Below are 144,179 nucleotides of genomic sequence, written 5' to 3'. Positions count from 1 at the left end.
CATCTTCACTGGGAGTAGGAGTCTCAAGAAATGACATTAAAACTAATGCAAACGGATGGGGCTGGGTACCACCTCAGTGGATAAAGCGCTGGCTAGACAAGCTTGAAGACCTGAGCTTCAATCTTAAACAACATGTCCATAATTGAAGCGTGTTCCTAATGGAAGAGGTGATGCAGAGATTGGAGAACCCTCCCCCTCACGCTCACACCCCCACCACCCCATCCCACCACCCCACCACCCTACCACCCCCACCCACCACCCCACCACCCTACCACCCCCACCCACCACCCCACCACCCTACCAGCCCACCACCCCACTAGAAGCTGGAAGGACCAGCTAGCCTGGCTTAAGCAACCCTGAACAAGACTGTCTCAAACAAGGTGGAAGTGAGAATCAGTACACAAGATTGTTGTTTAACTTCTATCCATCACACACACAGACACACACACCCCAAAGAAAAAAGAAGAAACAATGTGAAGGGCAATGTATGCCCCTTCTCTTGAAGGGCAGCACAACAGAAAAGCCCAACTGAGCAGCTCAGGCAGCTCCTGCCATTCCAGAGCCACACCCTGCCCTCCTGCACCTGCCTGGCCTCAGGAGTTGGGGAGTGGAGACCCAGAATGCCAGGCTGAAGGCTTGGTCTGCTGAAGCAGCCAGATGCAAGCTTCCATCTTTATTTTCATTTCTCTGTGCTCTTTGACAGTTTTGTGCTTCTTATTCAGGCCCTAAACTCCTCAGGCCCGGTGTTCCTGAAGTGGAAAACGGTCTAATAATCTCACCAACATGGGACACTACTCCACAGGTATATGCAGGTCTTTTGTGTCTTACCTACAGATTGATTCCATTTCTGCTCAGAATATTATCTCACATTTCTATGCACTGGTCCCAGTGCTAGATGCTGGGAATTGGCTGTAAAGGGGAGGGGCCATTGACTTACCACTCACATGGAGTTTAGTGCATGGAAGAAAAGCAGAAATAATTGGCAAATGAGTACCAAATACTCAACAGAAACATTACAGATGCCTTTCTGGAAATCCTCGCAGGGTAGCGTCACCCAGTCACAAAGGAGAAACTGCATTGTTCTAACCCAAGGGCTAGACCACAAAGGGCTCTGGGAATGACCTTACAGGGTTGTACCTGCTTGAAATGCAAGCACCCACAGGCTAAAGCATAGCAATTGTCAAGAATTTATGACCATTGCCTATAGGGTGTGAAAAAAAAACAACATTCCAGGCCAGAGGGCTGGGGGCTCAGGCCTATGGTCCAGGCTTCATGCTGGGATATCAGGCTAAATAAGGAAGCAGTTTGGTGCCGGAGTATTCCATTGAAGAGGAAGGAAGAAAACCTTGACCAATTCACTGCTATTCTTAAATCTTTTACTCTATCACTCAGAAGACTGGGTGATACATCAAAGCAGTCGTCACAGGTAGTCCAGATGAGAAGGTCAGACCCAAGGACATGACAGGAACAGTGGAAGAAAGCCCAGGCTGGGCTGTAACTCAGGGCGTCCAGGCTGCACTCCCAGGGAGTTCAGTGGAGTCTCTGAGGAAATCTAGTGTTCTGGGAGGCATTGGGAGTATGCTGTAAGACCAGAAAGGAGGCTCTTGGGCTCCCAGCCTCAGAAGAAGGCAGGCTAGATGCTTTGTCAAGTCCTACCATCTTCTTATCTGCTGTAGAAACCACCAAGAGAGTTGGACCCTATCTTAGTTGCTTTTCTATTGCTGTAGAGAGAAAGAGACCATGACCAAAGCAATTTATAAAAGAAAGAATTTTATTGGGAATTACAGTTCCAGAGGGTGAGTCCATGACTATCACGACAGGGAACATGGCAGCAGGCAGGTAGGCATGGTGATGGAGCAGTAGGTAAGAGCTCACATCTTGATCCATAAGCCCAAGGTAGGGAAAAATGAAACTGGGAATAGCTTGGGATTTTGAAACCTCAAAGCCTGCCCCTAACACTCACACCTCCTAATCCTTCCCACACAGTTCCACTAACTAGGGACCAAGTATTCAACCACAGAAGACTTTGGGAGCCATTGTCATTCAAACCACCATAGACCAAGACAACAGTTAAGACCCTGATGTCCTGCTTTGGAGAATAACTTAGTTTTGGTGACTCACACCATCACCTGGAAATGTGTGGACAAAAATGAGAGACCAAAAAGGAGTTTGCATGCCAAGGTTTAGAAAATCTATACAAGCTGGAGTCGTGAGGTTTTCTCCAAGCCCAGATACTTCCCTGTTCCACCTCCCAGGCTCTCAGGAGGAGCAGCAGGAGGAAACTAGGAGATAGAGAGGAAGGCGGAAGAGGAAGAAGAGGAGGGCAGGGAGAAGTCAATCTTGAAACTTACCTCCCAGGAGTAGGCATCTCTCCTAGGGACCAGAGTGTCTAAAATATAGGAAGGGCAGAGACAACCAACCGTCAGCCACATTCTCCAAGCCTGAAGCCAACCCCCAGGCAGAATGCCACAATCTCCAGCACTGTGTGACCTCGACCTAGCCTTATATCACACCATGGTTTCTCAACTGACTTTAGAAGGAACACAAAATGACCTTACTTAGGGCTCTTTTCTGGCAATATTTTATGATTATGAACATAACAAATTAAACAGTCTAGTCCGATAAAAAAGGAATGCTACCTCTGAATTATTAGTTACCTCTGCCACTTGGGCTCTGGACTTCCACATGCCACTCCTAGTGCTATCAGGATGTCCTGGTATCTCCTAATCCCACCAGATACCAACTCTAGACCTCAGGCTGAAGGCCTCCCCTCCTGCAGGCTGGCCCAAGCCTCATCCTTGATAGGTTTATTCTCTTGGTTTTAAGCTATAGTGACAATCTTTTTCTCCTCTGAGTTTACATTCGCACACAAGATCACCCTTGGTGACTTTGAAGTACCCAGAATACAGAGTGACTATGGAGCAGGAAGCTGTCAGAGGAATAGAAAGACATGGCTTTTTTCCCATTCATGTCCCCGCAGGGCCCAACAGCTACTCTATGGTGGCATTGGGTCACATTAGGCCATTCCAGTGACAGTGACTCAGAAGCCAGAATAGGCCTGAAAAGGGCATTTCTGAAAAGCCCTTGGGTAATGCTGATGTGCTAGGCCACAAAGAACTGCTGCCTACCTGTATCCAGAAGAGTACAGAAAACTGGCCCCAGATCCTGTTCCACCTGTCACATAATTGACAGAAGCCCACTGCCCTGGACCATGTGTAGAAGGAACTCAAACAATGCCCTAAACAGTCACAAACATGCATAGGCGGGCTCTGAAGAAAGGGGAAGGCAGTGAAGCAAACCCATCACAGAAGACCAGAGGCGTGGCCAGAGGAACTGGCCTATGAGACCTGGACAAAGAGGAAGGGTCAACAGATGAAGTGGGGCATGAAGGGTGGTCATGGAGAGGGATGGATGGGTCTTCATAGATACCCAATGTAAGTGCCTGTCTTAGTCACTATCCTATTGCTGTGCAGAGACCTTGACCAAGGCAACTATTCTAAAAGAAAAGCATTTAATTGGGGCTAGCTTACAGTTTCAGAGGTTCAGACTATTATCATCATTGCAAAGAACATGGCAGCATCCGGGCAGATGCTGGAGCAGTAGCTCAGAACTTTCGTCCTGATCTATAAGTGGAGAGAAAGAGACTGTAGGCTTGGCATGGTCTTTTGAAACCTCAAAGCCCTCCCCCATCGACACACTTCCTCCAATGAGGCCACACCTCTTAATCCTTGTAATCCTTTCAAATAGAGCCACTCCCTGGTGACCATGCATTCAAATATTTGAGCCTATGGGGACCATTCTCATTCAAACCTCCACAGTTTTTTGGAAAATAACAGCTTTAATGACACAGAGAGGAAGAATTTAGAACATTCAGCCAGCCAAGTATGTCTGGACATCATAGGCATGACAGAGCCAAGAGTCTTGGGCATCCACCATCAGCCATAGAAACTACCAGGCCTGACATCTGGAGAACAAAGGTGACGGATGGCGGGGGCGGGGTGGGGGGGTGGGGAGATGTGGTTGAGAAGGTCAAGGATGACTTTTATGTCTTATTCTCAAAGCCAGGGAAAAATCTAAACTAAAAGAAACAGTGACCACGTGGGTTTAAACTGCCCTTCTGGGCTGAGCTCAGTAGCAGATCGCTTGCCTAACATGCACAAGGATCTGGCTTAGACGCCCAGTCCTGCAAAACAGAGCAAAGCAACCTCAGTGGCTAATAGTCCATCGACCCTGTAGGTCATCTATTAGGGCTCAGTTGTGTGGGCCTGACTCTAATTTCCACTGATTCCACATTGATTCCATCCAGGTCCTTCTGCTTCTAAGACTTTGGGCTCCTTACATGACCATGTTGTAACACAAAGACATGCTCAATACACTATGTGTGCAGATTTTGAGATACTACATATCTTATTTTAAAAACAAGAGTCCACAGAGCCAGTGGGTAATGTGGTAAAGAGAGAGCTTCCCAATGCATTGTCCTCTCAGTCCCCACAAACTCCAGGCCAGACACTCTGGGAAATCTGAAGCTGAGCAAGATACAATGAAGCCACCTAGTTGGGTATTATTAAGCCCTGAATCTAAAGTTAGAATCCTCAGATAGGCTCATCTCCAAATCTAGATTTCTCACCCTTGACTCCCTGCCCTTAAAGCATTAAACAGATTCCAAAACAGTTAGAAATAAACACAAAGGCTAAAGGTGTAACTTAGGCGTAGAAAGTGTTTGCCTAACTCATATGACACCCTGGGTTATCCCTGGCATTACAAATAAATAAAAAAACAAAATAACAAGAAAAACTTTCCAATCTCTCCTCCCCATTGGCTGACCTAAGCAGCCAGTTCTTTCTAAAACATAACAATTCAGTCCTACTGAAGAAAGAAATCCAGCTTTAAAAGAAGGAATCCAGCTAACAGTTTGGGGTGGTCACATGAGCTCCACATAACACCCCTAGAAGAAGGTCAGCTCAGATTGTTCTTTGAGGCACACTGAGCAGAAAGACCCTGAATGAGGTTCTAACTAGCTAGCCTCTAAGAAGAGGGCATCAAAAAGGCCCGTGCCCCAATCACCTTGGGAGTCACAGCAATGAAAATCCCCAGCTTTGACTTAGGAGTTAGCCAAGAGCCAGTGTTTGTACAACCTTGTCAAGTTGCCATCTGTCCACATAGCTTATAAAAAAAGAGAAGGTCAACATATCACATCATCTCAGAGTTTGGAATAAACCCTATCACTTCTAACAACAAAAAGAAAAGCCCCATAGCAAGCCCCAGACTGGACCGAAGCAGCAAGGCCCAGACCGGATCTCCCAGTATCTGTCTGTCCTAGAACCTGCTCTAGAGTGGAAAGATATCTGGCTTTCTTTTTCCTCTCATTATTAACTTAGAATTGTTCTTCCAAATAGTGTCAACTTTTACTCTGTACTGGATATGTGGCAAATTATCTCGGCTCCCATGGAAAGCCAGGCTGTTAAGTCATGCTGAGTCACTGGGCTTCCAGGGCCCTGGGGAGGTCACCAGCAGGTTGGGGCAGGCTGGGGCTGGCAGTGTCCTCTCTGCCTTCCATGCCAATGAAGGCAGATCTTGGAATCAGTTCAAGAGAGGGTGCACTAGGGCCAGGGCATAGCAGGTTCTCTCCCACAGGACTGGAGGTGGCACAGGCTGAGCTCAGAGCGCAGCTGAGAGATGGGCCCAGTGAACGAAATGGAGGGACTCTGGGAGAAATGTACCCTACAATAACAAAAAGTGAACTCGTTAGCATCAAAATGGAAAGATGTCTTTGATTTAGAGCTTGTTGGTGTTTGTTTTCGTCATTCTACCTCCACCTCCTGAGCACTGGGATCATAGAAAGCACCAGCAGACCTGGCCCAACTGAGTTTTTTAAAGAAAAAAAAAATGTGAACTGGGGGTGAGGAGGCCAATGAGCTGGCTCAGCAAGTAAATGAGCTTGCTGATCAGGCTGCTGACCTCAGTTCTGTACCAGAACCCAAATAATGCAAGGAGGAAACTGGCTTCCTGCAAGTTGTCCTCTGCCCTCTGGTACACGGTAGTGTGCAAACGCATGCATGCACGCACACATACACACACACACACACGCACACATACACACACAAATATATACACCATGCACACATACACACACACGCACACACATGCACACATACACATAAAAATATATATACCATGCACACACACACACACAAATACACACACACATATATACACACATGCACACACACAAATACATACACACACACACACTACTACTACCACTACCACCATCACCATTACCAAGAACAAAAAACCACCACCAACAACAATGACAACAAAATATGTAAATCTTGTCTTAACACCTATAGGCTGAGTAAGTGGGGCGCAAGATTACAATCCAGAGGCCCAGTCAGGAGAATGCCATAAACCCAGCCTGAGTGACATAACAATACTTAATCTCAAATAAATGAATGAAAATTTTATAACCACATCATTCCTTCTGATATTAAATTATCTTCAAAAATGAAGATAACGAACAAAATGCTGGGCATGGTAGCATACACCTTTAATCCCAGCACTCCAGAGGCAGGTGGGTCTCTGTGTTGTCAGCCAGCCTAATCTGCAAAGCAAGTTCCAGGTCAACCAGAGCTACACAGAAAATCCCTGTCCCAGAAGAAAAAAACCAAAAAACCAAAAAACCAAAAAACCAAAAAACCAAAAAACCAAAAAACCAAAAAACCAAAAAACCAAAAAACCAAAAAACCAAAAAACCAAAAAACCAAAAAAACCAAAAAACCAAAAAACCAAAAAACCAAACCAAAACAAACAGACAAACAAAACCTAACAAAAACAACATTAAAAAAAATGATTCGAAAAACCAAAAAAACGATTAATCCTGCTGATGACTGATGATATTCTTAGAGGCATGAGGTTAGTTGCTGCAGTTCAAAGTTCCCACAGATGGTCCACGCTGTTCTCAAGTGGCCACTTCCAGCACCGCTGACCGTGACCATCAAGAAGCATAAAACTTCAGGTGATGCTAAGCTGCTGCCAACACCAGCCAGCAGACCCAGGCTCTCCAGGAAGGGATGGATGTACAGGGCCAGATGGTGGCCCTGAAGTGGAGCTCCAAGGTCACAGTTCACTTCTACATAAGCCAGAGGTGGCCAAGAGTTTCAGTTGAAAGTGTGAATTCCTCTCATCGCTGCATAGATTACCAGATTCTTACAGGCTAGGCAGGTCTGAGCGGGATTGAACCACACAGTCCACAGCTTCCTGAAGCTTGAAAGCCCTTCTGACTGCTTGTCACTCTGAGCTGAGCAGACACGAGGAAGGGGTGGGTGTGTCCTCCAGGTGCAGAGTAATCATGGCCTTAAGCATCCGAAAGCAGCCAGATCACCTAGGCCAGCCCTCAGCAGGTGTAAATTCCAAGAGCCCAGGAAAATAGATATGGGCCTCTCCCTCCAGTGAGACTGGGGTCATAGGCCTCAAGGGCAGGCAGGGAAAGAACCCAGAACTAGTCTAATAAGGCACCTGGGCAATTCCAGACACTTTGGGCACTGCTGTTACACACCTACTAGCTACCTACTAGCTGTGTAAGGGGTCCAGGGAAGTCATGCAAATTCCTTACCTTCGTTACAGGGGAGATTACACGCACATGCCGCAGAGGGCAGCAAGGCTTCTGGTCTCCACAAGGCCAATCAAGCAGTCCTGACTGCCTGGACACAGTGTTTTTAAAAAGGGGGTTCAGAGGAAGCAGATATGTCACCTAGAGTGGCAGCTTAAGCTCTGTGCTTGCTATCTCACCATAGCAAGACCTCTAAATTTTGGAGTCCGAGCCCATCTATCCTCTCACGGCTCCAGGAAGGTAAGCGTCTACTGGTGGGACTCAAGACCTGGATCTTGCTCACACTTACACACTCAGCTTAGTAGGAAAAAAATGGTAAATTCTAGGATGGCGCCATGGAGACCAAGAAGGGCAGTGGCCACCAAGGCCAGTACTGAAGGAGAAGAAGAAATAAAGGATGTTTGTCTCATGGAAAAGGCAGAAAGCTCCGAGAGATGGCTGTGGCTATGGTGGCACAGGGATGTGACTACATGTAATGTCATGGAAACACATGGTTTAAGACAGTAAAAATGAAGCTGGTGGTGGTTGCACACACCTATAACTGCAGCACACAGAAATCTGAGGCAGGAGGATCACAAATTATACTTCTGTCCCTCTGTACACTAAGAATTATGTATAAAATAAATAGTGCTTGCAATAAATTATACTTAAACCCCTTTAGGACCCACTATACACCTACCATACTGGCCATTTCCATATACCATGGACGCCTGGGCACACATACCTTGGACCTTCTTTGCTGGCTGCTCCCTCTTCCAGAATGCTATTCCCCAGATCATGTTATAGATACCACTTTGCTTTCTTCAAACCTCCCTTCAGTTGTCACCTCCTCAATGCAATCTCCCAGGGCCACTTTATCCAAAATTGCTTCTGACACTTCTCATTCCCAGTCCCTGCCCTGTAGTCAGAGCTCCATCAATCTTACAGTAAACTGTTCATTTATTCTCCAGTGTGCTTGCTTTCTCTCACCTCCTAGGAATGGAAGACCCTGATGGTGACAGACTTTTGTCAGTTCTGTTTATCAATATTTTATATCCTTCGGGATTTTTCTGGCATATGGTAGGCATTTGGTACTTAGAGGATACATAGATGGGTAGATGAAAGAGTGAATAGATGGATGGATGGATGGATGAATGGATGGATGGATGAGTGGGTGGGGAGGCTGAGAGAAGGAGCCAGAGAACACAGAGAGAAGGACAGATGGACAATTGGATGGATGAGTGAATGTGTGGGTGGGTAGATGGATAGATGGATGGATGGATGGATGGATGGATGGATGGATGGATGGATGAGTGGATAAGGAGGCTGAGAGAAGGAGTCAGAGAAGACAGAGAGAAGGACAGATGGACAGTTGGATGGCTGAGTGGATGGGTGAATGGATAAATGAATAGGTAGGTGATTGGATCAATGAGTGGTTAGGTGGGTGAATGAGTGAATGGAGGGCTAGAGAGACCATGAGAAGGAGGAGCAGGTGGGTGAGTAAATGGATAGATGAATATGTGGGCAAATGCCTAGATGAGTGAGTGGGTGGGTGAACATCTTTGAGCTCTATTTCCCTGTGCTATCAGTCATACTAGCTGCAATTTCTGTGTTCAAGGAAAGCTGTCCCCTTCCCACCCTGGGGGGAAATCTGATTGCTCCTGAGCCCGCTGGCTTCCCTCTCTGTGCCACACTTTGTTGTTTTACTCCTGATACGTTTTCAACGCATCTGTTTGCGTATTCATTAACTCATGTAAACGTTCATAAAAGGACTATGAAAACAGCTCCTGACATGTTTCCTCCTGCTTTCACTCAGGACTAATTATATGATCACCCAATAGGCCTCGGATGCCAACAGGGCAATCCTTTTATTGTGCTTCCAAGTGACAGCTCCTCTCTGGGAACACACCCACATACCACATGTTTACCTCTCTGGCTCTCTCCGGCGCCATTCAGCTCTCTGCATGATTCAAGGGTCCTCAGGGAAGACAGAGACATCAAAATCCCCTCCCTCGCCTCCACCACTGACCTTACTCATTCCCAGCCTGGCTGGCATGAGAACATCCTTACCTTTAAAAGTGTTGCATTCAAAAGTGGATTCTAAGAGTGGCTGTCTCCTCCTGTCCTGTGTCAGCATCTCAACTATTAATCTATACATTAACACTGGATGCTAAAGAACGAGACTGTGGTTTTCCTTGTCACAGTACCGAAATCCAACAGCCTGTCACTCGAATTTTTACTGCAGCCTTTCTCTCTCTCTCCCCATCCCTCCCACCTCCAAAAAAAAAAAAGAAAGAAAGAAAAAAAAAGACTAGGAAACAGGTAATGGTGTCCCAACAGCAGCAGAAGAATCGTAAGCCAAAGGTCACTGTGAAAGAGACTGACCATGAGCCCCTAAAGTAGTTGTCCTTTCTTCCTGGGATATTGGAGCCAAGATCTCCCAGCCTCCATTGCAGTAAAGTGTGGCTATAAGACTGAGTTCTGGTTCTCAGCCACAGCAATGGCTTCTAGTCATGTGAGGAGACATCTTTGATTGTCACACGGGAAAAAGGGAGAGTTCTTTTTGATCCTAGTGAGGAGAGAGGGGGTAGGGGACATCCACTTGACAGTCCAGGAGGCACAGTAAACAAGCTGCCTCAGGGTTAGCTGTGTCCACGGTTAGGAGCCTTCTTCTAAATAACAAAGTAGAAGCTGTCTGTCTCACTTCCCCAGAGTGGGTCATCAAGCCCTATTCTGTCTTCAGATCTGATAGAATCAGATGCACACACCTTAGGAGCCCTATAGAGAATATGGTAGACACATTAGAAAGCAGTGCTTTGCCCCAAAGTCATTGTTCCAATGTAGCTACATGTCATTTGGTAGCATCCATCTGAAGGAGACTCCCTAGTATGTCCAGAGTTCTGGGCTGGCTCAGTAGAGCAGCTGGCATTGCCTTATAACTCTGTCGCTGATAAATTAATTTGTTCACTTGGTCTTTTGTTTGTTTTTTTGTTTATTTGTTCGTTGTTTCAAGACAGGGTTTCTCTGTGCAACAGCTCTGGCTGTCCTGGAACTTGATTTGTAGAACAGGCTGGCCTCAAACTCACAGATCTACCAAAGGCTACTCCGCCACTCCCCAGATACTTCATTTACTTTCAGCAGATTCTCCTGTATGTTCAGCCATGTCTGAGTCCGCCATGCACACTGGCAGATATTACCTGGAAAGCATCTGGGGTCCCCTGTCCCAAGTGTAAGGGTAGTCTCCACTGGGGAGCACCAGGACAGCACCCTGGAGTTGATACAGTGGGCTAGTGTAAGCAAAGGGATGGTGGTGCTCTGCGAGCAAGTCTATAAAGGACTTGTGGATTTGGGACTCATGCACTTAGCTCCCCAGCGTTCGCCACTGGACTTTTGGTCTTAGAGGACTCCATGGTAGAATTTCTTTCCTCGGCATTCTGAAAGCATAACTAGAGACACCTTCTTTTGGCCAGGCAAGGTCTCTCACAAGGACTTCTTTGTGTGTGTGTGTGTGTGTGTGTGTGTGTGTGTGTGTGTGTGTGCGTGTGCGTGTGTGTGTGTGTGTGTGAGAGAGAGAGAGAGAGAGAGAGAGAGAGAGAGAGAGAGAACATGGGTATACAGTGCCCAGAAGCCAGGAGGGGATGCTGAAAGAGTTGTAAGTACTCTTTAGGGCTGAGCCATTCCCCCAACCCCAATAAGAATATCTTCCTTCCTATGATCAAAAACTGAGAAGGTCATTAGACTTAACAGATAACTGTAGAAGCATATTCTCCCTAAAAACAATGATTCTGCTTTGAATGGAGTTATATCGCATGGGGTAATGCTGCTCACACCCCAAGAGCCAAGCACTATCTAATAAAACCCCAGTGGCAGGCATGAGGACCTCTATACATCCCTCCCTTTTCCCCTCTTCCTTTTCTTTCCCCCTTTCTCCATCCTCCCTTCCTCTGAGGTCTCCACAGTTTTCATGGCCTTACATGATCTGACGCCACAATCTCCCAAATAGCTTGGACTGTGGGAATGCCCATCCCCCCTTGCATGAGTTGTTGGCCAGAGGTTAAGTCTCCTAAGCAATATGGGCTTTTGCCATTGTCCTCGGCTTCCTCCCAGGTAAGGCTATTGCTGAAGACAACACACAGTTTGGGCACAGAAAGGAACAAGGACACCTCCTCCAGAAGGACTGGCTTTTATGCTATTGGAAGGTGCTATGCAAGCTGCCCAGGGAAGGAGGAGTGGGCGGTCCTACCCCTCCTTAAAGCCTAGGAACCACACCCATGACTGGACCAGCAATATACCCCAACAGTGAAATAATGGCCCTCTAATCATTTTTACCAACACTTTTATCACTTTTACCAACAGCTATCTAATTAGATTTAATATCCATTTAATAGGAGGGAAGTCACGTCTAGTACTGAAAACTTAATGAAGTACCCACAGCTAGAGGTGGTAGACCCTGGAGGAGAGTCTATTACAGCCATTTTCCTAAATCAAGAGACTTTTAAAACTAATTTATTTTTATTTTATGTGCATTGGTGTTTTGTCTGCATGTATGTCTGTGTGAGGGTATTGGATCCTGGAGTTACAGACAGTTGAGATCTGCCATGTGGGTGCTAGGAATTGAACCCTGGTCCTCTGGAAGAGCAGTCAGTACTCTAAGCCGCTGAGCCATCTCTCTGGCCCTATACTTTCTAGATAGTATCATTATGCTCATGGGTAAGTGTAGCTCTTACCTCATTTTAAAAAAGCTTTTCTCTTTGCAACAGATGGAGACTGTTGTTGAGATCCACAACTGGTCCAAACACAGAGGATAAATGACTGTGCAGTGCCTAAACTCTCTCTCCCCCTATATCTACACCCAGAGGTCCTGGGTGCCTGTTGCTAAACACTGGCCCCTAGACATGGAAAATGCTTGTGTGAAGTCTCAACAATATAGTACTCTGAATGAGACCCACATGGTGGCACCACCACATGCCACGTGAGAGGAGGAAATTCCACGTGGTCCCGCCCCTAGATGTAAAGTAGTCAATGGCTGCGGAGACAGAATAAATTAAGACCTCTGGGGAAGAGTTCCCAGATAGGGTATCCAATCCTGTGTGGGCCCTGAATGTTTGTGCATAGGAGCAGAGCTGCATAGACTTAGTACTCTGTGTGTTTGTGTGTATGAGATACATGTAGCAATAATAACTAAAGAAGAGACCGCGTGCTGCGGAGAGGAACACTGAGTTTAAACACGGAGGCAGGGATGGGAATAATTTAGATGAAGTGCTCATTTAAAAGGTTCTCAAAAGAAAATTCAATTATAAAATAAAAAGTGAATGCATGGTCCAATTCACAGGCCTTCCCTCCAGGCTCTTGCTGAGGGCACTGTTCGAATCTCAACAAGCCACGCCCAGTTCCACGGTGCCAGGATAGGATGACTTAGGGACTCCATCAGTCTGACCAGACCCACCCAAATTCCTGGGTCTAGCTCACAATCCCAGAAAGGTCCTGGCTTTCTCAGTCAACTGTAGTCACCTCTCTGAGGATGTGGCCCAGGTCCTGCCCTTTCCCACAGAACAAGGCAATGGAGACACGTGCCTGGGGCCAGGGTTGGGGGCAACAGTGATCGGCAAGTGGTGGGGGTGGGAAGAGGGTTTTTTCATTTAACTGCAGAAAAGTCTGTAAATTACCATTGGAGAGGAGGAAGTCTGGGGATTGAGGGGGGGGGGCACCTAAAAATTTAGGGAAGTAGAAGAGCGTCAAACTCTTTTTAAAAAACAAGTTTCCCCGCCTGAATTGGAGCCACCAATGTCCAGAGAGATGATGAGACCCGTGGCTTGCAGAGTTTGCAAAAGGCAAGAGCCCTGGAGTTGCAGGCGCACCCAAGCATCTTTAGCCGCCCCAACCCGCCAGGGGCGCGGCACGGGTGCCCCGGGCACACATGGTGCAGGCTCCGGGCTCGGGTAAACTACAGTTCTGGATTTGGCTGTCTGCAGAGCGGCCAGCGCGCAAATGAGGCTGGAGCCAACCAAGGCGGGGGCAGCGCACACAATGTGTTTCTTGTTAGGGACTCCCAAGCCGGGCCAGGTTTTGCTTTTGGTGCGGCATTATAATATTAAGAAGCAGTTTGATTCCGGACAAGCCCGCCCTTGTTGCAGGCTGCTTGCGGGTTCCCACGGACGCCAGTGGGCAGACGCGGGTGGCCTGTGCGCTGCACTCTCTCGGCTTGGCGGGCTGGTGGGGGCGCCCAGCGGGCTGCGGCCTGGGGTCCCCACGGTGACCCCGGCTCTGGTGGTGGCCCGACCCGCGGCGCGCGCCTCCCGGTGGCGCCGACTGGGTGACGCCAGCCCCCGCTCCCGCCAGTTCGCAGGCAGTCCGAGATTGTTTTCCAAGACATATCGCTCCGTCCAGTTAGTTTTCTTTTTTAAATTTGGTGACCGGAATAAAAGTCGCAGGAAAATCCTTTGTGAATGCCAAAGGCGGCCGCAAATCGGAGAGGAGCACTTTACAGTGTTGGTAACAAAATATTTGTGGCGCTCCATAGTTAAATCGGACCCTTCCGCCGAACTTCCCAAACTTGGCTTTCTTTGAACCAGGCTGAAAAATGATCCTTCTAAAAAGGGAATCAGACAGTGGCAAGCAATTGGATTTGGCACGATATATTTTTTTTTTTTTTTTTTAGGCTGGGGCTCGAGCTCTGCAGGTAAACAGAACTGTGAGGGAATCCTAGAAGGAGCTACGGTCGGAATTGTGGCGAGCGAGGCAAGGGCGGGCCGACTTAAGGCTAAGCCATTGTAGTAGCTGCGGCGCTTCGCTAATGCCATTTATTAGCTGAGTGTGACACGAAGTGTACGAGTCTTCAAAAAATTTACCCCCAAAGAGAAAAACAAACATCCTCTTGTTTGCTTTTCGTGGCTTTGCTCTTTTTCCTTCAGTCCAAGCCTTCCTCATCTAAGGCCTTTTTAAACCCAAATTCGGTTTATCTGGTTTCAGGATAAGGGCTCTCTCTTGCCAAGGTATTAAATAAACACGAAAAGCAAAAACTCGAATCCTTATACAACCCAGATGCTGTTTCCTCGAAAACCACAACAAACTCGGATAAGCCAGATAACAGCGCTGGCGGGTTGTGCGCCGCAACCCCCTCCCCCAAATCCCCAGCACTCCCACCCTCACCCTTGGGTTTTAGGGCCGGCAGAGGATGATTCTGCAGGACAGGCGATGAAAAACTGCCGCCAACACTCTCAGCGGTGGATGAGCACCCTTGAAGGATCCCGGTGCCATAAACTATCCGGAAATGTTGGCATCTGGTTCCTAAAAGGGAGCTTTCCCTGAAGATAAACCGGGACAGAGAAGGTGTCTGCGTTTCCAGGCTGACTTACAAGTTTCTGGACTCTTAAGTGATGTCAGGAGAAAACTCAGCACTATGAGGGGGCTAGGCCTGCCTCCCCCCGACCCCTCACCCCCTCCCCCCGCCGCTGTTGTAGCGGAAATGAGCACGCAGTTGCGGGAGCTGCACGCTGAGTATCAGAGAGGCCAGAAGACCGCGGGCAGCAATGCATCCCACCATCTCTCAGGGTGGGGGTGGGGCTGCTCTGGAAAAGTCTGCTGCTCTTTGCATAACCACTAAGGATTCCTAAGAGGATGCCAGTAGAACGCGGCGCGGCGCGGCGCGGGGTGGGGGTGGGCGGGTCGAGGATAAGGGTCCTTCAAAGATTTTTTTTTTCCTTTTGGAGTCAAAGCCATCCAGGCGAAAAACAAGAAGATCCAGAGGAATAAATAAATCTTGTCCTGCGATGAGACAGTGATCTCCTTTGCATTCACTTTTACCCTCCCGCCAGCTCCACGCCTCTGTTGCAAAAACAAATGAAATAAAGCAAAACCTTTTGCTTTGGCAAGGTCTAAGCCACATTACACCCCCCCCGCGCCCCCCTTCTGCGAAGGAAGAGTTCTTTTCTTCTCCCTCTCCAGACCTTTTTTTTCCTCTCTTACGCCCCCCCCTTTTTTTTTCCCCTGTTCTTTTCTTCTTAGTCTTCCTTCTTCCCCCAAATCACTCGAAACTTAAGACGTGCAGAGGCTGCAGGTGCGCGCAGGCTGACGGCCCGGTCAGGGCGAGCCTGGGACCGCCGGGCCTTGCAGGCATTGATCAGCTGGGCGCGCGCGCTGAGTGACGGCGCGGTTGCTATGGCAGCCGCCTGAGCGGCGCCGCGAGGACAAGGCTGCAGGGCGGCGTGAATGGGCGGCGTCACGCGCCTGGCGCCAGAGAGTCTGCTCCGGGGCTCCGGCTCCGGCCCCGCCGCGGCCTGGCCTGCGCGCCGCTGCCGCCGCCGCTGCTGCCAATTCATCACCTGTCAGGGATCACTCGGGGGGTCACGGGCGGAATGGACACAGCTGTGAGAACAAAACCGAGGGGGAAGAAAGGCGAGAGCTCCCAATTGCGCCAGATGTGCAGAGAAGACCTTGAGACTCGCCCCCGCCGAGCCGGCTCCTCCCGCCCTCGTGGCATCACGCGGGGATAGTAGCCAAGGTGGCTGGGCCGGGACCTGCTTCTGATTACCGCGCGTGGCCTGGACACGGTGGGGACCCGAGGGCCTGGTAGCAGGGCTCGGGCAACTCCAAGCGGGTCTGTTGCTTTAAATGGGGGGCGTCCCAGTAGGTAGCTGGGGTGGCCAATATCTACTCACACACACACACACACACACACACACACACACACACACACACCGCCGGAAGCCCTTCACACCTTCCCACCACCCACGGATCCCGCCCTTACTGCAGCTGGGCACGTCCTGCAGCTGGGGCCATTTGAACTCCAGGGCTCTCTGATGAAAATCCACATCCACACCAATGGACAGATTTTCATATGCCATTATAAGCTGCCCCAAAAGGGGCTCCCACCAAATCCCCAGCCCCAGACCATAATTTTAAGAAATGTCAGCCCGGGCTTGCTGTGACAGACTTACTGGTAACTCCGTCCTTTTCAGTCATTAACTTAAACAGTTTCACAATCCCCTTAAAAATGATCTTTAAATGAATGCAAAAACTGGGTAGTGTGCCAACAGAATCGGATTCAGCGCAGCCCGGCAGACTGGACTCTGGCATGGCAGCCAGAGAAAGAAACGCCAGAAAACTTTCACCATATTTAGCAATTTTACTATATCAGGGTACAGGAATGGTCTTGGGAGAAGGCGCTCATGCGTCGTCGCTGCCAGTGTGTGGAGCGATGCTGCACAGCGCTCATTATCATCCAGCCCAGGGCCTTTCTGTTGGGATAATGAGGCTGGCACGGGTGCTAACATACGGTGTCCTTGGAAAAAGCTAAGAATGCGTCAGTACCGCAGAGATGCAATGTCCAAGAATCATAAGTAATAATTTGAGAATCCCAGAGATGTTTGTTTACATTGGCTATTATTGTAAAATACTCAGAGTATAACATCATGAACCAAAAGTGTCAAAACAAAATCTGTTCCGCTGTGGCACGTATGTGACAGAAACACATGCACACAAAGTACATCAAGAGGCTCGAACTGTGGGGGGGGACTCAGATAGTAAATCACTTCCAGGCTTAATAACAGAGGCGAGTCGTCAATCGAACACTGTCGCTGAGTCGCAGGAGGCATTGCAAGCCTTGCGCAGATTTTCCTGCAGGGCAGAGTCCTTCTGCAGTCTCCAAACTGAGATGGACGGATTTTACCGCCTCTACACCACCGGACTCTGCCTCCTTAGAGAGAAGCCCTGGGGCCCATGGCTGTCACGTGGAGGTCAGAGACTGCCTGGCCCACCAGCTGAGGAATTAATCATTAATTGAAGGGAAAATACTGTTTCTCCATACAGAGCTTTGCCCGGATTCTGAATTCTTCCTCTTTATTGCATTCAGAGGATGTGGGGGATTCAGACGAAAAACCCTTTCTTGGGCTTAACATAAATATTTTTTTCCTTTAATACACGACTAATATATGGTAGTCTTCAGCAAAACAAGAATTCAGAATTAAAGAATTGGAGTCAAGAGCTCTAAACTTTTTCAAAATGTAGCTGCATCTAGGAAGGGTGCTGAAAGATTCCAAACCTCGTACGTAACAGAATTTTCTTTTAAAAACAGCGATAAGCTGTCAGTCAATAGCTAGGACCACCTACCTGACAAAGAGCTTCCCAAGAGCTGTAAGTGTTGGAATGTGACACCAGAAATCACGATTTGTGCATAATTAATCGCATCACTTTGCCACCTACACTGAAGGGCGCAGACCAAGGGCAGTGTATGTAAATGTAGTTCCAGTGTGCAAACCCCACTAATGACCTTCGATTAATGGAGTCATTATAGTAACCCTGCCTCATTCTTGGGGGTGGGGGGGAGTTCCGAATGCACCGGTCCCTCGGGGCTTCTCTGCGGTCTGAGGGAGACCGCACAGTGTTCCTACAATTCGTGTCACTGAGTTTCCGAGAAGGCCTCCCGCGTTGCTCCAAGTTGCAAAGCTAAACCTAAACCTGTCGTGGACGTGTATGTGGGTAGGTTTCCCGCACCCCCCCCCCCTTAAATAGCTTTCCTTTATCTTAAAAGAAGGAACTCTACAAATGTGACTTCCCAAAGGCGCGCTTCTTTTCCCTTCTGCCACGGTCGCTGTCGTCCCTAACGCTAGCGACCTGTGACTTCCCGTCTGCTGTGCGGAGACAGTGGGGCTGCTGGAAGTCCTGGGGGCGGGGATAGCTAGCTCCTGGCACACCCCCGGGGCAGGGGTCCTGCCAGCTCTGGGAATTGGAATAAGGCGGGCACAATTGTACACTCAGGCCCCCTGGGCGCCCAGCGCACACTGTACTCAATTTGCCACCCCAGCTGGGCTCTCGCCCGCTCCTCCCACCCTACAGGCATTGGCTGCGAACGCGGAAGAACCGAGAGCTCATACTCACCAATGGGAGAACTCGCCTGGTATGATGGACGGGAGCCCTTCCACCAATGGCAATTCAGGGATGCCCGATTGAGCGGCCAGGGCGAGTGCACATAAAAGACGCCCCGCCCGGCTCGCGCTTCATTCTGAACCGAGCCTGGTGCCGCGCAGCCAGCTCAGCCCCCTGCGGCGGCTCCCTCCCAGTCTCTCCTCCTACGAGCAGCATGAAAGCCTTCAGTCCGGTGAGGTCCGTTAGGAAAAACAGCCTGTCGGACCACAGCTTAGGTATCTCCCGGAGCAAAACCCCGGTGGACGACCCGATGAGTCTGCTCTACAACATGAACGACTGCTACTCCAAGCTCAAGGAACTGGTGCCCAGCATCCCCCAGAACAAGAAGGTGACCAAGATGGAAATCCTGCAGCACGTCATCGATTACATCTTGGACCTGCAGATCGCCCTGGACTCGCATCCCACTATCGTCAGCCTGCATCACCAGAGACCTGGACAGAACCAGGCGTCCAGGACGCCGCTGACCACCCTGAACACGGACATCAGCATCCTGTCCTTGCAGGTGAGACTAGATTGCAAGTACCCCACTGCCCAGACGCTCCGGGTCTCCCGAGCTGTCACTCTTAAAGCCCATCGTAGAGACAGGTTCATTAACTTTATTTTTAAGAAAACTGTATATTGAGCGTCATGTGAAATCGCTACTTATAAGTTCTGTGTGGGTTGCGTCTGGATCTGCGCTGTAGCATGAACCTGTTTAATGGGACTTGTTGGCACTTTTGTGAAAGGAGGAGGGGGGCTACCTTCCTTTAAGATTACCTAATATCCTGCCTTTTATCCTCTTTCTCTCCAGGCATCTGAATTCCCTTCTGAGCTTATGTCGAATGATAGCAAAGTACTCTGTGGCTAAATAAATGGTGAGTGTTGCGGGTGCCTCCTGTGTGCGCGTTTCGGTAATGTGCTTGTGTGTCTGTTAAATGTTTGATTTGGTAAATGCATGCTTACTTCACTGTGTTACGGGTGCCGCTTGACTTACCACATAGGCATGAAGGGGCTTGTAGCTGTGGTTGCTCAGGACTACAGAACAGTTGCCTTTACAAAAACAGAAAAGAAAAAATAAATGCCAGTAACTTACTATGAAGGTGTCAGGACCAAGTGTGACTGACTTTTATGAGCCCAGTGGCGGTACATTGAGGTGCTAACCTCAGCTGTAATTAATCTTATCGCCACAAATTCCATAGTGATTCTCTTTCCCCAAAACTGTAGTCCTCTGAGATTTCTCTGGCTAGCTGAAGACGGCTACCCCGAGCCTTACCCCTGTGCTCTGGGATCCAGATTTCCCTATCTGTTAACTAAAGGGCTGTTTTCAATCAAATAATTGTTACAAGAAGCAGACTGGCGCCTGTGAGCGGGCTGTTAGAGATCCAAATAGGAGACTGGGTTTGGGAAGTTTTCCCCTGGAGTCTCTGCTATTTTCATGTTTAATTTGTGCTGCTGGGGCCGGGTATGTGTGCTGCATCTGGACGCCAGGGTTTGGTTAAATGCTCAAACTGTGGCTTCCTCGGCGCCAGGCTCGCCCGCCTCTGCCCTTAGGTTACATTCTCCTAAACTGCCTTTCTCTCCCAATCTTTTGCAGGCATTTGGGGACTTTTTTTTTTCTTTTTACTTTCTCTTTTTCTTTTGCACAAGAAGAAGTCTGCAAGATCTTTTAAGACTTTTGTTATCAGCCATTTCACCAGGAGAACACGTTGAATGGACCTTTTTAAAAAGAAAGCGGAAGGAAAACTAAGGATGATCGTCTTGCCCAGGTGTCAGTTCTCCGGCCTGGACTGTGATACCGTTATTTATGAGAGACTTTCAGTGCCCTTTCTACAGTTGGAAGGTTTTCTTTATATACTATTCCCACCATGGGGAGCGAAAACGTTAAAAAAAAAAAAATCACAAGGAATTGCCCAATGTAAGCAGACTTTGCCTTTTCACAAAGGTGGAGCGTGAATACCAGAAGGACCCAGTATTCGGTTACTTAAATGAAGTCTTCGGTCAGAAATGGCCTTCTTGACGCGAGCCTACTGAATGCTGTGTATATATTTATATATAAATATATATATATTGAGTGAACCTTGTGGACTCTTTAATTAGAGTTTTCTTGTATAGTGGCAGAAATAACCTATTTCTGCATTAAAATGTAATGACGTACTTATGCTAAACTTTTTATAAAAGTTTAGTTGTAAACTTAACCCTTTTATACAAAATAAATCAAGTGTGTTTATTGAATGTTGATTGCTTGCTTTATTTCAGACAACCAGTGCTTTGATTTTTTTTTAATGCTATGTTATAACTGAACCCAAATAAATACCAGTTCAAATTTATGTAGACTGTATTAAGATTATAATAAAATGTGTCTGACATCAATGCCGGGATTCTGAATGATTTTTGAGATGTCTTGTGTTTGCGTGGGGCACCTCCTTCTGTTCTCTCACCCCCTCTATCACATGTGTGTCCCGTGGCGGCCCAGTAGACTGAAACATTGTTGCCATTAGGAGGGATGGGGACTGGAAACTCAACACACCTAGCAGTGTGGCTCCGTGCCTGTGCATTGGGACAAGATTTTAAACGGGATTGTAGGAGAAGACTTCCCCTTGAGTTCCTAGGTGTGCAGTCTAGAAAGACACCTTTGGAGCAGAGAGAAAAGGGGCTTTGGCTGTCACTGGTCACCCCTGGGGGTTACGCTTTTAAACCTGGCCGCGCGAACTCCAGAAGACCTCCTTCCTCCTCCACCTGTGGCTCACCCAGACCTGCCTGGGCCAGCTGCTCTCCCAGTTCTGTGGCTACTAAGTGCTCTTCACCCTTGACTGCACTCTGGACCTCAAGGAACGGAGGGAAGGTGCGAGAAAAGCCCCTCCCACTCACCAAAAAAAAAAAACAAAAAAAAGGTATCACCAACATTTCCATCCAACTCAGAGCCTTGAGGACACTAATTTGAATATGCATTCAATAGGTGCTTAGATCTAGTTCCCAAGTTGCAAGTGACTTGGTTGGGAAGGGGTGGTTCTGGAAAGTGGTCCAGGGAAGACGGGCACAGACTAGAGAAAGGATGGGGCAAGAGGTACGAGTATTTGAGTCGCACCTGGTGCCACTTTCTAGGCCAAGCAGGTGTTTGGGTGGCGCCTGCTAGTCTGCCTTGGCTGCGGTGTTTCCTCTCCCCTGACACCGAATCCATCCTGGTGAATGGAGGAAGGGCAGCTTCGGTTCCGGTGGTCCCCGCCTCCTTCCTGCAGGGCGGGGTTTTCCCTAATGAATATACCCGGGATGCACGCTTTGCCCATTACACCTGGGTTGGAGACTGCTCGAGCGAGAACCCTTGGCAGCCGCCCAATATACTAGTCACCTGTTGCCTACTATAACCCCTGCATGCACACCGGGCCAACCCAGCATGGGCTCTGCCATCCCACCTACCCTCACCCTTCTGCCCCGCCGCACACGCACACGCACACAAAGCGGGAGAGAAGTATGAGAGAACAAGTTGCTGCCCCAACCCTGCCTGTCCTCAGCTTCTCGTCTGCCGGATCTCATCCTCCCCTCGGATGGCTTTGGGGATTTGACCCTGAAGTACAGTTGTGCCATCGGAACGGCAGGCCCCTTCGGAGCACCTGTAGGGTCGCTGGACAACCAGCGACACGTGAATGACTTCTAATCAGCCTCAGCCTGGGGAAAAGTGGCTCCTTTTGGAGGGGACTTCTAACTGCAGCTGGTCGCGCCGTGGAGGCCGAGCGCCACCTTCTGGCAAATATGAGGATCGCTGCTGGCCTACGGTTCTGCTGTACACAGGCATGGATGCTGGGAACCGGTGGCCAGCAGCGATATCCTGACCAAGCCTTCTGAAAATGATTGATGTCATCCCTAAAGACTCTGCCGCGGATTTCTGAGTTCGAGGCCAGCCTAGTCTACAAAGTGAGCTCTAGGACAGCCAGGGCTATACAGAGAAACCCTGTCTCAAAAAAAAAAAAAAAAAAAAAAAGACTCTGCCGCTAGCACGACGAATATATAAATCCGCTCCACCTCTTTACTGCTTACAACCTATTTGCCAATTAGCATCTTACTAGTTACGGTATCTCCTGCCTACCAGTTTGTGACTGGAAAAATGACTGCACAGTTGTTAGGTCAGAAAATTTGCCAGCATGCTTCCGCACTTCTGCCCCTAACTTTGCCTTAAGCTTTTTTTTTTCCTTTTCCTTAATTGCTTCATGCCTTTTAACCAGAGCCCCAAGTGGTACTTTATCACAGTGGTTCTCAGCCTGTGGGTCGTGACCTCTTTGGGGTTGAATGACCCTTTCATGAAGTCATATCTCAAATATCCTGCAGATCGGATATTTGCATTATGATTCACAACAGTAGCAAAATTACACTCATGAAGCAGCAACGAGAACAATTTTATGATTGGGGGTTACTACAACGTGAGGAACCGTGTAAAGGGGTTGCAAGACTGGTAAGGTTATGGACGGCAGCTTTATCGGAATGGGGTGAGAGTGAACAAAGCCTCCTTACCCCAGACCTTAATGCCAGGTTTGTTTGTTTTTTGTTTTCTTCCTCTAAATAAGATGTAGGTCTAGAGGGTTTGTGCACATTTTATCAGTTTCAAAAATTCTTTCAGCTTCTAAATTTGAGTAATTTGAGACTTTTTTAAAAAAAAAGATTTATTTATTGTATGTATGAGTGCACTGTAGCTGTCTTCAGACACACCAGAAGAGGGTATTAGATCCCATTACAGATGGTTGTGAGCCACCATGTGGTTGCTGGGAATTGAACTCAAGACCTCTGGTTGAGCAGTCAGTGCTCTTAGCTGCTGAGCCATCTCTCCAGCCTGAATTTTGAGATTTTTAAAATCCTAACATTAAGGCAATTTTAAACATTCTCATGCTTCATTTGCTGATATTTTTCACCATGTAAGTTTTAAATTTCCTTACATTGGTTTATTTATAGTGCTAGTAATCAGACCCAAGGCCTTGATAATACACGGCCGACGCATACCACTAAGCTACATCCTCAACCCTTGACCTTACTCTTTGCAGAAAGCTTTCTCTGTTCATTAACAAGCTGTGGTTTCTAAGAGAACCCTGACTGCAGCACGATGCTGGGCTTGTTTCTTTGGTCTGTGGTGACGTCTACTACAGGTTCTGCTACTGCAGTACTTTATTTTAATTTTGAGAAATAAAGAACTTTTTTTTTTTCTCTGCACTTCCCTACACTTAGAATAATAGTCACACTGGTGTCACACAGTACTGTAGGTTAGTTTGTTCCCAGTGCCCAGTGCTGTCTTAAGATCCTTAAGAGACAGGCAGATGTATATTCCTCCATAGTACAGAAGCTGGTCCATACACACTGGTGCAGTCAGTGGACAAACCACTTTAGTCTCTCCGTGCTCCCTATTGGGAAAGGGCTTCCAGGTTAGAATCTAACAGCAATGACTGTATTATTCTTGCTAGTGAAAAGCTGATATAGAAATTCTTAAATTCAATGATCCCCTGCCCCAGAACTCCTCCTCAGCCTGATTCCCCATGTATCCTTGAAAGTTCTGATCACAGCCGGGCGTGGTGGCACATGCCTTTAATCCCAGCACTCTAGAGGCAGAGGCAGGCGGATTTCTGAGTTCGAGGCCAGCCTGGTCTACAAAGTGAGTTCCAGGACAGCCAGGGCTACAGAGAAACCCTGTCTCAGAATAAATAAATAAATAAATAAATAAATAAATAAATAAATAAATAAAGTTCTTATCACTTGCTGTTAGAAAGGGGGCTGCAGGCTTGGGTGTCCTCTGGCATTAGACCTACCTGGCACTGCTATTCAAGTTATCTTGAAGCAGAATAATGGTGATGGCCTATAGAGGAACTTGGTCTGAAGTCCGAATTAAGCAGAACAATCCAACTGGTATCTAGGTGAGCCTGGAGGTTGTCCTATATAAAACGGGGAGGGGCCAGAAGACCCTGGCCTGAGATTCCAATCAGCCCTGCCTTCTGCCACCCAGGCTGCCCACAGGCTTCCAGGTGGTATAACCCCAGCCTGTGACTGCCTGAGTGATAATCCTGTAAGTAAATAACTGTCATAAATCCATTGGCTCAGCTTTATGGGATCCTTCCTCTGTCTGTGAGTCTTTACATCTCTCCAGGAAGATGAAGACATGACAGGGACCCTGTAAGCAATGGTAGCGAGATGATCAAAGAAGCCTGGAGGTGGTCACTGTGTTTAGTGAAGTGGGCCCATGAGAAAAACAGGCCAAGACTGCAGGAGGGTGGAGCTTTTCTAAGGGCACGTGCTCTCTCTCTCTCTCTCTTTCTCTCTCTCTCTCTCTCTTTCTCTCTCTCTCTCTCTTTTCTCTCTCTCTCTCTCTCTTTCTCTCTCTCTCTCTCTCTTTCTCTCTCTCTCTCTCTCTTTCTCTCTCTCTCTCTCTCTCTCTCTCTCATGCACACACACACACACACACACACACGGGCATAAACATACACAAACACATACGTATGGGGGTGGGGGGAGAGGCGAAGGGAGGAGGGAGGATGGGAGAGAAGGAGGGAGATCAGAGGCAGTAAGCAATGTGCATATACTTGGGCCAGCTCCAGGCAAGGTGACTCCTGTAAACAAACTGGGACTTTGGCCAATTAAAAACAAGATGTGGCAAACTGGGGGAGCAGATTGGATCAAACCATAAAGTAGAATGGATCTGTAGTATACCAGTAAAATAGCCCAGGTACCTGGGGTAGCCCCTCCTCGAAGAATGTGTCTGCCCTTCCCTGTAGGATAACCCCAGAGGGACCCTAGGGTGAGTACTTTGGAGTCAGGCATTTCCTGGTAGGAGAGATAAATGAGGCAGCAGTACTGGGCACTAGATCTGTGAGGTTACTGTCCTTGGAATGACCCATCAGGGGGACGTCCCCATTTACCATCTGTTGACGTTAGGCCCTGCTTCTTCTTCCCAGCCCCATGCTCCCAGAAATAAGACTCAGAGTCAAAATATATTTGCAAACACCTTGGCCATGTAGCTTGGCTCTTCTCTGACTAGATAGAATTTAAAATATCCTGTTTATTCTAGCCTGCATTGTGCCACACGGCTGGTTACCTGTGCTTAGGTACCAAGCATCTGTCTTCATCACATCTTCCCAGATGATCTCCCAGAATTCCTTCTCCTCCCAGATGCCCCAACCTTCTAGGCACATGTGCCCAATGCAGGACATGGAACAGCTCATCTGTCAATCAAGCTAAGAATCAACCCCACTCCTCACCCTGAGGACCAGCCCCTCCCTCCACCTAAACTCATTAAAAAAAACAAAACAATGGGGGCTGGTGAGATGGCTCAGTGAGTAAGAGCACTGACTGTTCTTCCACAGGTCCTGAGTTCAAATCCCAGCAACCATATGTTGGCTCACAACCATCTGTAATAGGATCTGATGCCCTCTTCTGGTGTGTCTGAAGTCAGCTACAGTGTATTTATCTATAATAAATAAATCTTAAAAAAAAAAAACAAAAAACAAAACCACAAGCTCCGTGCTTACTCAAGCCAAAGCCAACTTCCGCCCTTCGCGCTGTATTCTATGCTCAACTCTTTTTCTAAAAGCACACCTGACCGTGGTCACTGTGTGACGTGTCCCTTTGTTTTAGATACTAAAGAACCTGGGATTCATCTCAACATGGGAATGAGGTTTCTTTTCAAATTCACAACCAGACTGCCCTGATCTAGAGTAGAGAGTCATATACAGACCCACTTACTATAGCAATGTTAACGCTAAGAAGAGTTCATTAAGATGGAAGTAAGATTCTAGCCAGCGACACCCTGAGGACCCGACTGACAAAAGCAGAGTTTGCTTTGTTTTGTTTTTGTAGAGAAAATGCACAGGATTTCTCATCTAATGGCTGCGTGAAAGGTAGTTATAATCGAAAAAGATACAACCAGCACTGGAAATGATTTACTGTGTAGGATATACAGCACACACAGCGAAGGGGGAAATCAATGTAGAGAATCTAAACTACGAACAGAAAAGTGATCAGGAAAAAAATACACTGGTTGAAAATGTAAGAAAATCACAAAATGCTACATAAAGACAGAAAGAAATCAAAATGAATAAAATACAAGTAATATGGTCACTGTGGGTGAAAATAAAAAAGAAACCCAAGGAAAGGAAAGGAGATGACTGCTCCTGGGTGTGGTGGAAGAAAGAACGTTTATTGTAGATGTGTGGGAAAGCAGAGCCAGAAGCAGGGACATCTAGGAGAGTCCAGAGTGGACATGAGCACATAGGGCTGGACTATGGGGGGCAGGGGGAGGAACCAGGTACAGCAGGCAAGACAGGCAAAGGAACAAAAAGCACAAGGAGCCAAAACGGCAGGGGAAGGGCAGCCCTGGGCTGCAGAAGTTTAGGGTGGGGTGGCAGGGTTTGCCAGCCGGACGGAGGGATGCTGGAATTACCTCCAGACCAGGTCCGATCTGATATATAAATAGGCACCTCAGCCTTGGGACCCAGGGTTGAGACTTAACAAGCTGAAATTTAAAACTCTATGTACAGGTTAAAATCCAGGTTAGGAACTACTGAAGAAAGGAGAGATGAGAGGAAGATAGGCCTGAGGAACTTGCACAGGGAAAGAAAAATATCGAAAGCGAGGCACAAGTACCCCGTGAGGAGGGCTTGACTGACGGCTGCAGCTATGAAAATCATTCATCCCAGCCAGTAACTCAACATGAGGCATGCCCGGCCTTAACCAAGGTAATAGTTTATCCATCCAACTGTGCAGTAACAAACACTCATAGAAAGCAAACAGCTTATTTCATAGGCTAAGACTGCTCCTCTCCATAGCTGCTGCTAGCCTTGGGTTCCACAGGCCTGGCACCTCCAGGATGCTGGGATCTGCCCTGCAGCGGAGACTACATAGTCACCAACAGACTTGGTGCCTCTCTTCAGGAACTCTGATCCTGCCACATGGCACTGAGCTTCAGCTTCTCTCCACGGCCCCTCAATCCCCAGCTTCCTTCCACGCTGCCCAGACCACCCTGTGGGAGAGTCCACACATTACCAAGTTTGGCTGCCAGCTTGGGATGCACCACAGCTCTGTGCACTGACCCTGTGGAAATTCTTCCCAGATTTTTTACCTCGGTGATGCTGGTCTCTTATTAACCACAGCTGATTCTTTGGCTCCAGCTAACAAACATCAGTTGTCCAATAAAGCGAAAGTTTCACTTCCAAGATTCTAAATCCAAAACACCAACATCCCCGATGAAGTTTTTGCCTCCCTCTGAAACTTCACAAGCCAGGGCTCCATGTCTGTGCCTCTCGGCATGCCTATCTGTTGAGTGCCCTTAACAGCTCATTAAACTCTGAGTACTCAAAAGGGATTTATTCAGCTTGCTCCTCCTCCTCCTCTTCTTCATCTTCATCTTCTTCCTCTTCCTCCTCCTCCTCCTCTCCCTCCTCCTCCACTCCCTTCTTCCTCCTCCTCCCTCCTCCTTATCTTCCTCCTCCCTCTTCCTCCCTCTTCCTCCCTCTTCCTCCCTCCCCCTCCCGCCTCTTGACCTTCCTTCTCCCTCCTCCTGGTCTTCCTCCTCCCTCCTCCTCCTCCTCCTTAGGTCTCACTATGAATCCTTAGCGTGCCTCAAACTTACAGAGATATCCTGCCCCTGTCCCTGCACCCACACCGGATTCCTACCTCAACTCCAACCCCAGCCAGACCTCACCCTGCAGTACTGAGATCAAAGGTATGCACCAACTGCAGGCTCAGTTTGCTTTCTTATACAACCCAGAAACACCTGCCTAGGGATGGCACTGCCCACAGTGGGCTGGGATCTTCCACATCAATTATTAATAAAATGCCCCCACAGACCTGTCCAAAGGCCAAAGTGATAGAGGCAAACTTTTCAATGGAGGCACCCCTCTTACCAGATGACTCTAGGTCATGTCAAGTTGATGAAAACTAAGCATCAGGTCTAGTGTGATTACATACACATCTATCTGTTCATTAGCCCAGCTGGCCATAGCCTTGAACAAGGCTACCCAGAATTTCCTTGCTGAACTACGAACTAACACTGTCGTGGGTTAATGGATTTAGCATCTTTTTTCTTCTTGATGTTTGCTTTCCTCTCTTATTTGGGAGTGGGGCCGGGTGTGTGTGGAGTCTTGCCATGTATCTCTAACTAGCCTGAGACTCACTGTGTAAAAGCAGGCTGGCCCCAAACTTACAGCCAACCACCTGCCTCTGCCTTCCAAGTAATGGGATTAAAGGCATGAGCCACCATCATACCTAGCTTTGTCGTTTTTGAAACAGGGTCTCACTGTGTGCCCTAGGTTAGCCTAGACTTGCTATTTAACCTAGAACACCCCCGACCCCATCTTCCTGCCTCAGACATCTGAGTCCTGAGATTACAAGTGTGTGCCACTGTGCCCAACTCTGGATCAATTTTTTAGTAGCAAATGCTTGGGACATAGAACCAAATGTCCACTAGGACTGGTTAAAAATGAAACAAAACAAAACAAAAACTAAAAACTTCAGTACATCTATCTGACCATGCACCACAGACAAAAGTTGTTTGCATGTTTTCCAAGATAGCATCCGGAGGGGATATGCAGCATTAGCTTGATAGCTTGTGTGTGAGTGAGGATCTTAATACAAAGAGCCATAGTTTTGGAAATAAAAAGGGGAGGGAAAATTTAAGCCAGTGAAAACACCGTGGGGGAGGGGCAGGCACAGTAAACAGAAGGAGGAAAGTGATGGTCCCCAGGGCAGCCTGTCACAAAGCTTTGACTTTGGGGTGTGTGTGAGGTTTAGGTTTTAATTTTGTTTTATCAAAATTAAAGCCAAAGAAAACAGCAAGCCACACAGTGGCAGCACTAGCACCTGGGAAGCAGAGGCAGGAGGATCTCTGTGAGTTCCAGGCCAGCCAGGGCTACACGGAGAAACCCTGTCTTGGATGGAGGAGGGAGGATAGGATACAGACATCAGTGTACAAGTAGAATTGGAAGATAATGGAAACAGTTGGACCTAGAGCTCGCTCTCTCTGTGTCTCTGTCTCTGTCTCTGTCTCTCTCTGTGTATGTGTGTGTGTGTTGTTTTTCGAGACAGGGTTTCTCTTTGCAGCCCTGGCTGTCCCTGTCCTGGAACCCATTATGTAGACCCTGTTGGCCTTGAATTTACAGAGATCTGTCTGCCTCTGTCTCCCAAGTGCTGGGATTCAAGGTGTGCATCACCATCATCCAGCAAGGTATGGTATCTCTCAGCTCCAGCTCATCTTCAGACAACACAAGTTCAACCTGCGTTCTCTACTCACATGCTCTAAGGGCAAAGGAGAGCAGAGAAAGCAACTTTCACATAGTAACTGGAAGGTTAGTAATGATGGTGGTGTCACTGTGTGTCTATGTAAGATAAGCAACGACATAGTTAATGCTCCTAGGACCCAAGAGTTTCCTCATAAGAGAAATGAAGACAATGTAGTCTTCTTTTACATTGCAAACTCTGAAATTTTGCCATTGAACTGAAAGTGTAGTTTTTTCTTTCCAAGAGTATATGTTTCTAGCTTGCCTCTGAAAATGCTTAGGAGAAATGACCGCACAGCCGGAGGTATCTGAAGCCTCTCACCTAGGAGAAAGCTGAAGATATGCCTGACCTGCAGAGGACACAAAAAGTTCAAGTAAGAGCAAGAGGAGAGAAAAAGGAAAGAACTCTTCAGGTATCCACAGAGGTTTAAAGACACCAACTATGTATATGTATATATATATGTGTGTGTGTGTGTGTGTGTGTGTGTGTGTGTGTATGTGTATGGCTGTATGGCTGTATGGCTGTGTGGGTGTATGGGTGTGTGGGTGTTGTGTGGGTATATGGGTATTGGTATTGGAATATGTATGTATACACACATATGCATTATTGGGGGTAGGCGCATAAGATAGCTAAAGTTATCTCTTAATTTTAAATAACTGTGCTTAAGAGATCTATGAAACAAAAATGCCTCTAACCTGAAAGCCCCACTTGCCCAAGGACAGATAATGTCCTGGAGTTTTCAGGGCTGTTCATGTGAGATAACAAGCCAAGTGTTTTCACCTCTGTAAACACACTGGATTGCATCGATTGCACAGGATGATCACAGCTTGATCCCAAGTAGATGGAAAGAACATAGGCAGGAAGAAGGTCAGATGGGAAGTAACGAGCCTTGTGGGCTTACCTTTGTAAGCCCCTGTCTAATGTAACTCGGCACCGTACTCTGAGAATCCCAGGTATGGACCTGGCCAGTATTAAAAAAAAAAAAAAGAGCTTGCTTCAAATTTGGCTCAAGAATTGTGGTAGTGGTCTTATCCTCACCAGTGGGGTTGACATGCACACACGTAGAGGTCAAAAGACAACTGTGTGGAGTCAGCTCTCTTCCTCCACCTTTACAAGGGTTTTGGGAATACAACTTAGCTCTCCAGGCTTTTGTGGTAAGTGTTACCTGTTGAGCCATCTTGTTGGCCCTCAGCTTGTTCTAAAAGTAGGTGTCTAAAGGAGATAACCAATCACTCAGCACTGCCTTCCTAGGGTGAGTTGTTAGGATAATTGATTTAACATGGGATACCAGAGGTCAGTGTGTTAAATCAAGTAAGTCAGACTCAGAAGACAAATAGTGTGTGATTTCTTCCATGTGTGGAAAGGTAAACAATAGCAATAGCAATAACAACAACAACAACAATGATAACAATAACAATAAAGCTGTGGCTTGTAAGTAGTAGGAGAACCTCTGGGGAAGGATTAGGAAGGTGGGGGCAGAGGGAGAGAAGATGAGAACAGAGACTGAAAGGCAAACCAAACTGGCACAGTATGTCCCCAACACAGGGACTCTCTGGTCCCCTCATGCAAGAGTCTGGCTGTTGACAAGTCATGGGCTCCACTGTTCAATATGCAGACTGACCTTGATCTACGGGGCCCTTGACCTCTTGTCTCTGAGTTTCCTTCCACCCCTGACAAGAACTTGTGTAGCCATGAGGTACCTGTCGTGAGTCCCACCAAGGGCAAGCATAGAACACAATGGGGAAATGCGGTCAGGACCTAGGGGAGCCTTCCCTTTCTCCCACTGCCAGTTTCATTTCCGGGAGAGAATGCACATGGGTTCATCCTGTCAGAGCTCAAGAGTTCTCCACCTAGAGGCAGCTCTGTAAACTATTACACACACACACACACAATTTTTTAAAAGAATCATTTATTTATTTTATGTATATGGGTACCCTGAAGCTAAGTTCAGACACTCCAGAAGAGAGCGTCGGATCTCATTACAGATGGTTGTTGAGCTGCTATGCAGTTGCTGGGAATTGAACTCAGGACCTCTGGAAGAGCAGTCAGTGCTCTTAACCACTGAGCCATCTCTCCAGCCACCCCCCCCCCCCCATACATTTTTAAATGTATTTCTTAAGTATTTTATTCACACCTCCTACTGTCTCTCACCTTGTGGATCCTCTTCCCCCTGCCTGTGCTTTGATGCCACATGAACTCCATTACTCTTGACCCTCCATTCCTTTCAGACCTCTCCCCCGCCCCGCCCCGCCCCGCCCCGCCCCGCCCCGCCCCGCCCCAATAATCTCCTGTCAATGTTTCTCTCTCTCTCTCTCTCTCTCTCTCTCTCTCTCTCTCTCTCTCTCTCTCTCTCTCTCTCTCTCTCACACACACACACACACACACACACACACCTATCTAGATCCTGTGTGTGAGAAAACCAACTGTCTTTCCCCTCAGATTTGCTGTACAGTCAGGCTTCAAAGTCAGCCATACGCAGCTGCAGGGCTCCGGGGGAAAGTTCATCAGAAACGCAACCATCTCTTCAAACTCTGTCTCAAAACTCCTACGGAAGGAAGAAAGCCAGGCCCACATAGAGAAAGGCCATTCTTAGCATTCTGGTTTTATCAGAGCGTCCTGAAAAAAAGAAAAAAGAGAAAAGAGCACATTAGAAATGTCAACTGAAATTGTAACTCCCTAAAGTAAAATATGTTTTTTTTTAAGTGAAAAAAAAAAATCTCGTTTGAATTTGCTCCAAACTGATTGAGTTGCTCTGATTTGAAATGTCCTTACTAGGAAGCAAGTTCCACTTTCTATGAGAGCTGATTTTGTGCCTGACAATGGTTTCTGGTTTCTGAGAGTCCTCTCAAGGCAAATATGTGATCTATGCTTGCAAACACCAGCTGATAGGAAGTAATTCTAATCACATGGGTGGAACCGGAAACAGAAAGGACACCTGCTGACCTGACAGAAATGCAATAAAGAACCAGAAACCATTGGAGAGACCAAAAGCCTAAATGGAAATTTCACCACTTACCCACTTTGGAAGGTTGGTTTCCCTAGGTCAGCTGTGGTATGAAAATGTTACATGGAAAATTCCAGCAATAATTCATAGCTCCAAGTTAACTTTTAGCACCCTGTGTCATGATTGTCTTGCTTATTAGTTCAACACTAAACACTGAAGTGACTTTACCCCCACTGTGTTTGTAGAGAAAAGAAACAAAACAAAACAAAAAAAGCCGCGCACCTGGGTTCCACTCCAGGTTCTGGGATCCGCTGAAGATCCTGAGCCGCATGTGCAGAGGCAGATGGAGGCAGGACTCTTTACACTATTAGTTTATGTTGAAATCTGTCCTCTGTAGCAAGAAAATGTCAAACCCAGCTGAGCAAGCCTGGCTCCCCACCCCTGGTCTGTCTATCCCTGAATAGAACTCTCTGCTTCACACACAGCAACTCTCACTGACCGAAGCATTCTATGCATCAGCATCTACTTCGCCCCGCCCCGCCCCGTCCCACCAGAGCAGAACTCCCTGTTCTGTGGGGATGGCATTCCAGCAGTGGGAGGACAGGCTGTGTGTGATCTAAGGACAAATGAGGGGCATAGAGGAAGAGACTCGAACTCACGAACTACCTAAGCTAAGCCGCAGCTCCAAACCCATGGTCATGTCCTGCTCTGTGAGGTGCTTGAACCCTGGGGGTCTCAAGCAGTTGGAATGAGAAACAGCAACTCCAGAGGACCTTCCAGGAAGTGGAAGGGGGCACTGCTTTGCCCACCTACGATTCCCAGAAGCTGCACCCCACACCTCTCCCAGTCTGCCACACAGCGCCCACTCTACAGGGCAGAGCGCGGTGCAGCCTTTCTAAGACTGGAAAAGCCAGCTCAGTGGCTGCGCCTCCCCCAGCCAGTAATGACCCAGCTGAACCCTCCCTTCCTGAGATCTCTAGCCCAAGGGCTGGAGATGTCTCCTGCAGCATTTTTAGTATTCCGTTTACTTGTTAATACTTGATGCTTAATTGAACATTGCGTCCTCCAGCCAAGTACGGGACACTCAGGGCTCAATGAGTGCAAAGACCCAGAGACAACAGAATGCCTGGAAGTTTGATAGTGCCAAGGAGCTGGACCCAGTGCTGCAGGAACCGCAGAGGCTGGAGAAATCAGTAGAGAGAGAAGCTGGCTGGCTGCCCTTCTTTGTTCAGTTTGCTTGAGGGCTGAACTCCTCTGGGGAGTTCAGCAGAAAAGTAACAGAAGTGAGCCATAGGAGCAAACACCTTCCCCCGCCCCCCCTCCACCCCCTCCACCCCTCCTCCCACCCCCCCACCCCCCCACCCCCGCTTCTTACTCACAATGCACCTGCCTGCTGCTATCATCGCCTTAATAAGAGAATAAACGAGAAAGTTGTCACAATGGCAACACTCAACTTCATATCATAAGTTTTGATCCCTGAACAGCTTTGCAATCCTTGAAATTAATATTACAGTCAAAGGGATGGATAAAGCAGTGTGTCCCCAAGGTGTCCCTACAAAGCTGGGTCACATGTGACACAGACAGATGAGTTATCCTGACAGTGACACTGTGGCTGTGTGTGTGTGTGTGTGTGTGTGTGTGCATCTCTCTCTCTCTCTGTGTGTGTGTGTGTGTGTGTGTGTGTGTGTGCATATCTCTGTGTGTGTTTGATTGGCTGGTTTGTGAGTAGAGTCTGTGTGGCTTAAACTGTCTGGAAACGTGTTTGCTATGTAACCCAGGGTGATCTTGAATTCCTGATTTTTCTACACTCTCAAGTTCTAGAGCTATAGCCATGAGCTTACCATACCCAGCAGTTTAGTGTTTGAGACAGGCTCCCTCAGCCCAAAGCTGACCTCAAATTGGCAGTCCTCCTCTCTACCACCCAGTGTGGGATCACAGGTGTGCACAATTACATCTGGCTTGGTCTCCACTTGGTTTCCAGGGTCTCTGGATCAAATGAGCAGAGCGATCAGTAGATTAAGCATGACTTGCTGAGGTGAGGACCAGCGTTCAGATCCACAGAATCTGCGTCAAAGCTAAGCAGCTGTTCAAGTCATCTGTAATCCCAGTACCCAGGAGGCAGAGACAGAGAGAGAACCCCCCAACTCAAGCGGCTAGCTAGACTAGTCCACGAACAACTCAATAAGTAAAATGGGTAAAGGCCAATGGAGACACGAGATGTTGACTTCAATTCTTCACACGTGTGTGCCCACACAATTGTAAACACACACACACACACTTCCATGCATACCCAATATACCCTGCACCCTCAAAAAGAGTCAAGTGAAAGGAGGACATATCCAAGAAGCTCGGTAAGAATGTGTGGGTGATAGATGTCCGAGGGGTACCGGGAGAATGCCTCACTTAGCAGCTCTGACGGGCTGTCTGCAAAATGGATCCGTTATTAACCTGGAGGGTAGATCTTGTTTGAAAGAGCTCAGCACATTAAGCTAATTTGTTTCCACATTTGATGTGGATTGTTTCGTCTCGGGATTTTCATAACTGTAATTACTATATTGCAACAAATGCTGAAGTCGGATGCCTCATTTACAATATATTTCTATTGTTATCCCGGGAATCAAGGCGAATCCATCTTTCTCAAAACCTCTATCCTTTCCAAAACACAGGTTTTCAGCTTCAAAGTTTCTTGCAGTAATACATTCTCATAAACTCTTCCACCTTTTATCCTCTGATTTGGCTGTGAAATAGCATGAGTCTGTTTTTGCTAAAAATATGCACATGAGGAGCCGGAGAGACAGCCTGGTGATTTAAAACTCTTCCTGCTCTTCCAGAGGACCTGAGTTCAGTTCCCAGCACCCACGCTGGGCAGCCCACTATTTAACCACTACTCCAGGAGATCCAGTGCCCTCTTCTGGCCTCCAAGGGCCCCCCCCCCCCCCACACGCATGCATATACATCTATACGTACCTTGTCTTCTGTTTATGTACTGTTGAGGATTGATCCCAGAGCCTGCCTCGTGCATCCCAGGCAAACACTCTATCAACTAAGCCACATCTTCATCTCCTCCCACCCCCCAGCATCAGCTTTTAACTTGTTGATGACTGCCCATCCAGACCAACTCCAAAGAGGCTCAAAAGGCATGGGCTGGAGGTTCAGGGCCAGGAGTCAGTCCTGGGCCCAGCTATTGTTTTGAGGCCATTTTACCAGGCAGGCACTTGGGGCCTGCAGCTAAGTTTAACTTTAAAAAGTATTATCTGATTATAAAATATAGGGCTGGGATGGGGAGACTATCAGTGGGTAAGAAGCTCAGAGTTCAAGCACCCAGCACCCACGTGGTTGTGCTTGCCTCTTTCCCCAGCATTGTGGGGTGGAGACAGGTAAATCCCAAAATTCTCTGGCCATCCAGTCTGCCCAAGAGAGCGTCAGGCAGTGATTAAACCCCCTCTCAAACAATAAGGCAGAGAGAATTAGAAGACGCTCAGTGTCTTTCCCCAGCCTCCACATACACACATTGCTCAGACACAAAACAGTGATAGGAAATGAGGCAGCGAGCTGTTTGCTTATAGGGAACCAGAGCCAAAACGCCGGCCTGTTTGTAACTCCCTGAACTTGACTGTGGAGTAGAACCTGATTCAAAAGCAGCAAGACACAGTGTGTGGTTCCAAAGATGTCCCCAGACCTCTGAATGGGTGTCAACTTCACACAGCAAAGGGGACTTTCTATCTGGGATTGAGGTGCAGACTTGAACTGGAAAAGGTGATACCTACCTGAAACCCTGCAGTCTGAAGGCAGCAGTCGAGTTTATCATTAAAAGTTCAGGGCCAGCCTGAGGTACACGAGACTTTGTCTCCATAAACAACAAAACTTGTTCAGACTCGAGGTAAGATAGCAACTGGGGCTATCCTGGGAGCCCAGACAACATCTTGCCACAGAGAAGACCTTTGCCAGACAGTGCAGATCATAAAGATGCTATGCTGTCAGCTGTGTAGGTAGAGAGCAGAGACACCCAAATGCAGGGCCTCTGCATGCAGCACAGTGTGGGTAGGAATCCTCTCCAAGAGACTCCAGAACGACATCATATCCAAGGGTGCTCAGTGCGACCAGAGGAACTCCTGTTCACAGTCCTGAGAGAGAATCAGGCCTCATAGCAAGACATTGCAGGGGTCCAATGCCCTGTCTTGGTGACAACAGGACACAACTCAGGCCAGGTCCTCCGGGGACCCCCAGATCGCTCCCCTACACTGACACACACTAGTGCAAAGGCCTTCCATGCCTAGAAACTGCTGGATGTGATGATGATATGGTAGCTCCATTTCAGCATATCCTCAGCAAGAAGAGCCACTGAAAACCTCGTTTCTCGTGGGACCCAGCATCCCAGTGCGCCCCTATAATCTGAGCACTCAGGAGGCAGAGACAGGAGGATCACTGCAAGTTCAGAGCCAGCCTGTGAGCTGGAGAGCTGGCTCAGCAATTAAGGCACTTGCCCTGTGAACAGCAACCCTGAGAACCAGAGTTTAGATCTCCAGAACATACGTAAATGTTGCCTGGTGGACAGCCGTAACTCCAACAGCCCAGCTTCAGAGACCAGGGATCCCAGAAACATTCTGGCTAGTTAGACTAGACACATCAACAAGCTATGAGTTCAATTGAGAGGCCTTGACTCAGTAACTGAGGTGAAAAGTAACCAAGAAATACTCCAGAGACCATCATAGAGCCTCTACACACATACACACACACACACACACACACACACACACACACACACACACACACACGCATACAGAAAAAGGCCAACCTAAAAAAAGCCAACCTGAGCTACAAAATTAATTCAAGGGCAGCCTGAGCTACAGACCGAGACCTTGTCTTGAAGGGATGAAAGCCTAGCCTAACACTTAGCTCTAGAGTGTTCTGTAGAATGTCATCTTCAGGGCTCCCTTTGGGGGAAGGGCACTGGTCTCTGAGACATGTGACCAGAGGACCTGCTGCAGTAACAACGAGGGGCACCTGGCTTGTGGGACGGTACCTGCAGACAACACAGAGAGAAGGAACAGGGAAACCGAAGGGCTCCTGGACACAAAGGGGGCTCAGCTCCCAGGCTCAGCCCTCAGAGTGCAATCCCTGTCACCAGAGGGTCTGCCCCGCTGATAACTGCCTCCTGCCAACATGTCAGGAAGCAAAGAGAAAAGGAAGCTGGGCCCTGCTTGCCTTCTCCCTTTTATCTTTATTCAGCCTGGAAGCCCAGCCCATGGGTGGCATCACCCACACTTCAGGTAGGTCTAACCTCCTCGGTTCAGGGCCCCAGGAAATATGCTCACAAATACTTCCAGAGGTGTATCTCCCAGGTGACACTAAATACATCCACTTGGCAACGGAGGTGAACTGTCACTCATGTGTACCAATACTTGAGTACACATGTGTCACAATGAGTACCAATAGAAAAAAAGGAAAGAGATAGCAGGGTTGAGGGGTGTTAAAAGTGACATTTTTGATCACTAAAGAAGACATGCTACCCCCGTGTTTTAACACGGGTGATCACGGCTATCAAAGGGCCCTGCTAGCTAGCCCCTTGGGTGCATTTACGGAATGTAATGTTTTGCCTCAAAATGTATTTTGCAGACATTTAAACCGATACAAAAATTTTAGATGGCAAGAAAAAAAGTGTGAGAATATACGTATTTTCACACGACGCGAAGGGGTTTGCATGAACAAAAATGTTTAGAGATTATAATTCTAAAATGCTTGATCTCTTTCTGTTTCAGACTGTGCTCGAGGTATGAGCTATCACGTTAGAACCTACCCCAGATGGGATGGTGTAAGACAACCATTACATATTGTGTTGGCAGCGTTCTGTCTTACAGTTCTCCGGGGCTCTGGAGGAAGGGAGCTTGTCTCAATCGGGTGTCTTATTGTAACTGTACTCATGATAGTTTGTATGTGCTCAGCTCAGGGAGTGGCACTATTAGATGTGTGGCCTTGTTGGAGTAGGTGTGTCACTGTGGGTGTGGCCTTAAGACCCTCACCCTAGCTGACTGGAAGTGAGTCTTCCACTAGCAGCCTTCAGATGAAGAGGTAGAACTCTCAGCTCCTCCTGCACCATGCCTGCCTGGATGCTGTCATGTTCCTGCCTTGATGATAGTGGACTGAACCTCTGAATCTGTAAGCCAGTCCCAATTATATGTTGTCCTTACAAGAGTTGCCTTGGTCATGGTATCTGTTCACAGCAGTAAAGCCCTGACTAACACAGTTACTTTATTGGTATGGAAAGTAACCATGAGTGAGTGTTTGCAGTGTGTGCACACCTGTGTACAGGAGGATATCAGGTGTCCCTCTCTGTCCCTCTGCTTTCTGCTTTACTCCTTTTGAGACAAGGTCTCTCTTGGAACCTGAGGTAAGGCTGGCAGCCAGCAAGCCCCAGTAACCCTCCTGTCTCCAGCTCCACAGTTCTGGGGTTACAGATGCGTTTAGGATTTCATACGGGTGCTGGCATCTTATACACCAAGCACCCACTCATGGAACCATTTCTCCCGCTGTAACCAGATGTTCTTGCATAAGGTACATCCTATAGTTGTGGTCAGTGGTGAGATAGGGCTGGAACATCTCAAAGCTGTTCTCAGAGATGCTTTTTAAATTTGAGACAGGCCACACCATGTAGCTCTGGATGGCCTGGTACTCACTCTGTAAACCAGGCTGGCCTCAAACCCACAGAGACCCACCTCAGCCTCTGCCGCCTGAGATCTGGAATTATAGGTGTGCACCACTTTTCGTGGCTGATGCTAGCTGTTACCAGCAACTTCTATATGTCTGTTTTTTCCTGTCTGGACTTCCTCACAAAATGGCAGCTACATACACAGTGTCCTGGAGGTCTTGAGAAACAGCCAAATGGAATCGCTTTTTGTGACCTAGTCATGAACATCAAGGGATATCACTGTCCCTGTCTCTCACTGGAGGGGGTCATGAAGTCCGTCTCAGGTTCAAGGGAAGGGAGGTATGAGGATCACTCTCCTTGTGCTGAGATAGAGCACTAGAATGGCATGACAATCACAGATATTTTTGTAGCCAGATTTGAAAAATACAAAGGGCTACAGATCACTTCAGGGAGAAGAGAAACAAATACCCTCACTGAAGAAAATGGATATGAAAGTCTCCGTGCTCCACACAGGGTGCTCCCAACCTATTTGAGAAACTGTGGTCTTCTAGGGGAAGACTGCATGACAGGGCTGAAAGGATTCCTGGTGTGTGTCTGGGGAGCTGGAAACCCAGCCATGGACACACAATACAACCGTGTGGGAGCTGCAGGGCAAGCATGTTGGGATCCCTTTGGCTCTCCTACCTTTGGAGTCCTTTGTGTTCCCATAATGCCTGTGGGGTTAACAGGCCCATTGGAACCAAGTGGCCCTCTTCCTTCAATACGGAGGCCATCAGTGTTCTCCTCGTATCTGATTGCCCCTCCCCCAGTGCTTTTCTCTTAGTTGGAAAATGTCAGTTAAAATTCACACCCATAGTATAACGACAGAGATGTAAAAAATAGAAGCAGCTTTCTGGTGAGATGCTGTCGCTGTATCGCGCTTGCATATGGCTTCCAGTAAGAATGTTGGTTTTTTTTTTTTCTTTTCTCCCTTCCATTTCACTGATGGTTTGGCTATAGGCTCTCAAAAAACTTGGGCTCTTGCCTATAGCTAAGAATATAAAGGCCTAACAGAGAAAACGTTAAGCGTATAAAAATCTTTAATATATACTATCTTGGGATCAAATATCAACATCAGATATAAAACTCAGGCCCCGTTCCTTTCTCTAGTAATGGTAAAGCTACCTCCTTCCTACCCACGGACGTGGCCTGAGGGCCTGTCCAGAGTTTTCAGAACCTCCTTCCTTTGGTTTCTGTTCGTCACTAGGATGAGAAGGGCTACCGACCCTCAAGAAAGAGATTGAATCGCTATGGTACACACCTTTAATCCCATCACTGGGTAGGCAGAGGCAGAGGTTCAAGGCCAGCATGGTCTATAGAGTGAGTTCCAGGACAGCCAGGGCTACATAGAGAAACCCTGTCTAGGAGAAAGAGAGAGAGAGAGAGAGACAGACAGACAGACAGACAGAGACAGACAGAGACAGAGACAGAGAGACAGAGAGAGACAGAGAGAGACAGAGACTGTACTGGAGGGGTAGAGATGGCTCAGTGGTTAAGAGGACTGGCTCCTCTTCCATGTTTGGATCCTAGCACCCACATGGCAGCTCACAGCCATCTATATTTCAGTTTCAGGAGATCCAAAGCCCTCTTCAGGCCTCCTCAGGTACCAGGTGTGCACACGGTACATAGACATACATGCAAATAAAACACATATACGTATTCTTTTTTAAAAGTAATAATTTAAAACATAGAGACAGAAGAACCCTGTCAATGGTGAATGTTTCCAGAAATAGCAAGGCTCTCCCACGTCTGTGCCGCATCCTTACTGGTGGGTGGGTGGGAGGAAGGAAGCCCCCCCCCCCCACACACACAATGCTATCCTTGGCTAATGTCCTGGGAACTGAGTCACCTTGCTTTTTTTTTACATCTGTTTTTAAAATGGTCATTTCAAGTCCCCAAAACCTAATAGTAAGACTTTCTAAATTAAAAACTATATCTGTGGGGGCTGGGGAGATGGCTCATCAGTTAAGAACACTAGCTGCTTTTTTCCTAGGATGGGGGTTCAGTTCCTAGCACCCACACGGTGGCTCACAACCATCTGTGACTCCAGCTCCAGGGAACCAAACACCCTCTACCAGTTACGTGAATACTATATGGATACATACACGCAGGCACAATACTCATACCCATTAAATAAAAAATTAAGAAATCATTTAAAAGAAAAAAAACCCCACTATAAAGAGAGTTTACTTTGTATGTATATAAGTCTAGGATGGCAAAGATAATTTGGGTATATCTAATACACACATGTATGTTCTATAACTCATATTATTGGATATAGCATATATTTTGTCTTACAGATATGCCTGAATTATCCATGCCACTGTGGAACTAGAAATACTATTATCTTCCACTTCTCAAAGTTCAGCTAAAACTCAGGAGGTAGTTTACCAGTATAGGGACTAATATTTTGGGAAAGGTCAGTGATCTGATGACTTATAGTGTTCTATAGCATGTGCTTGCATAACAGGCTATTTTCTTGGGTCTAAATCCTGCTAAACGCGGCCTGGTAAATAACTTTGAGATAGCTTGACTCTAGCTAAGAAAGACACATGGGAACCGTCGACACCTAGACATTTTGGCAGCTGGAAGAAATGCCAGCATCTCTACTAAATCGAGAGCTTTAGTGGCACAGCAAGATAAGCCTGGAGGAGTTGCAAGGGCCAAATTTATCCCTGCCATTTCCACCAAATGTTTCTGCAGAGCATCTAGCATGGCGGAGCCTGCAGTGGGAAGTTAGCCTTTTCAGAAGGGGTGGCTCCTGCCATGGCCTGAAGGATAGGGTCTCCTTTCATGGTGGACCCTGGCCTCTGCACATGAGGTGGTATCTGCAGAGACCTGTCTTAGTTACATTTCTTATTGCTGAGAGCAAACACTCAACAAGAAACAAGGCAAGCGAGGAAGGGTTGGTTCCTTTGGTTCACAGTTTGAAGGCACAACCGCCCTTAGCAGCAGGGAAGGTGTGGCTGAGGAAGCAGCCTGAGGCTGTGGCTGTGGGCAAGCAAGGCTGCTAGCTCACATCTCTGCAGAACAGGAAGCAGAGAGAGAAATGCTGGAGCTGAACCAGCTCTCTCCGCAGCCCTCTTCCATGCAGCCCATCTCCACAGCCCTCTCCTATCCAGCCCATCTCCACAGCCCTCTCCCATGCAGCCCATCTCCGCAGCCCTCTCCCATGCAGCCCATCATCCCAGACCCAGGAAGGTCTGCTGTCCACTTTCAGGATTGACTTGTGGTTTGGTTTTGCTTGTTTTCGTTTTGTTTTGTTTCGTTTGTTTGTTTGTTCCCCAGACAGAGTCTTACTCTGTGGTTCTGGAACTCACTGTGTAGACAGGGCCTGCCTTGAACTCACAGAGATCACCCTGTCTCTGCCTCCCAAAGACTGAGTCTAAAACTGTCAGGTCCGGGATGGGTCTTAATCTCTCTGTGGAAACACCCTAACAGGTGTGTTTTGAGATTACCCTTAGCCTATCTTAATCCCATCAAATTGACAATGGCGCCTGGCACAGCACTCAGCCCTACCAGCCCAAGGTCACCTAGCCTCCTGAAGGCGACATTCCACCCCCTGTCTGCAAATCCCCTCTTGTAGCAGAGCTGGTTGGTGTGACTAACAGTGATGATGGGCCACTTCAGAAACAGACTGATTAAAAAAAAAAAAAAAAAAGAGCACAGCCACTGTGAGAGGCGCTCTGTGTCTCTGCATGCGCTGTATCCCGAGGATCCCGCGGCCATATTAGCATCCCTATGAGAGGCCCATACGGCACTGAAACTGGACCTTTGGGCTAAGTGCCATAGAGAAGCAGAGGCCTGCAGTACCAGAGTGAACATGTCAACACATTTCCTACCTAGTCCAACCTTAGGATGACCTTGTTTTCATAAACTGTTCAACTGCAACCACCCAGCGAAGCTGTTCCCAGACTCCTGACTCTCTGATACAGTGCATGTTAAATGTGTGTTGGTTTGAGCTACTAAATGGTGGTGATGGTGGTGGTGGTGAGCGTGTGCCTGTGCCTGTGCCTGTGCCTGTGCCTGTGCCTGTGCCTGTGCCTGTGCCTGTGCCTGTGCCTGTGCCTGTGCCTGTGCCTGTGCCTGTGCCTGTGCCGGTGCCGGTGCCTGTGTCTGTGTCTGTGTGAGATAAGTCCCCTCTCAGTGTGGTAGGTTTCATTACATATGGGAACTGAGGGCTCAAGTTTCTGCCCGAGAAAGGAAGCGCCATCTGGAGGTTCAGTCCACAAAGTTGGTAAATCTGGAACCAAACAATAGCAGCGAAGTACAGGGGTACAGGGTGAACTCAGGTGCCAGTGTCCAGGGTCAGTCCTTGTGAGCTTCACTGCATTCAGGATTATGCAGCTCAAGGTGAGAGGCACCCAGTTCCCAGCCCCAGTCTTGTGTACTCACGCACGCAGAAGTATTTAACATACCTACAACACCAGCTCCAAGAGGAGTATGGAGACAGGGGAACTGCTGGGGCATGTTGGCTTTTAGCCTAGCCGATATGGGGGAACATGGGGTTCAAGGAGAGAGACTTTGCCTCAAAGAAATATAGAAAAGGACACTTGATACCCTCTTCTGGTTTGTGAGTGTGTGCACAGGCACATACAATAGACACACACACACATGCACATACACTTGCACAGACGCACACACACAAAGAACAAATCAATAAGTTAAAAAGGAGAATTTGCGATTGCTCAGTTTGAACTTTTCCCCAGCCTCTGAGTTCCGTTTTGCTCTCCTGGAAGCTGTAGCAAAGACTGCATCCGTAGCAGAGACTGCATCCATAGCAGAGACTGCATCCGTAGCAGCTGGGCTTACTTTTACCATCTAAGCATTACTCATTCCCAGACAAAGTTTAAAAAACACCAAAAGCCCTTCGATAACTTTTTCCCACGTAAGATTTTGACAGAATCCTTCATTTGGATGTGATTTAAAGATATTTTGTCACGTGAGTCACAGAAACAGCCTTTACCAGTACATAAATGCCCTCACAAACATCCATTTGGTAAAAAGCCCTCATCGTAAACAGAATTTGAAAACTCAGTCTCACTTTGTGTCATTAACAAACTAGTTTTATCTTTCAAATCAAAATTCAAGTTAGCGTGTAGTCTAGTTACTAAGATATGTACAGACATGGGTGATGGCCCAATGATTCAAAATAACACTTAGGTCTGAAATAAATGAGACAATATCACAGAGTGTGAGCCATTCATCCTCGTGTCTGCTGACCACAGACCTCAGAAAGATAGCAGTGGTGATCGCTCTTCAAACAGTGTAAGAAACCTGGGAGAACCACAGGAAGGGTGCCCGGGCAGGCTGAGATGCGCAACTTTCTGTTTTCCCTTTCATTAGTAACCAAGGTAATAGTTTAGAAACCCAAACTAGGAAGTTTATAGGGGAACAGACCGGTGCCAGGTGCAAACATCCACACCTCAACTCCCCTGAATCGAGCCAAGCAGTCAGCACATTGTCCTCCGATGATCAGTCTTACTGGGTGTGATGGATTTAACAGGAATGCTGAATAGGCCTTGTTGGATGAAGTGTGTCACTGTGGAGATGGGCTTTGAGGTCTACGCTCAGGCTAGGCCTAGTGTGACAGTCTCCTTCTGCTGCCTGTGGGAGAACCTATAGAGCTCTTAGCTCCTTCTCCAACACCATATCTGCCTGCAACTTGGGGAGGAAAGGGTTTTTTTGTCTCACACTTCCATATCACTGTTCATTATCAAAGGAAGTCAGGACAGGAACCCTAACAGGGCAAGAACCCAAAGGCAGGATCTGATCCAGAGGCCATTTTGACTATACCAGACTGTCTTAGTTAGGATTTCCATTGTTGAGAAGAGACACCATGACCAAGGCAACTCTTATTTTATTTATTTATTTATTTATTTATTTATTTATTTATTTATTTATTTATTTATTTTTCCGAGACAGGGTTTCTCTGTGTAGTCCTGGCTGTCCTGGAACTCACTCTGTAGACCAGGCTGGCCTCGAACTCAGAAATCTGCCTGCCTCTGCCTCCCAAGTGCTGGGATTAAAGGCATGTGCCACCACGCCCGGCATACCAAGGCAAGTCTTATAAGTGACAACGTTTAACTGGGACTAGCTTACAGCTCTAGAGGTTCAGCCCATTGTCATCAAGGCAGAAAGCATAGCAATTGTCCAGGCAGACATGATGCTGGACAAAGAGCCAAGAGTTCTACAGTTTGACCAGAAGGCTGTCAGGAGAAGACTGCTCACAGGCAGCTAGGAGGAGGGTCTCAAAGCCCACGCCCACAATGATACAATTCCTCCAACAAGGCCACACCCACTCCAACAAGGCCACTCCCAATAGTGCCACTCTTATTCAAATCACCACACAGACCAAGCAGCAGATCAAGCCTGTGCCTCTTATTGCACGTACTTTTAGTTCTTCTAAAGCTGATTTTCATATTTCCTGCCTTTCTTATAAATGTATCTTATCCAAATTTTCCCTCTTCCCTCTCCCTTAGAATAGTGATTTAATTTCATTATTTTAATTATTTTCCTCTTTGTTTCACTGATTTTTTACCATGTTCTTTCTTTATGTTTTCCAGAAACTTAAACATATCAGTTTTTTTTTTTTTTCCCACATGAGTCTCCCTGCCTCCGCTCAATGCAGGACTGTTGATATAAATGGATGACATACTCACTTCTCTTATCTGTGAGACCCAGTTTCCAAGCTGAGACATCTAGTTTTTTTCTTGACTTAATGTCTTGTTTGACTTGAGTATATCCTTCAATAGCTTCCGGAAAGATCCATATGATGTAACCTCTTTTACCTGTGCTCCCTCTCCTTGAGGGTCAGTGGCCAAGCCAAGGTGGAGAGGGATGCTCCCATTCTTTGGTGACAGATAACAACTGTGCTCATATTTACCAAATTACATGTGTTATACTCTGGGGGCGGGCACTCCTCATTTGCAGTTGATTTAAAGAATAACAGCAAAGATTTTTTTCTTTAATATGCTCAGTGCTTGGACACGCTTTATGGAAAGTGTCAAAAGTCACTTGGGGGAAACCCCGTGTTAAGCTGAGTTGGAGGGGCCAGGAAAAGCTTCATTGTCCTGGTTTACAGGGAGATAGGATGGGGATCTTCCTTCCCAACCCAGCTTCCAGCTCTCACCTCATGGTTTATTCTGAAGCCAAATATCCATGTCTGCAGTCCAGATACATAGATTCAGGCCACCCCAAACACCATATGACAATGTGGTAACAGCTTCAGAATGTTTTTATTGTAACAGAACACAGAAAGTCATCAATCAAGGAAGGCACTTCAAACACAGGGGTTGCAGCAACGTGGGAGAAGTTCTGCTCAGTCAACATCAGGTGACATGTTGGTTAGTTGGAGCTAAGGATCTGTTCCTGCATTCCAAAAGTACTTACCTAACAGTCAGAAGGATATTAGGGTTCACACGGAGGCAAGGATGAATGGCTAAAGATAGCCCAAGATAATTTGTCTCTGGATCTGCACCATTCCAGCCCCCACCCTCCCGCTCCCCACCAGGGGAGTTCTAATCAGTCTACTGGCCTTGTAGAGTGTTTATCTTTCAGAACTTCAGTTCTCATCCTGAATGGAAGTAATTCTAGACTTGCCAGAGGTGAACTTGTAACTGGTAACTTAGTGACTCTCCAGCTTGCTTGTGCATTCTCTCTCTCTGTCTCTCTCTCTCTCATACACCAATAATAAGCAAAAGATTTTACAATGAGTTGACTATATTTGTGGGTCTTGTAACGCTGCCCTCTTTTGGTGGTGGTGGTGGTGGTGGTGGTGGTACGAATCAGGCAAGGTTTCATTTCACACAAACCTACAGATAGAGTGAGTCCAGGGTCAGGGTGGCCTCAGGCCCCAATCCCTGGCTACTGAGGGTCAGAGAAGAGGAAGGCAGAGGGATATAGGGAGACCTAGCACTGGGCATTGACGTTGCTGAATAAGAGGACCAGCATTCACCCAGCTCACCCACCACCCCCTGATACGGCCCAGAGCCCGGCAGAGAGCTCACCTGCAGCTGCTGCTGAGCTGGGCAGTCAGCTGGGACATGGTGCTGGTTGCTGGTTGCTGCTCTTCCTTGTTATGGAATTAACCTCCATGAATCTTGGTCCTTTCATTTGCAAATGAGGAGGTCCCATTGCTGTTTATTTTCCTGATTGTTTTTATTTGGCAAGTTGGTCTTAGTCTTTTTATTAGTATATATTAATTATACATAATAATGGGTCTCATGATAACATATAGATATATAATGGACTCTGACCATACTCATCCCTCGGGTGACCTTTCTTGTCTCCTCCCACTCCTACTGATGCGCTTTTGTTTCCAGTGGACCCTCTTCTACTTTCACCATAGTCAACCAAAGCTAGGGCCACATAAACAAGCCAGAAGAAAACCTGCTACTTTGTAAGGTAATTAACATGTAAAGGAAAGAAAGAGTTTGTCTGGAGGCACCCTGTGTGAATGGATAAAGCTGTTCCCAGAAGCCATGGGATTGACTGGACACACTCAGCAAGGGCTTATAGGCTAATCTATATCAACTGCTGATAGCTGTGTCTGGCGTTGTGGCAAGTACTGGGGTCATTAGGCAGATGTTCATACAAAGTTCAAGTGGCCCTGACTGTCCACTGTGACTGTGCTGTCAAATTTTTAGCCTTGGTGACTGGGAGAGAGGCCTCTGTTGTGTTTTCTTCCTTAGGAGACAACTATCACAGTCATTAAAAAACTCAAAAAGTCCACTTCATAATAGAAACATTCTACTTCTCTATTAATATTCATTAAGCATTATTATATTTCATCAGAGTATAGTGGCATTTAGAACTGTGGTCTAATACATAGTCCTGACGGTGGACATACTATTGCAGAAGTGTTGGTGAGCAGGAGAGCAGGGAGCAGAGGTCAGAGGAGCAGCACATCTGGACAGAGTGCGTGCAAGCTGCGCTGCACTGAGCTAAGCCGTGAAGAATATCAGGACAAGAGATGGCATCATGGAGCCAATACAGTTTTAAACAAAAATGAAATATTACACAGTAACTAGTTTGATTTAAAAATATTAAGATCCTTGTTCTCGAAAATATAATTCATATGGTGACAGGATTTGAGCCTTCCCTTTCTAAGCCATATCTTGAAGAGTCTCAAACTGTTTCAAAACAAGAAGGCAGAGCCCATGATGATGCTATCAAAGTAAAACTAAATCTAACCTATGTTGGAAAGGCATAATTGGTCCCTACCCGTTAAAGAACAATAAAACATACATGGTAGCAAACACTACAGAGCCTCAGTGCATGGACCCAGCCTCTGGCTCTCCCATTTGGGAGCTGTGTGACTCACTAGCTGTCTCTGTCTCTCTGTTGTGAACTGAAGGCAATGGGAACCACTGTGTGAGGCTATGGTGATGATGAGATTCATTCATATGTGAAAAGGTCCTAGAACGCTGCCAGGCACAGGGGTGAACTATTTTTCTTATAAGCAATCTGGATACTACTTTGAATATCCAAGTGAATATGGGATGAGGAATAACTGCTAGAATACCAGTATAAAGCACTGGACTAGGGTGGGGGTGAGGGCGTCCAAGGGAATGTAACTCACTACTGGTCAACCTGCTGGAGAGCCAGCTCAACACGGCTATGCCACATTCGAGGACAATAGACAGTAGACAGTAGTCACTGAACTAAGCAATGGCCCTCCAATTGCAGGTTGTTATTGTTTTAGGAATCATTAAGAAGAAAATGCTGCCGTTGACATTGCTCGCTCGCTGTAGGACATTTTGTAATATTGTGTAAGGCAGAATGTGGGGAAAAGGGCATCCCAGAAGTAAAGATATTCAAACACAAAACACTTGGAAAATGGTCAATGACATCATATGGCAGAAGATTTATTTTACAAACTAGAATGTTGTCAATCTGTCTGTCCGCCGGCTTCTCAAACTAGGAGCTCAATTCCTAGGACAGAACTCTCAGAACCTAGAGTTTGTCTTCTTTTTTGTTGAGTGGCTGTGCTCTAGCCAGGTTCCAGGGTAAAGTGGGAGCTTGCCAGTGTTAGGTCACAGTTCCACCCCCACCCTACCCCACCCCTGCTCCTTCCCTTCCCACGCCCCTCTCTCCTCCCCTTTCCTTTCCTCCCCCTCCTCCCTCCCCCTCCCCCCTGAGATGGTAAGAAAGTACTCTGTGTTGTTGCCTTGCCTCCCCTTTGAACATGCAAGCTATGTTTATAGTCCCATCTAAGCACATATCTAGGCCTCTGTGGCAAGGGCTCATAGGCTGGGCCAGACTACATCACATGGGAGAAGTTGGCTGACCCCCTTGAAAACCTGTTAAGAATTTTTATATAAATAAGTAATAATGATTTATTATTATTTATTTATATTTATGTAAATATATTTATATAAATAAATTATATTAAATAATTTATAGAAAGAGAGAGGAAAGAAAGAAAGAAAGAAAGAAAGAAAGAAAGAAAGAAAGAAAGAAAGAGAGAGAGAGAGAGAGAGAGAGAGAGAGAGAGAGAGAGAGAGAGAGAAGGGGAGGGGAGGGGAGGGGAGGGGAGGGGAGGGGAGGGGAGGGGAGGAGAGGAGAGGAGAGGGGAGGGGAGGAGAGGAGAGGGGAGGAGAGGAGAAAGAAAGACCATCCTCTGCCCTTTCTTCAGGAAGCCCATTGTGCTAACCACGGTGGCCGTGTCTAGCTCAGCCCCTATGGATCTGAAGGGAAGGCTCTTCTCTCAAGGCCCCATCATGGGTCCTCTGGGAGTTCTCGTCTAACGTTCCTCTGACATAAAGCTGACCTGGTTGTGAGATTCTCTCTCTCTTCTAAGTTCATTCCAAATTGGTTGCACTCAGGCCAGCGTCTTTCCTCAAACCTTCCTGTTTACCCTGCCAGCTAAAGCACAGTCCACAAATCTGCAGGCATAAGAAGGCCCACGTGACTCTTGCTGCTGCTGGGGAGGCCATTCAAGAATTGACTCCTAAGAATCAAGCACATTACAGGTATGTCTGGCGTCCTAAGTGCCTTAAATGGCAAGGGTCTATAGGGGTTGTAAAGCTTTCTTTGCTCAGTTCACAGCCTTCTTGAATCTCCTTGCCCTGCTCCCTACTTCTTGAAACCAGGGTAGAACTGGCTGATTGATATACCCGACACCCCTCCCTCCGTGTCAGAGGTTAGGATTTTAGTTAACTTTCCTATCAGGATAAAAGCTGTACCAAAGTGAAAAATCTCAACACAAAGAATTAACTCCTGTTACTTTAATGCAAGAAGACACCTGCTGTGAACAGACACCATGACCAAGGCAACTCTTATAAGGGGTAATACTGTGTGCTCATACTGTGTGGGGCAATGTGCTCATCTCACTGTGACCTTCCTTCAGGGCACAGAACCACACCCGACTTCCCAGCCTGCCTTGCAGCTCAGCAGGAGCCCATGACTTGAGAAGCCAATGTGGATAAAAGTTCAAAAGTACCATTCATAACACTGCAGTCTGGACAGCTCACTCTTCACTGTTAATCCCTTGCTTCTCTTGGACATATTATTGATCAAATATGTAGCTAGAGGGCTCTGCTGCCTTGAGGATGGTGGAGCCACACGATAATGGAGCTATGTTTGTATGTAAACTTAGGTAACAATGAACTATTATGAACAACATGTACAATAAATGACATTTGTGATGGTACTACCCTACTGCTGAAGACACCATGTACCTGAGTCATAGAACATGATGGAACCAAGTTGATACATCCCTAGTGGCTCACTTTCTTTTTTTTTTTTTTTTTTTGGTTTTTTCGAGACAGGGTTTCTCTGTGTAGCCCTGGCTGTCCTGGCACTCACTTTGTAGACCAGGCTGGCCTCGAACTCAGAAATCCGCCTGCCTCTGCCTCCCGAGTGCTGGGATTAAAGGCGTGCGCCACCACGTCCGGCTCCATGGCTCACTTTCATCTGCAAGCTGCAACAGTGATTGGCCTGGCAAGACATGCCCACTGGTCCAATAGTACCATGAACATTATGAGAACTGTCTTAGTTAGGGTTTTACTGCTGTGAACAGACACCATGACCAAGGCAACTCTTATAAGGACAATGTTTAATTGAGGCTGTCTTACAGGTTCAGAGATTCAGTCCATTATCATCAAGGCAGAAACATGGCAGCATCCAGGCAGGCATGGTGCTGGAGAAGCTAAGAATTCTACATCTTCATCTGAAGGCTGCTAGCAGAATACTGACTTCCAGGCAGCTAGGATGAGGGTCTTAAAGCCCATGCCCACAGTGACACACCTATTCCAACAAGGCCACACTTCCAAATAGTGCCACTCCTTGGGCCAAGCATTTTCAAACCACAACAGAAACCAACCACTTTCTGATTAGATTTAAAGCCAGTTCCACAACATGAAACCTATACCTGGCACTATTACTGGGCCACTAACCTACAGTTAGACAGGTCATAGGTCTAGGGGAGAACCTACTATTATGTGGCTAAGTGGACATAGTATTAAGCCAATTCCTAATGACTTTTCATCATATCCATAGAGCAGTACATCTCTTAGCTTCTTATCTGAGAAGCTTTCATTTGCAGTAGGCAGTAATCAATACAGAGACTGACAACTGACCAAGGTACGGAGAATAAGAGATTGCAAAATGTTCAACCCTAAAGGGAATATATAAGACACTATATACACTGGGGTGGTGAGATGGCTCAGTGGATAAGAGCACTGACTGCTCTTCCAAAGGTCCTGAGTTCAAATCCCAGTAACCATATGGTGGCTCACAACCACCTGTAATGAGATCTGACACCCTCTTCTGGTATGTCTGAAGACAGCTACAGTGTACTTATGTATAATAAAAAAATAAATCTTTGGGCTGGAGCGAGGGGGGCCAGCCAGAGCAAGCAGAGGTCCTAAAAATTCAATTCCCAACAACCACACAAAGGCTCACAACCATTTGTACAGATCATGCAGAAGAGAAAGTGAAGCGTGTAAGTGATGATGGTTGACTACAGGGACACCTTCTGGACACAGCAGGGTGGCTGCACATATGAACTCACAGTGGTTTGGACAGCAGTCTGTATAAAACCCATGCAAGTCCAAGCCAGACCAAATCCCAGCATGGAGCAGGGAACTGGGCACACAATCCCACACCTAACAGTGGTGCAACTGACAGTTTCTTAGCTTCTGGACAATAAAGGGCCAGCTTGCTCTAAGAGTTCAGCCTCTGGTAAACCAACCACATTTCAGTAGAAGACCACACATCTAAGATTATTTGGGGCAGCATAATTTGTCTTGATGGTTTAATTTTTTTTTTAAAAAAAAGGATAAAATATAAAGTTGATAGGGAGGGGGAAGTAGATATGTGAAGGACCGGGTGATCAAAATACATTGTATAGAACTCAAAACTCTCAAAAATTAAAAAAAAAAAAAATGGAAACTCAAATGCATTTGGTTAGTGAGACTGGGGAATTGATATTAAGAATGATACTCCTGGGCTGGTGAGATGGCTCAGTGGGTAAGAGCACCCGACTGTTCTTCCGAAGGTCCGGAGTTCAAATCCCAGCAACCACATGGTGGCTCACAACCATCCGTAACGAGATCTGACTCTCTTCTGGAGTGTCTGAAGACAGCTACAGTGTACTTACATATAATAAATAAATAAATCTTTAAAAAAAAAAACCAACCTTGTTAAAAAAAAAAAAAAGAATGATACTCCTGCTACACATGGTAACAAGATCTTCAAATCATGCATAATCACTCGTTCATATGCATGCCCCTTTATAGGATCAAGCAATCAGAATGGTCTGAAATGGCAAAGGATGGGAGGATGAGGGTGGTCCCCGAAAATAACCTACTGAAAGAAAGGTTGAAGTTAAGTTCTGAGCTTGCTAATATAAGCCGGGCACTGTGATGGTCCTGACATTAAACAGTCTCACTGTAGTTATAAACCTGAATTGGGGGTTCACCACAGCTAAGTCACACTTGAATATAGTTTTCAAGATTCTAATGTGAAGTACAGCTATACCAATTAAGTCTGACTCTAGAATTACACTGGTGCATGGGATGGGCATCTCCACCACACCAAGGGTTAAATGTGCACAAGAGGATTTTAGAACACGTGCAGAACATGTTGCCTAGCACTTTAAAAGGTTGTGGTCTACCATGGTGGGCTGTGGGTATCCCTCATTGGGAATTTTTAATCAAGCATGATATTAATCTTGAGAGATCACAGGAATCACAAACAGAGAATTTTACTAAGGCCAGACAGGTGACAGGGCAGGTATAAAAATGGGAGAAGGCAGGCCTATGAGAACTGTGGTGAAGGTGTGGGGCAGCAGGGCACATACAGACTCTGGTAGTTCTGCTGCCCTGGTTTAGATCTGCCTTACTCACTTACAGACATTGCTGCCTACTGTCCTGGGTTGTCTGAAATCAGGTTTTTCTAAAAAGTTTTGTTGACGTTTCTTCTTGAGGTACTATGCTAATAATGTCTTGTGGTAAGATAGCATGCATATAATATAGCCTCCAAGAAAACAGACAAAAGAAGACAGAAAAGAACATGGGCAAAACATGGAGAGAACATAGAATCCAAAAAGAAAATGATCTCTTTCAAAATAAAGAAGTTTAATTTGCATTAAGTAAAAACAGCATGCCTTCTAAAAGCTCTAAGAAATACAACTTGCAAGCGTAAGAACTGTAACAATTTTGAAAATATCTATGTTTTATTAGTTATCTGACCAAGAATATGCTACAGGACACGAGAGGAGAGGCTGGGTTATTTACAATTGTTTCTATACATTGGGCTTTAGCCTAAAATCTCATAAAAGTAACACTTCTTTAAAACCTAACTTAAATCCTACAGTTACAGAGAACAGGTACATCTGGTTAAGGTGACACTTTTCTTCTCTGGCTAGAGTGGTGGCCGTGTCTTCTTCACCCCCTTATACGTGGTGAGGAAGCCAGCTGGGAAAATTAACCGAACTGTCAGGAGAATGAGAAAGAAGCGCTGCTTGGTCTATGGGCAGATACTAAGGTTCTAGAGCCCTTGTTGCCTTGAAAGAGAAGGAGGTAAATACATGTAAATGCGATAAAACCGGAAAAGATCACGAATCAGCAAGACCTTAATGGCCTCAAACAGCTTCTTAACATAATAAAGGAAACATTCTCTTGTGTGACTAAGGGTTCACACGCTCCTGACAGGTTAGTAATTCATTTTGATATGCCCAGTCCATGCTTTGCTAGACTGCAGTAAAATAAATAACACTACAGAGGACATCTGTAGCTGCAGAGGAAGGACTGGGGAGTATTCTCTGTCAGTCAGTGACCACAGGCCACACCCACAGGCAGATTCAGAATATTTTGTTTTGATACAGTAACAGAGTGTTAAGCACTGTATGTTTTGTGTTGTGTGTTTTGGGGTTTTTTTTTGCTAACTTTTGTTGGTCTTCACCTCAGTTCAGATTCCACACTTTGCTGTTTCTGGGAATGCAGATGGCCTTTTACAGAGGCACAAAAGCAATACACACCAGTAGATGGCCACGAGTGGATGGCCACACTTCAGATTTCAAATGTTGGACCTTGCTGGGGTCCAGTGCTCCTAGGTGGCAATGGCAGCATGGGAGAGTGTGCCCCTGGCATTCTACAGGGCCTGTGACTTTCTCATGGGACTGTCACTCGGGGTGGGATCCTATCCTGAGTCAAGAAGGGGTCCATCCTTCTTGATCAACCTCTCTCATCACTTTTCAAAATGCTTCACTCTCCTGGGAGACCAGCACAGTGCCCATCGACCCTTCGGCCACTGAGGCCCCTTGCAGAAAGGGTTTCAGCTCTGAGTTCCAGAACGTCCTTGGAAAGCCTTTCACCCACAGCACCTGCCTAGACCAACAGCCGGAGGACCGGGAGGCCAGAGCCGTGGTTTGCTACTTCTTTTTTTTTTAAATTGAGATCATAACATATATCATCCTCCCCTGTCCTTCCCTCCCTCCAAACTCCTCCACATACCCCTCGTTGCTCTCTTTCAAACTCATGGTCTCTGCTTTTCATTAACTATTGTTACATACATACAGGTATATATGTTCCTAAACACACACATGTAACCTGTTCAGTCTGTTCGATGTTACTTATGCTTTCAGGGCTCTCCATTTGGTATTGGTGAACAATTGGTGTACTCTTCCCTGGTTAAGACCGTTTCTCCTACTGCCAGCATCCCTTAGTTTCCTGTAACTCTGGGTAGGGTTAAGACCCCGTGAGTTCCCCCCAGGCCCCAGTCCACTTTGGCAAGCCTATTGCTCTTGCTGAGGAAGCCATGGATTGGTGAGACTTCATAGGTGTACCTTGGCAGTCCTAGGAGACAGGATCTCACAGCAGCAAGGCTTGCTGGTTGTTTATTTTAAAAACTCAACCATGTGGGTGACAGTGGTTAACTAGCGACTGTCCCAAACACTTCTTATTTGGAAAACTAGTTTGTTACATACCTCAGTTTAAACTGGATCTTCTGAACCGCTGTCTATCTAGCACAGGGGCAGCATTTTCTTCCTAGGCAGGAAAGGGTTTAACATTATGTAAGACTTTAAATCTCTTTCTACTTAATTAGTCTCAACCAGGGATTCTCAACCTTTGCCAAGCGATGAGCCAATTAAACCCTGTCCAGAGCCAGCTCACTGCTATGGGTAAATCTCTAGTGCTCAGCTCACTGTATAATGTAACTCCAGCCTAGACTTCAGCTTCAGTGCCCAAGGGTGCCATGTCAGAGGGCTCACCTGCCCCAAGCACAAGGAGGTCCCCATTTGCTTGTATTCTGCTGTGTCTACTTAGCCCAGGAAAGAAGATGGAGGATAAGGTAGGATGGGACCCATAGCACAGATTTGCCAAAAATGTTAATTTGATAGCACCCTCCTTTCTACCTAATCCTTCAAGGTCATTCACCCATAAATTAAAAGGGGCCCTAGGCTCTCTTTTCCTGGAAAGTACATTGATCTATTCAGGAGTTTGCCAGGAATTCATGGATTTTTTTTTTTTTTTAAATTCAGGGATATTTCTAAAGAGGCTGAGAATTCCTGGTATAACCAAAAATTACGTGGTCTTAAAACCTTTTAAATTTAATACCTTAGCCAGGCCAAAAGAAAAAAAAGAAAGATTTAATTTCATTCAAAAAATTCTAATGATTAGTAAGAAAAAAAAATCATGATCACAGATTATTTTATTATAGCAGCAGAACATGCGAATTAGCGTAAGTTCTCAAGATGAGTACTTATTTAAGCACGTACAACTCTTACAATTACTTTGGTTAGGCAATTAAGACTATCCTGACTAGACTTAAAACCTATACAAAATAACACACAAAAGCAAGTTCTCTTATTGAAAATACTTCAGATTTGCATGTTTAGTTTTATGAGATAGGGTCTCACACAGCTCAGGCAGGTCTCAAAATCTCTATGTAGCTGAGGTTGACCTTGAACACCTGATTCTCCTGCTTCTGTCTCCTGAGTACTGGGATTACAGGCAGAATCACTATGCTCAGTGAAGCTTACAATTCACAGTGTAGGCATCTTAGTCATCCAGCACTGGGAAAGTAGACTCACGCCTTTAATCCTGGCACCAGGGAGCAGAGGCAGGTGACTCTCTGAGTTCAAGGCCAGCCTGGTCTACAGAGTGAGTGAGTTCCAGGACAGCCGGGGCTGCAGATGTACTCAGAAAATGACCCTCCAGAAGGCCACGTTGTCGGTGTTAGGATGCTATGTCAACACAGCTGAAGGTGGAGTCAAGTGACTCAGAGTTTTTTAGATTGGCAGGGTTTAAGCTTGGCTCACTTTTCTATTGTTTCATCCAGCTTAAAGCAGTTTTTCCTGTGCGCAAATCAGACTGAGCTATGCATTATAGACACAGACACACACTGACATGCAGCCTCAGAAATAATGATGACTCGGGGATCCATCTGGCCTGTCACTTTCTGTGTCAGTAGGAGAGAGCAATGTCCAGAACGTGCACATAATAAGCTGCTATTCTACAGGGATCTGGACCACAGCCTCTAGCTACAGAGATGGACTTCTCAGTGCTGTGGTGCCCACGTGCTCTGGGATGCTGTGCTTCAAGAAAGCAGGCACAGTGGCTTTGGAGCCAATCTCTCTCAGAAAGACAATAAGGGCTGTCTGGAAATTCTGAAAATTTCATGACCTGTAAGTCTTTACATACTCCAGTCATAGGACAAAACAGACACACAGACCATGTTTTAATTTTTAATCAGAATGGAAATTGTCATTGCTCTAGTGAATAAAACTCCGTGAGTCAGAATGGCATGCAAGTCTTTATTGTTCCTAGTCCCCGTGTGCACTTGGCACTCCAGCATTAACTTCACAGACAGTGTGAATAAAGGGCTCCCATGACTGTGAGCTATAACTACTCACCTGGAAAGAAACCAAACTGCCTCTCAAGTACCCATTACATGATATTGCATAATGTCAGTAACATCGTGCTGTTTTTAATGTTTAAAAATACCTGTTAAAGATCATGCAACATATGCACTTCATGAAAATGCTCAATTACACTCAAACAGCAAGGCAGTGGGACACGGAGCAGCTACGAGCACAGTGTCAAGTGAACCACACAGGTCCAGTCAGTGATGGACATCTCAATGAGCACTAAGCCTGCAACCTTACCATCTACAATTCTACCCATGGCTCAGGACACACCACTAGAGCTGATCTACGTAAACACACTATGATCAAATGACAAACAGTTTCAATGCAGGATGAAGACAGGCACACCTCTAGCCTAAATGTATGTGGTCATTCTCCTAGCTTTGCTAAGAATAATAAAAGTGTCAAGGTCACACCAGCTCCGCCTCTATTCTTGCTTTGTTGTATGCTTTCAAACTCCTTTTTAAAACCATGCCTCCATTTTTATAATCCACCCCCTCCCCAGAACTAAAATGCCGATTTAGGAACAGATACATTAAACTATTGCAGTACAGAAGGCAGTGATTTAATGTTAGCAAACTAAATACTGTCATTTGTCTAGGACCACCGTCACTAACTCCTTTAATGTCTTCCCAAATCTCTGGAGGAAGGAAAGGCCTAGCACTGGGGGCTGGGGACGTAGCTAGTCACTGCAGGACGTAGATCTGTGAGGTCCTGAGTTTCATCACCAGTACCACTAACTTTTTTCTTTAGCCATGAGCATTACTTAGTAGCTGGAGAACAGACTAAGATGGTTTTGAGGGCACAGGTGGGTGGTGTCGGAAGCCAGGGCTGGGTCTGGAAAGAGTATCCCAGGAATACACTGCCCTCCTTCACCTCCTCTGCTAACGACTCACCATGGCCCAGGCCGCTGCTTTGGGTTCTGCTAACTCACTTAATCATCAACTTTTACCGCCCTCTTTAGTATGTATTTTCTACTTAAATTTTAAGACCTCTTAAAAGCAATGATTCTTATACAGAACACTGGCTCTCCATTTGCTAGGTATTCACTTTTAGTCTCTGGGCTACTGTAAAACCTACAAATCTGCACCAAGATTAAACACTAACAGTGAAGTTGGTTTCTGCTCCATCTAATACTCTAGCTCCCCTCAAATGTCACATGAATAGTTTATAAAGGAGCTCTCTCGGCTGATTTCCTTGTGACTCAGGCCCTTCCAACTCTAAATACACGTCCGACCTATTTCTGTACTCGGCCTGATCTCATCACTCTGCATAGCTGTGTGCCAGGAAAGGGCCTAGCAGTGGTAGTGAGACGTTAAAGTGCCTGTGGTGACGGTGACAATGGAGATGACTGGTGACCGTCCTGTCAGGCTTTCCTGTCTGCTTCCCCAGTGCCTGACCACCTATCAGGTGTCTGTGATGCATAAACACGATGAGTAATGAGGATGGGTCAACTCAAAGTTTATGACACTCTTGTCCTCAGGTAGGACAACACTACTTCACTTCTCTCTTCCTCAGAGAATGCTTTCTCTCTCTTCCCCAAAGCCTGTGCTATCCGAGGAGGCTGCATGCAGCTCAGACGCATCTTTCGAGAGCCTGGTGTAACTGGAGCGCTGGCTTCGCTTGTGCGCCATGCTCTTCAGGTTTTCATTCTGCACAGCAGTTGGGTTAGGACTGGGCCCAGGCCTCAAAATGACCTGGGATGTTTCCCTGACTCCCTCTATCTCGTCAAAGTTCTGATTGGCTCTGTTGGTGGGCGCAGTGTTGTTGTTCAGAGTCACAGTGCTGGGTGTTCGGTTTAGATTGTAGGCCTTCTGGCATGCAGGCCAGCTTTCTTCAGGGCTGCTAGCGATCAGGCTGCACTCAGAGGGGCTTTTCTTGTCTTCCGAGCAAATGGACATCCGAGCTATGACAGGATCTTGCAGGCCACTCAGACTGTGTGGCATCCCTCGCTTCCCACCGTGGCCCTCATCTTCAAGCTCGATGAGATTTGCCTTTTCCAGCTGGGAGTCATCTGCTGCCTCATTGTGGAGAGAGTGGTTGGGAGAACTCTCATTGGATCTCACTCCCGAATCGGAGGAATCTTTCTTGTCAAGGAGGGCGTCCGACAAATACTCTTTTGCTTTGATGAATGTTCTGATAGGCTCGACGCTGTGCTCTGGAGACTTAGCCACTCTCTCTGCTTTGCCCTCGGCCTTTTTATCCTTATCATCTTTGAGCAGTGGGGTATTATCTGACTCTTCTGTCCCAGATTCATCTTCATCACTGGGCAGTTTCTGGTAGCGCAGACCGCTTCCCTTAAGCTTCAAGTCTGTCTGGAAGAGACTAGGCCGTTCTGAAGATTTCTTGCCTGGGAGTAGCTTACTACCTGACTGGTCGGATTTCTCATCTTCTTCAGTAATGGGATCCAGGGGTGAGGCCTCATTAGTGGACACCCCTGATGAGGAGTAATCTAGGACATCCCCCCTCTTCATTAAAAATGACTTCCGCCCCTCCTCCTGCTTTAGCTCACTCTCCTTCCCCCTTTCTTGTTCTAGATTAGAATGAATGGAGCCCCCTGAAGAACTCTGACCTATGTAGTATGTGCTGTGTGGAGAAGATCTGCCGCTTATTGTTGACGACCCTGTGCCCCCTTCTAACTGGGACATCTGAGCAATGTACTCTCTATAGGCATCTCTATACTCGGCCTGCACCTTATCAGTAAGCTTTGAAATTTCAATACTGGAGTCCTGGGAATTGAGACTCGAGAGACTTGGGGTTCTGCGAGTTTGTGACTGTGAAGACAGAAAAAAAAAATTTAAGAATTCAAATAAGAAGGGGAAATACATAATAAACATCAGCTTAGGAAACACATATGTATACTAATAATGTAAAAGTTATCACAATTCTAGGGTCTTTAAAAAAATCGACCTAACAGTTTAACAAAAGCTATGAGTTTATGAATAAATCTGTAATTAGCTTAGAAAATTTTAGCAACATTAATTTACTGTTTATATTTAAAAGAACAATTTCAGGTTGTAGAAGTCATCTGAGCATTTGTGTTTAGTAATTTCAAGTTGTTTTCTTTAAGGTAAAAGCACCTTCTAGAAAGAATTCCTCTTAGAAGAGATAAAGAAGAAATAAAGACAGACTGCAAAAACAAAACAAAGTCTTTAAGGTACAATAAAGGAACCTGTATCAAACTATTTGATAAAATTGGAAGTTCCTGTCCAATTTTAATTCAGAGAAAGAAATGTTCTTAAAATGGGGGTGGGGGGATAACACAGGTTTGCAATGAACCTCAATAGAAGCTGTGGGTTGGCTGGACCCCAGTGAAAGCAGAACGGGAAACTTAAGTTCAGTTTCTAGTACTGGGTTTTAAGGGACCAGCTACTTTAGATTGTAGAAAAGCTAACAAATGAACAATTAAAAGTACAGATTAGAAAAAAGAGACAGCGGAAGAAAGAAGCAGCATCAAGAGAGTTTACAATCAGACCATAGGAAAGGCTAGAACACAGGCATAGAGAGAGGCGAGACCATCTTTTCTCTGGAAAGGAGACAGCATCTGTCTCCTTGAGGAGGTCCCACAGGATGTTGTCAGACTAGAGAAGTGATACCTCCCTCCACCCACAAATGCAGCTGTCCTCAAAGGCCGTGGAACCCCTGTGCTGGGGACCCACGTGTCCTGAACTGCACTCTGCAGGACATGATGGTGGTCTGTGCCTTCTCTCCTTCATTCACGGAGTGCCCAGAGCTACATGTATGTGTGTTGTCACAGGAGATGTGAGGGAAGGAGCAACTGGGAACTGTCTTCTATGAAGACAACCATAAAGATATGTGTAAAACATTCCCATTCTCACTGGACTTTTTTGTTTGAAAAAGTAGTATTTTTTATAAAAATAATATTTATGCTAATAATAATTACTTAAAATATTTAGAAACATTTTCAGGTTCTATTTAGCTATCTATAGTAACTTACATATGCAAAAGTTTTCTGGGCCCTGATAATTTTTATTACGTGTGTGTGTCAGTGTGTGTGTATGTGTGTGTGTGTGTGTGTGTGTGTGTGTGTGTGAGTGTAGGTGAGAGGACAACTTTGAGGAGTTGGGTTTTTTTCCTTAAAGCATGTGGGTCCCAGGGATGGATCACACTCAGGTCACTGGGTTGTAGGAACATCTTTATTGCTGAGTCATCTTGCCAGCCCAGCTGTGAGAATGGAAAGGTACAGGAGGAAGCACCTGCACAGGGGAGTAAGGAGGAGCAGTTTCTCAGAAAGCTGGAAAGGAAAGGAGCTACTTCTGTCGGAACAAAGACACCAAAGGACCAAGTATGAACTGAGCACACTATAAAGCAATTCTTACAATAGTCAGTATTTAATAATAATAATAATAATAATAAATGGCTTCTTCACTTAAGGCACACAGTATGGAGAAAATTAAAAATATTTTCACTGCAAGACAAAAGCCCTCCCAGGAGCACCCGCCAGGCTTGGTCTTCCCATCCGTCCAGAGCACAGCTTCCTTGCTGTTACTGTCTCGGCTTCCTCACTGCTCCTCTGCACACTGCTCTGGTTCTCTCCCCTCCTTCTTACTCTTCCCTCCTCCTCATCCATAGCCCACTTGTACTTCTGCTTCTGACGCCTGCACACCTCTAAGAATATCCCCACAGAAGACGTGGTACAGGCCTGTGGTCCTACCACACAGGCTGCTGCTGAGGCAGGGGAATCTCTTGAGCCCTGGGGTGGAAGGTCAGCCTGAGCAACATGAGAGAAAGATTAAGTGGGATGCATAGTGTGTGCTCCTATGTATGTGACTTGGGGAACCAAACTGAAGGTGTCAGTAGGTCAGCAGGAAGCTAGTCTTCCATACAGGTGCACTTTGGCTGGTAATTACCATATCCCACAGGAAAATACCAAAAGAAAGGAAAGTTTGCAACCACCCTAATACAGCCCCATCCTCTCTCTATGTAGACAAGGCTGGACTCGAACTCAGAGATCCTCCTGCCTCTGCCTCCGGAGTGCTGGGATCAAAGGCGTGTACCACAAGGCCCAGCCCCCCATTCTTACTCTCCTACTATTGTCTTCTGGGACTGCTTTCACTCTTCCTGTCAATTCTGAATAACTTAACTTCCTCTGTATTTTGCCGATTCTTCCCCTTCAAAATAAACCCAACTCCTTCAGTCGATGGCCCTTGCTCTTGCCCAGTTGGGTTCTCAAGCAACACTGCCTGAGTGAGTGTTTTCATGCACCAGAAGATCTGCAGTCTTTATTCTCCAATTATATGAAAAATGACACAAAATAAATACCTGCCAACTCAGATTACTGTGCCGTGGGGCTCCCTCGTCTAGGCCAAGCGTGTTCAGTTCTTCAAAGCTGAAGTTCAGGGTGTAGGGAGTCTGGCTGGAAAGCTCCGTGTGGGGCAGTTCACTGTGAGAAGTGCGGCGAGCAGATTCCCCATGAGCAACGGGGGCACTGGAGTTTTCATTGAGAAAACGTGGGTCTTCGGGGACCACCTGGTTTTCCACACTTCTCATTTCTAAGACCTTAGGAGAAGAAGAATCATCTTTGTTTGCATTGTCAAACCCCATCACAGAGGCTTCAGAGAGCGCTAAAGTACAGGACAGGACTGTTCCTGCAAGAAGGTCAAGAAAGCACACTTCCCACTGCGATGGTCCAGTGGTGTTATGTCAAATCTTACCTTAATCCTATTCACAATGCTAAGAGAAGTATCCGAATTTAGTGTACAACTTTTAAAACTTAAAAACCAAAATTCAAGTGGAGTGTGTAAAGAAACCCAGAGCCAAGCAGAAAGCATCGAGACTTACAATGATAGGGACGCTGACCTCAGTATAGAACAATTCTACTGCAAAACAGCATAAAGTGGATGCTTAAGAGTCAGGGAGCGTGGCTGGGGAAGGTCAGCTTTCAAGAGATTCTGGGTAAACCAATTTGACAAGATTTCTGAAGACGAGCCAGGTGATGTACCTCAGCTGGGAGTGGACAGAAGACAAGAGGGAACCAGAGGAGCACCAAGGGCACGCTCGTGTTCAAGCTGGGCTCTTTCTAAAGTGGCTCCTGTGTATTGTTGCCTAACACAGAGCACCGGACAAGGACAGACACTGAAGGTGGAGGCCTAGGGGCTTGGGACCCACGGGGAACTGATCAAGGAGAACATGTTTTATTAAATAAAAGCATGGGAAACCAGTGAATTGCTTCTTCCTCAGAAAGGACAAGATTCCACACGCTGTTGCAACTATTCCCCATAATACTGGGTTGAACATAAATTTAAACTCAATTAAAAACACACACAAGGGCTCCCAATGGAGAAGCTAGAGAAAGTACCCAAGGAGCTAAAGGGATCTGCAACCCTATGTTGGAACAACATGATGTACTAACCAGAACCCCGGAGCTCTTGTCTCTAGCTGCATATGTATCGAAAGATGGCCTAGTCGGCCATCACTGGAAAGAGAGGCCCATTGGACTTGCAAACTTTATATGCCCCAATATAGGGGAATGCCAGGGCCAAAAGAATGGGAATGGGTGGGTAGGGAAGTGGGGGGCGCTATGGGGGACTTTTGAGATAGCATTGGAAATGTAATTGAGGAAAATATGTAATAAAAAATATTAAAAATTAAAAAAAACACACACACAAAATGCAAACGTTTTTAAAATTAATATGGAAGACGTATCACTTCTGGCCAGTACTTTTCCGTACTGGGTTTCTACAATGCTGCAGACTACTTTACACAGTAGGATAAAGTGCTGTAGTATGGTAACGTTGCAAAAACCTTACCATGCTTCTAAAAAGATGCCAGTCTCCGAAGTTCATAGCCATCTCTTTCTTCAGCTCATCAATATTACACTGAGCCAATACCCGGCCATTTATGTTTGCCTGAGTGAAAACAGAAACAAAATCTAGAGTGTTCTGAATCACCAGTGGTTACAGGACTGCTTCTACTCCGTTTGCAGAGCGGCTGCGCTCAGAGCGGCCATCTCTCTCCATGCAATATAATGCGTTGGGTATCCCGGGCCACACCACCCACTTGACATTTTCCTCTCAAATGTTTCCCCCTGATCTGTCCTGGGCAGCAATAAAACCATCACTTTTCCTATTATAATCTGAGAAAATGTTAAGATGAATACGGCTGCTACAAGCAAAACTGATTTCTAGGCTTGCAAGTGTGTTAGTTGTGAAGATCTAAATGAAGTGTGTCTAACAGGCCAGTTCCACTTCTAATGGATACACAATGTCCAGCTACTATCTGCCCAGCCCATTAAAGTTAGGATAAAAATAGGCTTGCAATGTTTTGGATCCCTGTAATTTTAACTGCACTTAAATGAGAAACAGTAGCATAATTATAGGGTGGCCTTCTGATTTTATGAAAAGAAAAAAAAAGTCTGACTGCTAACTGGTAAAAATGGTAGCATGGTGTCTGGTAGTGGCAAGATGCTCCATTTCCAAGTTAACTCAAAGGAACAGCACAGAGAGCCTGTGCACGGCAGATGAGAGCAGGCTTTCCTGACACTTGCTGGTTACCTAGAGGAGTGGGACTGGTGGATGGAAAGGAGGACTGACGCAGACAGACAGGGATAGGCATGGATTAGGTTTGTAAGAAAATGGGCATGTGCTAAACGCCCGCCCAAATGCAGGCTAAGGTTAGTAAAACTGTACATAAAAATGCACATAAGCCTTTCAAGGGCATAAGCAGCAGAGGCTCGCACTCGGTTAACTTCACCAGGCAATGCCTTGCTCGGAGGTGCATTCAGCTTCGGCATTGACTCTGGAACTATGAAGGTTGGAAGAAAAAAAATCCCTTCATGGATGCATCAGCCTTGCAAGCCCAACCTATATGGTTCTTCAAGCATGATATAATCATAAATCACACATGATACAAAATGACAACTTGTAGGAAATGACGCTCACTCTCTAATTACTACAAAGTCACACAAACACATACTACAGGCCAGGTATCCTTCCCCAAATGCTTGGGACCAAAACTGCTTCCAAGTGCAGCGCTTCCCACTAAGGAAGGGATATTCATTCAAGTTCTACTCACTGAGCACCCAGCACAAAGTCCAACAACCAAAGGCTCTGATATCTGACGTATACTGACCACCTCCACGCTCAAAGGAGTTTCCTAGTCCAGAGGTTCCAGATTAGAGATGAATATGTACTGTGTGCAGCTAAAGGTAGTGGATGGACCAAGCAGCCGCTCAAAGCTCTCTGCTCCACGGTGAATGAGCTCTTGTATTTTCCACCATGCTATTTTATTTTTACTTATATTAGACACTGGTTAAGTAGCGCTGTAATTCAGCTACTCTTTCTTTAATCTACTCATAAAATGATAAAAAAAGAGTAGTTCTAAAAAGAAAGCACCATTTATTTCACTGAGAGATATCTACATAGATGCAAACACACATCACCTTTTTGATTGTTGTGCAATACTGAGGCAGCATGCTCTGGTCCAGCCCTTCTATCTGTCTCAGTTTCTCACACACGACATCCACAGTCATTGAACTCAGTAACAGTGAGGTGCCTGTGGCAGGGACGGATGCCTAGATAAGTCAAGGGAAATATGAGTAACATTAATATGAAGTGTTGGAGGTCATGTGACAGAAAAATTCATTAAGTTATACTGCTGAAATAAAGAAAACACAGCCAATGCATATAGAATTTAAGAAAAATGATCTTAATAAATAGATTCAGCTATCTGACATGTAATGAGTAGCATTTATTACAGTAGAGACAGCCTGACCCAAAGCACTTTTATAAGATGGCCATCCTGTGGCCCAGGCCTCTGTCAAGTCCTCAAACAATTACACTTAACTTTAAGAAATAAGGGCACTGCCCTCAGTAAGGGGGAAGAGAACTTAAGGGGATAGAAAAGAAGAAAATTACACTTACAGAGTACAAAGACATGTCTAAGACTATAGTGTGTATATCAAACATCTTTCAAGTGTCTATATCAAACATCTTAAATATTCTACACACTACCTTGGTAGTCTAAGGTTTTAAAACTACCCAAGAAATCTAGATTTTCCTATAATAGCACTCTAATCTGCCCTGTTCAGCCTTCAACATACTCTTCATGTGGGAAATAAGATTTATCACCTCTGGCTGGGAGTGGTGGCTCAGGCCTTTAGTCCTAGTCCTCAGGAAGCAGAGGCAGGTGGACCTCTCTTAGTTCAAAGCCACCTACACAGTGAATTCCTGGACTGCCAGGTGGGGGAGGGTAAATAAATATTTCACTTATGTCCGACTGACTCTTTTACTGGTGTCAGGAGACTATAGACTATCCCAGAGTTTAAAAATACCTGTGAAGCACAGTGAATGTTTATTTGTAATGTGAAAAAATAGTTGTACTACCTCAGAAATACATACACATGCATGTGCACATGTGTGTTTGTGTGCATGTTGCATGCACATGCATGTATGTGCATGCATATATGTGCATGTGTGTAAGAGTGTGCATGCACCTAGGTGTTTCAGATGGGAATGGAGACTCAAGACAGCAGGAACGGTGACTTTATGAGTCAGGGACTCTGCCTAGCTCTACAAAGGCAACACAGGTACATCAAAGTTTGGGAACAGATGACCTGGAACAAACTGTACCAAATACACTTATTTATAGTTTGTTTTTATTTAACCATAAACTGTGCCACACTGTACATGATTCAGGGTTGAGCTGCTGTTAAAATAATAACAACAGAAGACCAGTCTTTCACACTTTGGTCTTCATATCTTTGCACATGGCTCTTTTTTCTGTCTAGTAAGTCAGCCAGTGTTTTCACTATGCACTCTCAGCTATGTGAATTTTAAAACCATGCTGATTTCCTCTCCACATGACGTAGAACTTCCACATTAAATGTACAATTCAATGACTTTAACTTTATTTACGTAGTTTCCGAGTCATTACCCTCAAAAGAAACTGTTCCCATTAGTCACTGCAATTCCTTCAACACCACCCTAGTCCCAGGCAGCCCTGTGTTTGAAGTGTCTATTGCAGGCACTTTCTACAGTGTGTGACCCTCCCTGTCCGATTCTCACGGTGTGTTGTTTTAAGGCTCATTCACTCATCTTGTCACACTTCACTTCCTTTTACTGTTAAATAATACCATTCCTTTAAATGTCAACCAATCCTTTAACTTGGGTCCTAGTTTTCAATATATTTACATTGGCTTACTTTCTTTTTTGTTTCAAAAAATCACAAAATAAATATTTGATCAACAAATATAAATTATGATATTATAATAGTTCACAGAAAAAAAATCCATGAATTCATACTGATAAGAGAATTCATACTGATAAGACTTTTTTTTTTTTTTTTTTTTTAAGACAAGATCTCTCTATGTAGCTCTGGCTGTCCTGGAACTATGTAGACTAGGCTGGCCTTGAACTTACAGAGATTGGTCTCTGCCTCCCAAGTCCTGAAACTAAAGGCATGTACCACCATGCTTAGCCTTAAACTAAATACTTAAGTAAATGAATTAGGATGAATTAGGAAGAAAACACTTTTCCTTATAGAATTCCAACTAATGCACATGGCAGAGAGAAACAGACCCCCACCAGGCAAACACCACCACGACAGCAGCTGTATTACAAACTCCATCAATGGCCATCAATTAAAGGGCAAAGCCAAGCAAGTCGAAGAGGACATTGCAGAGTTTCTAATATCCACCCAAGAATGCACTAGTTTAAAAACAGAAAGGAAAAATGCGGAAAAGTATTAACACCTAGCAGAGGCCACCTCAGCCACGAGTGAAGAGCACGTCTGACTCCTATGTGTACGCTGGTCTTTATCATGCAATAAGTTATTAATTTGAAAACCATATATGTTCCAATAGTTTCTTTGAATGAAGGAGATATGTGAATCACTTTCCAAGCCTTTTCTAAAGTAATAATATATACTAAAATTACTTTTAAATTAAATGAACCTTATAGCTAAAATAATGAATTTTAATTGAAATGTCATAAGAGAAATATAAACATTAAGTTGCTAAATTCTTAAAAGAAACTAATTATATTGAGAGGAAACAAAGAATCCAAAGGCTAATCCTTTAACATGCATGTGCTGTCTCTCTTGAAATCCACCTGTGTAATCCAGAACAGATCGCTGCAGTAAACTGGTTTTCTATGTCAGAATTTACTTATTTATTTTTCTTACTTGGAGAACTCAACGCAGCACACATTAGTTTGTTTTAAACCATTAAATGGAAGCTTCAAAATGCATCTTAATCAGAATTCCTCCAATGGAAGCAAAGCTATGAAAGCAGTAGTTACCTGAGGTGGCGGGTTTGCTTTCTGGTGTCAGTAGATTAACAGTACACTCTGAAATACCCCATCTTCAGTCAATTTATTAGGTAAGCTAAAAACTGATTAGTCAGCAATGACTGCCATGCAGAGGCTGAAAGCAACTATGGAAATAAACCCAAGATACAGAATGAGCACAGATCTATAAACAGCCCAGCATGAAGTAGCCGATGACCATCTAACAACCTAGTAGGGTAAGTGAGAGTTCACCAGGAGTTTCTGTACCTGTCTCTGTTTGTTAAACCCAGAGTCACACAGCTTTAAGGAAGGAATAAAACAGAGTGAAGACCATGAATATGAAATAAATCATCAAAGCACACATATCACATATATATGCAGAGCCCTTGCCAAGCCTTTTATTTCCCCTCAACTCTGAACAAACCTTGGTATCAGCAGCATGGAGCAAGGTCATCCACACGAGGAACGGTTTTATTAGTAGATACTTAGAAATTTTAAATTTTTCATTAAAAAAATAAATCATGCATGATACATTCAACAGAAAAACTAGGTAAATCATACTTTCCCATGAAAAGCCAATATTCTTCCTATATAATGTTAAAATTGTCAAAACATTTATAAGGCTTAATTGTGTAGACTACCTTAAAAGATAGTTAGTAGTAAAAACACATTTTTAAATATGTGTTGCTTCATTGACTATGTTGATTCTGACAGATGCTTCAATGGCCTATTCAAAAACATGTCTTGAAATGTCTTACAGCCCAACAAATCAGAAATGTTAAAAAAAAAAAAAAAGCCACATTCTTTGATTGGCATACTGTAAAGCTTTAAGAATTCTATTTCAAAGCAACAACCACTGTTGTTAATTATTCTTCTGTACTTAAAAAAAAATTAGTGGCAAATATTTTTAAATGCTTAAAACAGTCTACTGATGACTGACAAATTCATACAGTCAACTGAACATGGTGTTTTAGTGAACAAAGGGCAGGGTTCAGTAGCCTACGCTCAGACGTCCATCTGTGAACATGACCAATATCAAATCCACAGCGGGAACCTCATCCACTGTTTACTGTCAGACTCAGGTAAGCGTCTAGAAGGTGGCTGTACACACATGCACACTTGGATGTGCAGAGGTATCAGACAAGTGCAGTGAAGCGGTAACCACTGTAGGAAGGCTCCAAACAAGAAGCACAAGCGTTAATTAGCTGGAAATGCAACTTTGACTCTTCTCCCTCCTGTGCTATTATGATCACTATATAACTTATTCTTCAAACTGCTGGAGGAACGACTCTGTCAAAGCTGATGGATGAGGCTGAGAAGGCTGAACACTGTAGTTTAAGGACTGCAATTCAAAGGAAGGAAAACAAGCAGCAACATGTTCATCTGCTTTGTAACCTTAAAATGTTTTAAATTTTATTTATTTGTATGTGTATGGGTGTTTTGACTGCATCTGTGTATACATTAATGCAGTGCCCGTGGAGGCCAGTGGATGCCCTGGGACTGGTCTTACAAGTGGAACAGCCATGTGGTGCTGGCTGGAATTTGAACCTGGATCCTCCAGAGGAGCTGTCAGTGCTCTCAGCCACTGCACCATCTTTCCACCCCACCCCACACACTTTTTAATGTCTAGCTATACCTAGGACTTCAACATTACTATAATACCATCTATAAAAAATATTCCAGTCCATTTACCTGAAATTCAGAGAAAAAAATTGAATTGAAACCTGGCATAAAGACTTCCATGCAGAAAGTAAATATATTTTTGGCTATATTTCAATAAAGGTGGGGGAGCCCCTAGCACTTCCCCCTAGTTCAAGTAGAATAATAAAAATCCACTTCGTAAGTACTGTTAAAAGGGTGCATAATGTTCCAGCTGGTTGACACTACTGCACGAAGTCTCTGAGGGTGATGGGCACCTGCAGCACACACGGATAGTCTCTAAGGGTGAGGGGTGCATGTGTCACCTACAGTCTAAAGGAAGTCTACAGTGCCTGACTCCTTACCTCCATCAGCTGCTTTCTTGTCCAGCTCTTCTCCTGAGCAAACAAGAGACAGCTTGGTTCGGACAGATGTTGCCTTGAACACAATTTGCAAGCTCTAAAAGCAGTGATGGATATAAAGTACCTTCAAGAAGCAACAGCTTTTTACACCTAACTGCATGAGCTGGAGCCTGCTTAGTAAAAGCTTGGACCTTCATTTGTAATGCTGTTATTAAATCGAGTTTTCTTCAATCTCTAAATGTAATAGTAAGAAGACACTGGAAATTGTGAAGTTATTTTAATATTGCCTATTTAATTCTGAAATTTGTTTGCAATTAAACTTGATAGTAAATACAGTCATGTCTTTTCAATGATGTACAGAAGTGATCTCCTAGAGGGAAAGACAGACAGACACTGCTGAGCCCTTGGAAGCCTGGGAATCTACAGGCTATGAGGACAGGATGCCTTCCATTTGTCTCCTGCTCTATCCCACCAGATAGGGCCTTTACATGCTCAATAAATACGATGGGACAATGACTGCTCACTCAGTATTAGCCAGGAGCACACACTGCTAAATCAGTAAGGAAGACAAAAATAAATACAACATTTAGAAAGATGAAGAAATGCTATGGTTTTCCTTCCTCTAAGGGAAAAACTGTCTGCCAATGAAATTCAGTCCTCATCACGAGCAGCAAACTGGAAGCTGCTCTCTAGAGCATCTCTGGGTCACTAACAGAATGTCTCTCTGGAGACCTAGCCCACAACGGGCCCTCCATAAGGGGCCCTTCCTACCCTGAGGGCATCAGAAGATTCTCCTTGCCACTAGAGCTGACTCCTGAGCAATGTGGAGTTAGGGAACCAACGACCCAAAGTCAGAAATCTGGATAGAGCTCTTGGCTCCCTAAAACTCTTGCTAGTAGCTTGCTCCTAAGCAGAAGCCTACCTGAGAGCAATGGGTCAGCCCTTCCTTTGAATGCTACATATATTATACAAAAGATACCTTTGTATGCAGCTTCCTGGGCAGATAATCTTCCTGTACTCCCACAGCATCTTAAGCTAACTCTTGAGCTCATGAAGCAGCAGGAGACGGCTCTGGCAGCCAGTTAGGGCCGCACACTGTGCCTCAACTGCATTTACGTTTCTCTCACTTCGAGTGTGCTATGCAATGGTCTTGGATACATTTTAATTATTTAGAACATATACATATATGTATATGTGTGTGTATTACTTTTACTATACATTTTATGCATTTATGACAAACCATTCTCCCTTACTTTTCCAGTATTTCTAGACAATGCCTTCTAAGAGTGTTTTGCGAACTTTGTAAGTCTTTTTCCTCAAAGCAATTCACATCTCTGTGGGGCCACACAGTTCAAGTCTATGCAGAGGCCAAAGACCACGCTGGTGAGAGCAGTGTAATCATCCAGGAAAGCTTCAAGTTCCCTAACACAGTCAGGAGGCTCGCAGCACCTCAGGCAGCTGAGACCATGTTAATGGCAGTCCAACCTAATGATGGTGTAGCTGCCTTAGTCTGTCTAAGTGTACTCTATGTGCACAGGACTGCCTATGCGGTTCCCAGATCATTCCCGTCTTTAAGAGGTGTATGGGCATTTGCAAAACCTCAAAACTTATCTAAATTATGCCTCTTGCACCTAGGAAACATCAATAAATGAAACACCTGTGCTAATCTAAACTGGCTGTGAGCACGGACACTGCTTTCCACCGATAGCCAACTCCACCCAACTGAAGCAGTTTGAGTTCTGTGTCTTTAAGGACCTGGGTACTCTTAGTAATAATGTAATTAAATATGCTGAGCTTTAGTATTACCTAAATCAAACCAAAGAAACTGGCCTGCCTTTTCAGGTGGTAAAGCACAGAATCAGGGTGGCTTCTGCAAGGGCAGGAGTGTATCACATGACCTATTAACCACAAAGGCTGCAGCCTGTTCACATTCTGGGAATGGGCAAGGCAGGCCACAGGGATGGCCTCATCTAGCTCCTGCTCCTGTGTCCTGGTGTAAGCCCCTATATTTCACTTGCTCCATGGAAGCTAGACCAGACCCCAGGATCCAAGCTGTGCTTAAGGAAGCATCAGGAGAAAAGGGAGGCTGAAGCTGGCCCAGGGGCTGCTCTTATGAACTCAAGTACAGATTAAACTTCAATTATGAGAAAGGAGTCCTCTACCTTCGGACAAGGACACACTCGTCCTTTCCAACTCTAACGCTCTAAGAGCATATCTCAGGTCTGAGAGCGTACCTTCACTTTTACAAGATCTGGCATGCATGTTCTCTCAGCCATAAAATTATAGGGAGCAAAACCAGCACGGGGCTTCTATTCCAAGCCCCTACTTGGTGAGACACTCAGATAGTTATCTATAACCTACCTGCTGGTTTGGCTGTACTTTGTAGGCCACGACCTCTATAATGTTAGTGTGAGCAAACTTATCATTTCCACAAAGGTTTACTTTCCAAAGGTTTGTCAAAATTTTCCTGTGGTAAAAACAGGCGAGTTCATCTAAATTTTGCAAAGACCATAGTCAGTTAACTTTTTGGCCTCACCTCTTTGTATGTTATCATGGGTCTGTAATAATATCACAATTTGTTATGAAACGTTCATTTAGCTCCTAGTTATCTGCCAGTGGCCTTTCTCATCATGTCTATGTGTCTATGCATGCTGGCCAAAGAGACAAGACCAATAACCAGCCCTGCTGTGCCAGTTGGGACTAAGCAGAATCCAGCACAAAGGGCCACTGACTCCCCCGTTGGCTGCTGGTTCAGCTAGCAGTGTGGCAGAATGAGCCCCCTAAGCTCATAAATTTGAATGCTTGGTCACTAGGGAGTGGCACTATTACGAGGTGTCACCTTGTTGGAGTAGGTGTGACTTTCTTAGAGGAAGTGTGCCATTGGGAGCTAGGCTTTGAGGTTTCAAATGTTCAACCCAGGCCTAGTCAGCAGTCTGTCAGTCAGTCTGTCTGTCCACCTTCCTCCCTAAACTGTTTTGTCTGTCTCTGTCATCTCTGTCTCTGTCTGTCTGTCTTTCTCTCTCTCTCTCTCTCTCTCTCTCTATCTCTCTCTCTCTCTGTGTCTCTCTCTCTCTCTCTCTCTCTCTCTCTCTCTCTCTCTCTCTCTCTCCCTCCCTCCCTCCCTCCCTCTTTCTTGCCTGCCTGCCTGCCTGCCTGCCTGCCTGCCTGCCTGCCTGCCTGCCTGCCTGCCTGCCTGCCAATCCAGATGTACAACCCTCAATCCTTCTCCAGCATCATGTCTGCCTGGATGCTGCCATGTTTCCTACCATGATGATAATGGACTGAACCTCTGAACCTGTAGGCCAGCCCCAGGGAGATGTTTCCTTTATAAGCATTGCTGTGGTCATGGAGTCTCAAGGCCTAAGACTGGCAGGTTCTTTGGTTTCCATCACTGCTTTCATTGGCTTTGAACAAGTGTCAGCTTGCTTTTCCTAGTCTTCTACAGGACACAAGTTACCAGCTGTTGTCACTGTTAGTTTCTTAGAAGCACAAGAAGCATGGTGAGCATCTATTAACCACGCTACAAACTACCCTTTAGTGCTAGGAACGAGAGGTGTGTTACTCACTGACACAGACGCTGCTCTATGTGACATGCCTTTATGTGCTAGTACCGAGCATGGCTCGGGAACTGCATTATTCCCCTTGCTACCCCCAACCCCCCCCCCAAAAAAAAACCCTTATTTCAAACCGTGTAGAATGCTCTCTTTAATGGACCCAGAAAAAACAATTTACTGACACATTTTAATTACAAGTGTTTGCCTACATTTCCATACATGGGAAGAGCTAGTATTTCTGTATTCATCAAAGGCATTAAATCTTTCGTAATATCGGATTTTCATCAGAAATTCACTGAGTAATTTTAGTCTCTAGAACTGAATTGCACACATAATCCCCTGTAGCAAAGGCTCTCTGAACAAACTGAAAGTCACTTTTGTATACAGTGTCGATAGTCCATAGGCCACAGAGTCCCTAAGCACCCAAACAGGACTGCTGTGACTCAGTACGCCTGGCATTTGTAAATAATTGAATTACGCAAACATTTCAGCTAGAATGTCAATGACTTAAGAATCACCTCCTCGTTGAAAACAACAAAATGGTTCCATTCTTGTCTCTTAACTAGATTAATTAAAAGGAAATGAAGGTTTAAAAATGTATCACCTATTTAAATATATGTGTTAAGTTAAATGTTCTTGATAAACTCAGGATGTAACACCTCAGCCTGTAATTCTCCAGTGCTTAGAGCATTTTAGAATAGGTCTAGATCAGAGAGGCCATGTTTGCATGTCATAACATACTCTGAGCATAACACACAAGCTGGGTTCCTCAACTGCATACTGACTGACTAAAGTACGATTTTATGGCTGCTCATCACAGGCATTTCTTATTAAATATAAGGTCTGGAAGGATTATTACTTTAGTGGCTTCCTCTACAATCTGTTGTGTGTTTATGTATTGTTAAACAACTTCCTTTAGATGTTGAGCCAGTGCTGGGTCTGTCTAGATGGTTTATTTTCATGACTAACAGAAGGAGAAAGTAGTGCTGCAGGAAGATGCCATTGGTGGAGACACCTGAAGCAAGTGAGGAGCTAGGGACATGCTGATTTGCAGCACCCGGCTCCTGTGTCCTCCTGTGTCAAAGGTGATGTGTGACACTTTCAAAGCCATTCTACAAGAATCACACCAAGTATAGACTTTATAAAAAAACACTTAGAAAGGAAAACAACGTTTGGCACTAAGGAAAAATCCATCTGAACACCTGTGATGACTCCTGGAAGCAGCCCTTCCTTACTGAAGAAAACAAGCCCTCCCACATCTCTGAGAAAGGGGAAATGCTGGAGGAAACATTAGCTCTGGAATGAACTCATGAGCTGTAATTATTAGTGCTTGGCTACTCTACACTGCCCATCACACCATAAGTGAGTTAGTGCCAAATGCTTTAAGACATCATTACTGCTGCAGAAGCAACGAGACACTAGTGTTCCACGCCACAAGACAGTTACCCATTACCCTCGAGGAGGCTGTGGGTGAAGGAAGGCCCTCAGCAGCATCCTCCTTGATTACTTCCTAGCAACATAAAACAGGAGAGTGAGTAACAGGGCAGGATGAGTGACATGGAAGATGAAGGAACACGATGCTGAGATAACAATGCAGATAACTCTGACAGAAATTCCCCTTCACCACTCTAAAATGTAGCTTAAATTATGTTATCAGGGAACTTGTTTTTTATAGTTATTTAAAGTTTATCATCAGGAGCCCCTAATATATTTTGCACAGATGTGTTTTGTTTTGGATTAATTCTACTCAATAGTATGTTTAAACAACCTCACTCTGCAGACTCCCTGCAGCAGACTGGAATGCTTTCCTGGTGCTGCACCTCTATCTGCTAAGCCGTAATGCCAATGTAAATGCACAGAGAGAGAACATGCAAGCCCTTTAAAAAGATATCAGAAAGTAGCAGTTATAAATATCTAGTTTGAGAAGTTTTGGTAGCAAACACTGCATTATAAGCCAGAGATCTCTGGTTGTAAAAACTCAACGTTTTGTCCCTGAGATGGCTAGTCTTGCATAGATATTTACCAGAAATGAAAACATACAGTTTATATTTGTAATATCTTGTTTTTCAAAACTATACAGTAAGTTGTACTCTTTTACTCCAGAAAGGAAAAGGAAAAAGAGCTTTTAATGGTATCCATGTTCTTTTATGAGATTAATATTTTTAGTTACCCCTTTATATACTTACTAGGCCATTGTTCTGATCTCTGGGCAAACTCGTTTTTACTGATGAACGTGAGATGAGATGTTGGGAACCGCCAGGGTAATACCTTGGCGTGTAAAGGTATGGGGCAAAGAATGGCTATGGAGAAACATGTAACAAAAAAAGGGCATGAACAATTACAGAAATCAAAGTGTAATGAGATTCATCAAGTGAAACTAACCAACACAACTCCAAACTTCAAAAGCAAGTGACAAAACAAAGGTCTCGTGCTCCCGCTGGCCTTGAGATCCATTATTAGGACAATGACCCTGTCTCCTTCATCAGACATAGGCTTAAAACACAGCTCAAGTTTTGTACCTTGTGACTTAACACAAACATTTGCTTTATATTTAGCATCTTAACAAGTTTGCTGTACATGGTGTCTATGTATTAACTAACAATTCTTCTTTAAAGCTGACTAGAATGTTAAGAGAATACTCTGCCTTACCAAAAAAAAAAAAAAAAATTAGTTATTAAGACTCAAAACTGCCCCGGTCACTTGGAAACAAGTGGCAGTGTTTCCAAGGACAACCTCACTGGGGGGCCCTGGAGCTCAGCTGTGTCCCGGCACCGGAGTGCACTCTAGACTATAAGACGGGGAGCCTGCTAGCTACACAAGACTTAACTTCCGAATTTACATGTAGCTGGTTTCACACATCAGATTCTATGGACTGGAAACATAAAAGTCAGAATTCATTAGGCTTCACTGCACTGAGGTGGCCGCTTCTCTCTTCTTTACTCTTGCACTTTAAGAGAATAGAATTACCATGACTTTTAACTGTATGAATAATACCATTAAATAATAACAGAAACACTAAACCTAAAAACATAAGAGAAACTTTAATGTCTTAAAAATAATTAAATACTTTAAAATTATATTACATTGTTGCTCTTAAAATAACTGAATGTAAGATACCAGCATAGCTTCATAACTTTTTTCAAATAAATGTATTTTCACACCTCTAATTAGTATTAATTGAGCCACCTTATGTAAAATTCCAGCAGATTTTAAGACTAGTGACTGCAGATCTATATTCCACACCACCTACCACACAGTTAATTTTGACAGAGAACATTCTCATGAGTGCTCCTGTGTTGTCCACACAGAAAAATGGTATTACATTTCTAAGGCTCTACAAACAACAAAGCTAATTACCAATATAGATATTTAAAAAATAACAATTTAATTTAAATTCTCAACTCCTTCTTTGCCACACTTATCCCAAACTCTTCCTTGCCAGCTCCTATGGATAAAGTCCTACAGTCAGTTGTCCTCTATGAATATTAGCCTGTGTTTTCCTTATACATTAACCAGGGAGAAAAGGAGGACTAAAACTTACAATGGATTTTACAAGTAGGATTCCACACTTCAAGCAACTACATCCAACATGGTTTGGGTACCACTGGAAACTGTGCTTTTATTTTTTAGTTAATAAATTGTGTATTAAGCAAAGAATTATATATGACTAAAGGTATTTGAAATTAAAATGGCATATGGTGGAATTAACTGGCAATAACATTTGACCCTTCAAGTAATATGGGCCCACTATTATTTCACATATGTCTAAGAATATGACTCTAGGAATGTATCACTGTTATGAATGCCAATATAAATTTCTATAACAAAATATACCAAAGGAACCATTGTTGTTACAGTATTTCCTTTAACAAGAAAATAAAAGCCAATATTCTTATATTTACACTCTTTAGAACTCTAGAACATACTAAAATCCAAGACTCAGTTTTTAAAAAAATCATACACTTGTACATTTAAGCCTTACACTTTCCTATTTTAAAGCCAAATTATAGTTCCAAACCAGTGCCCAAGCCTGAAGATGGCAGAACGATGGTGCCCCTGGGAAGAGACACCGTAAAGCCGAGGTGCCGACTCTTACCCTGTTGTAGAAAGGGTGCTGGGGTCCCGACAGGCCGCTGTAGTAGCTGCTGTGGGGCTGTGGGGACACAACGCCGCCTGGGAACGGCCCATTGAAAGATGCTGAGGAGGAGCAGACAGATGCAGGCTGACTGTACCCAGAAGGTGGCCGAGGAGGGGCTTCGTGCAGAGGGAGCGGGGGATATGCAAGGCCTCCTATGTTGATCTGTTCTCTTGCAGCTCGAACATCTGAAAATTCCATCACAACCCAAAAAGCAAAAAAGAAACACTAATGATGAGTCCTATTGCCAGCTACTAAGTAAGGACTTACTTTCATCACCGCTAGTGACGCCAGCTGAGTTTGACAGGAAATCTTCGCTAGTCCACAGACTTTAAGTGGGGGGAAAAAAAAAAAAGCCCAATTGATGAACATAAAAGAGTTTTTTTTCTTCACCATTTGAATAGTTACCACACTTGGATTCTTTCTTCAGTTACCAAACACTATAATTTTTGACTCTTTAAAGATCTATTTGTGTTATGCTAACAAAAGACTCAAATTTGTCTAATACATACAATGTGAGCTAAACTGTGAGCCTACAAACTGAGACAAGTCGACCTCTCAACACAGAGCACACAGCCACAAAAGCCTCAGCCTTAGAGTAAACACTGAGAAAAAGAACTGGGAGTTTGGGATTATTTGTTGTTACATAATAACTTCATGTTTATGGCACAATATACTCTCTTAATAGATGTATATATTGCATAATGCTTAAACTGGGGAAATGGACATATCCATCACTTCAAACACTCTTCATTTTTCTGCGATGAGACCGTTTGAAATGGCCTTTTCTGGGTATTGAAACACTCATTAAGTCATAGTTAGTGGTAATCACCTGACTGTGTAAGGAGAGTCAGGAATTATCCCCCACCCAATGTACCTCTGTGCCCACTCCCTGCCTCATCCCATCACCCCTTGTCTGCCTGCTCTATCCTCCCTCAGCGTCCACACATTGGCAAGCACAGAGTGTGCTTGTGCTTGGGAAGCTTTTACACTTTACAGGACTAATTGAAGGCCACCCCTCCATACGTCCCAGAAAGCTCAGTTATGGTCTGATGAGCAGTATCACATGAAACCCTTGTGTTCCAATACAGCTGGGCATGCTCCAGTGCACACCGGCCTCTCAATAGCCTCTCTAAAACCCAAATGCAAACCAGATCTGGTAGTCTAAGCTCTAAAATCAGGACGCAAAAAAAAAGTTTAAGACCAGGTTAGGCAATTTACTGAGACCTTACCTCAAAATGAAAGTGAAAAGAGGTGCGGCCACAGTCAGTGACAGAGTGTTTGTCTAGCATGCCCAAGGCCTGGGCTTAATCCCTAGCATGGCCTTAAAATAAATTAACCCTTGTTATATTCAAGCCCTGGTTAAAAACTTAAAATGAAAGTAAAGTTTTGTTTTTGTTTTCTGCTCAACTTGGATGTCCCTATTAGAGCAGAAGATGAAAGAGTGACAATTACAACATGTGGCATCTGAGCGTCAAGACTATATGTGAAAGAACAGACGTTCAGGGTTTCAAAGGGAGAAGTTGGCGGGCAAGCACAAGGACACAGTAAATAGCTAACACTCCATGAGGTCAACAGCCCAGTCCTACTGTAACTAATTTCTCTGTGGATGCTCCATTCAAATTTCTTAATTTTTCATAAAGCAAGATAAAAATTAGATAGCTAAGTGAAATAACAACAGAAAGAAAAAAACAAAAAGAAAGAAAGGAAGGAAGGAAGGAAGGAAGGAAGGAAGGAAGGAAGGAAGAAAGAAAGAAAGAAAGAAAGAAAGAAAGAAAGAAAGAAAGAAAGGAAGGAAGGAAGAAAGGAAGAAAGAAAGAAAGAAAGGAAGGAAGAAAGAAAGAGGCGAGAGGGGGAGGGAAGGGAAGGGAAGGGAAGGGAAGGGAAGGGAAGGGAAGGGAAGGGAAGGGAAGGGAAGGGAAGGGAAGGGAAGGAACAGAAGATGAGAAAAAAATGAGGACTTTTAAGAAAAATAAGCTGTACTACAATACCCACCTGCAATGATCTCCCGTAGTTTGGGATCCAGGTTTACCGTGCACGGTAAAAAGGTCTTTACATCTCGAGCCACAAGAACTGGAGTCCTTGAAGACAAAAACACTTCAAAATTTCTTATATCTCCATCAATTTCAAGAAGTGGCTCAACATCTTTAGTTGTTGGGATATTCTTTGATATTCTTCAAAAAGAAAGAAATGAAAAAATCCATTAATGCTGCTATCAAATTCTTCATTCTTAAACCTTGTTGCTTCTGTCCACAAGGAGCACCTGGCTCTCATTTCAAAAATATCCTTCAAAGAACCTAAAAGAGGGAAATAATACAGTCCCAAGACGACTAAGGCGACAGTGAGGAAGTCAGAACTGCACTGATGGGCGTGGACTAGGGAGATAATGAGAAAGAGGAAGACATACCAGGTACACCACAGCCAACTGCTCCTTCTCACTGAGAACTGGGCTTGAGCGCACCCATATCACACAATGAGGGAGAGGCTGGTGCTGAGACCTGGGATTTTTCAATGTGACACCATGGCTCTTCCCCCCCCCCCCCCAGGGAAAAAGCTTTTTAAATAAATCACACAAACTGAAAATGTGTCAGCACAGGTTTTTTTTCTTCTTCTTCTTCTTTATAAAAGGCTATTTTCTATTGTAAAAGTAATATATGCTTATTGTATAATAGATTGGATAAAACACAGAAGGTAGCCTGGAAAGGATAAGATTTAGTCAATCAAATATAGTAATATATTTGTACTCTTTTATTGTATGTATGTATGTGTGTGTGCGTGTGTATACACAGATATTTATGAGTTCAAACCATAATTTTGAATCAATCAGAAATTCTCAAATGTAAAAATAAGTGAATTTTAGTCATTAAAAATACTTACTAGACAATGTTACAGTGATCAATATGAAATGGTCTTGAAAGTAAACCAATGGCAGAATGTTCCAGTTCTGCTGGGCTCCCCTACTAACCTCCGGGGAGTAAGTGAGCTGATGGGAGAGGTGTGAAAGCAATGAAAACTACAACGGAGATGCTCAAACAGGTGGACAGGAGAACTGGGAGACGGGCCAGTGTCCGCTAAGTGATGGGTACAGAGTGGATGGAGGCTGATATCACAGAATACCACTGAATAGGAAAAGGGCGTAGACTGTGTTGAGCTTGACAGGGGCAAACCTCATAATCAGCTATATTAAGTAAGGAATCTGGCCAGTGTGAAGGAAGCAGATCACAGTTCCCAGGGAACTTGAGGAGGTGAGGAGGAGGGTGACAGGACCACGAGGAACCTGGAGGAAACCTGCCTAGTGGTGGCATGGCCACCTCTCTGACTGTGAAGACAGCTCCGCAGACCTAGGCAAACGCCAGCCATGAGACCGCACAGCCTCCGCACGCGTTTCCTATGGTAACAGCACCTCTAGAAGCTCTCCTCACAGCACTGGCCAGTTACTCAAGAGCCCGTGCTCCTGGGTGGCACTAGGGCTCCATTTTAGGGGAGAGAACATTTCCCTGCTCTTCCCAAGTGAGATGGAACCCTAAGATTAGCAACAGCTGCATCTTTTCTTTGGGATCAGCACTTTATTGCTGAGACCCAGTACTTGGCTGGTAGCCAGATATTAAAAGTCATCTGAGGGAAGATCCAGAGAACAAAATTAGCAAACAAGGAAAGAATGGGGTGCTCGTGAGAAAACAAGGCGAGCAATTCTGTCTGTGAGTTTCACAAAGTCCTGCTACAGATTCAAACATGCACACAGTGGAAAGTTCTTTAAGATACCATTGCTTTCAATAAAGTAAAACAGCATCCTCACTGATTATTAAGTACATTTAATGAGTAATGAAAACCTGGAAAACGATCACATGGTATCATTTGCAAATGTAGAAAAAATACTAGAAATGAAACAGTTAAAAAGGCAGTTCATTTCTCAGAAGTGTAACACAAAAAAAGAAGAGGCTAGGAAGATTTAGATAAAAACACACAGCTGACAAGTCACATGAAACAAATTAACCGAATCCTAATGCCAGCGTTGCTTTCAGCCTGAATGCGAACAGTGTTCTCAGCGTGGCGAACAATGCGGCTGTTCACAAGCCAAACGTCTACTGCTGCTTTCCAGATTGGAGTCTCTACTCTAACCTTTTGAGCTCAATGCATTAAGCCCTTCTGTTAAAAGAGACGTTTATGTAAATGATAATCTTTTGGCAGTGGGCCATCAAAATCATATGGGCTTTTATTTTTCAGATATTTTTTCCAAAGGTTAGCATTTAAAGAATTTAAATAACTTCACTTTTCAATTAAGAGCAAATTTAAATTTTCAGCACTAGGAATCATGTGAACTACAGTTGCCAGCAGTTAAATGGCCCACAGAAAGCATTTTTCCAGTATCAGGCGTCACTGAGCTCCCAGGGAGTTTGAGTGTACTTTCTTTTGATGCCACTGATGGAACAGCACTTGTTAATGCCAACATCCATGTAAGTTAAAGCATTTTGATTATAAATGACAGTGCTTTATTATAGAAGACACAAATAAATTACTTGGCAGAATTTACATAAGCCATTCATGTCAATTCTATTCAAAGTAAGGCTCAAAATTAAATGGAAATTTTATATCTTAAAGATCCATAATGTATGACTTATGAAACGGACATTATATTTTTTCTGAAGTTGGTCATCTAATAATGTGATTATCCAATAAAGAATTAAAATTAAGATTTACCACCCCACCCCACTCCACCCTCCAATTTTCACCCACTAATGATCAAGCCCAGGGCTTCAGGAATGCTAGGCAATCCAAACATCTTTATAAACTCTCATCTGCCTTGGAACTGTATTACACTTGAGACAAACTTAACTTCCAGACAACCCTCACAATAATACAGACAAAAAGGCCCACTCAGTGCTGGGGATGTACCTTCATGAAAGGTGCTTGCTTAGCACCCACAAAGCCCTAGGTTCAGTCACTAGCTATGAAGGAAAAAACAACAAAAGCCACCCACTGTAATGCCAGAGTCAGAAACAAAAGATACCACACAACTCATTTTAAAAGTAATTTTAAATGATATAAATTATAGGCGTATATGCCTGAATGTGGATATATGTGCACATGAGTGCAGAAAATCATGGGACAGAAGTTTGTCAGCAGCCATATGTGTACTAGGAACTATACTTGAGTCCTCTGGCATTCAGTAAGTACTCTTAACTACTGCACCATCTCTCTAGCCCCATAAAACTCATTTTTTAAAACTACTAATATCTGTGGAAAGACAGACAAAACCCTAGACACTCTCTCCTCCTGTCTTCACCCACTTACTTCTCAGTCATCCTTTGTATTCAGCACAATTCTCTTGCTTAGGGAAGCCTACCTGAAGGACAGCTCATATTCCTCTATGACAGACCTAAGGTTCTTACTCTCTCCTGCAATGCCATATGTACACCTACTAATGCAAGTATCTTCTTAGACATCTTACTCCCTCTCCAGACTGTCACTTCCATTAAAGTTGGTTTTGACTCCAACTTTGTCAAAACTTTAGTACATCTCCAGTGCCTAGAATACTGTCATAGCACAGTTGCTTAATAAATATCTGCCAAGTGAAGAGACAGACACAGACAGACAGACACACACACACACACACATTTTTTCTAAAATTTTACCCTTTCTGACAAAATTTTGTGCTTGAAAAAGAATAGGTGGGGGACTAGAGAGATGGCTCAGTGATTAAGAGCACTGGCTGCTTTTCCAGAGGTTCTGAGTTCAATTCCCAGCAACTACATGGTGCCTCACAACCATTTGTAATGAGATCCAATGTCTTCTTCTGGTGAGTCTGAAGACAGACACGGTATAATTAATACATCAATAAATAAATCTTAAATAAAATATTGGTGGGGCATGTTGACTTCTTGTCTGTGTTGTGAAGTAAGGATGAATATGGGAATCTATTGTCCAAGGGCTGTGTGTTGAACAGGCAGACTTTGTCTACTGAACAGACTTGACACTCTTGCCCCAAGTGGCATGCCTTAGTAGCCATAGTTGTCTGGGTTTGTTGTGTTTGACTGCCTTGTGTGTGTTCTTGATAACTCTGCCACACTGTAGGTTGTGTGAGCTTTGAAGTGTAAGCCTTCAAATTCCGTTTTTCTTCAAAAACGTTGCCCTTTCTTCACATGAAGGTTACTGGGATTTTTCAAAGATTTTTCCACTGGCTCTGAAGGGAATTTCAGGCAGCTACGATATCCTAGTCATTAAATTTCCTCATCCATGAACACTGAGTGTCCTCCCACTTATTTCATCTTCCTTCCTCTCTTTTAGCAATGTTGTGGCTTTTAAAGGACTTTCTTCAACTGCCTTGGTTAAAATACCCTTTCAGATTATCTACAGCATGAGATCAGAAACACAAATGATTTTTGTGTTGATCTGTATCCTCAACACTGTTGGATTTATTGTTAGTAGCTCTCCTGTAGACTTTTTGGGATACTCTCTATACAGTATCTTAGTATCTGTAATTAGAGATAGTTTTACAACTACTATATAATTTGGTTCCTTCTATTTTTCTTGTCTTGTCACTCTGGCTGGAACACCAGTTGGTGAAAGTGAGATAATTTACTGTTCCAAACAAATATTATGTTTTTAAACCAATTTATGTATTTATTATTTGCATGTATGAGTGTTTTGCCTACATGTATGTATATGCATTATATGCATACTTGGTGCAGAGTGTCAGAAGAGGAATCCGATCTCCTGGACTTGGAATTCTGGATGGCTGTGAACCGCCATGCTGGGAACTGAACCAGGGTCCTCTGCCTGAACAGCAAGTACTCTTAACCACAAGCCACTTCTGCAGCTTCTCAGACCCTGCCCCTTACCATAAACACTGAAGCCAGTATAACCCAGCAAGCATATAACTGTAATGCTTACTTAATGTGAAGCACAGCTGACTGCTCCCCAAGTGACATATGAGTGCCTAATTATCTTGTCACCTGGCAGAGGCCACTGCGACTTCTTTAATCTTTTGAGTGTGTGATCCAGGTGAAGGTCCACCTCTAAGAAAAGCCTGGCTCTTCTATATCCTTCTGCCTCTGCCTCTCGCCTCTGTCTCTCTGCCTCTCTGCCTCTCTGCCTCTCTCTCTGCCTCTCTCTCTGCCTCTCTGCCTCTCTGCCTCTCTCTCTGCCTCTCGCCTCTGCCTCTCTGCCTCTGCCTCTCGCCTCTGCCTCTCTGCCTCTCTGCCTCTGCCTCTGCCTCTGCCTCTCTGCCTCTGCCTCTGCCTCTGCCTCTGCCTCTGGTCCTGAAACGACAGGTTAGCTTTAGCCAGTGTTTTTCATTAGCTTTCTGGGTGGATGTGGAGATGAGCATTGTCAGCATATCCTGTCCTCCCAAATCCCAGCTACAGAGCTTAAGTTTGGGGTTTGTTGTTTGCTTGGATTTTTTTGAGACCAGGTTTCTCTGTGTACCCTGGCTGTCCTGGAACTCACTCTGTAGACCAGGCTGGTCTTGAACTCGGAGATCCACCTGCCTTTGCCTCCTGAATGCTGGGATTAAAGGCGTGCACCACTGCCGCCTTTGACTTGCATGTTTTTTAAATGGAAGAAATAATGTAATAGAATGCTGTTATGTGTCATGTGTTAGATTTTGGCACACGAAGCATCACCAGCTCAGAGGGTTCTATTCACAAGTCCTCCTGACTTTGCTCTTGTGTTTTGTCAGAACATGGTCTAAGAGTGGAGTCCTGCCGGGCGTGGTGGCGAGCACCTTTAATCCCAGCACTCGGGAGGCAGAGCCAGGCGGATTTCTGAGTTCGAGGCCAGCCTGGTCTACAAAGTGAGTTCCAGGACAGCCAGGGCTATACAGAAAAACCCTGTCTCAAAAAAAAAAAAAAAAAAAAAAAAAAAAAAAAAGAATGGAGTCCTGTGAGGAGAATCTGAGTGCTTGCAAGAAAACTCCAAGAAACCAATACAAGAATCTTGTGACTTCAGTTTCTTCAAAAACACACGCCTTTAGTCCCAGCACTTGGGAGGCAGAGGCAGGCGGATTTCTAAGTTCGAGGCCAGCCTGGTCTACAAAGTGAGTGCCACGACAGCCAGGGCTATACAGAGAAACCCTGTCTTGAAAAAAAAAAGAAACAAACAAAAACACAGATCTGTTTTTGAATTATGCTTTCAAGTTCCTCCCAAGTGTAGCAGATAAGAGTAAGTTTATTTCAGGTAATTCGTTATAACTAACTATTGTTCTTTGTCTATACAGCTCTAGGGGAAAACATATTTTTGCCACGTGCAGCTTGCTCTTGTGATTGGACAAGTATAATTGTCTGATGATCTGAATAAAGTTGGCTAGTGCATGAGACTTTAGTCTGCCTCGTTTATCAGCTTTGTCCTTCTGGGTCTCTTTAACCATCTTTAGAGCAGTAAACAGTTTCAGACCCTGGGACAAAATACCTCCTCTTCCTCATGCACACAAGTATATCCTTTCACTGTTTCTTACAATGTAAGCCATTTCTCGTTCAGAAGGTTACACAAGAAAGCACACTCCTACCACAGCCTGCGTGTCCAAGCATGAGTGTGTCAGAGTATAAGTGTCCAAGCATGAGTGTGTATAAACTGTCTTGTGCCCAAGTGACAGAATCATGTTAGAGAAGCAGGACTGAGCGAGCTTCAATAATTACACACTATACTGTTGGTGACTCCCTAAGTAAAAAGATCCCCAATCAATCCTGGAAGTTTCTAGATAAGATTAATTAAACACTATATCATCATCAAAAAGGAAGTTTAAAAACTTGCAACATTAGCACCTATTTATAAAGACAAATTTTCTTGGTATATAATAAAACTAACTAGAGATGCTTAAATAAGCTGGAGACTCCAATCTTAATACATAACTGTAGTAAAAAAATATTAAAAATTATGTTCCTGGATGAAACACACATACAGCCTTTACATTTTTATATATGCCTTAGGCAGCACAGTAGCTGGGCAGCTGTCTACGCTCCATACTGTTAGAATCTTCTTTCCTATCAGTAACTCCAGGTTATCACTTAGTATTTTTCACGTCCCATCTTGGCTGCTTTAATCCAATTGGCAGCCTTCTTGGTCCTTAGTCCATGGCCGCTCTCCTTGGCCCTCCTACTCATACTCTCCACCCAAGTCCGCAAAACCTCAATCCCAGTCCTCTCTCCTGTTCATCTATTGGCTGTCGGCATCTTTATTCATCAATCAAAATTAACTTGGGAGCAGGGTCCCAGAGGCTAACTGCAGACTCCAGGTCTTGGGGCAGCACTTAGCATTACAATAGACAATAAAAGACAAAACCCCAACACATAACTTTCACTTTCATAAATTCTTCAAAACAGCCCAGCTTTCTAATTAACTTGCTTTAAATATTTAATTTGAATAAACTAGTGTTATGAGCTATTTTATTTAGGGATTCTGCATAGGACTCACTTGGCAAATGTTTCACAGTACGGATGTCAGTGCATTATAGCACAGTGCCTAGTTGCATGGGAGTGAGCAGAGTAACCCTAACTCTGATGGCAACAGAGTTGACCAAACATAATTTTAATCTAGGATAAGAAGATGCGTTCAGGAAAAAGATGAGAAGCAAAATAGTTCATAAGGGACCAAAGTTGCCGGGCAGTGGTGGCACAGGCCTTTAATCCCAGCACTTGGGAGGCAGAGGCAGGCGGATTTCTGAGTTTGAGGCCAGCCTGGTCTACAGAGTGAGTTCCAGGACAACCAGGAGTATACAGAGAAACCCTGTGTCAGAGAAAAAAAAGAGAGAGAGAGAGACCAAAGTTGAGCACAGTGTCGACCACCAAAGATCTCAGCCTGATTTCTGGCGTCTGGAATCTGTATTTTAAAATGCTCAGATGAAAGTAAATGAGACAAAAGATCTAAGTTTTTGAAGTAGCACTGACTATGACAATATCATAGGTTCCTGCCAACTGATAAGAGATGTTAGGCACAGCAAGTGGGAACTCTGAATTCAAAGCTAGTCTACGAGTGTTACAGCTTAAAACAAAACCTGTGCATGTTATCTTAAAGATTTAATCTTTAATTACATCAGCAATGTTCTGATGGTTTGTATAAGCTTTGCCCAGTAAGTGGCACTATTAGAAGGTATGGCCCCATTGCAGTAGGTGTGTCATTGTGGGCTTGGGTTTTATACCCTAGTCCTAGCTGCCTGGAAGTGAGTATTCTGCTAGCAGCCTTCAGATAAAGATGTAGAACTCTCAGCTCCTCCTGCATCATGCCTGCCTGGATGCTGCCATGTTCCCACCTTGATAATGGACTGAACCTCTGAACCTGCAGGCCAGCCCCAATTAAATGTTGTCCTTATAAGAGTTGCCTTGGTCATGGTGTTGGTTCACAGCAGTAAAACCCTAACTAAAACAAATGTTTACCATTTTATTTATTTATTTACTTACTTATTGGTTTTTTGGGGCAGAGGAGGTGTTCTCTCTATGCAACCCTGGCTGTCCTCCATCTCAGAAATAAGTCTGCCTCTGCCTCCCCAGTGTAGGGATTAAAAGTGTTGTCCACCACATCTGGCTCATTTAATATTTTTAAAGCCAAAATATGTAAGCAGACAAAAAATTCTTTCTTGTTGTTATCTATGAGGTTTGTTTTTTTTTTCAAAAATGAATTTAATTAAATTAGAGGAGCAAGCTGGTGGATCAGTAGTAGATCACTTACAACACCCCTCTACCCAGACACTCTGTGTGGATGCACACACACATACATGCAAAAAGTCTGCAAGACAAAGGAACTGCAAAGCTGAAAATGCTATGTCCTATGATTGTATGCACTTACATGACTACAGTTTCGATTCTCCCTGATGATAAATGTCCCTATGACGGGAAGACTGCTTACTCATGAATACTTATGCATCCAGTGAATACTGGCACATACCTGTCATCTCAGCACTGGCAAGGCAAACGCATGCAGATCCTTGGAGCTCACTGGCCAGCCAGCCTTGCCTTCTCGGTGAGTTACATGCTACTGAGAAGCCTTATGTTTTAATAAACCAAAAAAGGACAGCTCTCAAAAACACCAAGGAAGACAATTTCTGAGAAATGACATCCAAGGTTAACTCCTAGTCTCCACATGACACTCCCACACACAAATGAATGAATGAATGAATGAGTGAATTAATGAATGAATACATGAAATGAATAGAAATTCAACCTTCCATTACATTGTCACTCCCCCGCCCCCATGTTCCTGCTATAGAAATGGGAAAGCAAAAAGCACTTGGCTCATGGCCAGGCGTGCTAGTAAAATTTCCAGTGAGACAGCCCCATCTTGTGGACTTGCTGAATACTGCAGCATTAGTACCTCGACTCAGATTCAAAATAAGCCCACACTGTTACAGTACATTGGTTTTGTTTTTTCTTGTACAAAAACGTTACGCTTGTTTGATCTGTAAAGGGATATCCTAAGACTTCTAGGAAATATGGGTCCTTCAATAGTTGAAATTGTTTAAAAATACATGACGTCATTTTCCCATGTTGTAAAATAGTCAACCTGATAAAATACATTTCTGTGTATTAAATGTACGTCTACACATTAAAGCATACTTGGAGAAACTGACTTTCCTGTCTGTATTCAATAGTCTTGATAATATACTTCGGTTTCATGTTGATGGTATTTACACAAGACTCTGGAGCATTTACCATTATTTCCTAGTTTTTATCAGCATAAAATGTTGACAATGATACCATGAATGTAAATACTGATAAACTACTTTTAAAATCAATTTTATCCTATCAGAAGCAAAACAGTATCTGGAGAAACAGCTCAGCAGTATAGTGCATACAATGCGCCTTAGACGTCTGGTCCTTAGTCAGCCCCGCCTCTCTGTCTGTGTCTATCTCTCTCTCCAGATCAGCAAAAGAAAAGCTAGAGAAAAACCTACTTAGGAAAAAAACCAGATACTCACTGAACATAAAGGTATAAAAGTTTAAGCAAAGTGCCAAGGAACACCAACAACCTTTAGACATTTTCCACCTCAGACACAATTAGAACTGAATATGTATGTAGAGCTTTCTGTAGTTTGCAAATGCCTGCATTTTTAATAGCTATAATAAATTTATGTTTTAGAAAGTTTATACCTAGATAATGTTCCTACTGATACATATTCTAAATATTCATATGCATATCATTGAAAACTGTGTTTTCCTATCACAGACCCACAGCTATCTTCTGCGACTACAGAAGACCGTGTGGGAGAAACTCCAGTGCAGCTCAGAGATTGTAACTCCTGCTCTCAGCTTCCCTTGGTTATGCAGAGCACGGCATGGGATGCTCGGCACAACGCCCAGTCCACTGGGTGCCACCTTGGAGAGCAGCTCAGGCACCGTGGTAGGTAGTGCAGTCCTTGGCATGGACCCAGCACAGGTCTAACTGTAACTACCTAACAATCAAACTGATTAGCAGAACAAAATGGAGCCATCTAAGTACACATGGCCTTCATTTACTTTATTTATTAACTTTTGGTGTTCTGCCACATGGTTTTGATATGTAGTTCAGGATGGCCTTAAACTCAGAGCAATCCTCCTGCCTCTACCTCCTGAGTGCTGGGATTACAAGCATGTGCCATCGTACCTTGATACATTGACTCTAGTAGGACACAGATGATCATCTGTAAGAACAGACTGTATTGGGAAAGACCTGCAAAAAAAGACTACAACCCACTGCTTCACCAAAGGTTTATAAACATAAGATCCTAGGAACATAAACTTGGTTACGGGCTAAAGAAATGCTGCTGTGATTTTAGTGTCAGCTGCCGAAAGGAAGGAGCCAGCAAACTTTAAGTGAAGTAGGTAGTCCCCAGTTAGTGTAGGGCTTCAGCTTTACAGTAGGGTAGAGGGATTCACATCAGAACAATGAAAGACACATTTCCCCTGCATCCAGAGCCAATGAAGCGTCTGGGGGACCCCACTCTTAAGATAAAGCAAGGCTTCCCGCCTGCCACCTTGAGGGAGCCACACAAACGCACTATCAGACTTCCTCACTCCTTCAAAAATGCTCACTCTGTTCCTTCAATGGGTGTGGAAACAGAAGGAAGTTATAATCTATGGCGTTTACCATCTTAAGGAGGAAACAAAAACTAAAGAAAGATCGAAGAATGAGACCAGAAAAATGAGGCAGGAGACGGGAGGACGGGCCAGGAAACAAGCAGGTGGGAAGGTGAGAAAGCAGGCCGTGCTGGTGATGCCTCAGCTCCCACACAAACCTGATTCCCACAGATCATTTGGAACAATTCTTTTCCCTAGCCTTAATGCCCACTGTGTTACTCAAAGTCTGTGGCTTCTTAAATTTTTATTTATTTACTTATTTACTTGTTTTTATGTGGACGGGTGTTTTGCTCGCATAGCTGTCTGGCCAGAAGAGGGCGCTGGATCTCCTGGCACTGGAGCTACAGATGGGTGTGAATCTCCAAAGGGAAGCAAATATTCTAGGTCCTCTGGGAAAGCAGCAGGTGCTCCTGCCCAGCTCTCTCCAGCACCCGAGGTCCAGGTTTTGATTATCCATAATTCAAAGTCAATATTACTTCAAAAGCATTTATGTTCTACTACCTACATGCCTGCTAGCTGTCTTCAGCAACACAGAGACCCTCTCACCTCCTAGGGTTCTACTTGGCACTCTGTCACCACTTTGGAGTCCCTGCTTAGTTCTCTTCTCAGTGAGGACTGTCCTGCACAGGCAGCACTACTCCTTATCTCCCTAATGTTCCTCTCTTCATCCTTTCCACAGGGCTTGTTGCTAATCACATAGTTTATACACTGCTTGTGTGTAGAATCCCTGGGACAGGGATCTCTGCCAGCCTTGCACATGAGTATTCTACAGTAAATACTACTATTTACACTAGTGTCTGTCCATAATAGGCTCTCATGAACTATTTCCCAGCAGTCAGTTCTCTGTGAGTTCCAGGCCAGTCTGGTCTACACAGTGAGTTCCAGGCCAGCCAATGAGACCCTATCTCAGAACAAAACAAAACAACAGCAAGGAACAACAAATTTTACCTTGTTTTTTTTTTTCTCCAGTAATTTCTCTCACAGCCTTTAATTGGCTACAAATCCAGTAGCAATAACAGAACAAATGAGAGGCAGAGCACAATAACAGATGACTCAAGACTGACCTAACCTGCCTAGCTAATTTCTCTCAGTTTTTCTTTTCTACAAACAATGATAGCAGGTATGTTTTCCAAGTGCATCAAAATAAATTTCAAAATTTCTTCCAGGCTGGAGAGAGCTCAACAGTTAAGAGCATTGGCTGTTCTTCCAGAGGACCTGGGTTTTATTCCCAGAACCTACAAGGTGCCTCACAACCATCTATAATTCCAGTTCCGGAGGATTCTGCTTTTGAGGGTACTGCATGCATGTGTCACACAGACATACACATGCAGGCAAGCACCCAAATACATAAGATAAAAATAAATGAATGTTTGAAAAATTCTGCCCTTCACTTTTATTTATCTGTAAAAATCTGGATATAACAGCCACATGCTTTAATCGCAGTACTCAGGAGGCAGAGAAGCCTGTGGATCACTGAATCTGAGGCCAGCCTGGTCTACAGAGTGAGTTCCAATACAGCCAGAGCGACACAGAGAAGCCCTGTCTTGAAAATCACAAATAAATAAATAAATAAATCTGGATTTGCCAATTAATTTCTATCAAGAATACAAATGAACAGTGGAAAGTCAAAAGTTTGCATGCAAGTGTCAGTGCCCTACCTCACTGTGCAATTTGCAGGGTTACTTCTCACGGCACACTTACCCACCCTGCTAGCGTTACTTATTTCACCTAAAGTAAGACTCCTGCTATAGTCTCGGAGTCTTCATTCCAGTGAAAACATACTTAGTTTTCTCTCTTATAAGATGATTTTTGCAAAGAACTAGATCAATCTCTTTCACAAACAAAGAAATATTTAACCTCTACATTCTGAGCAAATGTGTGTTGGGAATATCTATAGCTATGCTTATGAAAATAATTACACACAAGGTAATAATTTAATAAATCATGAATGATGGCAACATCAAAATCTCTAAGAAGTCCTACCATATCAAGAATATAGACTCTTAGTAAAATTCAAAGCTATACATAAAAAACACCTTAATAGCATGCATGAAATAATGTTTTAAATAGATATTCCTAGAATCTTTAAGAAAATAAGTATCAGTACAAAAGACATATTCTGTACAACAAGGAGGATCATGCAACTCAAAGGCATGATTTAAGGACAATCACAGATGAAGGGTTTCAAAAGGCTTTCGTAATTCATCCAAGGGATGACAGGTGGCAATGGGAAGAAGGAAACAGGAAGGAGATTGCTAAGCTCTAAGGAGAACTAGGGAGGTTAGATGAAATTAGTTAAGCTTTTGACAGCTTTTGTTGCATATCAGAAATGAATATATGATATATTTGCTAAAATATGACTGAATAACTTAAAAGATATCAGATAGATCCATAACTACCATATGGTAATTTAGTCCAAGGTTACTCGGCAAACAGCTGTTTCTGTGAGACAGAAAGTGGCCATCATTCTCTACCTCCTTAAAACCCATTCAGTTCATTTTAAGAATCCAAGACTATCAAGAGGATGCTAGCTCTCACACTAAGTCCTGATGACCATGTCTTCTTGAGAAAATCATTGCTTGAGCAACGTCAAAACAGAAATTTAAAGTATTATCTTCATGAAAACTATTTGAATTGATCTTTACAAAGTCTCTATCATTGCTTTAAGTGTCTAAAATACCAGAAATAAACTTTTATGCTAAAACACTTCAATGATTGTCTAAAATGCTGCACTAAAAGGTAGACAGAAAAATCTTTATCTACAGTTTTTATTTAACTTTCTTTCTTCTTACTAAATGTATGTTAACAAAAAAAAAACCCTCAAATGATCTAGACAAAAGCTTTTAGCTCAACACATAATTGCAAGAAAATTACAATAATTGTACCAATTAAAATAATCTTGAATGAACAGTATGTCATCTTAATGTTCCAATGGTTTATAGAGGGATCTACTTAATTAGCTGAAATTGCTTTCCAGTGTTAGTATCAAATGTCATTTGTTAAAAGTTGAACAATTTAGAAAATAATTTAACAAAGCAATTTTACCAAACACCAAGAACCAACATTTTCTTTTTCAGCTGAATAAAGCAAGCAGATGTGTCATCAAATTGCTATAAAAATAAATGAGGCTTTTTATGGATTAAAAAAATAAATTTTACTACTAGCGTTAAAAATACTATTTTCCGATTGTTTTTACCAAATCAGATTTCTTTAATAAAACAAATGAATATCAATTATATGCTGCTGCTTTTTGTCAGCTGTAAACAAAACTTTTTATTATTCAAATGACAAGTACCAAAGAACTCAGCTATGGGTAAGTGCAAGCAGCCATCTAAATTGCTAAAGTAAGAGACGGGTTCTCAATAAGCCGAGCAAATTGTCTTCCTACAGTTGTTCGTAGCCAATTATTTTATGTGTTTTAAGTAAAATCCCTTATGATTTTCCGATTGCTTTCTACACTATCTTTTTCTCTTTGCTGGATAACTACAAGTGTCCTCTGTAAGTATTTATAGGCATACAAGACCTAGTTAAAAAGACAAGCGCCTCACAGTCACGCTACATCAGCCTGCTCTCTCTCAGACAGCAAGACCAGCAGGGCTGAGGGCTAAAGCGATAGGTTGGCTAAATCACAAAACAAAGCTGGCATGGTCTGATTTTGCCTCTAATATAAATTATTCTATATTGATGCAATCAAAATAAAATATTCCACTATAAAAATTCACTATAATTTATATTCATTATGATTAAAAAACCATTTCCCACTCCCCAAATAATTATTTTACAATATTCTATTTTCTTCATAAAAGGGTACAATAATTGTTATTATCTTTAAACAGCATGCAAGTGTTTCTCTCCCCCCTCCCCTAGTCCAACCCATAGACAGGGTCTCTCTGTAGATCATGTTGGCCTCGAACTCACAGAGATCCATCTGCCTCTGCCTCCCAAGCACTGGGATTAAAAGCATGTGTCACCACATCTCAATTTAAGAATTCTTTCTTGCCTACAAGACATATTTCAATTTAAAATTGAAAAAAATTTCAGAACTACCTATGAGATTCAGATGGTGCGATCTGTATACAATGCAAACTTTAAATTTCCAGCAAAGCATGAGCAATTCTTTCTCTGCTTCTTGTCTGCCACAATGAAAGCAGCTCTGCTCACCCAGGCTTTCCTCAGCACAGCAAACAGAGAGAGACCTTTGAAAGCATGAGCTAAATATAGCCATTCTGTCCTTAGCTGCAGTCGCCGGCCGCACTGAAAGTCTAACACACACAGAGAGAGTGAGTGCGAGACAAGTAGAGAGACTGCTCTGGCCATCCCTAAGAAACCTGAGGCCAGGTCTGCAGGGAGAAGCTGGAGAAGCTGGGGCTGTAAGCTGGAGAGGCTCCAGGATGCCCTAAGTAGAGCTGGTGGGCTATTCCAGGAGGAACTCGAGGCATCTGAATGTGGATGGGAACAAAGGCAGTGAGCACTGAGCATCGGGCTGTGGACTCACTTAGTTAACTTAGTTTTGGTGTCACCTATCCAATGCTGGGTTTGCAGACACACAGAATGTAAATGTTACAGGGTCAGGGACACTAAGCACAAGTTTTTTTTTGTTTTTTTTTTGTTTTTTTTTTTTTTTTCAGAAAACCCTAGGAAGACAGGCAAAGTATGACAGGGTTGGTGTGAATGCAGGTGGCCCTGCAGGAAATGATGCATCAATCATGAATGTAGAGCTAAAGACACAAAAGCAACCAAGGAAGTTAAATACTCCCACTACCTGGGACATAGTTTGAGGGAAGCTGCAGGCAATAAACCAAGCAATCCCAAGAAAGGCGATGTTGGCAAAGCTAGAGAGACAAGAATCCTACGCCTGTTGGCTCTCACACCAAGACAGCAGATGCGGCCGGGCGTGGTGGCACACGCCTTTAATCCCAGCGCTCGGGAGGCAGAGGCAGGTGGATTTCTGAGTTTGAGGCCAGCCTGGTCTACAGAGTGAGTTCCAGGACAGCCAGGACTACACAGAGAAACCCTGTCTCAAAAAAACAAACAAAACAAAACAAAACAAAACAAAACAAAACAAAACAAAACAAAAAACAGCAGATGCTCGGATGCTTGAACCAGATCTACAGAATCTAATGTCTGCCCTTCTGGGCTTTGGTTTTGTCCTATCCCTGTGTTCTAAGCCCTTCCCTTGCTTTGGGAAAGGAAATCTTTACTCTGTGCCGCTGTAGTCTGGAAATAGGTCATTTTCTTTTTGATATTGCAAGGGTTCACAGCTAAGAGTTTGTCTCGTGTCTCGCAAGACATACTGAACTTCAACTACTGAACAATACTGGAATTGTTAAGGTTAAGGACAGATGAATTGAACGCATTTTGCATGATGAGCAGGAGGGGTGGAAATGGAAGGTAATGGCTTAGAGACTTGCTGAATACCAGGTTGACAAGGGCTGGACAGACATACAGGCAGCAGCATCCCCTACAGGCTGCAGGTGCAGGCAGAATAAAAAGTGGGAAGAGAAGCAAGCCTGCAAACACAGACATTCTCTCTGTCTTCTGGCTGGCATCCCATGAGTTTCTAGTCCTTTATGCTCTCACAACACAACAGACTACAACCATGAACCAAAATAAATCTTTCTTCCCCCAAAACAAAACATAAGAAACACCAAGCAACTGTCTCTCACCAAAGAACAGTAGACTAAAAAGTCTCCTTCTGCCCAGAAAATGACTTAGCTGGCTAATTTTTTAGGCCATCTTCCCTTCCCCGTCTCTATTTGTTCCAAATATGCATGCTTTACTTTTTTTTTTTTTTTGGTTTTTTGAGACAGGGTTTCTCTGTGTAGTCCTGGCTGTCCTGGAACTCTCTCTGTAGACCAGGCTGGCCTCGAACTCAGATATCCACCTGCCTCTGCCTCCCAAACGCTGGGATTAAAGGTGTGCGCCACCATGTCCGGCTATGCTTTACTTTCAATCAGACTATAAGTCCTGAAAGCTCAAGCATTTAGGGGCAAATGATATGGTATGTGTAATTTCCCACACAGAGTTTGGAAAAACTATGTTTGTGTTGGTATAGATCTATAAACATAAAGAGAGAACAAGATTTGGAAGACCACGTGGTTGGAGCTGACGAAGCAATGAAGTCAACAGTAACAGATGAGTCTGAAGGAAGGATGGGGATGTGGTGGTGTTTATACTATTCTTATTCTTGCAAAATTGCTTAAATAGAGAAGAAAATTAAACATGCACATACTTCAAAACATGGTATGCCTTTTATCTCTCCCTCTGTTCACCCAACCAGCCCCTACACCATATAAGAGCACAATGACGGCGTAAGCTCCGGCTCTCAGTGAGAAAAATTACACTCAATATATGTTAATGAAGAAATTAACCAGGTTGAACAAAAGAAACTGAAAGAAAGCATCTAAGCACCAAAATACCTACTAATGTTGGCTTCTTAAGAAAAACAAGGTGGGCTGGTGTGGAGCAGCAGTAGAATGTGCTACCATCATGCATAAGACTCTGAGTTCTACACCCAGGACCACAAAAATAAGAAAAGCAACAGGAACAGGTTTCAGGGAGACACACACCCAAACAACAACGGTGCAGCGTCCAGCAGAGCTACAGGGACCTGACAACTGCTGTCAGACAGACCTGAGTCAGTCTTGAAATGTCTTTTAAATCTGCTTTATTTTATATTTCTCCTACTTCTATTGCCTAGGGACTCTTATCACTCTTCCCAACCTTGTCATAGATTGTGCAGACTCTACATACACTTCTTGAATTGTTGGCCACGGTGTCTCTGATAAATGGACTCTCAGTCACAGCAGGAAAGGGGCTAGTGTGAAGCCCATTCCATGCCCAACCGAGGACTAGCATGGCTACTCTGTCAAAAAATGAAGAGACAGACACAGACACAGACCAAGAGAGACAGAGACAGACAGACTGGAGAGGCAGTAACTAACAGTTTATTTAACAGAAAACTCATGTTTCTCTGATGGCAAAGACAACTTATAGAAAAAAATAGCAGTTATCTGTTTTGTAAATTTGTTACAATTAATAAACAATCCACAGGAAACCTCATACAAAAACTACAGTAGTTTGCAATGTTCCTAAAGAAATAGGAAACAGAAAATGTCAACATTGCAGCCCATGTTTCCATTAGAAACTCCAGCCCTTTGACTCCATAACAAACTTCAGTATGTTTCTGGTAGGACCCCAGCCTAGGAAAGCGTCCATGTCATGTGGACGCAATGAAAGGAGTCCTTCCGACACACACCTGAGTGAGGTTGTGGAGCCTCACTTTAAATCCCAGCTCTATCATACACTGGCCTTTTAGCAAGTGACTTATCTCCACTGGTGTCTGTTTTCTAATGTGAAATTGAGGATAACAGTACCTCTCTGGGAATTGTGAGAATGAAGTTAGCGCTGCAGTGCTTACAATGAGTGCCATTAGATCAGAGCGTCCCAGATGAAAATGCCAGCTCTGCCACATGAGACTGCATCGTGACTTGGGGAGTTATGAATGTTCAGAACCTCAAGCTTCCTCGCCAGGAACTATGCTAACACTACTCTAAACTGTAATAACCACTCATCTAGGAAGCACAATTACCTAACTCCTAACTTAGGACAGACACATTTGCTCAGGAAATAAAGTTTTGTATTTTACAACCAAGGATAAGCTCACTCATGATCTCAAGATACAATGACTTCTAACAGCCCCAAGTCAAGTTCTCACGGCACAAGGTCATCCATGCTCCGTCTCACTGGAGCTGCACCAGGGTTAGGCCACTGACACACTTGAACAGAAGCCTAGAAGAGCTCAGAGCTGTGGACAGACTCTGGAACAGTCCTCTACAATCCTAAAACCAGTTAGGAAAAATCAAATGCTAACAACATTCCAAGAGAATAAAAATGATCTGAACTCTTAGAGACTATAAAATATAAACTATATTATTATTTTATTTATATTTTAAAACGGTATAAAATTATACTCCATTTTTAAAGTTTACCTAGTTTCTACAAGTTATCTTTTTCTAAGAAACGGTTTATTTATTTTTGGGTTTTTTTTTTTTTTTTTTTGAGAAAGGCTTTCTTTGTGTAGCCCTGGCCATTCTGGAACTTGCTCTATAGACAAGGTAGTCCAGAAGTCAGAACTTCACCTGCTAGGATTAAAGGCACATACACACCACCATCCAGCTTTAAGAAACAGTTTCTTAGACCAGCAGCTGGACCTTAAAGCTATAGTAAGTGTTCTGGCAAACAAAATCATTTTGGCTTTGTGACTTTATAAAAGCCATAGTAACTCTTACAATTGTAAACAGCTGTAAAAAGAGGAAGTACAAATGGAGCTGTAAGCTCACAGGGCAGCAGCTATGTGATGACAGCTCCAGAGCTCACCAAGGAACCCAAGAAGACTGACTAAATTCAGAAGGAAAGTCTGTGTGCACACTCTGTGTTTTAGTACCCAAAGCAAAGTTAAGAGCAAAACAGTCAAGTAAAATACCTCTCATAGATGGTCTTTAACGTCATCTGATCAGGAATACCTTCAGTCTCTTCCAGATATAGTATGAGCCAGGATGTCCGGTATGGCCACTGCTCAGTAAGGTTGATCCAGCTGGCTAGCCTGTCCCAGTTGAAAGTAATCTGATTGGCTCTTAGTAGCCGCCCTTTAATGAACACATAAACATTTAAAAATTAATAACATACTAAGCAAAATGTTTAGCATAGTCACAAATAATTGATATTTAAAATTTGAAAAATTTGCCACTTGTTTATACTACAGATTTAAATCAAGTATTTATATGGTTTCTAAAATCCAGGTTTTAAAGACTCAGAGGGCATAGTGGCAGACATCAGTAATCCTGGCACACTGGAGGCTGAAGTAGAATAGGACAAGTCTTGGGGCCAACCTGAGCCACAGTAAGACTGTCTCAAAAAATAGACCAACAAACAAAATAAAATGCCTTGGCAGTCCATGCTGACTGCTAAGGACAGCTCTGGGACCTTAATGGAACCCAAACATACTGGTCAGTCTCTGCGTTACGGCTGAATTTATTTCCCTTCTTACTTACCTACATAGAGCGTGTTACAATGTATCTAAAACTTGCTGTCTACACATTGAATACAATTAGCCTGTTTTTAGGGTGTTCAGAGGACTAACTCAGCATTCCTCAGGGCATGCTAGTTTGAGGACAACTGCACGGTAAGCTTTCAGAATCAAGGCTTCCCTCCAGTGTGTTGACGCCTTCACCTTGACAGTACTACAAAGAGGCCTGGTTCTTAAGTGAGAAGAGCGGCAGTTCTATCCTATCACCACCAGGTCAGTCCAGACCTGCACCCACTCTACTTGTCTGACAGGCTCTCATGGGGATCCTGCTGGCCCGCTCTTCATTATGCAGGTGACGACCCCCCATCCAGCTCTTCCCCGGCCTCAGGCCCTCCCTCTGCATCTCACCACTGACCTTCCGGGAAGGTGGGTGTGCTCTGCTGGATGCCTGACAGGATGACTCCTTCATCCCAGTGAGCGATGCTACAAGCATTTGCCAACTATGGACTTACCATGAACACTAACTGTGGTAAACCCCAGAACAGAACAGATGATACAGTCACAGCCTTCCTCAGAAGCATTCACTCAGCAAAACAGATGATAAAGTCAGCAAATGACAGCCTATGAAATAACTAGGTGAACATTTAACTAGCTGTGTCTTTTGGGGGAGCAACAAAAATGAAAGACTAAGCACTAAGATAAGCTTGACAATATCCTTCTTGTAGGGGCTAAGTTTTTAGTTTTTAAAACATAGGGCCCCATGTAGCCTGTTGGCTCTGACTTCCTGATTCTCCTGCCTCCACTTCCAGACTGCTAGGACTACAGATGTAAACCTTCACATCCAACTCACTAAGTTGCCCAGGCTGGCCATGAACTTGAGATCCTCCTGCCTCAGCCCTGTGAATAGCTTACATTTTGAGTCTGTGCCACCAGGCCTGGCTAGCATCAATTATTTAAAGGTATCAACTCAGGTCTCTTTGGAGTACCTGAAGATGTCTCAACACTCTAAATTCCTTGCTGTGGATTCTGGAGCCCTATGGCCTCGGATAAGCTGCAGCTCTCTGACACCACTTCACGCCGCTCTGCTCCTCTCATTCCACCCAAGCTGGCACTCTAGCTGTTCTTGGAATCCAGCTCCCAGCCTCTGCAGTTGCTGCTCCTTTTCCTCAGAATGCTTCTCTCAAGAGGCATGTGAAGTGTGGTTCTAATTTCATTCAGGTCTCTTACTCATTCACAATCTATTCCAGATGCTGAAGTGGGTACTGCAGTTAAGCAGATCAGACAAAGACCCTTGCATGAGGGTCTCCCCTTCCAGAGAACAGACAGACAAAGACAGTATGTGTCAGAAGACAGCTGTTCTATGGAGTAGGAGGAAACATGGAAGGAGGCAGCAGAATCGTTTCATTTGAGATGCAGGAAGGTCTCATGGAAAAGCTTATAGGTAGGGAAACACGTAAAGAATTGAGAAAACCCACTGCTCAGAATCATGACAGGCCATGTTAATGAAAATTGGTCAAGATACAAAGTTGAGCTCCAAGAACTGTAGTCACGAGCAGCCTAATGTTAAAGAGCAAGAGGACACAATGTGCTAACTAGCAACAGTTAGGAGGGAAACCATTGCTACAGCTGCTTGTGGCATCCAGATAAGGATGGAGCCCTGGCCCTGCACGCTCCCTGTAGGAGCCACTGGGGAACCTCAAGTGTAGTCTCCTCGCTGAAGCGCTGAGAAGGGTCTTGGGAAATCTGGGAGGACTGGAGGGAGAACAGCATGGGAGAGGGCAGTGTGCTCTACCAAGGAGCTTTGCTGAGAACAGAAGCAGGGCCAAGGCAGGGGCAGAGTCAGGAGAAGTTCCAGGGAAAGGGAGGTAGCTTGAGTGGGAGGGGTGCTGTCTTACTTCCTGTTAAATTTCTACCATGCCCAGACCAACTCTTGGCATAAGGAGGATGATAAGACATATTGTCAAGTGAGAATGTCAGTGTTAGCAATAATATCCGGAAACAGTTCCTCTGTCGAACCAGCATTGGAAGGTTGAAGTCTCATTTAAAGAGATTTATAACTATAAAATGTTATCTGAGGTATGACCCCCACCTATAATACAGTTTATGTCAGGAGCCCTAAACTTAGTATAAAATGCAATTCCAGTTGACAGAGTCAACACTAGGAAACACCAGAAGGTACCAAGCAATACCATGTAAGGAAAGAAACACATTCTATAAGTTAAAATGCAAGTGTGTCTATGACTGCTCTAATGCTAATTAGTCTAAACATACAGAAGAACAGCATCCACACAAAAAATCAGTCATAGCAATAAGCTTCTTTTTTGGGGGAATGGGGCAGGCTTGAAAGGTTCGAGACAGGGTTTCTCTGTTTAGGTCTGGCTGACCTAGAGACCAAGCTTGCCTTGAACCTGATCAAAGATATGCCTGTCTCTGCCTCCAGAGTGTTGAGATTAAAGATGTGGGCCACCACTGCCTGGCTAATAGTCTCCATTGTATTACAAATGTTTTTATTCAAATTATCATAGAAAAACTGAAATAATATAGCAGTATATAAAAATCTGAATTTCAGCACAAATATTAATGTGCTCAGTTATATAAATTATATAAATTTAGCCTAAATATAAAGCAAAAGAACTTTAAAATGATGAACTTTTAAGATAAATTTCCAAGTGATCTCAGATTGCCAATACTATTACAAAAAAGTTACTACCTATCATCTACCACTACCAACAAAGCTCACACGCAACGTGCTGTTAACGTGAAAGCGTACGGTGAGTCTGGGGGTGCAACTCAATAGCACAACATTCACAGAGCTTGCACAAGCCCTGAGTTCAATGCCTACTATCTCAAAACAATATAAACAAAACAAAACTTATTATCTGTCACAGAACATGAGAAACAAAAGTCACCTGTCACTGAAACAATATTGAGTAACCGTCTCATGGTTTGTGGACTGATGTCACTGAACCAATCCTCAGTAACCAGCAGCTTTGTGAGATCAAAGGACATCTGCCTCGTGATGGTCCTCTGCATCTGTCTTCTGCGGTAAGTATCCTGAAACAACAGCACCAGTGAGAAACAGTTAACATGCACGCTTATGGTAAGACCAACAAAACAGACTGCAGAGCCAACTCGGTGGGTAAGAAAAGCAGAATTCACAGTATTAACCAAAGAGAAAGATTACAGGCTAGTCAAGTACAGTCACTTCTGAGGCAGACACTTTCCGGAGCAGTTACTCAGTAGAGTTGGCAGGCAGGCATCCCATGTGTTAGAGAAAACGTAATGTCTCAGATAAGAAGTGCACAGAACTCTGTAAAGAGAATCACGGTCAAGCTCCATAAAGCCTCGTACTAGGGAGCCATAAAACAATAAAGCAGATAAGTTCCTTCATGGTTCTAGGGCTTCAGCGTCTCTATTTTTAGGTTGTTTGAAAGTGTAGCACGATTTTATCCCAGGCACAGCCACTCTTAACTTCCCTGGCATTTCCTCGAAGAGTCGAAGGCACCCTGTAGAGTGGGCTGGAGTGGCTAAGGAACCCCATTCCTAAGAGACGAACATTCTCCCGAGTCCTGAAGCTGGGAAAGGTAGATGAAAGCATAGGTCCCCAAGAACCTGGACTGCCAAGAGAGAAATCCAACATGCAGCATCACACACTCGCCTGACCTTGGCTATATCATGTGTCACTCATATTATCTCTGAATTCATATCCTGTAAAGCATGTGGGCACAAAGCCAAAGACACAAGGTTTAAAAAGTAATGCCCCCCCCAAAAAAAAAAAATAAAAGCCAGGCGTGGTGGCGCACGCCTTTAATCCCAGCACTTGGGAGGCAGAGGCAGGCGGATTTCTGAGTTTGAGGCCAGCCTGGTCTACAAAGTGAGTTCCAGGACAGCCAGGGCTATACAGAGAAACCCTGTCTGGAAAAACCAAAAAAAAAAAAAAAAAAAAAAAAAAACCAAAGTAATGTCCAGATGGTAGCAAACAAGAAAACAGGCAATGTCAAGTATGAGCCCACATCAGCCATCCGTAAGTGACATTATCAGCAAAGCTCCCCTGCCTGTGGACACCTTCCCACTTTACAAGCCTAGATAAATACACCTGGTTTTGCTCTACAAATAAGATGGGTGGACAGAGAGACTGAAGCTCTGAGCCAGAAACCCAGGGAGACTGGGCAGGGCCCTGAAGCACACATGGGCATGGAGACTACAATCCAGACCTTGTAAACGTTGGGCAAGGAGAAAGAACCTAAAGAGATTAAAAAAAAAAAAAAAAAAAAAAAGTAGGGACGGCACCTGCTCGGAAACGAATGTGAGGCCACGATCATTTGCTGGCTAGGAAATCTTACTACTTAGGTGCAGAGTCAGCAGTGATCTGGGAAGAGGCTTCGGGGTGGGGGCCTCCTCCCTGACGAAGGTTTTTACCCTCCAGGCAGCTCAGAGGCAGCTGATGCTGAAAGGGAGCTCCGCACTGACCTCAAGACCTCATGGCGTTTGCCTTTACAGAGAACACTAGGCGTTATTTACAGGAGAACACTAGGTGCCACAAACTTAATTTTATTTGAATGACTGCTAAAAAAATAAAAATCAGAGTCAGGATATAGCTAAGTGGCAGAATACTTGCCTAGCATGCGAAAGGCTTTGGGCTCAACCCCAACACTCTAAGGAAAATTCAATCGCGCCATTAAATGGCAGGAATGGCACCTTACCCTTCTGTTGAGGGCCGTTTTGCTACCAAGCTTTGTCATCTCCCCAAGGCTGTTCTGTGAAACTCTTCTGTCAGCATCCTCCTGTACTCCTGGAAGAAAGCATCGAGACAGCGCTGTGGTGGTTAAAATGAGTTTCTCCCAGAGCCTCCTGTGTCTGAACACTGGTCCCCACTGCTGCTGCGGTTTGGGAGGTTTAGGGGGTGAGGCTTGCTGCAGGAAGGGTGTCCCTGGAGATGCGTTTTGAGTTTGAAGATGTATGCCTTTGTGTTTACTCTCCGTTTCCTGCTTGCAGTGTAAGATGGGAACTCAGCTTGCTACTCCAGCCCCACTGCCACGCTTCCCCGCCATAAGGGTGCTGAATTCTTATCCCTTCGGAACATAGCTAAATAAACCCTTCCTTCTACAAGCTGCCTTCAAGCTTGAGCACTCTAGGGCTTGGTACTTACCTGTTGCTTCTGAGCACGAAATGTCCCCATTTGTTGCTGAAGTTACAAGAAATTTTCTTGCATTGCTAAGCCCACGACTATTAAGGAAAACTGGTAAGTGAACTATGTTGCGCATGTAGTCATGTCCATTTATATTTGAATCACGAAGCACACTATTCAGGTTCTGGTTGATGGCCTTTATAATAATATGCGGATCACTTGCAAAAATGGCAATAAAAGGGCCCTTTGAAAACAGAACTCGGACCTGTGGTAGAAGAAAGGTATGGACGTGATGCAAATTTTTAAATTATACAAGAAATAATCTTTTTAAAAATATGACTATCCTTTGGTGCTATATTTTTTAATATCATTCATTTTTTCATCAAAATTTATTCTCTATATAAACAACTTTTATAGATGGCTCAATCTTAGATTGCTATCATCTACCAGTGACACAACCAACAAAGGGAACTGCTAATGTGGGTTCCTCCTCAGACACCTGCAGCTTACACAAAAGTAAGATCAACACATGGCAATTTCCGGTGAGCACATGTGAGTTCTGCATACTCAGTTAACCCCTGTTGTTTATAGCAAACCTCAGATTACTGGTCCTCTGCTTTAACACAACACTACAAATTCTCCGGGTTCCCTCTGTCCTCTCAGAGTACAAACATGACTGCTGCACAGCTGAGCCACACTTGTCATTCAGAGATGCTCTCTGTGAGGTTTTGCTGTGTTTTCTTCCTAAAGTGCCATCAGGCTGAAATGATTTAATCGTTCTTGATCAAACATTAACTTTTGCTATAATTGTGAATTTTAAAACATAGTTCTTGTGAATGAGAGATTCACTAGAGAGAGCAGTGTTTCTTAAATAAGCAGCACAGTTTTCATCCCACTGAGGTATTTTGTGAAGTCATGCATCCTACGTGGCCACAGTGACAAGTCTGGAGACAGCTGAAACGTACAGTGTCCAGCATCTGAAGCACTTTATCTTGCTCACAGGCATCCAGGCCGTCAATGATAACCACTAGCCTCGTCTGATTTTGCGTGAAGCTGTCGATGGTTTTGGCCATCCTGGCCATCAGCTCCACCTCACACTTCAGGACCTGCACAAAGCACAGAAGACACAAGAAGGTAAGGCACATCCCTTTAGATGCACAAGAGAAACCCATCCAATGGGAGGAAAAGAAATCCCTTCAGGGTTTCATGCATTTAAACCTGTTGTAGGGGTTTCAGTTATGGACTGATAGCACGTGATTCTCAGGATGTCATCAAGGGATGCTATGATAGGAATTTACAGACTACAGAACAGGTTGAGAGACTTACTTGTCAAAACTAAAGACTCTGAATGACAAAAGCCTTGGACTTGAATTCCACCCAAAACACCTACTGGTGGCTGCACTACTCTCGGCTCCTTGATGGCATCTAGTTTTTAGCAAAGTTAAATATATTCATGCTATAAGGCTTAGTAATTACAATTCTTGGTATTTACTCCAAACTTAAAACTTACTTACTAAAAACTTACATCTACACAAAAACCTGAGCACAGATACTTATAGCAATTTTATTTATAACTGCTAATATGTAAATCAACAAGATCTATTTCTGTGGGAAACTGAATAAACGTACACTCTTCTTCCAGGCAACACTATTATTCAGGCCTAAAAAGCAATGCAATTGTAAGCTACAAAAGGGATGAAAGAAGCCAATATGACAGGGCTACATGGTTGCAACTACATGACATCATGGGAAAGACACAGATACTGAGATAGTGAGCTCATCAGGGTTTGACTGGAGCTGGGAGAGACAGAGGCTGAACGGAGGAGGCAGGCACTTTCATGGCAGTAAACATACTGTAATCTTGGGTATGTTATCAAGCATTTGTGCAAACCCAAAGAATACACAGCACTAAGACTGAACCTAATGTAAACTGTGGACACTGAGTCTATGATGGACCAATGCAGGTCCATCAACTGAACAAATATAGCATTCCTTTGACAGGTATTGATAATAGAGGCTGTGCACAAGATACATGGGGTAGCTGGAGAGATGGCTCAGTGCTCTTCCAGAGGTCCTGAGTTTGGACCCCAGCAACCACATGGTGGCTCACAACCATCTGTAATGAGATCTGATGCCCTCTTCTTGTGTGTCTGAAGACAGCTACAGTGTACTTACATATAATAAATAAGTTTATTTTAAAAACTAAAAAAAAAAAAAAGGTACATGGGGTATATATGGAGTTTGCTATAAGTCTAACAAAGTAATTAAACTAAATTAAATGCAATAGACTTGGAGTCGTAGGGTGCTTGCCTGGTATGCACAAGTCTAAGGTTCAGTCCTTACTGCTGAGCAAATAAAAACAGAACAACAACAAAACCCTTGAACGTAACTTTTTAACATTTCGAGAACATGCTCAAGTCAGCATGGGGACAGCGGCATATTCCCACTAGTTTATCTAGTGATAAGTCCTTACTTTCATGAATCCTTCACTTTTCAGCTTATGTAATTTGGAGGCAGCACTATGGAGGCGTTTTCTCTGAGAATTCAGGAGAGAGTCCAGCACTTGCCACCATGTTCGACAGTTCAGCACAAAGGCCAACCCCACGATGGATGCAATGGATATGAGGATAGCATTCACTGTCAGATGTTTTGGGTCAACTCGGAATATAGCCAAAAGAGTAATTCCAGCAATAATGCAGCCAACAATAAAAAGAAAGATGATAAAAGATGGGAGACAGCATGTTTTTTTCCATTTCTTTTTACCTGTAATAGAATAAATCGTATTAACAATTATTGTATCATGTACTCAGAATATTGTAATCTTTTTGGTCAAGAGCATATGATGACTCTAAGGTTCAATTCATGATCTCATGAAAATAAATGAACATTTATTCCCTCCCCCACACCTAGAAACACTTCAAGAAGGAAGGAAGAGAGGGAGGGAAGTAATCCTACCCTGAGTATCTTCAGTCTTAAATACTCGAAAAAGCCGGGTAGCCAAAAAGCCGAATTCTCTCTCACAAGCATCTGAGAGGGTCGCGATCATTTCAGCCAAGGAAGTCTCTCCCCCGACACTGGAGAGTCTATTGTAATCTGTAAACAGAAACCTTGGGGGAAGACCAAGCCGGATGTTACTCAGCTACTGAATGCAGCGTTTCTAGCATACACATACCATCTCTATCAGTTATTCTACATTTCCTTTTTTCTAAAGACAATGGCAGTTTCTTCTTTTAAAATTATTTTAATTTTAAGTCTATGCACCACATGTATCCTTGGTACCCACAGAAGACAGAAGAAGTCTAATCCCTTAGAAGTGGACGTACAGATGGCTGTGAACCACCATGTGGGTGCTGGGAATCACACCCAGCTCCCCCATAAGAGAAGTCTGTGCTCTTAACCGCTGAGCCATCTCTCCAGCCCCCATTTATTCTATATTTTTTGATGTTCTTTTCTTTTTTTTTTTATTTTTTTGGTTTTTTTTTGTTTTTTCTTTTTTTTTTTGTTTTTTTTTCTTATTTTTTATTTTATTTAATTTATTTATTTATTTTGTATTTTTTTTTTCTTCTTTGATGTTCTTTTCAAAAACTTGCTTTTAAAGTTCTAAGGGAGGGGAGCAGATGTGTTATCTTCTTGGCTGAGCATGTTAGACTTTCTCTTAGCAAAGACACAAGCGTGTTCAATGTGTGTGACTGGCCAACAGGAAAGGGCAGAGTGATGGCAGAGCCCGGCCTGGGTGAGAACAGAGGCAAAAGAGAAAGAGCTCTAATAACAGCTGAGGCAGTCAGGGCAGGAGAGTCTTCACCACAGACAGTAACTCAAAACCCAGAAATATCATTTAGAAGCAAGGTTTCTGCTGGAGGGATGGCTCAATGGTTACACCAGCTGCTCTTCCAGAGGACCAAGGTTTAGTTCCCAGCACCTACATGGCAGTTCATAGCTGTCTGCAACTCCAAGTCCAGAGATCTGACCTCCTCCTCTGAACTCCATATGCACAGCCATACATGAGGCAAAACACACACACACAAAAAAAAAAAAAAAGAAAAGAAAAGAAACCCTAAAAATAATAAAATTAAATAAACTTTTTTAATGTTTTATTTTATTTATAGCTTTAACATATACCAGGTTTTTAGAAATAATTATAAAATATTATTTTCTGAGTTATTCTTCAAAAAATTGATTTTCTGACATCTTCAGTCTCAGAATTACTTATTTCTGCATTAATTCATTCTTTTTCTTCCATATCTAAACTAAATTCTCACTTTAACCCAGGAGATAAAACATGTTTCAAGATTACAGTCTGGAATGGCACTGTACAAGAGACTGTGGTCCTGACAAGATTACAGTCTGGAATGGCACTGCACTAGAGATTGTGGTCTTGACAAGATTACAGTCTGGAATGACACTGTACTAGAGATTGTGGTCCTGACTGATACCATGTTGACTGTTCTGTTTCAAAATGCCCATCTTGTTCATTTAAACCTTTAATTTTCTGTAAAAATTCCCTCCATTGTATTATCCTATATTGCATGCTTTATTTTAAAAAATATTTACTTCATGATTAGTGTGTGTGTGTGTGTGTGTGTATGCACACACTGTATGGACCCCTGTGGAGGCCAGACAAGGGTTTCAGATCCCCTGATGGTAGTTACAAGTGGTCGTGAGTCACCCATTGTAGGTGCTGAAACCAAACCAGTCCTCTACAAAAGCAGCAAGCTCTTCTAACCATTGAGCCACATCTCCAACCTCAAACACTTTCCTCTAAAACTTCTCAGCTTTAAATCTTTTTAATGTTTAAATTTACATGCTGAGTATAATGGTTCCTCAGTATTCATAGGTAGCTGGTTCTAGGATCAGCCCAAGTCTCTTATAGAAAATAAAAAGTTCACATATTGCAATCTCACATATTGCATGTCTAGATTCGGTACGATATCAATACAATGAACATGCTACATTCAGTAAACAGTAAACAAAGGTTGCACTGTATTGTTTAGTTCAAGGTATCAGGTACAATTTTTTAAAATATTTATAATTTATAGTTGGTTGCATCTGGAGATGTAGAACCCAGGAGTAAAAAACAGCCAGCTGTATTTGTAATTTTTTTCCTAAGTTTTTAAAGGGTTGTTTTGTTTTGTTTTTTAAAAAGATTTCTTTATTTATTATTTATTTTATGTATACGAGTCTTCTATCTGCATGTACACCTACATGCCAGGAGAGGGCATCAGATCCCATTACAGATGGTTGTGAGCCACCATGTGGTTGCCAGGAATTGAACTCAGGACCTCTAGAAGAGCAGCCAGTGGTCTTAACCACTGAGCCATCTCTCCAGCTTGTATTTGTAATTTTTTAACCTTTATTTTTCTCACCTATATTCCTAGCACAGCTTTGATGGTTAGAATGACTTATGTTTATCAGAAAGTATGCATATTTTATTTTATTATAATTTAAAACTTCATAATCCTTTAACAGATTTTTAATTCTTCTTCCCAACCCCTATGGAAGCTTTTTGCTCTAAATTTTCTATCTAAAAAAAAAACCCTTTCTTCTATCTAGAATCTTACACCTTTCTTTATTCCTTTATTACACCTCTTTCTCGTGATTTCCTGTTTGAGATACTCAATCATTCTAGACACACATGTCTACTTGCAGAGATGAGGAGAGAGCAGCTCGGTGTGAGCAGGGTTTCCAGGGGTTACTCTTCCTTCAAGGAGAAGTGAGGCCTTCACTCCAGACCTCTGTCTGCCAGGACTCTACCCTGAAGGTCAATACTCCTTCCACAGTATCAGAAAGGATGGAAATAGAGGCGAGGTGTGGCCCTATCATGGAGAGTGACTCAGTGAACCCTGGTTTAAACCCTGGCACTGCTCCCAGAAAAGCCCTAAGTATTAACAGGTACAAGGATGAGGGAGAGGTTTCTGTACAAATAAAATACCATGAAAATGAGCAGATTTCATGCTGTGGAAAACCGACCTCATGCATAGGAGGAGGATACACTGTGAACTGTTTCTCAGAGGTACTGGGACTTACTGGGTTTTGTTTCATTTGTTTTGTTTTGTTCAACTAAGAGACTAAGGTAGCAATATTTCTTGGAATATGATGACCTGTAAAATTCTTTAAACTCTTTTGTTACCCGTATTAAAGATTCCTTCTGTAAAAGGAGCACCTCACCTCACAGGCAACGCCTTTGTCGTTTGCTCTGGTAGTTCGGGTGGGTTCACAAACATCAGCTTGAAGAGGAGCTCGAGGTACCCAATGTGCCTTGCCAGTCTGGTGCTGAGAGCCCAGGCCCAGTTCCAACTCTCTCCTTCCTGCCGTCCACCGAAGTAAATGACGACTGGAATTTACAGTTTCAGTTAGTTAGGCAGCTTGTTTTCTCTATAGTCACGTAACAAGTAAAGGAGAGCTGAGCCTATCTAACTGTTTATTGACCATACTAATTCTTAAATCCTCCTTGAAGAATCCCTCAAGTGACCTTCTCAACATACAGAAGGCGTGTGAAACCAGAAACTAAAAACTGGCATTGGAATCATAAGAAAAGGCAAAGCCTCACGAGTCTAGCTGGTAGTTCAGATGCAAAGGAGCTGGGTTTTGTCGTGTTTGCAACTGCTACAGTTACTACTTCCTTCAATAATGAATCGATTTCCTTTCTTCCAGCTGAAGACAAGCCTGAAACAGACTGTTTTGCTTTCCTAGCTTGCTTTTGAAAAGCTAAAAAATCATCGTAATGGTCAAAATGTCCAAGAGCTGGCCAGCAACAGCCAGGGAGCCTTCCTTCAGCAAGGTCCACTGAAGTGCAGTGATGGTATTGAGGGTCATCAGCACGGAACAGATGCTGTGCAAGTTAGGTATGAGCAGGTAAATGGACTGGTGCTACAGTCACTCCAGCCAGGGATGTACACGGTTACTCTATACCAACCAAGTAGCAAAAAGATCAATTTTTTTCAGCCAATTATAAAAATAGAGTAAGTTTTTAAGAGACAGATGTTTTAAGTAACACTCAATGTTTTTCTCCATTTTTAAAAGATTTAAAAAGGAGGCTGGAGAGATGGCTCAGCAGGTAAGAGCACTGACTGCTCTCCCAAAGGTCCTGAGTTCAAATCCCAGCAACCACATGGTGGCTCACAACCATCCATAATGAGATCTGACTCCCTCTTCTAGAGTGACTGAAGACAGCTACAGTGTACTTACATATAATAAATAAATAAACCTTAAAAAATAAATAAATAAAAATAAAAGATTTTTTAAAAAACAAAGACTTACTGAAGAATATATATATAAGAGCCAGGAAACTCAATGAAACCGCTATGGCGAGGTTTGTATCAACTGTGAAAGCAAACACCAGGCCGAGCCCTCCACACAGCAGCAGGGTGAGGAACACGATGAGCCACGAGAACTGGAAAAGCGGCTCAATCTGCTGCCCTGCAAACGTCTTCATTTCATCTGAAAGGAAGATCAATGTCCAGTTTTATTTGTCGTGCTTAGAGATAACTTTTAACTCACTCTTATACTTTCCTGTTTTAACATAAACTTGTGCTGGGCACTTAACAAGTGCCTTTGATAATCCTGCTGCTGCTTAATCATTGAATCTAGCATTTTCTCTTAATCAGTTTGAGCGTCCTGCCCCACACTGCACACCTACCCCTGTCCTTCCCCACAGTCCTACTTCATACTGAAATGCATAAAACTCTTTCCCCATTATTCTCATCTGCTGAGGTTTTACTGACCTTGGCTTGTATGGTTTGTACTAAAGGAAATATTGTTCCCATAAGCAAAGGCAGAAATCATACTCTCTCCAACGTCAGTACCGCTCTTAGATCCCCTCATCCCCCACTGAGGTTCACAAAGGTGCATCACCCTAACAAGAACCACGCGGTCATTGTTTCTACAAAGCTTGAGGTCATTTTTATTTGCTATACTGAAGCCTGTCCTTGAAGAGCAAGAATGGCTTCTAGCAGAAAAGGCCTGGTTTATTAACAATGTACTTAGTTCTGACTGCAGCACAGAGCTCACTGGAAGGTCTGCAAATTGACAAGTGTGGGAAGAATCTATGAAATGCACTGCCAAGGGCTGTACTAGATGCTGGCCCACAGCTGGACCTGATTTAGAACGAAAACTCATGAAGGATCAGCTAGAAGGAGAGAAATGCCAACCACCGCAGCAGATGGAGTGACAAGACAGCTACTCACAGAGCTTTACTGCACAACAAGTTGCTGTGCGGCATGTCTAGACTTCCCAAAACATGCCTTTACCTTCTAGTTTCTTGAGCAAGAAGGACTTCCCACTTCCCCACTGTGCATACAGGCCCACACAGATGGGTGGCTGCATGGTGGGCTCACTGAGGATATCTGCCAGGGCGCTGCTATACAAATCGTAACCAAGCATGTCACCATCTGTTTCCGTAGGAGACAAGTGTCCTGTAATCAGAAGCATACCACATCCTTATATTAAACTTTGCTATCACTGTATATTGGGACAGGAAATGGGGGGTGGGAAACCTTATCTTGAGCATTTAAACCTGCATAAAAACATCTTCAGAGATTCTTACACAAATACTATATTTTGAGGCCATAATATATTTGAGGTCATCTATTATAATATATTTGTTAGTTAATGATAAGATACATCATCTTGAAGTACAGCAAAGAAAAAACGTGCTGACAAATGATGCTTTCTTCTCTATCACTCATCACATAGTCCACGGCTGGACATGCAGTCAGCAGTAGAGTACTTGCTGGCATGCATGAGCCTTGAGTGCAATTCTTAGAACCATGGATGGGAAAGAAGTTCAAGACCATTTCAATTCTAGAAATATTTAAGTACATACACTATGAAGTGTTATTAAAGAATACAATAGATAATCAAAGACAAAATAATTCTTTGCAGAAAGATTTAATGACTCAGGTACCAATTCCTCCAAATGAAGACAATTTTTTTAAAAAAAGCCATGAAAAATTTTTTTAGATGAAAATCTAAGAAGAAGTAAGAGGAGCTGGAGATGGCTCAGTGGTTAATAGGGCTTCCTGCTCTTCCAGATGACACAGTTGGTTTCCGCATCTATACTGAGCAGTCCAGAATGGCCTATAACTCTAGTTCCAGGGATTCAACATTTTTTTATCCTTCCCAGGTGCATGCACACGCACATACATACATACATACATACATACACACAGAAATATACACATAAATAATAAATAAAAAATTTAAAACATCAGGCTCAGGGCAAGAGCCTCTACCCCTCTATGTCACTAAAATGTCATGATTTTTAAAAGTCTTTTTGTTGGTAGGGGGACTGGACATATATTCATGTAGACAAAACACTCACACATAATAAAATAAAATGAATAAATATAATAAAAACTGTTAAAATACTTTTGGGACCAGGTGTCTTGAACCATTTATTTTCCTTATGTTTTTTATTAGGAATTCATCATTTAAAAACTCAAGTTTGAGTTGCTCAGTGATGAAGTTTTTACCTAGTATTGGTAGGGCCCTGGGTTCGACCTCCAGCAAAACACACATGGCACATGCACATAAATAAATGCACATACACACACATATAAACACACAGGCACACATGTATACATGAAAGCACTCACACAGACAGCCAGCCAGACAGACAGACAGACAGACAGACACACACACACACACAGAATTGTGCCTGTACAGGCTGAGTCAGGGACAAACCCCATTACTTACTGGCTCCAAATATTTGAGTTAAAATGCTTTTCTGGTGGCTGCAGTCAATGTTGTAGGGAGTCTCGCCTGCTTTGTTGGGCCTGTAAAGTAACCGTCCATCTTTGGGGTTCCGTAAAAGAAGTTCTGCCAGTCTCCGGCTCCTCCCTCGGATGGCAACGTGCAGGGGAGTGTCACCTTTCTGCAAAATGGCAGCACAGGCTGAACTTGCTTGTTCTCAAAAGCAGCTCTGAGCAATACTTTTTATGCCTCTACAAAGCAGACAATCTGGAGGTTCACATTGCTTTGGATCTCTGTATTCTTCACAGTTCCTTTCCCTAGACCTGTACAAGTGTTTCTCAGAAATATCTCCTTCCCATCCCCCTCTCTGGCTTCTAGAATCAGTTTCTCTCCCTGCAGCTCACTTAAAGCCTTTGTCACGTATGCCTCCCAGGCCAGGACCTCCTCCTCAGCATCCTTCTGTGCACCAGATCACTGACCAAGGGCACCAGCACCTTTCCTCAACTAGCCATATTCTACCAGCCTTCATGCCAGTACTCAGCCATCCCGTCAAGCCCAGCAGCCCCTAGAGCCTTTGTCAAGCGCCTGCTGTTAAGGATCCGTGATGTCACACCTCTCCTCTGAGCACTACAGGAACTCCTAGGCTCTTCATCGTCCACTCCCTGCACTATCTGTCTCTTCCCTGAGACTCTTCAGTCATGTGAGTATTCACATCTCACACTAAGGAAACTCATAGTTGGTTTTTTTTCTCCTAAGAACTTAATTTTAATATATGCATATGAGTAGTCTTTTATAATGTAGGTATACCATGTTTTAAAATAAAATCATGTATCTCACAAGGCTGGGTACAAAACAACCCCATGGACTGTCACTGCCTTCCTCTTCCCTGCTTCAGCACATATTCGAAGCGGACTTCCTACTGTGGAGAAAGGAGCTTGAGGACTCTTCCACGTGTCTACCTATCTTTTTGCTCTTGAACTCATTATAGGCTACAGAACCTTCTGAGCTTACTATAAAGGTTTTGTTGTTGTTGTTTTCATTTAATTCTCTCTTAATTTTTAAAAAGATATAGCCAACCCTTTTCTGGTTCTATGTACAGTCCAGTTGTTATCCCCTTCCCGGTCTGCCCTCTGACTGTTCCTCACCCCATTCTCCACGAGGACCTGCTTATGTCCATTGGCTGTGTGTAAGTGTCTGTACCTGACTCTTCCAGCTGCTTGGGAAACTCACAGTGAAGGACCTCCCAGTCTGCCCATAGAGTACTCTATCTATCATTTCACCAACATTCCCTTGAAGACAGCCCATGATGTAAAACTTAGAAATTCAACCCCCAGCTCTCATCTACACTGATTGCTCTGAGACACAACTGGAAGAGGCCTGCATGCCTGTCTTTCCCATGGCTCCTAGGAAGGCTCTTATCTAAACTGTTCTTCTGTTTCTGTCTGTTCCTTCTTGAAGTTCTCTTCCTGTGTTGTACAAGTGGTGCAATAACTACTGACCCAAGCCAATGTAAACACGGAAGACAACATGGTTCTGGCTTTATGTAGCTGATGACAGAAAAGGAAAAAACTTCATAACCAAGAATAATTATAAAACCAACAACATGGTGCACACTCTAAGAGGCAAACTTTGACCATTCATTGTTCTTTGCACTGCTGCCTTCGTCACTACCACCCCTCCCACATCCTGCACTAACCCCGAGCCCAACCCCATCCTAGGTGTCTCATCAGAGTCTCATCCCACCCTTCCCAATGTCTGCTGGTCACAGTCCCCTGACTCTCTATCAGCCCTCAAACTCAACATATCCTAACTACCCAACTCCAGTCCACAGTCTCAAGCCTACGAGAAAGCAAAATATCCTCAGCACATGAAATCTCTGGAAAACATAAGCAAACTCACAAATATGCTGAAAATAACACAGAGCAAGATCAAACATCTTGTTTCCAAGTTTATTTCTGCAAAATGATCTATGTAAAGCCAGATGCAAGATTCACACAGGCATCACTCAGACATTAAAGGCCTACCAGCACCACACCAAAGGTGCCGTGCACAGCTCTGCTCTTACCTTGTCCACAGCAGACACCCTAGCCCCCTTATCCAGCAGCAGCTCCACTACTTCAATATTTCTCATCTTGGTGGCCTTTATTAGTGGTGTCTCGCCATCCTGTGGGCAGAGACAAGGGTTAAAGGACAGAGCTTCCCTTTACTTCAGTAAGTCCAAATCTGAAATATTCTTCTTTATTTTATTTTTGTTTTGTTTTTTTCTTTTTCTTTTTTTTATTTTTTCAAATCTGAAATATTCTAAAGAAAACATAATTTACAAACTGTCAAGGAGATGCTTTCCCTACCAGTGATTTGCATGGAAACAGCTTTATATTACTAAGGCACTTTAACCTTTTCATTGAATTACAAATATACTTTCTCGTATAGGACACTTGCACACACAGCTAACTGCAACCACCAAAGTCTGTTACAGTTTCACACAAGGAGCACAGGGCAGCAATCTCTTCACGGTTTGTGAAGAACTGGCAGAGTGCTTCCTGACCCAGGACATCACCTCTACAAGGCCGGAATCATTCAGCTAACAGAACAAAGCGTGCCCTGTACCTTCGTGCATATTTCCGTATCTGGATTGCACTGCAGGATATCTCTCACCATTGTTGCATTGCCCTTCTCAACAGCCCAATACAGTGCAGTCTTATTGTCCTGTATAAGGAACGAAAATCATGTGAGATGCAGTACTAAAAGCTGCTATTTGTGAACATAAAGTGTGAATACTTATACTGATGGGAAATATCAATCTTCATGACATCTAGGATTTACTTCTGAGAAACTCTTTATGAAAGGATCCTAGAAAAACTTAGTATTACTTAAGTAAAACAGGAGTAAACCACAGAGTTGATAAGCTATCTTTTGTTTCTGTGGTGCCTGATGGAGCCCAGGGCCTCACACACTCTAAGCAGGCACTAGATCACCGGGCCACATCCACAGCCCTAAAATACACTGTGAAATGCAGTCAGAGAGATAAAACAGGTTACAAGTCACCAATACCTGAACTCTGCTATGGACAAGTCATTATTAAATATGGTAGCCCAGCGAAGACAGTAAGTAGGAATGTGTTTCTGACAGACACAGGCATTCCTTTTGTAATTTTATTTGCCTATATTTATTTACTCTGTATCCTATACTGTCTTGAACAGCTCAGCTCCTTCAGTAACCTACCTTGCTCAAAAAACAAACCTTTGACTAACACAGACATGGAAAGCAGAGCTTCAGAATATCAATTAAAAACTGATTAAAGCTGGGCAGTAGTAGCGCACGCCTTTAATCCCAGCACTTGGGAGGCAGAGGCAGGCAGATTTCTGAGTTCAAGGCCAGCCTGGTTCACAGAGTGAGTTCCAGGACAGCCAGGGCTACATAGAGAAAACCTGTCTCGAAAAACCAAAACCAAAACAAACAAACAACAAAAAAACCTGACTAAAAAGAGATGCACAAAAGTGATAGACAGAGTTGTCAGTGGTCTGAAAACGGGTGACCTAGGGACCATCCATTAGTGAAAACAAGCCTTTAACTGAGAGCCGACTCCTGTAGCTGCCACACTAGGTTTCCCGTGCCAACATTTCCCTAAAGCCTATGGCATGTGCACAAGCTGCCCAGTGCAGTCAGTGGGCCAAAGCTCATCATGTGCAGAAGCTCAGGGACCAGGAATGGGGTCAGCCCCCTTGGAGCTGGAGTTTAAGGCCTCCCAGCATGGGTGTCCCCTCCAAGAGCAGCAAGCACCCTAACAAGATAACCACCTCCAGCCACTTGCTTCAGTTTAAGACGAGTTTCACTACACAGCCTAGAATGGTGTGGGACTTTTTTACTTGAATCTGAGTTTAAGTGGGCATTAATTCTGGAACTTTAGAATAGTGCCAATAAAACACCACACAGCCAATGCATTAGGGCGCACATGTTTCATCTCCACAGAAAGGAGGAGGGGCAGCATCCTGACTACTTGACACAAGCATTCATGGTCACCGCAGTGAGAGCGCACATACCTGCCCTCTAATGTCTATATCAGCGTATTTTTGGAGAAGTGCTCGAACAATTTCAACATGACCACCTCTCACAGCGCCAATCAATACAGTATCACCACTCTAAAAGGACAAAACACAAGGTCAGTTACTAAATAAAGAACACAGTTCTGAAATTAAGGCTACTCGTTTATTAATGTAATAGATTTGTTCTAAAAATCTCTTTGAAAAAGACGATCACTATATTAATTAACTGATAATATCTGATATTAGCAACCTTCTGCATATGACACAAAGGACATTAGTCTTTAGAATAAGGACTCATGAAATTCCATGATGAAAACTTAAAAGGATAAATTACTCAGGTAGAGTCTAGTCTCTTTGAAGACAATTTCTCATCACACATCTAATTGAAGTCACAGGATGCTGACAGTCTGGATGTTACATAATAAACCCTCTTCAAAGACTGCTGTGTGATAGGAGCAACAGGCTCTAGGTTGGGGGCATAGAGCTGATATGCTGTTGTGGCTCTGAAGAATAGCAGGGCTGGATCCCAGACTAGTGTCTGTGGGTATAGCCAGTGGGCAGTCACAGGCAAAGGGCAGACGGGCTACTTCAGCTTCCTGTGCAGGAACTGAACCAAGTTTAACGCCTCACAAGCACAGCTCCTCAGATGACATTCATCAAGCAACAGCCATTTTGAATCACAGCTTTCCACTACTTCAAATACTAATTTTGCCATGGGCTCAGGTATCTTGGCATTTTATTGCTAAACTGCAGGTCAGTTGTAGACTTCTGTGCTAAGTGAGCCAGCAAGCTGTTGCCTGCTTCCATTCTGAGGACCCCAATAGGCTGCAAGTCAATTAATTAGTCCTTGAGGGTTCTAAGTCTAGCATTGTGGTGTCGTATTTTAACTACACCACATACAGCATACATAAACCCAAGGCAGACCAGTTCTATAGCTAAGAATGTTAGCATCAGAGTAGGTGAGGACCAGTCCACTGGTCAGTAATCCAATTCCCTGTTACAGTGTGCCAGGCACCATTCTAAGTCCTGGGAAACAAGAAGATACGATCCCAGTCCTAACCAAATTTAGTCTAATAGAAAACAGCATACAGGCTGGGCATGGTGACGCACGCCTTTAGTCCCAGCACTTGGGAGGCAGAGGCAGGTGGATTTCTGAGTCCGAGGCCAGCCTGGTCTACAAAATGAGTTCCAGGACAGCCACAGAGAAACACTGCCTTGAAAAACCAAAAAAAAAAAAAAAAAAAAAAAGAAAAAGAAAAAGAAAAGAAAACAACATACAATCAAAACAAAGAAACCAAAGCAAACACTATGCAAAGAGAATAGCATAATTGATCAAAGTAACTGAGGAGGCCTTTTGGAAAGCTAAGGATGACCTTTCCAACTAGGTAGAGTGACAAACAGGAGCCACCATGTGTAGGCAGCATTCTAGACTGAAAGCACAGCTGATGCACACAGCCATGCCTCACAGTGGGACAAGATCATGTGCAAAGAAAGAAAAGGGACTTAGCAGGGCTGCACCCTTCTAAATGGGGAAGATGGCACAAAATGAGGACAAGGACTCAAGTAAGGACATTGACATGCAGAGTCTGTACTCAAATGCAGTGCACATCAACAAAGGAGTGTGTGTGCGTTTAGCCACAAGCAAAGACAATGGAGAATCTGTTATGATTTGTTTTAACAACAGGAGAGGGTGGCTTTGGTCAGGGAGGCAATGGTGGTGATGAAGCTAGGTAAAGGGCAAGTTTTACATGAGTCAGCAGAACTGCATGGGGTAGGAAAGGAAGAGGGAAAGCATCAGAGTGGGTAGTGGGCCGTTTGCTGAGAGAAAGAAAATGGAGGAAAATGGCTTGCAATAGTAAAAAGACAAAACACTCCACTTCCATTCTATTTTGCTGTAAGATTTTAAAAGCTCATTAAACATACATTCAAGTGGAGAGTTCTGAACACATATGTGAAACCTCAGAGAAGAAGTCAGGCAAGAGAAAAAAAAAATCTTAAGTATAAAGGTACTAAGTCCTGGGACAATGAGTAACATCAGCTATGAAAACCACATATAGGAATATTCATCAAAGAGGGTTACAAATTAACCCTATGTGTGACATTTCTAGTAACCAAACTATTTGATAAAAATAAGGACATTATTTAACAAGACTGGAAATTTTATTAGTTTCAAAGGTAGGAATAAAACTCTCTTAAAACAAGCTCATGTCACATGTGAAAAGTCTTGATGATAAGGAGCCAATTTTCTGTCTACTTCACCACTAATGACAAATCTGAAGTAGGCCCCTACCCTGTCAGGTATGTTCACGTATGTTCCAGCGTCCAACAGGTCCTGCACAATTTCTATATGTCCTTCTTTCGATGCAATCATCAGGGCTGTGTTTCCGTCCTTATCAGTCAGGTTCACGTTTGGATTCCTTTTCAGAATCTCCTTTACTGACTGTGTGTAGCCCCCTTTCACTGCCACAATCAGTGCAGTCATCGAATTCTTAGAAAGAAAAGCAAACAATTAGTGTGCTCTGGAAAATATATGCATACCACAATCAGAAAAGTATTTTCAAGCAGGTGAGCTATTTGCAGTTGCTAGAGAGATGGCTCGCTCACTGGTTAAAAGTTTTTGCTGCTCTTGCAGAGGACTGGAGACCGCCTGTGAGTAACTCCAGCTCCAGAGAACCCCAGGCCTAAGGCCCTCTTCCAGTCTCCGCAGGCCCCCCACTCACATCATACATCCACAGGCAAACACAGGCACACACATATAAGTTTTAAAATATAATTCACATTATTTTAACAGCCTTGAGCACACTAGCTAAGGGCTCTCCCACGGTAATGCTCCACCAGTCACTAGGAGTTACTTCTGACAGGGCCAACATGAAGGCTCAGCTGTAAAGACACTTGCTGCCAAGCCTGATGGCCTCCATTTGATCAAGCCTTAGACCCACCACCTCCACAGGCTGTCCTCTGAATGCCACAGTGTGCAGTGGCTTACATGTGCCTTCTTCTAATATAGAAATAAACAAATGTGGTTAAATTTTTAAGTTATTTCTGACAAAATACCAATATAAATAACCAGACATGTGCCGTAAGTGGCTGGAGGCATATGTTCAGGTGTTTTAAAAATTGTTTTTACATTTTTTTCTTGTGTGTTCACTTAGGCATATGCACATATGGAGGTCACATCAGTCTTACGGGTTCATTTCCTATCTGCATCACATGAATCCCAAGGGCAGAACTCAGGTCACCATGCTTGGCAGCAAGGGCTTTATCCACTGAGCCCCTGAGCCATCGGTATTTTCAGTTTTCAAAGACACACAACTTGTGTTACATAATGGATGGACTATCTAAGAGTTCAGTTTTCTCAATGGTAACCTGCACTGGATCTATATGCAGGGAACAAACCCTTTCACTGATGTAACAAAGTTGAAAGACAGACTTCAGATTCAACACTTTCTCATTTAAACAACCCAAAGTAAAATGGATCAAACTTGAAACTAAGAATTTTTTATATAAAACATTTAGGGGAAAAACACAAACAATGAATTAAGAATTAGAGCATATTGTTCAATAAATGAGCTTTAACAGTTCCTACAAGCCCGTGAACATATTCTAAGTAGTCCTTTAACATCCTGGACACCTTTCTGACATTGAAAGAGAGTTCCTCATCATCAAATCAACTCAATCACCAGCCGCTCATCTACAGTAACTCAGGAGAGGCAGTGCTGTGGCTCCAGCAGCGAGAACAGTGCCCTGAAGGCCTGGGCCACCACCTCTCCCATCAGGGAAGAGAGAAACACTGGATGCCATTGATCTAGGAAGTCAGATATGAACTACAGTTTAACTTGGTTTCAGACGTCCGGAGATTTGGTGGTTTCTCCTCTCAGGCTCCATTGTGTGCGGCCTAACTTAACATAATAATACTAGTAGTAGGTCCTCAGTACCTTCAAACTGCTTGCTGCCCACAAATGCTGGCTCCTGACATAGTCCTGGAACGTTTAAGGAAAGGTTAGCCTCCTCATGGCCCTCCAGCACTCTCGGCAAGGATGAGATACACAGCTGGTGGTCAGTAATAAATTAATAACTGGCAGTCAGTTAGACTCAACTCCATTTTTAACCTTTTCTCTCTCTCTCTTTTTAAAGATTTATTTTATTTATACGAGTACACTGTAGCTGTTTTCAGATACACCAGAAGAGGGCATCCTCTCCCATTACAGATGGTGGTGAGCCACCATGTGGTTGCTGGGAATTGAACTCAAGACCTCTAGAAGAGCAGCAGTCAGTGCTCTTAACCACTGAGCCATCTCTCCAGGCCCATCTTTAACCTTCTTAACAGTTCATTTCTGACTTCCTCTGTCTGTTTATTGAGAGGAAAAAATAACTTAAAGAAATCCACCAAGTCTAACATCACTTTACATTGTCAAGGAAAAGGCATTTTAATGGAGCATGATATATACCTACAATTACAATTAAAAATTAGCTTGGCACAGTGGCATACACCATTTGTCCTAGCACTAAGGAGGCAAAACGAGGAGGATCACTGTGAGTTCAAGGCCCGCTTCCTCTACAAAGCCAGGACTACATAGTGAGACCCTATCTCAAAAAAAAAAAAAAAAAAAAAATGTTTTTAATTAAAAGGGGGGGGGGAGCTACTTGATCTAAAGAATTTTTTTAGTTTATAAGATTACTAAAAAAATTTTTTTTGATGGTTTTAATTTCCCAAAATATTAGCAACAGACTCTCGAAGGCAAATGTTCATTATGTTTTTTATATTATAGCATCATTAGTTTCAAAGTTAGCAACACGTAGGAAATCTCAGCACTTGGGAGGCAAAGGCAGGAAGAGCCTGAGCTCACTGAAAGCCTGGACCACAGAGTGAAGCTCCAACTCAAGAAGAAAGCATTTACGATTTAAATTACAAAAGAAAGCATTTAAGAACTCCAGGGAATTTTTTCTAGGTTTGTACTAGCCTAAAATATTCCCTTAAAACACAAACTTCACTCTGCCAGAGGGCTAGGAGAACAGAGGTACTTACAGCTCCTTCTTGATCAACATCAGCTCCCATGGCCAACAAATGCTTCACACATTCCAAATGACCCTTTCGGGCAGCCCACACCAAAGGAGTTGTTCCATACTATTAAAACAGGTAACGAATTCAAAATTACTTTCAGTCATGTACTAAAAGAAAGCAGCTTGAAATGAAGTTATATTCTGAGTACTATTCTTAGATAAGTATGTGTACTAATCACAACTCAAACAGCTCCACACAGTTAAGGCAAGAAGGCTTTATCACAGAATAAGCACAATTCGCAACATCACATTTTCACACAAGAAAGCAAGGCTCCAAAATAGGGCCAAAGTAAGAAAGCTATCAAGAGGCAGAAAAAACCAACCTTTAAATCCAGCACTCGAGAGGCAGAGACAGGCAGACCTCTGAGTCCAGTCTGGTCTACAGAGAGAATTTTAAGACAGCCAAGCATACACAAAGAAATCCTGTCTTGAAAAACCAAAAACCCAAACCAAACCTAACCAACCAAACAAAAACCCCAGGAGCCTCCAATCTCTCAGATCTTCACTTTTAACCATAGCTCCAAATCAGCTTGTACCTTTGACACCCAGAAACTGTTCAAAAATGCCCCTCAGGAAGCAGCATCAACAACTACAAACCACACAGAAAAGGAATGCTGCCCCTTGAGAAGTCTGCCAACAATAGACATGTAAAGACCCACAGTGACCTATATGAACAATGAAATGTGTACATGTCATAAACACTTAAGAAACCCTGACAGCCTGTTCAGTATATGACTATAAGTATGTAAAATGTAGCTAGTAAGATTAAGAAACTGAATTTTTACTTTTACTTAATTTTAAATTAAATATAAATAGACATATGTGGCTATTTAGTCTCTATGAATGACATTAGACACCTGCCCAACCACGCTCTTGGAGACTGTCCCCCACAGCACCCTTGATAGATGGGTTCTCATGACAGACTAACAAGGATGTGAATACAGCAAGTGGGACTAGAAGTCTAACAACAGGAGAAGGGTATGAAGGAAAACATTTTTTTTCTTGGTCACTGCCTCAGATCAGTCTTAAGGAGATGCGTAAGGGATGCGGAATAAACTCCCCCCTTCACTCCTGCATCTATAGTGTTCCCAGCCTCCTTTGTAGGAAATACATTGTCTATCTGAAGCACCTTCTCTAACTCTACAGCTCATCAAGGCATCCTTAATTTTATCAACTGAACATGATCTCCCATCCCTTGAGCATCTACTGCATTTGTTACCTCCTGAGTGGTTGATGTATAAGAGTACATGCTAGAAAGTCTGTTCTTTCTCTTCTCCATCATGCTGGCCAGCTTACCCTGACACTAAGGAGCAGATAATCTCATTTACATCGTTAAAAATAACTCTTGCTATCTGGTAGGAATGCCCTTACCTTGTTCCCTGTCTACTCCAATGGCTCTTCAGTTAGTAAATATCTCTACTTTTTCTCAAGTTCAAATCTGGTCTTTCCCACTAACTGAAATCCTTTTATGTGCATGCTTCCCAGTCTCAGCATGTAGTCCAGACAGACTGTCATTGCTGATGCTCCTGAGGGCTACCCGCCACATCCCCTTCCCCTGCACTCCAGATCCTATGCTCCTGTCTCATCAGGACATTACTCAGCTGTCTCCTCCCATCACATCCTCTCTTCCCGCTCCTCCACTTCTGTCAGGTCTCTAGCTCAAGTCCTAAGAATGTAGGCTTGCCTTGCCTAAGCAACTGTCTATCAGCCTTTCCCTTAAGAGTCTGTCACTGCCCTTCCTTCCACACACTGATGCACCTTGCAGTCGTTATTTCCAATCTCTACACCACCAGCTTTAGAATTCTAAGCACAAGAGAGAGAACAGAACCTGAATTGTAAGATCGCTGTCACACAACACAGCAGGCAAGACAGAAAACAGGAAGAAGAGTTATAATAGAAAACTTCAAACAGTAAAGACATGAGTTCATTAGCCCTGTCTTTTTGAGAATAATTTAATGTAATAAATATCAAGAACACATGGTCCATAACACAAATACAAAACCCATCTATTACCTGTGGATACACAGGTAAAAATGTTGAAATACAAAACTAAGATACATTAGAGATGTTTCAAATGACACTATCTATAACATGGACACGCTAAGTGACACAGCACAAGCAGAACCTGCGCAGACTCTGCAACTCACCTTATCAGAGCAATTGACTTTCGCACCATTCTGCAGCAGAAGATGCACTATGTCGGCGTGGCCTCTGCCCGCTGCCCAGATGATTGGGTAGACACTGTACTGCTGGGATACACAGACACGCAAAAGGACGGGGGAAGAGGACAGTCTTTAGATGGACATTTACAACACAAATTTACTAAGTAAATATCAGTAGGAGTAACACAAGGGAATGGTTTTTAAATCAAGTTAGAGACCAGTCTCCATTTTAAAACACAAATACTCGGAATATATATATAACTGACAACTAACATGTGTTAAGCCTTAATAATACATACATTCTTGCAGAGTTAGCTTATTTAATGTGATTATCTAGCTAATAGGAAAGATTAGTAAGTAGAATAAAAGTAAAAAAGTGTAGAGATGTACACAATGTACAGAAAAACAGACATGTAGGAGAATGGTATGGCTTCTTGGTAAGTGTCTTCAAGAAACGCAGCGTGAGGGTGCACAAGTAACTAAGAAACTCACACTCCGCTTCGGAAATGTTGCCCGACTACGGCTAACATTTGAGTTCAAAGACTCGCTTTCTCATTGGAAGATGAGAAAAAGACAGTATACAAAATTCTTGTTGTCTTAAAATTCTCACTGGGTCTCACTGGTCGTATAGCATTCTATATGACAGTCAGTACAATCTAAAAAATTTCTATTCACTATGAAGTATAAAAAGCCTGTTGCCAGGCGGTGGTAGCGCACGCCTTTAATCCCAGCACTTGGGAGGCAGAGGTAGGTGGATTTCTGAGTTCGAGGCCAGCCTGGTCTACAAAGTGAGATCAGCCAGGACAGCCAGGGCTACACAGAGAAACCCTGTATAAAAAAAAACAAAAACAAAAACAAAAACAAAACAAAACAAAAAAAAAGCCTGCAGTATTCTGTAAGACAACTTACCATCCACATTAAGAATTCACTTTTTCGTTAGTGCTTACCAAACCAGTGACACTTGGGTTGGCGCCATGAGAAAGAAGCAACTCCACAACATCCGTCCTGCCTTTGTAGCATGCCCACATGAGAGCTGTCCATCCCCCCTAGAGGACAAAAAGCAGCGTGTAAACCGTGCCATTCCCAAGCAAGCAACAACTTTAATCAGGCTCTCTCTATATACATCTTTGTAACACCACTATTTTATAACAATAATGGTCTTAAATTCTTAAGCTCCTCACAAATATGCATGAACTGAATTGAACATGAACTGAATAAAATCTGCTAAGTCTACAAGTGGTCACTGCAAAGCTCATAGAGTAAACATCACAAAAGTCAGCTAGGGATGTTCATGCTTCTAAGAGTCACTCTGGCTGCTTGCAGCCATAGTACCCAGAAAACAAGTAGAAGCAGGGAGGGGGCAGGGGCCTAATATGTGCAGGCATTTCACATCCGAGCTAAGTACAGCAGTATCTTCCTAGGTTTGAAACATAAGATCATAGAAATAAAATTGTTGTGTGGCACAGTCTGCTAGGAAGAGAGAGGCAGAAAGTTGCAGTGTCTGTAAACTTACGCCCTGAGCACTCTGCAACCTGGCAGCTGAGGGATGGGATGTGCGCTTTGTGTGCCAAGACAGATGACTTCCTTCCTTGCTTGGACTGCTAAAATTGACTTTCTAGAAAGTTAAACATCTGACAGAATAAGACAGAATTGCTCTGTCTTATTCTCACTCTTGTGCCTTTCCCAGAGCATGACCAAACAGGAGGTAGGCCGTAACTGGGGACCATGTCTGCTGAGACATTCAGTGCTCAGGGAAAGCAGCCTGGACAGACCACATTTATAAATAAATCTACTAACATTCCAAAGCCTATACATAACTTACCCAAACCATTTAAGCTACCTGATGAACCTTCTAGATTAACTAGATTTAAACTTCCATATCCAATCCAAATAAAATAAGTTTTCTTGAAAGTACTAAATTATGAATTATCAAAAAAAATGAGCTGAGAACTTTTAATTCTGAGATAAACTGAAACAATAACTATTCTAAACAGGAGACACTATGACGCCAGCATTTAAAACATTTTTGAGTCATTCCAACATCCAACCCCAAGTCATAAAAGACCCTGTCTTAAAAATAAAATAACAGACAGGGTTTCCTGTGCCTCTGTTACTGTCAGTAACTTTCAGCTAACTAGTGCCACCCTGCAGAAAACACACATACCATGTCACGGTGCTCCAGATTGGCCCCACACTTCAGCAGCTCCTCCACAATGTGGATGTGCCCCTCTTTAGATGCTGATATAAGCGCAGTCCAGTTATCCTTGAAAACATTCAAAATGGCATGTTTCAAAATAAAACACAGCATTCCAAAGTGAGGGATACACTTGAACTTAACAGCCCAAATGACCTTCCAACTGATACCATGTGAGCCCCTCTAACCTCTATAGAATAAAGCGGAAGCTGCCTTAAGATTTTGCCTGCCTATGTCAGGACTATCACCTGCTTTCCTGTCAGGACTACCAGTGCAGAGAACAGCACCACAGCTGCTTGTCCAGGCTCACCCTGGACCTCTCTCACATCCCATTTTGTAGAAAGGAGAAAAGTGGCCACTAAAATCCAAAGGGCAATCCGCAGCTAGCAACTGTTCCACAAATTAAAGAGCCTGCGATCTGCCATGAGGACACACTCACACACTCATTCAGGATTACAGTATTCAGTACAGCTGCAATCGGGGACATTAGAAAGATTGTGACAAAGAGCTGTGAGAACAGAATTGTCCTAACTTTTATTTAGGGAATGAGTTAATTCAAATAATCACAGCAAGAGTGGTGGCACATGCTTTTAATCCCAGCACTGGAGAGTCAGAAGGAGGTCTACACGATGAGACTGTTTTAAAAACAAATAATTCACATGGTCACTCAAAGCAAAAGAATGTAGCCATGTGACCCCGAAGGTGACTCTGAGAACACTGGGAACTCAAAGGAAACTGGATGGTGATTTGTCCCTCAGAAGCAGTATCAGAAGGGACAATTACCAAGGAACACTATAAATTATAACTACAGAGAATCACTTAACAGCATAGCTCATACATTGAAATATTCTAGAGACATTTAATTGCACAGATATGAGCTTCGAGTGCCATGTACATAGGAAAAACATGAGGTGCTGAAATACTTAGTTATAAGCAAAAAAAAAAAAAAAAAAAAAACTCTCCTGATTAAAGAGGCAAACAAATAAAAATAACAACAAAAAACCTGAAGCACATTAGGCAAAGGTGAGATATATTTCAAAGCACTTTTTTTTTTTAGATTCATACACCAGTTTATTTCTCAGTCATTGTCAAGAGAAGATTCCTTCAGCAGCAGATGGGAACAAATCTACAATGGAACAATATATGGAGAGTGAGAGACCTTGAAACACTAAGTCATAAATTCAGTTTCTCCACAGAAATCTCAAGACTCATGGCCCTAGGAACAGAATTGAATCCCAAGCTGTACAACCCCTCTCTTTCTCTATGTACTAGTAGTTGAAGGAGCCTACGAATGACAGAGCAATTGATTCTTTTTCTTAATTTCAAAGCACTTTTTAAAATACTTATTTGTTTATTTATTTATTTTGATGCAATGGCTCACTATGTTGCACTGGCTAGCCTGGAATTCTATGTAGATCAGGCTGGCCTGAAACTCAGAAACCTGCCTGCTTCTACCTCCTAAATGCTGGGATTGGGATTAAAGGCATAAACTACTACATTTGGCCCTCAAAGTACAGCTTTTAATCATTATTCTTTAAATACTTTTTATGAAGAAATTAAAGAAAAGGAGGACTAATGAGTAAACTACTTTATACATACCAGGTCTTCCAGGTTGCAGTTGGCTCCATTCTTAATGAGTTCTTTCACTATTTCCACATTGCCCTGTTCAGCAGCTATCATCAGCGGCGTCTGGCCACACTGGAGAACAAACAGGACAGCAAGCTGAGCAACATGGTGTGCTCTCACCACAACCCTGTTCAGCACTACAAAGGCAGTGCTTTTCACAAAGGTGTGCAAAGCACTGCTGCGTTTCCCGTAAATTTTAATTTATCAACAGCTTTAAACCTATAGGTCTGGTTTACTGATGACTCAAAAGCCCTAAGCTAGGTAGGGCATACAGCTCACTAGTGGGCACTGCCTCAGATGTGTGTGGTTGTGTGTTCACTCAAAGCCACTAAAAATGACTGTCAAAGCCACTAAAAATGTAGCCCACCCACCCCCATAATATTAGTAACCTCTTTTAGGGCCTACGAACTCATGCAGAGTCAGTGACCCTGCATAGCACTAGAGTCTGCAAACACTTAGCACAACATGCACAAACTCTCACAGGACCTGTGGTAACCTAACTTTCCAGAGAGAATACGCTAGAGAATGACACTTTAATTATACAGGTTTTATCTCAGACAGAGACAGAGAGGATGATAAAGTCTAGATGCTACACATATTGACTTTCACATGCAGTTTAAGCCTTCTCTCATAACCTTAACTCATGAAGTATATTTTCCACCTTCCAAAAGTGAATGCAAAGAGAGCTTCCCTGCCCAGAAACCACGGGCAGGGCCTGAGCAGGTGATCTAAGAGAGAGCTCCCGCACCATGCCCCTTCTACTGCAAGCACAGCACAAGCATGTTCCTTTTCAGAGGTGTCAATCAAGACATGAACAGACTAGGAAGCACCAAGTTAAGCCACCAGCCAGTAAGCATCCAGTACTAAAGGCAGAAAAGTAAATAAAGGGAACTTTACACCAAAAATGAAGCTCAGTTATATAAACATTTATGCATCTCCCTTCTGTGTGTTGATGTATGTGGGAGGATGTCTGTGACTTTACTTTTTAAATTATTTATCTTATGCATAGTGGGTGTTTTACCTATGTGCACATCTATGTACCACATGTGTCCCCAGTGCCCATGGAGGCTTGAAAATGGCATGAGATCACCAGAAGCTCTGGAATTGAAATTACAAGTAAGCCATCATGTGTGTACCAGAAATTGAACCTGAGTCCTCTGGAAGAACAACCAGTGCTCTCATCTGCTGAGCCAACTCTCTAACCCACATGGTTTTACCGTGTGTGTGTGTGTGTGTATGTGTGTGTGTGTGTGTGTGTGTGTGTGTGTGTGCGTGTGTGTGTGAGATCTCAGGTGTCATGTCATTCTCAGGAGCACCATCCACCGCCCTTGAGGCAGGGTCTCTCACTGGCCTGGAGCTCACCTACCAGGCTAGACAACCTGATCAGTGAATCCTAAGAATCCTTCTTTCTTTGTCTCTCCAACACTGTGTGCATGTGCCAAAGTACTCTGCATTTTTCAAAACTAATTTTTATTATTTTGTTCTGAGTGGTGATTAGAGTATAACTTAGAGTTGCTCTCTCCCTCCACCATGTGGGGTCCTGGGATTGAACTTAGGTTGTCAGGCTTGATGACAGGTGCCTAGACCTGCCAAGTCATCTTGAGAGCCCACGCCTGGCATTTTTACTGTGTTCTAGGGATCAAACAGACTGTTTTTTATGCCAAGCTGACATCCCTGTGCTTCACACCCTCAGTGTTTTCCTCTAATCTCTGAGACAACAACTTGAATCTTTACCATGCTCCAAAGACAGAGAAACAAGGGCAGGTCCACCTCTCCCCTCACCTCTACCATCCCTACCAGGCCTCTTGGACCTTTCCTCCTCCTTCTTATGTATTTAACCCTCATTGGCAGTATCATTTGTAACTCGATTTATATTTGTAGGATTGGAAGCTGATTTTTAAAATATTTTTTAGCTGTATGGGTATTTGCTTACATTTTGTATCATGTGTTTGCAGTGCCCATGAAGGCCCGGAAAGTGCATCAGATTCCCTGAGAAGAGAGTCTCAGATAGTTGTGAGTCAACAAGTGTGAGCTGGGAATTGAACCTGAGTCCTCTGCAAGAGGCAGTGACCTTAAGCACGTCTCCAGCCTCTCCCAGTGGATTGTTACGTGTGGTTCGTAAGGGCAGAGCCCACGCCTACAATGTCTTTGTACTTAGTACTATAGATGGAAGGGGGGTCAGTGCGCCCAGATACTCAAGTATTTGTTGGCTAAATGAAGAAGTGGACAAAAATATCAAAGAATTTAAAAATCTCTTAGAAACAACAGCCAAGGGCTGGTGAGATGGCTCAGTGGGTAAGAGCACCCGACTGCTCTTCCGAAGGTCCAGAGTTCAAATCCCAGCAACCACATGGTGGCTCATAACCATCTGCAACGAGATCTGGCGCCCTCTTCTGGAGTGTCTGAAGACAGCTACAGTGTACTTACATATAATAAATAAATCTAAAAAAAAAAAAGAAACAACAGCCAAACAAGCAAATAATTATAATTGGCAAACTTTAACAAATGCTATTATAAGGATGATCAAGTATGGATGGATCTGGAGGGCATCATCCTGAGTGAGGTAACCCAATCACAAATGAAGTCACTTGATATGCATTCACTTATAAGTGGATATTAGCCCAGAAACCTAGAATACCCAAGATACAATTTGCAAAACACAAGAAAATCAAGAAGTAAGACCAACGCATGGATACTTCATTCTTCCCTAGAATAGGGAACAAAATACCCATGGAAGGAGTTGCAGAGACAAAGTTTGGAGCTAAGATGAAAGGATGGACCATCCAGAGACTGCCCCACCTGGGGATCCATCCCATAATCAGCCACCAAACATAGACACTATTGCACATGCCAGCAAGATTTTGCTGAAAGGACCCTGATATAGCTGTCTCTTGTGAGGCTATGCCAGTGCCTGGCAAATACAGAAGTGGGTGCTCACAGTCATTTATAGGATGGAACACGGGGCCCCCAATGAAGGAGCTAGAGAAAGTACCCAAGGAGCTGAAGGGGTCTGCAACCCTATAGGTGGAACAACAATATGATCTAATCAGTACCCCCAGAGCTCGTGTCTCTAGCTGCATATGTAGCAGAAGATGGCCTAGTCGGCCATCATTGGGAAGAGAGGCCCCTTGGTCTTGCAAACTGTATATGCCCCAGTACAGGGGAATGCCAGGACCAAGAAGTAGGAGTGGGTGGGTAGGGGAGCAGGGCAGGGGGAGGGTACAGGGAACTTTTTGGGATAGCATTTAAAATGTAAATGAAGAAAATATCTAATAAAAAATTTTTAAAAAGGATAATCAAGTAAAGAGTTAAGCATAAATACTGGCATAGAAAGTTAATCACATAAACACTGGCCTTCTTACAGTGATGACATTAAATTATACGTGTGGCCACATCACTCAGTAAGAGACTTAGGTACCACACATGAACAGATTTTTCAAGTGGAAAAGTCTATATTTGAGCATTAAATTTGTTAACTGAACATTCTAAAAAGCAATGTGCAAGATGAACTCACAGAAACTGTAGCAGCATTCACAAGACCTAGACAAGTTCAAGCCAGATGGGGTCCCAGAACTAAGAGGTCAAAGTAGACACAGCTTCTACATCTAACTAAGAAGTCACCATCAGTTGGGACCAGCTTGGCAAAGGGAAAACCAGTTTTTTCCAATGGAGAATCTGTAAGTGTTTCTGCTTGGAACCACACAGCTTTGAGGTGGGACACTGTCCCAGGGGAAGCATATCCTGAGACCCAGGAGCTCAGGAACCTTACAACTCTGAGGCCGCCTCCTCAGCAGAGCCAGTGGTGCGGCTCCCAGGGAGGGTATCCCCAGCTGAGCTGAGGAGCTAAGCTTGCTGTTCTGCCTTTAACTGTCAAAGTTTATTATTTCTAAAATGTCCTAACAAATAGTTTTCAGCCATCACACTACATCTGATGAAATACAAGCATTGTTTTTGCTCATACCTCTTAACAAAAATATTGAAGGTAAGCTAACATTTACTAATTATTTAACAGGAACATAACTTACATCATACTCTCTAAAACATGCAGCATGTAAAACCCAAAGGTGAGTGGAATGAGCAAGTCAGGCAGATTTGAGACTTCAGTGAAAAAAGATTGAATCCTGTGTGCCTGGAAGACAGAGGCGGTCTAGGCACTCTACAAAGCCTCCCAGAGGCGCTCTGGCTTTCGCGAGTCAACCCTCCCGATTACTTACTATCTCACCACGGGAAAAGTCAACAAGCCTAAATTCAACAGTCAACAACTCATACGAGCTAAAAAGAGCTTTCAAGGGGGTTGGAGAGATGGCTCAGCGGTTAAGAGCACACTGACTGCTCTTCTGAAGGCCCTGAGCTCAAATCCCAGCAACCACGTGGTGGCTCACAACCATCCGTAATGAGATCTGACGTGCCCTTTTCTGATGTGTCTGGAGACAGCTACAGTGTACTTATGTATAATACATAAATAAATCTTTAGAAAAAATAAAAGAGCTTTCAAAACACAGAGTGAAATAGTTTCTACAGGAAGTCACATCATGAGTCCGTCCACTGGAGCATGGGAAACCGCCTGCCTCTTTCTCCCACCCTCACCCAGAGCACAGCACCGTGTGCAGAGAGCAGTCTGCACACCCGTGAAGACTTTAGTCTCGGCCTTACCTCGTTCCTCTCATCTACATCTTTGCACTTCTCTAGAAGAGCTTTCAGAGCAGGGATATTCTCCTCTTCCACATAATTTATCACACTCTGTGATATAAGAACCGACATTTTCACAGAAATCTATAGCCGACTTTAATTCACCTGTAAAAACAAGTCAGATAAAATGTACATTCTGGTTAGAAATAAACTAAGGTGTTAACAACAAAAACAAAAACTAAGTTGTTATCAAATATACTTCAGTTTTACCCTTAAGTATGTTCAGACACACCTCCAATGGTAGAGATATTTTAGAAAATCCCAACATCCCAACTGTCAAAATGCGGGCAAGATGTCCTTTCCCTGACTCACAGTGCATATAAGACTTATTTCATCCAACCCACAAGCCAGATACACCCCAAGCTTCATCGCCGTTACCCCAAACACAAGGGAGGTGGTGCTATGCCTATTGCTTACCCCACCTCACATCACGGCAGCTCCAGATCCTGGATCGGCCAGCTTAGGGCCCAGGGCTTAGAATGACCTGTGAACTAGCCCTCCTCACCTGATACGGAATCCAATATATAGCCTAATGGAATATAGCAAGCCCTGCGGCTCTTGTACCTATTGCTCGCTGCCTCCATGACTACCAGCCCAGTACAAGCCAGCCTGCTGTATCTCACAGTTTCCTAACTAGTTTCCCTACTTCCACTCAGCCTCTCTGGCCCTCTGTGACTATGATGCATCCACAGGAAGCTTCTAAAGGAGCTAGGAGATACTGCAGGAGTGTGAGGATGGACAGAAAAGGGGATAAGAGCCAACAGTACAGAGTTTTAGTCAGACCAGGGCAAAGGTTCTGTAGTCTGTATCTTTGATTTATCAATAATATATCATCTTTTTTAAGTAGCCAAGGGGGTCGATTTTAAATGTCCTCACATCAAAGAAATTATAAGGGTATGAGGTGATGAACAAGTTAATTAGCCTGAGTTGATCATTCCATAACGCATGCACACATGGAAACACTAGACCATAACATATAAGTATATAAAATTAATGTTTATCAATCAAAAATAGAAAAGAACCTTTAGGCATGCATGCATCAGAATCACTGGTAAGGCTGAAAGCACCGATCCCTGGGCCCGCCTCTCAGAGCCTCGACTTAGTAGGTGGGGGTGGGGGTCCCTGAGTTTGCATCTTTGACCAGCATGCAGGCGGCTGACACTGATGTCGCTGAAATGTGGACTGGAACCTTATGAAGTAGGCTGAAGCCTCTCACTTAGAGCCCGCCAACGGTTTCTCAGAAGAGGGAAACATCAAATGTTTTCCTCACCTACGAGCCCACGTCCTACCGCTCCCTCAGACCCTTCACTATATGACCACGTACTATCTATGTACATGTACCCAGGCATCTACGCTCAGCTTGTCTGCTAAATTTCTTTGTCAGACATACCCACACAGTCGGTCCCTCCTTCTTGCAGGTCATGTGGTGAACAATTCCAACCACCATGGAAGTATGAAAGTAGTAAGCTCAGCTGCCCTACAGTAACCTGCGCCCACCCCTTGACCACCTCCTAGCTCTCTACCAGCCTCCACCACTAGAAAGGTGTCCTGTTTGCTCGAGGAGCACCACCAAAACTAGGATAAGTTAGGAAAAGCAGAACTTTGGAGGGCATCTGGAGGAAGTGGAGGGGGTGGGGTAGGTGTACAATACAAGATATACTGTATACGTACATTAAATTGTCAGAGGATAAATAAGTATATTCTAAAACCGTTTAAGTAGTCTGCTCACGGGACATCTAAACGCAAAACCTTCAGCCCTTACTTTGCCCACTATACCAGTTCTAACTGAAAACCAACCTAAATATAACACCCAAAGCACAAAACTGCTGAAGAAAGCACACTGTCTCTGTAACCTCTGGGTAAGAAACTGCTTTGACACAAAAGTGAAAGCACAGTATATTAAAAAGGAGAAATCTGATAGAGCAGGGTTCATCAAATAAAAAACTTTACCTCTGCTAAGAGAATTACGTTGCTCCTTCCAACCTACTCTGGAACAGGTAACTTGTCCTTTTGTCTGCCTGCCTGCCTGCCTGTCTGTTTTGTTGAATTGGTTTAGTTTTTATTTGTTTGTATGGTTTTGAAACAGGATCTTAATACATCTTTTAGGCTGGCCTCAAACTAGATCCTCCTGCCTCCGCTCCCAGTGACATGATTACAGACAAGTGCCTGCAGCCTGGCTGACTGGCTCCCACAGGCTCCCACATGGGCTGGGTTGACTGTACCACTGCCCCCATCATGCTGGATTTAGAAGATGGCATTAGAACTTGCGGAGCTTACGGGACTTAACTGAGTTGATGCTGTGAGGAGCTAAGAATTCTGGGGTCTTTGATAGGGGTCATGTTTTATATGCAGGAAGTACCTCTACCTTGGGGACCAAGAGGCAGATATTATTATTACACTATATGAGCCCATGCAAATATAATCTCCTGGAACAAGAACCACACAGACCAAACAGGAACACATTAGGATTTGCTAGGGTATAAGAAAAAAGATGAGACACTGCATAGGAATGCAGGAGAATTAGAGAGTTAGTGGATATTCCCTCTCTTGACTGTGCTGGTGTTACATAGTCACATGGACCTGTCAAAATTCAAAACCATAGCCCAAAGGTACATTTTATAACATATAGATTAACTATATCAATATGCTTTCTTTTTAAAAAGTAAGGTGATCCAATAATTTCCCACCCAGGAAGCAATTCTAACAGGAAAGCCGTGGACAAAGATCCACAAGAGCACAAGTCTGAGGAGGAAGAGCACTTACTGCTCTTCAGAGGATCTGGGTTCAACTCCCCGCTCACGATTGCTTTACAACTCTAGTTCCAGGGGAGCCTGCTTCCCAGGGTACCTACATGCAAATGGTACACACAAACTCAGGCATACATATCTTAAACATAGGACAAACTGTGCACAAATATGCACAGGGGATTGATAGACTGCCATCAAATGTTTTTAAAAAAAACTGTACTGACTGAAAATGCTTGTGCTATATGAAAGGAAGGGTCTAAAACCACATAGGCAGCATCACAACTATTCAAAATGCTAACACGAGTCATTGCTGGTTTATTCAGGAATTTTTCCCCTGTGCCAATATCTTCGAGGCTTTTCCCCACTTTCTCCTCTATAAGTTTCACTGTCTCTGGTTTTATGTGAAGTTCCTTGATCCACTTAGACTTGACCTTAGTACAAGGAGATAGGAATGGATCAATTCGCATTCTTCTACATGATAACCGCCAGTTGTGCCAGCACCATTTGTTGAAAATGCTGTCTTTTTAACACTGGATGGTTTTAGCTCCCTTGTCAAAGATCAAGTGACCATAGGTGTGTGGATTCATCTCTGGGTCTTCAATTCTGTTCCATTGGTCTACTTGTCTGTCACTATACCAGTACCATGCAGTTTTTATCACAATTGCTCTGTAGTAAAGCTTTAGGTCAGGCATGGTGATTCCACCAGAGGTTCTTTTATCCTTGAGAAGAGTTTTTTATATCATTTGCAGATTGCCCTTTCTAATTTGTTGAAGAATTGAATTGGAATTTTGATGGGGATTGCATTGAATCTGTAGATTGCTTTTGGCAAGATGGCCACTTTTACTATATTAATCCTGCCAATCCATGAGCATGGGAGATCTTTCCATCTTTTGAGATCTTCTTTGATTTCTTTCTTCAGAGACTTGAAGTTCTTATCATACAGATCTTTCACTTCCTTAGTTAGAGTCACGCTAAGGTATTTTATATTATTTGTGACTATTGTGAAGGGTGTTGTTTCCCTAATTTCTTTCTCAGCCTGTTTATCCTTTGTGTAGAGAAAGGCCATTGACTTGTTTGAGTTAATTTTATATCCAGCTACTTCACTGAAGCTGTTTATCAGGTTTAGGAGTTCTCTGGTGGAATTTTTTTGCTGAAAGGACCCTGATATAGCTGTCTCTTGTGAGGCTATGCCGGTGTCTGGCAAACACAGAAGTGGATGCTCACAGTCAACTATTGGATGGAACACAGGGCCCCCAATGGAGGAGCTAGAGAAAGTACCCAAGGAGCTAAAGGGGTCTGCAACCCTATAGGTGGAACAACAATGTGAACTAACCAGTACCCCCAGAGCTCCTGTCTCTAGCTGCATACGTAGCAGAAGATGGCCTAGTCGGCCATCATTGGTAAGAGAGGCCCCTTGGTCTTGGAAACTCTATATGCCCCAGTACAGGGGAACACCAGAGCCAAGAAGTGGGAGTGGGTGGGTAGGGGGGCAGGGTGGGGGGAGGGTATAGGGAACTTTCCGGATAGCATTTGAAATGTATATAAAGAAAATAATAAAAAGTAAAAGCCAGTGTCATATTCTTGCATGCATGGCACTCCTAGCTCTAGCTTTGCTTAAACTGCCCCTTCTCCTAGGTTCATCTCCTACCAGTCTCTACTTAACTTTACTCAAGCCATCTTGTGTTTCCATACAAACGTTACCTGACCATGAGCACTCCCAGCCTCTACGTATAAAACAGCTCTCGCCTCCCACTACTACCACCATTCTATAACTAGCTTTCTTCAGGATAGTGTTTAGCATGACTCCACATGCCATTTACTTATTTAAACTGCTTTCCCTACTCCACCAAGGAGTTCAGTAAGAATCAGGGCTCTGTTCACCACTCAGTTTCTAACAGCTGGAGAAGTGCCTGGCTTATGGTAGAACCAACCCAGTGTTGGTAGAATCATGAGTTTGCCCATGTTCATCAACCCGGAATGCCAGCATTTATACTCCCAATAATCCAAAACATATCCTGCATACAAGTGACAGCTATGGCTTCAACGTCCACAATGGCTTAGATATGTGTCTCTTTAAGCTTACAGTCTGTCTCCACGGTTATGTCTTCAGAACCCATTACAGGCCTAGAACAAGAAGGATCTCATGAGGGAATGGTCAAGTTGAGTAACGACATAGGCACATAAAGGAAGCCTCTTTTGGGTGTCTTTGTCCACAGAGAGGGCCCTTCACCCTCAACAGCATGTTCTCTACCATAAGCCGCACGCAGGACTATAACAACAATCTGTACATGTGACACTCAAAAGATAAGCTGGGCCAGTCCAGAATTGGAATTAAAACTGTCCAGGTCAGGGCTGGAGAGATGGCTCAGTGGTTAAGAGCACTAACTGACTGCTCTTCCAGAGGTCCTGAGTTCAATTCCCAGCAACCACATGGTGGCTCACAACTATTGTAATGGTATCTGGTGTCCTCTCCTGTGTGTCTGAAGAGAGTGACAGCATACTCATGTAAATGCAATAAATGCATCTTTAAAAAAAAAAAAAACTGTCCAGGGCACTATTGATGATGTGTAAATAAAATCACAATCATCAGAGAATGATCTTAAAGCTATGAACAGAGAAAGCCTCTTCCTCGGTGCAGCCTAAGTGTGGCCCCTGAGACACAGGCCATGAAGCAACCCAGGATTCTGACCTCTCCTCAACCCCAGAAGCCTCCTTTCCCCAAGGTGTCTGCTTGTGCCTTCCAAACATTCAGGAATTCAGTGGAGAAAAATAAAACTGACATTCTTCAACAAAAGCTGGAAAAGGGGATGACAAGCTCACACAGGATTATATATAGAAAAATATAATTTAGCAGTACATGCATACACAATATAGACTTAAAAAAAAAAAAGAATCAGAACTCTAGGCACAAGTTAGGGACCAAAACAGACAGCCTATAGGAAAGGAATCAGGCAATTAAAGTGGAAAAGAAATGCAACACATTACGTTTAACCAAATAGAATTCCCAAAGTTTGAATTTTGGACAGAACAAAATATCCAGAGATAAGGAAAAAAATAATAAACGACCATGTGACTGGGGAATGAAAAACAATGTTAGTGTTGTTGTCATGAACACCAGAGAAAGAGCACCCATGTGTGCAGGGATGGAAGGGAAAGAAGAGAGGTGGGAGAAGATAGGAAAGTCTAGGAAAGAAGGCAGCAGGCATTTCGTTACATGTGTCTGCCCCTTCCAACCAGCCACCTTAGAATTGATTGGGGCTGTGGGGATGCCCTTAAAGAGCTGGATTAGAGAATGATGTAGTGGCACACGGGCCTGGGAGGCAGAAGCAGGCTGATCTCTATCAGTTCCAAGAAGACCAGGGCTACATATTAAGAAGACCAGGGAGGAAGAAGGGGAAAAAAAAGAAGTGGGGGATGAAGGAGGAGGAGAAAAAGGAAGAAGGGAGGGAGAGAGAGAGAAGGAAGGAAGGAAAGAGGGAAGGTAGAAAAAATGAAAAGGAGAAAAGAATTTATGGGAACGAGATGCCAAAGATAAGTCTGGAAACCATTCTCAGCGTGTTTAAAAGGATTCTCAAACTGGTGTGCAATTATTTGTCTCCTGACCCAAATAGTCCCATTTTTGCAGGCCTGTGGTAAAGCTCAGAAACAAATTTTTAACAAGGACCCCCAAATCGGTCTGATCAAGTAGACTGACTGTCGTTGTAAAGCTTGAGAACAAAGAACGCACCTTGCCACAGCATTTCCAGTCTTGGCTCTGAACCAGACACCCAACTGCCCTTAAAAATAGATTATGCGTCTTTTCCTTTTACTGTAGACGCCTTGTTTTTTCGTAGCGTCAAAAAGAGAGCGGGGGACTAACCCATCAAAATCACCTCCAAGAGGTTTTTCCTCAGCCACACCCCACACCAAAAAATGGGAAGCTCGGAAAAGCAAAACCGGTGCATTTTTAGCAAGCACCTCTAGAGGGCAGAGAGCTCCGCAAACAGTTATTAATGAGAAAATGGTCTAAAATGGTTTAAACCTTTCTATACGTGAAGACAACCTTGGGAAAAAAAAAAATTACAAATCCCCACAAAGCAAACATGGACGCGTTCTATTCGGGGGCTGGCGGGTATCTTGCAAGGCGTTTAAAAGCCTGCACAGGACAATGGGGGCAGTGGGTTCCGCAATTTAGCACAGAAGAAAACAACTTCTCCTCCCTGGAAAGCAAAGCAACCAAGAAGGTAAGGCTCAGAGGCACCGGCTGCGGGACTCGCTAAGTGATGGGTGTGACAGCAAGGAAAGCGGCCTGGGCCTGGAGTCAGTGCTCACGGGAGAACGCCGCACCGGAGCGCCTGCCTTCCGCGCTCCGCTGCACCGACCTCGCCCTCTCGGCCCGGACGCCCCGCACCCAGCCTCCGATCCCGGCCCCCTCCCCCTCTCCGGTGCCACCGAGAGACTCCCCCAGCCTCGGACACTCTGTCGCTCTGCCTCACCCGACCTCTCCGCCTCCGCACTGACCGTGTCACGGCCTGGCCGAGGACGGCGCCCTCAGCTCTGCAGAACAGCGCCGCAGACCTCGTCAGAGGACGAGACGCCAAGAGCACACAGCTATGCCCGCACCACGCCCGGCGGCCATCTTCCTGGGACTCAGGAACTGACAGGTCACGTGGTCGTGCGGTGGGCGGTGCCCCTGGTGGCCACGCCTCCTGGAGGGGGCAGTGTGGGGAGAGTTGCAGGTGCTGAAGTGGCTTGGACGCCCTTCCCTCTATTTTAAAGGAATGGAGACATTGCTTCTTTGCCTGGTTTGGCTTCAGATGGGTTGGGTTGGTTTTGATACAGAGTCAAAGTCGCCCAAGCAGGCTTCAAACTTGCTATGTAGCCAAGAATGACCTTATACTCCAGATCCTCCTGCCTCCACCTCCCAGCTGACCCAGCTAAGTGAGTGTATTTTTCACAGGTGCCCCAGGCAATATTTTCCCTGTCATTGGCGCTTATTAAAGTTAATTTATAACCCGTACCTGACATTATAAGCAATCATTCAGAGAAATAAACCACAATTACAACTTTGGAAGCCATTGCCCACTGTTGCAAACGAAAGTCGCTTAGTTCCTCCTTCTAGGGTCCAGAAGCCCGAAATTTGCCTTCTCCATCATCAGAAGAATGCACTGCCTCCGCAGCCGTCCATACTGCCTCCTTCCAGCTGAGGATCCCATCCCCAACCCCCCCACCAAGGCCCTGCCAGACTTTGCTCTTCCCACCTCTGCAGAAGGTGTCTCTGGAGTATCACCAAATGCTATTAACTGATCCCTGACTACCATCAGCAACCCCATCCTGGCAATGTTCCCTTCAAAGGGCCTCGTGACACCCATTTCCTAGTCTTCTTCCAGCCATGGTACTCCTTCCCAGGTTCCACCTACCTTAATTAATTCAGAGTTCCAGAGTTCTGCCCACAGTCAGTCTCATCCCCAATATGGCCGATATTATAGGCTCCCTCCTGATCCATCTCCGGAAGTGAGTGGGACCCCCCCCACAGGAAGTGGAAAGTTATCTCACATATCACCCCATACTGTCTAAGCAGTTCCTGTGTTAATCACGCAGATCTATTTTAAACCTTTTACTCCCCCATGGGCTGCAGACTCTCTCAACTCCTCTCCCTACCCAGAACCCTTCTTATCCGTCAGGACACTAAGCACTTCTCAATTAAACTCTTCAGTAGCCTCCCTCATCCGTGGAGCCCGTTCCCCACAGCACCTGGGAGTGAGGCTCTTGGAAGGCATGCCCTCACAGACCTTGCCCTGTTCTGTCTGCCTTCCCCTTCAAACCCTGCCAGGGCAAACTAGCCAGTGTTTTCTGCTAATAGACACACTGGGCTTCGTGGTACACACCTTTGCCCTCAGCACTCAGAAGCAGAGGCAGGGGGAATCTCTGTGAGTTAGAGGCTGGCTGCATAGTGAAACCCTGTCTCAAGAGGAGGAGGAGGAGGAAGAGGAAGAAGAGGAAGGAAGGAGAGAAGGGGAGGGAGGGAGAGGGAGACTTATCAAGGGGTGAGAGAGGTCACTGAAAAGATCTCACTGAAGAGAAATAGCTGCGGAAATGTAGTTCCTGTGCCCTTGGG

General features: G+C 44.0%; 2 protein-coding genes across 11 annotated transcripts; one reads left to right on the top strand and one right to left on the bottom strand.

Moving 5' to 3' along the window:
• Positions 1 to 18,570: 18,570 nt before the first annotated feature.
• Positions 18,571 to 20,369, top strand: Id2 (inhibitor of DNA binding 2). Its single transcript, XM_021179075.3, has 3 exons — positions 18,571 to 19,013; positions 19,302 to 19,365; positions 20,085 to 20,369. Exons 1-2 carry the CDS (start codon positions 18,666 to 18,668, stop codon positions 19,356 to 19,358), a joined length of 405 nt encoding a protein of 134 aa, XP_021034734.1. The 5' UTR covers positions 18,571 to 18,665; the 3' UTR covers positions 19,359 to 19,365; positions 20,085 to 20,369.
• A 37,242-nt stretch (positions 20,370 to 57,611) lies between these two features.
• Positions 57,612 to 142,725, bottom strand: Kidins220 (kinase D interacting substrate 220). Of its 10 annotated transcripts, none has more exons than XM_029484862.2 (32): positions 142,583 to 142,725; positions 135,300 to 135,440; positions 130,620 to 130,718; positions 128,991 to 129,089; positions 127,774 to 127,872; positions 126,812 to 126,913; positions 124,630 to 124,728; positions 121,894 to 122,091; positions 119,601 to 119,699; positions 118,168 to 118,266; positions 117,626 to 117,724; positions 115,564 to 115,741; positions 114,117 to 114,281; positions 113,128 to 113,307; positions 112,036 to 112,201; positions 108,826 to 108,977; positions 108,344 to 108,633; positions 106,836 to 106,976; positions 105,892 to 106,135; positions 105,446 to 105,534; positions 103,652 to 103,796; positions 100,200 to 100,362; positions 80,667 to 80,845; positions 78,633 to 78,859; positions 76,723 to 76,836; positions 75,990 to 76,046; positions 70,986 to 71,018; positions 69,250 to 69,282; positions 66,138 to 66,269; positions 64,507 to 64,605; positions 63,020 to 63,256; positions 57,612 to 60,510 (listed from the first exon to the last, which is right to left on the bottom strand). In XM_029484862.2, exons 2-32 carry the CDS (start codon positions 135,405 to 135,407, stop codon positions 59,251 to 59,253), a joined length of 5,385 nt encoding a protein of 1,794 aa, XP_029340722.1. In that variant the 5' UTR covers positions 135,408 to 135,440; positions 142,583 to 142,725; the 3' UTR covers positions 57,612 to 59,250. The 10 variants fall into 10 exon arrangements, with proteins under 10 accessions (XP_029340722.1, XP_029340724.1, XP_029340723.1 ...); XM_029484864.2 differs by having other exon boundaries at positions 126,812 to 126,910; XM_029484863.2 differs by having other exon boundaries at positions 142,558 to 142,724.
• Between the last annotated feature and the right edge of the window lie 1,454 nt (positions 142,726 to 144,179).

Source organism: Mus caroli, unplaced genomic scaffold (genome assembly GCF_978045245.1).
Source record: "Mus caroli unplaced genomic scaffold, Mus_caroli_1 scaffold_14, whole genome shotgun sequence".
NCBI classification, from domain to species: domain Eukaryota; kingdom Metazoa; phylum Chordata; class Mammalia; order Rodentia; family Muridae; genus Mus; species Mus caroli.
This window is presented reverse-complemented; position numbering and strand designations above follow the sequence as displayed.

Excerpts from the sequence above, each read along its gene's own strand:
- Id2 (XM_021179075.3), top strand. The coding sequence starts at position 18,666 with ATGAAAGCCTTCAGTCCGGTGAGGTCCGTTAGGAAAAACAGCCTGTCG. Across the intron at positions 19,014-19,301 it reads TCAGCATCCTGTCCTTGCAG|GCATCTGAATTCCCTTCTGA; the intron begins GTGAGACTAGAT and ends CTTTCTCTCCAG.
- Kidins220 (XM_029484862.2), bottom strand. The coding sequence starts at position 135,407 with ATGTCGGTTCTTATATCACAGAGTGTGATAAATTATGTGGAAGAGGAG. Across the intron at positions 124,729-126,811 it reads AAGTCAATTGCTCTGATAAG|TATGGAACAACTCCTTTGGT; the intron begins GTGAGTTGCAGA and ends CTGTTTTAATAG. Across the intron at positions 71,019-75,989 it reads CACCCACAGCCTCCTCGAGG|GAGAAGAGCTGGACAAGAAA; the intron begins GTAATGGGTAAC and ends TTGTTTGCTCAG.